Source organism: Zalophus californianus, chromosome 12, assembly GCF_009762305.2.
Source record: "Zalophus californianus isolate mZalCal1 chromosome 12, mZalCal1.pri.v2, whole genome shotgun sequence".
NCBI classification, from domain to species: Eukaryota; Metazoa; Chordata; class Mammalia; order Carnivora; family Otariidae; genus Zalophus; species Zalophus californianus.
Window position 1 is genome coordinate 91443631 of NC_045606.1, and position 112246 is coordinate 91555876.

The 112246-nt window shown below is 44.3% G+C and overlaps 2 protein-coding genes across 2 annotated transcripts; both read right to left on the bottom strand.

Annotated features, from left to right (window-relative positions):
- Nucleotides 1–25557: 25557 nt before the first annotated feature.
- On the bottom strand, nt 25558–37609 carry ZC3HAV1L (zinc finger CCCH-type containing, antiviral 1 like). The gene is made up of 4 exons (XM_027574754.2): nt 37169–37609; nt 36036–36171; nt 31645–31903; nt 25558–29667 (listed from the first exon to the last, which is right to left on the bottom strand). Exons 1-4 carry the CDS (start codon nt 37531–37533, stop codon nt 29531–29533), a joined length of 897 nt encoding a protein of 298 aa, XP_027430555.1. The 5' UTR covers nt 37534–37609; the 3' UTR covers nt 25558–29530.
- A 5109-nt stretch (nt 37610–42718) lies between these two features.
- Nucleotides 42719–99354, bottom strand: LOC113911218 (zinc finger CCCH-type antiviral protein 1). Its single transcript, XM_027573516.2, has 14 exons — nt 99215–99354; nt 98708–99049; nt 80304–80439; nt 77931–78183; nt 73086–74207; nt 72546–72644; nt 69955–70078; nt 67320–67494; nt 61862–61982; nt 58159–58261; nt 56269–56350; nt 55514–55644; nt 54999–55132; nt 42719–46881 (listed from the first exon to the last, which is right to left on the bottom strand). Exons 2-14 carry the CDS (start codon nt 99013–99015, stop codon nt 46616–46618), a joined length of 3054 nt encoding a protein of 1017 aa, XP_027429317.1. The 5' UTR covers nt 99016–99049; nt 99215–99354; the 3' UTR covers nt 42719–46615.
- Between the last annotated feature and the right edge of the window lie 12892 nt (nt 99355–112246).

Below are 112246 nucleotides of genomic sequence, written 5' to 3' on the forward strand. Positions count from 1 at the left end.
CTACATTTGTATCTTTGGGGTAAATACCCAGTAGTGCAACTGCTGGGTCATATGGTAGCTCTATTTTCAACTTTTTGAGGAACCTCCATACTGTTTTCCAGAGTGGTTGCACCAGCTTGCATTCCCACCAATAGGAGGTTACTGCATTTTTAAAACTTAGTTAGAGAAAGCCTCCTGACTGCATGAGATCTGAGCACACCTGAAGAAATGGAGTAGTAAACCATATAGATAATATCGGAGATAAGACTGTTCCAGGCAGAGGGAACAGTACCTACACATCATTGCAATGAACACATATTATTTTTATAATCAGGAAAAGAATCAATAAAGCTATTGTCATTGTGAAAATGCACAAAAAATATTTAAGAGCCCCACTCCAAGGGCTCGGAAGAAGAATCTGATTTTATAAATTCCTAAGACTCTATTCAGCCTCTATTTAGGCCTGGGTTGAAAACTCCACCCCTTCCCCAGCCCAGTCCCCAGCCCAGCCCCCATCCTCCATCAAACAGCTGTCCAAGAGAAAAACATTCAATTACATGAAGATGGTGAGGTGAGGTGAAAGATAAAAGGTGAGGGCGCCTGGGTGGCTCAGTCGTTAAGCGTCTGCCTTCGGCTCAGGTCATGATCCCCACGTCCTGGCATCGAGCCCCGCATCGGGCTCCCTGCTCAGCGGGAGGCCTGCTTCTCCCTCTCCCACTCCCCACTGCTTGTGTTCCTGCTCTTGCTATAACTCTCTGTCAAATAAATAAAATATATCTTTAAAAAAAAAGGTAAAAGGTGAGATGAAAGGTGAGGTGAGAGGTGATGGGTGAGGCGAAGAGTGAGGTGATGGGTGAGGTGAGAGGTGAAGAGTGAGGTGAGAGGTGATGGGTGAGGTGAGAGGTGATGGGTGAGGTGAGAGGTGAAGAGTGAGGTGAGAGGTGATGGGTGAGGTGAGAGGTGATGGGTGAGGCGAAGAGTGAGGTGATGGGTGAGGCGAAGAGTGAGGTGATGGGTGAGGTGAGAGGTGATGGGTGAGGTGAGAGGTGATGGGTGAGGTGAGAGGTGATGGGTGAGGTGAGAGGTGATGGGTGAGGTGAGAGGTGATGGGTGAGGTGAGAGGTGATGGGTGAGGTGAGGCATGAGAGGAGAAGTGAGGTGAGGTAAGAGGGGAGGGGGTGAGGTGAGGAGTGTGAGATGAGAGTTAAGGGTGAGGTGAGGGGGGAGGTGGGTGAGGGAAGGGGTTGGGGTGAGATCAAGCAGTCCTGAGGCAGGGAGGCCTGGAGATCCTAGTTGGTGCCACAAGCCAGGTGCAGGGGCTGTGACTCCTCTCCTGGCCACCAGGCACTGACCTGCCCCCTCCCCGTCCCCATTCAGATCTGGCCTCTGAGGGTCTGCAGAAGCCCTTGCATCCTGCCTGTCACCTGGGCCCACCTGTCCCCGCTGAACACCTAGTGTGTTCTCCTGCCCTGTCGCCAGACCACTGTGGCTCCCAGGTCTCACAAGCGTTCGCTTCTGCTACCCAACCAGCTAGTCCCCACCCAGCTTCACTTTGGTTTTTGGGTTGGTTTGTTTTTTTTTTTTTATAATAGTGGTTAAAAAAAAAAAGAAACATAACTTAAAATTCACCCTATTGACCTCCCACTTCTACGTGTACAGTTCAATAACGTTAAGTATATTCACATCGGTTGTGCAACCAACCAATCTCCAGAACACTTTTCGTCTTGTGGAACTGAAACTCTGTCCCCATTAAGCACTAACCCCGCATTCCCTCCTCCCCTCAGCCCCTGGAAAGCACCATTCTACTCTCTGTCTCCGTGATTCTGACAACTCTAGGTACCTCATATAAGAGGAATCAGACAGTTTTTGTCTTTTTGTGACTGGCTTAGTTCACTTAGCAGAATGTCAAGGTCCAACCATGCTGCAGCTTGTGTCTGAATTTCCATCTTTTTTAAGAAGGAATAATTCCATTGTATGTATAAGCCACATTTTGTTAATCCATTCATCGCCTGACAGACACCTGGGTCCCTTCCACCGCTACCTCAGCTTTGACACCTGTTTGCTTCAACAATCTCCACGTGCTTCTGTAATCCTCCTCAGCCAGCCGCCCTGACTCCTGCTATCAGGGCAGAGAAATTAAGGACCAGAAAAAAGGCTTCCAAACCCGCTCAGGCCCTGTGGGGGGGGGGGGGGGGTTCATGGGTAGAGACAGAGCGAAACCCGTGCTCTGACTTGCACTCCCAGCCCGACACCAGCTCAGCTCTGAACCTTCTACTGCTCCCTCAGTTTGCCCAATCAACTTAAAATCTGGGCTGGATTTTTACCAGGTAGAGACTCCTCAATAATTAGGTAACAACCAAAAATCTTTGAAACGCACCCAACCTCAAGGAGACACAGCCTAGGCCAGAGCTTCTCGAACCTTGGAGTGCATACAAAGCCCGGGCGAGGTGCTGGTAAGAGGTAGATTCAGTAGAGGTGGGGTGGGACCAGACACTCTGCCTTTCTAACAAGCTCCCAGGGGCTGCTGATGCTGCTCATCTGTGGACCACACCTGGAGCAGCAGAGGCCTAGCGACTTGGCCACCAGTCCACACCTGTCTCCCGGGCTTTGCCCAAGCTTCCCCCAAAGCTGGCTTCAGAAGATGGTTTGTTTTGTATGTTTGAGGCTTTCCCCTTTGAAAGCTCCCCAGCAGTATTTACCCAGCGTCTTAAAGCAGCCCTTCAGGCTGTCTGGCTCCAAAGTTAATCCTAGCACCCAAAACGAGAGTGATGAAGGGTCGCTTCCACAGGCCCCAACAAGAGACGGGAGAACAAAGAAAGAAGCAAGGAGGGTTTTCTGAATGACTCCACAGGGCTGGGCACTACCCACCCATCACCAGGCGCGGGAGCCTCCCAAGCCCGACCTCGCACCAAGACTTACCAGGCCATCACCCAGGAGCACTGTTGCCCGCTCACTTCCCACCAAGGCTCCGGGCCACCCAGGGCTGCTAGAGGGGCAAGCAGACAGCACCCGCCTGGCAACTGGTGCATTCACCTCTTCTCAGTTGCCCCTGGAAACCAGCTGTCTTTTCTCATGCCCCCAGTTCCGCCCCTGCTTGCCATCCTCCCAAAAGATCATCTTGTCTACCTCTCTCCACAAAGCTACCCTCTCCTCAATGCCTCGGTCTCCAGATTAGCCCCCCATTTCTCCCTCCTGCCCCCTTTCCACCACCTCCTTGAGCCCCACCTGGTGTTGCCGCGCTCCCATTTCCTCAACTGCACAGGTGGCCCCTACCTTTCCACCCCCTCTTTTAGCATTCCCTAACGTTCTGCGCTCTTTCACTCCTTGAACAAAAACAGCACCCCCGCCCCGGACAAAGCGGAAGGTGGCCCTCTGTCAGCTGCTGGTCTGTCACCAGGAAGCACACCCTGGGGTTGAAAAACTTGCGTGGGCTGACCCTCCATCTGAGGTGGGTACAACTCAGTCTTCAAATCTTGAGTGCCTGAGGGAGGGCAGGGAGGCCCCAGGCACTTGGGGGCTTGGGGATGCTCAGCACTGCAGCGATTTACCAACTGGTATGGCAGGGTTTCAGTATTTCACAACCAGCCAAGTGTCCATAATGAACGAATGGGTTATAAATCAGGGCAGCTCTAGAGAATTATTTTGTTCTGAAGTTGCCTGGTCAAATGCAATAGGGCTCTTGCACACTGTTCACACAGACTCAGTCCCTAAGGCGGGTGCATCTCAAGGTCCCTGAAGATCTGGAATGGCTCCAGAGTAGTGCGGCTGACTCAGGCCCTGGTGATCCAACACCACTTATTCCCAGATGTTTGGAACAGGAGGTACCATTTCTTAGCCCAGTGCTTCCCAAACTGAAGTGCATGTTCGAAATCACCTGAGGAGCTTGTGAAAATGCAGATCGGACTCAGAAGATTTGGGGTAGGACCTGAGATTCTGCATTTCTAACAAGCTGTGGCCACACTTTCACAGTAAGTAACAAGGTTAACTTTCATTAATGAGGAGAAGCAATGCCTGAAGCCATGAGCCACAGCATTATCAACAAAGAGGGGTAAAAGAAAGAGACAGAAAGAATATGAGAAAGCAAAGTATGTGTCCCAGGAGTGGGGAAGCACCAGGGAAGAGTAGAGGAAGATTTGTTTTTTAAACAAGAAGAACTGAGGGGCGCCTGGGTGGGTCAGTCAGTAAGCGTCTGCCTTTGGCTGCTTGATCCCAGGGTCCTGGGATCGAGCCCCGCATCGGGCTCCCTGCTCAGCGGGAAGCCTGCTTCTCCCTCTCCCGCTCCCCCTGCTTGTGTTCCCTCTCTCGCTGTCTCTCTCTCTCTCTCTGTCAAATAAATAAATAAAATCTTTTTAAAAATTAAAAAAAAAAAGAATTGAATGAACTGCCTTCAGCAAGTCACTGGGCTAGAACATCTACAGGACAGGCAGACAGTGCTACAAACATTCAACAGAAACAGGACTGTCGCTGTCTATAACAAGTGCATTCCAAGGTATCCAACATGTGGATATAACCTGAAATAGAAGAGCTAAAAGGGAATTCAGAGATAATCTCAGGGACCCCTTCTGACACCGATGAAGAAACTCAGAGCAAGGTAACTTGTCCACAGTCACAAAGCAAGTGATCAGCGGAGAAGAGCTCACTCGGGTCTGCTAGCTCACAGTTCGATGAGCCTTCCAACAAATCATGCTGCTTAAGCACAAGAAAGAGATCACGTCACTGTGAGCTGCAGATGAAAGGGGTGGGTGGTCACAACGTGGAAACAAATTAGATCAGTTACAGCAGCATCTTCCATCTGAATCAATAGCTGCCTCTAGCACCCAGGGCACACTGATAGAAAATCTGTGGCTCCCGGGTCCCTGGTGAATTTTAACAATTCCCTGGCTGGGTTCTGTTTTCAGGATTAAGTGAGGCATTTCGTGACAAAGATGGCAGCCGCTGTTCCCCAGTGGCCAGGACTGAGAATTTAAAATGACGTCCTCTATGCCCTTTAACTCCCAACCCAAAGAAAACCAAGCCAGCAAGATAGGGAAAAAAAAGAAAAAGAAAAAACAATTGCAACATCATAATTTTAAATCAATTGTTCTCATCATGAAAAGACAATTGCAAGATATTAAGCGGTGTGTCCCCAAAATGCTATTAATTTTCAATTACTGGGTGTATAGTCTCTGGATCAGTGGATCCAAAGTTTAAAGTGCCTAACAATCAACTGTGAGCTTGTTAGAAATGAAGATTCCCAGGCACCACCACCGAAGATTCTAATATAGGTCAAGGGTGAGTCCCAGAAATCTAAATTCTTAACAAGCACCTGCCCCATCCCTTAGTGATACTGATGCAGAAGGGCTGGGGATCACACTTTTGAAACATTGAAAGTCTTTGTTTATAGGATACTAAACCACTCAAAAAGTACAACAAATGTTCACCTCAAAATGGCTAATAATAAAATAAGGACATTAAGATAAAAATTTAACATGCCGTGAGAATAAATGCAATGAAAAAAGTTACAAAAAGAAAAGAACAGCAGATTTTGCTAATCAAAATAATCAAAACTTCTGAATTTCTAAATTATATAAAATTGAAAAGAAAATCCATTGGAAGGGGGAAAAGGCAACCAATAGGAGAGAAACGGTTGCTATCCTTAACATATAAAGATTTAAATACATACCCACAACATATACGTGAGCAAAAACACAGAGAGAATTCACAGAATACAAATACAAGATAAACCAAAAATAGCCAACCCAAAATAAAAAAACTTAAGCAGTGGATTACAAATTTATTCTACAAGAGTTTTAAAAATAATATCCAATGCTGCTGCTGATGAAGTGAAACAGGCCACTGCATAAATTGCTAAGGTTTATTTCAGCACTACAGCTTTACAGAAAAAGTCAATTCATTCAACAACCACTTACAGAGCACCTCGTAGGCACCCAGCGCACTGAATATGCAAAGATTCAGCCTGGTGGGTCTTAGATTTAAACTGCATTCTAATTCCCCTTTTAGAAATGTATGCTAAACACACACACACACACACACACACACACATAAATACAAAGCCTTATCTACATAGTTATTCATCATAGCATTATTTTAACAGCCAAAAAAGCTGGAAATAATAAAAGAATAATTAAGGAAATTATTAGGATGGAACACTGTGTTTTCAAACAATATTTAATGAATAGGAAAATGCTTAAGTTAAATATCAAGTGAAAAAAGTAACAAATGCAATTGTGCATATAATTCAATGTTCACTTTTTTAATGTTAACAAAGAAAAAGCTATTTACAGTGCTATCTATGGGTTGTGGGATTATGGGTATCTGTTGTCTGTACCTTCTAGTAATTTCCAAAATCTCTGCAAAGTTATCAATTTCATAATAGCTATTATTTTTAAGAAAGACTTATCCATGAAGAAATGGAGCACAATTCTTTCTTTTTATATTGTGGATGTAGGATCGTCTAAAAAATACAATCAAAAGCAAGTCCAAAGTACTACAAGTTGTTTCCACAACAGTGAACAGTCAAGACCAAACTTATAAATGTTTAAACAAACAAAAAAAGGCACATTCAAGATTCTGAATGAAACAGAAAGAGACAAGAAATCAATAAAACACAGAAATTTAAATGAAGACTGAAATAAGGGGACCCACTGAAAGGTGGACACATTTAACAAAAGTTAACAAGGAAAGAGAAGGCTGCTGAAGGAGATCACTTTCAGCCAGCCTCGAAAGGGACTGCTGCCTAACCCAGGAAATCCCACACAGGATTAAGACATGCCATTTTTTGAATCAGGCTCTTCAGAAACAGAACCACCAAGGCAGGGTTCAGCAAAGCCTCCCCCATCCCCACTCCCATGGCGAAAAAATAAAACACTCAGGACTGGGAGCCAGAGGGTCCTAGTGGCACAGAGAGAACACGTGGGCCAAATGAAATGCAACCTCTTCCCAGGATCAACCAGCACTCACCAGCCCAGGTCTCCTACATCAGGAAGCTACCCTCCACCACTATGACTCCTCACAACCTTCAAGAAATGGGTCAGGGGCCACCTTTAAGATGTTTTTCTCTAAGGAACAGTCCATGCAAGGATCTGCACCGGCTTTGGGTTTCCAACTGGATCCTTGAGGACAGACCCAGTGCCCTCCACTTCTTCAGTTGCTATTCTATTACTTGGCCTAGAAGTAATTGTACAAACCAGAGGAGCCCAATACACAAATCAACTAAAGGATGAAGTCTCCACTTCTGTGATGTCAGCTCTAGTGCAGAAATATACTGAATTTCATGTGTCCAGAGTGAATATTTGTACTGGGGGCTGATGGGAAACAGGAACAACTTCTAAAGACAAGAAACTTACAGAGGGACAGTGCAAACAGCTCCACTGTATACTTTAAATTTATCAAAAGAATTACTTATTCTCTCCACAACATCGGCAGTATATCCAGTTGGCCACATTCACATGGAGAAGCCGTGCAGACGTTAAATGCATAGAGTTTGGAATCAAATTAACCGAAACTCCTGAAGTCTTAGTTTCCTCATCTGTAAAATGGGGCTAATCGTGCCCAACTCATAACAGGACTGGATCGCGTCTATAAAATGCAGCCTCTGGCACAGAGGAAGCACTCAGTAAATGGAAACGATTAGTGTGCCGGGTCCCCTCGCAGATGAGTCCATTACTATCAGACGGGCTTTCTTTGCAGATGAAAGCCAAGGGCACTCTTCAGGATTATCTCTTCTCACACAAAGCCCTGAGTCTCGTCTCCTCTCCTCTGGACACGCAGGGCTGGAACACGCAGAGGGCAGGACTGGGACCTGAGGCGCTAGGTTAGGCAAAGTTGTTGGCACTCTCCATACACTGCCCGCAAGAGATCTGTTTTGTCACCCCCAGCTCTGGGGGGGCTCCCTGAGCCAGGGTTCCACCCAGCTAAGGGAAATCTTTGTGGAGGCCTCAGGTGTGTATAAGCCCTAGGTCATGGGGCAGTAGGGGCTAATGGAAAAGTGATGAGTCTGCACCAACTAGCCAGTGACCTTGACCAAGCCAATTCCCTATCAGTCTCCTCTGGAGTAAGAGGAGTGGTTCCACTCTAAGATCCCCGACATCCTTTCCTGTGTTTCTATTGTACCACCCCCTATGTGGCACCGGTTAGAATTCCCACAGTCATGTCCAAGGGACACCTTCAGATGTGTTCCATTTCCTTCCAAACCCACTTGGCAGTCCTTTGGCCCTGCTCCCAGGAAGGGAGGGTTTGGAGGAGCTTCCATGGCTCTGTTTGTGTTCACCGTGCGGCAGCTATCCACCTAGCGCGGCTCATCCCACCTCTCCTTCTCTGCCCCCAAAGCGGTCGAGGGTGTGTGCTGGGGCAATCACTGGTTTCCAGCGTGTCAGCTCAGAGATGGTTTCCAGACCATCCTGTGGGTATGCTCAGGGTGGACAAATAAACATTTCTGAGAAGCAGTATGAATTAAATCATTTCAGCAACAAAACCCGCCCACATGCGCCTTCATAAATGATGCCTCTTAATTCCATGCAGACGAAGAGTCAGTAAACTGCATCTATTATAAAACAACCCTTACTCCTTTCATGCCCTGACACTGAAGAATCCTAATATTTTCCCACTCTATTGTACTGATGCCTTTGCAGAAGTAACAGCAGTAGCTATTTCCCTGGAAAGATCCATGGCCAGGACGCTTTCCAAGAGATTTTCTTTGAAGGTTCTTTGTGTCCTGGTGCACTGGGGGACACCGCCAGCTGCCTGCATCGGGGGGACGCCGAGCTACTCAGAGTAATGCAACACTGTTTTTAAAGCCCACACACCGAATGTACCCCTTCGCCCCTACAATGAAGTATTCCGAAACATTTGATATACCACACTGATAACAGCCATGCACAAATACAATTCCAGTGCCTGAATTTTGCAGAGAAAATAAAGGCACATTTGGAGAAGCCACAGACCCGCCTCGGGCTCCGTGAATAACAGGAGAGCTTCGCAGACCCTGAGCAAGACTGGCCAGAATCCGTTCGCTTTTTCGTTTTATTTTCGCCGTGCCTTTTATTTGCTGGGCCCAAGAAGAATGGAAAATCATCTCAAGAAAGGAGGGCTAGGGAGCGGTGGAGAATAAAAGAGGGTGGGCGGGGAAAGCAGGATTTTTGAAAATAACAGCAATAAAAAAAGGCAGGGTCGCGGCCCGAGGGTCTCGGCAGTGCTTACCTGGGGCGCACGAGGCCGGCCGGGCCAGCAGCAGCAGCCAGAGGCCGGGGAGCAGCGGCCCCGGGCGGCGGCGGAGGCGGCGGGCGCGGCGGGCGGAAGGCCCGCGGCCGCTCGGCCCCGGGACCAGCGCGACCCCGGCGTGGGTCTTCCCTTCCATGGCCGCGCCTCGGCGTCGGCGCCGCGCCCCCGGCAGTCCCGGCCGGCGCCCCGGCCCGGCCTCGCGGCTCGGCTGCTCTCGGGCCCGGGAGGGGCGGCCGCTGCGGCTGCGGCTGGGACGGGGCGCCGCGCACGGGCGCGGAGGGAGGCCGGCGAGGCGGGGGCGGGCCGGGGGCCGGAACCGCGGACAGGGGCCGCCAGCCGCACGCCCGCCTCGCCGCTCCGCCCCCTTCGGAGCCTCCGAGCCGCTGCTCGGCAACGCGCGGGCCCCGGGCGCGGGGAGGCGAGCACCACCTCCCGGCCGGCCGGGCGCCTGCCTGCGGGGCGGCCAGGCGGCGAGCGCGGGGCTCGGGCGCGCCGAGGCTGCGCCGCGCGGGGCCGGTGCCCGGTCAGCCCCAGGACCCGCCTCCCGGGAGGGGGCGCCGGAGGCCTGGGGCGCCCCGCCCCGCACGGAACACCGGGGCCCGCCGCCCGGGTGGCCCCGCGCGTTCCGCTCCCGGGGGCGCCCGGAGGGAGGGAGGCCGGCGAGGAGGGGTCAGAGCCGGAAAACCTGGCAAGCCCGGAGAGCCGCGGGCCTCTCGCTCCTCCTCTGGCGCCTGGCTTCGCTCTGCTCCATTCTGCGCGGGGCAGCAGGTGTGAGTGGGGCGCCTGCGTTCGGAGGACAGCCTTCGGGGCTGCGGAGGGGACAAAGCAAAGGAAAGGTCGGGCTCCCTTCGACGTGCAGTCGAGGAGGTGGGAAAAGCGCGCACACAGCTCTGCCCATCCTTTCTCCCTCTAGAGGTTCTGCCTCCTGTCTGGGTCGTTAAGGAAGGATAGGACCCTGGACCTGGGAGGCCCGCAAACCCCACACGTAGTAGGCCTTTAGTAGGTGCCTGCTGATTGAATTGAATTCGGTTGAATTGCAGCAGAGCTGGAAAGAACCGCGCACTTCCAGGTCCTTTTAGGGAAAGCAGCTCTCTTGGGCAATAGAGAGAAGGTCAGAGGATAAGCGTTTGGGGAGTCAGAGTTTGGGAATGGAGGGGAAATGAGGAAAGCCAAGAAGAGAGTTAACATTTGTCAAGTAACTGCTACGTGCCAGGCATCTAACTCTGAAGACACCTGGTGTAAGGGTCTTGGAACGTGGAATTGGCAATTTTGGGTTTTTGCGTCCTCTTAGAAGGCTTGCACCACGCAGGGGACTAAAGATACGAGTTGGGGACACTATCTTATTGCCTGGGAAGCTATAGTGGTTAGTGGGAAATGTGAATCATCTTCGTTGGTAAAAGGGTCCCTGGTTGCTCTCCAGTCCCGTTCCCCTGCTAGGCCCAGGCAACTTACCCTCTGGTGAAATTATTGGAGAATCAGTAATAGCCCTTCCTCTGAAGAAGGCTGAGGCACCCTCCTAGAAGTACCTACCTGTTAGTTTCAAGGAAGATAATTGAGAATAAAGGTTAAAGATAGCCTTGTTGATGTTCCTAATTTGCTTTGTACTTTATTATGCCTCCCCATCATAAACAGTCCCATGTTCTTAACAGTTGATTCCCCACCAGCTTCCAGAGGATTTTGCAAACCTTGCCTTCAGCCCATAATCTCCAGGTGCGTTCCCCTGTGAAAACACTGCCTATTCAGGTATGTCTGGCCTGGGATACCTTGGCCCGAGATCTGGGACCGCTTGTTCACGCCTTTCTTCATCCTCTGAACTCATTGTGTAAACATGTCATTTGACTACAAACCACTGCCTTGGGGTGATTCTTAAATTGTCCTGTCTTGTTGTATTATTTTATCTTTTATGAATTTATGTTTTGCCTCTCTGACCAAATTAATATGAAGTTCGAAGATGGTGTCATCCTGCTTAGGGATTCCCATAGCACCAGTAAACCCTCATTGTATATTTGTTGACTTGAACCAGAGTATCCACCTGCCCAGTGAAGTGGTTCAACCTTTCAGATTTGGCCCAGCCTCCAGGAATCTCCCACCTACACTAGTATCCGGGGTATCAGAGGAAGAAGGCTCCCTTTCCATTCTCAGCCAACTCAAAGAAGACAAAATGTTGGCCAATCCATTAAGAAGGGATTGACATCAATGGGAAATAACAATTACAACTTTGAGATATTAGAAATGGCTCAAGGTCACCAACTCTCTATAGAAAGACCCCTAGGGTCTCCTAGTTTCCAAGCTCTGAAGACATAAAACTGAATGTTACTTCTGTCAGGATTTAATGCATTCTGCCTGAGTGTCTAAGAAAATGTCTTCTGGGCCTCGAACCATCCAGCTAGGGGGTTGTGTGACTTAGAAGTCCAAGACAGACTGAGTGGTACAAGGTAGGGGCACATACATATGTAAACACGTGCATCCATACAAAATTGTGTCTGAGAAGAGATTAAGACAAGGTCTTAGGGTACTCATACCAAATGATGCAAAAAATAAATCCAGCAAACACTTCTGAGCACATACTATGACCTGTTAGTGCTGGGGGCGGGGGGGGGGATATAAAAGAAGATTAAAATAGTGATTTTGGAGATTATCTCATATAATTTTCATTGTATAGAGAACGAAACAAACCAGGGAAGTGAGTTTATTTACCTATGGCTGAGCCTCAGCTAGAATTCCCATCTCCTGTTTTCCAGTAAAATACAATCTCTGGGGGAGGGGGGAGAATTAGCCTGCGTCCTCCAAAGGTTTGCTGTCTGATTTGGGGAGGGAGTTAGGATCAGTGCCACCCTTAGACCTAAGCACAATGGGGCCCAGTTTACCGGAGGTCCCCCCCAGAGTGGGCCTCCTCCAACTGCACCTCTCCCCACAGGACAAGGAGTCTGAGAAGCCAAAGGAACACCCCACCAGGAGCCCACTCAGTACCCGGGAGCCCAGAATTCCCTACCAGTTGGCCCCACGCTCACTTTCAGGGCCTCTGTGGCCTCTTCCTCCCAAAGGGTGGGTGGGCCGAGGTGTGTCTGATCCCAAGGAGCAGCCGTGGGTAGTTGTCTGCAGGGGAGTAAGGGAACTCAGACATGCAGGTAGGGTGAGATGAGCCCATGAAGCCCAAGGGAATGAAGCCAAGAACCAGGAGTGGGGAGAGAGGGTGAAACAAGCTCCATATTCATATTCATATGACTTGGCTGCCATACTACTGCTCAGACTTTCAAGGAGTCTGGGAATTCTGTTTTTGGTTTGTTGTTTTTCTTTTTAAAGATTTTATTTATTTACTTGAGAGAGAGAGAGAGAGAGCACAGAGGCAGAGGGAGAAGCAGACTCCCGGCTGAGCAGGGAGCCCAACGCAGGACCCAGTCCCAGGACCCTGAGATCACGACCTGAGCCAAAGGCAGCCGCTTAACCGACTGAGGCCTCCAGGTGCCCCTCTGCTTTTGAACCTAGCCTACCAGGTCATTTTGAAGGTGTGTCAGTCAGGGAAGGAGGAGAGTAATATTTAATAGGTTGCTTGTGTGGCATGTAACTTTCTGATATTTCAGCAAATGCTATGGAAGCCTCCAGTTGTATTTTTGACCTGGGCCCCTTCACTCTGAGGAGTAGAACAGAAACGGGAAGGACAGACTGACCACCTGAAAGTTGGAGATGACTGGAAGGCAGAAGGGGGTAAAACGGAGAGCCCCAGACTGGAAATCAGAATAGCTAAGTTCTGAGCTCTGCTCTCTCACATAGAAGTTTGTCATCTTGGGGAAAAGGTTACTCTCAAACCTCAGTCTTTCTCCTCTGATGACAGCCTTGATTATGCCTACCTTATCTAAAATATACGTGTATCAAATCATCACATTGTATACCTTAAACTTGCACAATGTGATGTATCAACTGTACCCCCAAAAAGCTGGAAAGAACCATTGAACTAGAGTTCTGGAGTAAGAACCATTGAACTAGAGGCTTGAGTCAACATTTTCTGCTAAAAATGAGAAGAGTGTCATAGAGAAGAGAGAAAGCAGGGGCTGGGGTAGAACAAGGACTCAAATATCTGGCTAAGGGGTCTGGACAGAATTTTGTAGGCAGTAGGGTATCGTTAATAATTTTCATGAGATATTATTAGAACCAGGCACAAGAAGGATTACTCTATTAACAATATATAAGATGATTTGGAGAGAAAAAAGACTGCAAGTAGAGAGAGACCAATTAGGATAAGAGCTTAACTGTGCATGCCTGAAGTGTCAGGGTCATAACATTTTTCACCATCAAATAGACAGAACTTTTAAAAAATTGATTATATCCATTTGTGCCATAGCGTGGGGAAACAGGCACTCTCAGATTCTACTGGTGAAGGTATAAATTGGTATAGCCATTTTGGAGGACAATTTGGCCTTATCTATCAAAATTTAAAATCAGCAGCTCACCATCTGGTATAGAAAATTCTATATATAGATATGCTTTTGCTAATCTTTCTTTCTTTCTTTCTTTCTTTCTTTTTCTTTCTTTCTTTCTTTCTTTCTTTCTTTCTTTCTTTCTTTCTTTTTCTTTCTTTCTTTCTTTCTTTCTTTCTTTCTTTCTTTCTTTCTTTCTTTCTTTCTTTTTCTTTCTTTCTTTCTTTCTTTCTTTCTTTCTTTCTTTCTTTCTTTCTTTCTTTCTTTCTTTCTTCCTTTCCTTTCTCTCTTTGCTGGATTTATTATTTTCCTTGGTGTTTTGTTTTGGGTTTTGTTGTTGTTGTTTTTTAGTTAGGCTTACTTCAAACAGGTAAATTCGGTCCAGTAATTCAATCAGATCAAATTCACCTTTTTTAAAGTTTACACTTTCTTGAGTTTTGGAAAGTGTATGAACTCCTATAGCCACCACCATATTCAAGATATATAACCTTTGCATTGTTCTCAAAAGTTCCTTTATGCCAGCTAGCACTTTATCCCCTGCCTCTACCCCAATTCCTAATAACCATTGATTTAATTTGTTTCTATAGCTTTGCCTTTCCCAGAATGTCACATAAATGGAATGATACAGTATGTAGCCTTTTGTGTCCAGTTTTTCTACTTATCCTGTCTCTGAGATTCATCCACCTTGTTACATGTATCAGTAATGTGTTCCTTTCTACTGCTAACTAGTATTCCATTTAATGGATGTACCACAATTTGTTTATCCATTTTGGACATTTTGGCTGTTTTCAGTTTATTGTTTTGGGGGGTTGTTTTGCATGTTTTTTGGCCATTATGAACTCAGCTTCTATAAACATTTGCTTCTAGAGCTTGATGTGAACAATATGTTTTCATTTTTCTAAATGAAATTTAATTCCTAAATATCTAGGAATTAAACTCCTAAGTTATGTAATAATTGTATATTTGACTTTATAAGAAACTGCCCAATTGTCTTCCAAAGTGGTTGTAATATTTTACCTTCTCACCAGCAATGTATAAGAGTTCCAGTTGCTCCACATCCTTGTGAGCACTTGCTTTTGTCAGTTTATTTGAACAATCTAGTAGGTGTGTAGTGCTATATCCTTGTGGTCTTAATTTGCATTTTCCTAATGACTAATAACATTGAGCATCTTTTCATGTGCTTACTTGCCATTGCTATGTCTTTTTTGGTGAAGTGTCTCTTCAAATCTTTTATTCATTTTATAATTGGATCATTTGTCTTCTTATTATCAAGTTGTAAATATCATTATAAATCCCGCATACAAATCCTTTTGCAGATAAGTATTTCGAAAATATTTTCTCCTATTCCATAACTTGTCTTTTCATTCTCTTAACAGTATCTTCCAAAAAACAGAAGTTTTTAAATTGATGAAGCCCAATTTTTATTTTTTCCTTCTTTATTTTTTTGGCTCATGCTTTTTGTGTCCTACATAAGAAATTTTTACCCAACCCAAGGTCACAAATATTTTCTTCTATGTTTCCCTCTAGAAATTTTTAGCTCTTATGTTTAGCACTATGATCCATCTGAGTCAACTTTTATATTTTTGTGAGATAAGGGTTGCAGTTAATTTTTTTTGCATATGTCAATTGTTACATCACCATTGATTGAAAAGACTCTCCTTTCTCCATTGAATTGACTTTATACTTTCTCAAAATTAATTGTTACATTTGTATGGGTCTATTTCTGGACTTCCTATTCTGTTCCATGGAAAATCTATACATTACATGTGGGCGGGGAGAAAGCAAGACATTGTATTGTGTAATGCCATTAATGAGAAAAAAATGTGATCATAAATCCACTGTTTTAAAAAAGTGAAGTGTATCACAGAATTTGGAGAGGGGTTGGGGAGTAAATATATGAAAGGGGATGTTCACTTTTATGAAGAGAAACATTTGCTTTTTACTCTCTATATTAATGCATCTGATTATAATATTACATCGTTTGCATTTTTAACACCAGCATGTGCTACTTCTGTATTTAAATTTTTTGAGAGAGAGAAAGCACAGGCAAGTGGGGCAAAGGGAGATGGACAAAGGGAGAGGGAGAGAGAGAATCTTAAGCAGGCTCCATGCTCAGTGCAGAGCCCCACGCTGGGCTTGATCTCATGACCCTGAGGTCATGACCTGAGCCAAAACCAAGAGTCAGTCGCTGAACCGACTGAGCCACCCGGGCACCCCACCTATTTAAATTTTTTCTAAATAAAGACTTCGTGGGTTTGAATGGAAACTAGAAAATAGATGAGACATTTTCTGGATCTTAAATTAACTGATAAATATGAGGAGAAAAAAGAATAAACAGTGGATGATTTAGAGGCTCTGAAGCCATCGCTTCTCGGCCTTTTGGCTAAGATCAAGGGCAGAGGGTCTGAAGCCATACATGTTAGGATAGATAAACAGAAATCAGTTGGAGAGTCTGGGTTAGGCAGAAGGATCCCCAAGGGCAGAGTGGCTGGCTGTGGGAGTTCAGCCAGCACCCAGGGAGCAACATTAACATAAGCAGTAGGTGGTGAGGGTGAGCATTAGGTTTGGAAGATAAGGCAGGTAGGGCTCAAAATACAGATACGGAAATCATTTGCACAGAGTTGTTAGCTGCAGATGTGAGGGTGAATGACTGTGCCTGGGAAGACAGGAGAAAAGAAAAGAAGAGGGCTGAGGACAGGCCCTTGTGAAAATAATTTCATCATGGAAAAGCTGAAAGGGAGTGGAAAAAGGCAGAAGGACTCTGAGGGAAAGCTGAGGAGAACAAGGGAAGTGTGGTGTCACCAAAGGCCCGAAGGGAAGCTTCAGAAGGGAATGATCAGTGTCAGGGATGACAAGGACTAAGAAAATCTCTTTGGACTTGATGACATGGTCATTAAAAAGAGACTTTCCAGGGGCGCCTGGGTGGCTCAGTCTTAGGCGTCTGCCTTCGGCTCGGGTCATGATCCCAGGGTCCTGGGATCGAGCCCCGTATCGGGCTCCCTGCTCCACGGGAGGCCTGCTTCTCCCTCTCCCACTCCCCCTGCTTGTGTTCCCCCTCTCGCTGTCTCTCTCTCTGTCAAATAAATAAATAAAATCTTAAAAAAAGAGAGAGAGAGACTTTCCATTGAAGTGGCGAGGATAAAGGGGAAACAAGGGGAAAAGAAAGAGCTGCTTGGGAAATGGCGGCCAAAGAGAATGGTTCACAGCAGGGTTGAGACGTATTTTAGGACAGAAAAGACTGAGCTCCCTGGTGACAGAGGAAAAGGTGCCTGAAGACAGAGAATAGTGAGCAAGGGAGGAATCATTGAGCCCATTCTCAGAGATTAGAGGAGATGGACTCAAGAGCGACATGTATGTCATTTGAAAAGGCAGAGCCAGTGACCCCATGTCCATTATCAGGAAAGTGGCTTTGATAGAATCATATTACAGTAGGAGGGAAGGCATGCTTCTGTTACAATAACTGTAAAGACATGTAGGGCATGTTTGGGTTATAACGTTAAATGGGACAAAAACTAAATATAAAATGGTTTGTGAGTTATAAAACAATATGTGTGACTAGAAAGGAATTGTGCAACACTTAAGATTGTTGTAGTAAGGTAAGGGGTTATGAGCATTTTATCCTTTGACGTTGTTGAGATTTGTCTTTTTGATAAAAAAATGTTTGGAATGTCTTCCTCCAAGAGAAGATGATAATGGGTCAAGGTGAAGGTTTTACGTGGTCTCCAGAGTGATTTCTCACTCTTCAACACCATAAGTTTCAGTGTTAGATGACAGGATTTGGACTTGAAGTGTGAAAACCCAAAAAAGGAAAAGATCAGCATGCACTACAGTAGGTAGGGAAGGTTTCACAGACTGCATGAGGCTTAAGTTGGGTCTTGAACAATGGGAACAATGGGTAACATTTGTTAAAAAGAAGAGAGAGAAGGAGAAGAGGGTATTGCAGAGGAAAGAAAAGTAGAAAGGCAAGACAAGAGGGTAGAAATGAACAGAATGTGGGCAGAAGAAAAGCTACTTAGAAGGAATTTGAGGACAAAAGAGGAAACACATAGGATATGGTGAGATTGTAGCTAGCGAAGAGTTCAGGTCTGCCATGATATAAACGAAATAAGGTTTCCCCCACTATTCAAAAGTAGGCAAGCTATGAAACCTTTCCTCAATGGAAATGGCATGAAATGGAGAGTATATCCCACTTTCACAAAGTTGGAAAGACGTACATTAGTACAGTAACAACTATTTTCATAAAAGTGAAAATCCTCTTTGGATTTCTTTCCATTAGCAAAAACAGGTACTAATGTAACTTTTTGGTAAAAACCAAGTGGCCTAACATGAACCTTCAGAAAGTGTAGGATACCTGTCATTACCTTAATTTACCTACAGAGGAACTCCTGCCTATCAAAGGGGAAGCCACTGGGGGGTGGGGGGTGCGAGTGACATTGTTAAGCACTGACCACCACAAGTACAATGTGTTTTTATTATTTTTTTGAGAGAGGGAGGGGGCTGGGGGAGGGGCAGAGGGAGAGGAAGAGAGAATCTCAAGCAGACTCCCTGCTGAGCGCAGAGCCTAATATGGGGCTTGACGCAGGGCTCAATCTCATGACCTGAGATTGTGACATGAGCCGAAATCAAGAGCTGGGCACTTAACCAACTGAGCCACCCAGGCACCCCCACCAATACAATGTCTAAAACCAGGATCTTGTCCTGGACGAAATGGGCTGGAAATGTCTGTCCTTCTTGCACAATTTAATGTGTGAGAATTAGTGAGAATGCTCCTAAGGCACAATCCCAGACTTGCCTCTCTGTCTGTTGTAGTTTGCCCCACCTCCTTTCCCCCAACTCCTTCCCCCCAACACACAAGCTGCCACAGATCAACTGGCTCAGTCCTCTGCCCACACTCTCCATGGTCATTTCCCACTATAGCCCCAAACCCGGCAGCTCTCCTGAGGCATGCCAAAAATCCACATTAGAATCACGGCAACAGTTGGTGAAAGCTCTTTTTAGAATCACCCTCATTCTCTGGCATTCTACTAACTCCAACTCACATATGACTGTGTTCTAAAACTCATCGACTCTGGCTCAAATTCAGAATGAGAATAATGATCATAGTCTAGCTCAGATTCTTCCATCTTGCCATGAGTTCAGATCAGTTACATGAATAAATAAAGGCAAACCTACACTAACTAGGTATCTGTTCTGATCACCCTGATTCTCTAGAAAACTCCTTCTCCACTCAAAACCCTCATTGGACACCCTTCCTGGGAGAGATCTCTGCTTTTGAGCCTCTTACAATCGTGGGCAGAGCATCACTCCTTCAGGAAGCCTTCCATGATCTGCTAGAGGTGATCTGCCCTTCCTTTGTGCCCTAAGTCCCTGTGATGCCTCTGTCACACCACTGACCACGCAGAATAAAACTTCACATGTCTCTAAGTTCTTCAAGAGCAGAGACCTTCTTGTTTTCGTCTCTATTCCCCAGTGTCTAGTGCAGTGCTTGGCAGATTATAGGGCTCAAGTAAATGCTTGTTGAGGGCACCTGAGTGGCTCAGATGGTTGGGCGTCTGCCTTCGGCTCAGGTCATGATCCCAGGGTCCTGGGATCGAGTCCCGTGTCGGGCTCCCTGCTCGGCGGGAAGCCTGCTTCTCCCTCTGCTTCTCTCTCTCTCTCTCCGTCTCTCATGAATAAATAAATAAAATCTTTAAAAAAAAAAAAAGTAAATGCTTGTTGAATGAGTAGAAATACAAAAAATAAGCTCCCAGCCAGCCTCCTCCCTCACCCCATCCCTCCCTTCTCCCCGAGGAACAATTAACCTAATTAACTAATTAGGTTAACTTAGCAACTTAACCTTGGGGGAGCATAAGTTTGTCCACAGTTCTTTGGTGCCAGGCCCAGAAGGAATGTGCTGTGTGGCATCTACTTCTCCACCCTCACGCTGACAGAGAACTTCTCAAACTTCAAAGTCTGTCCAGAAATGCCAGATTCCTCCACTATCCACTAGGAAACACCAATGGAGAGTGCATGGAAAATAGAAAAGGTCACTTCCGATATGACATTACCTTGGTCTTACACAGAGTTCGTGAGCTACAGTAATTGGCACCAGCAAACATTTATTAAATTTAGTGAACTAAGACTCTTCCCAGAAGTAGAGGAAAAACACAATCTCTGCCCTTTAGGAAATGACAATCTCCAAACAATAAAATATGCTCACAAAATTTGAATTTCATAGGCTCTGGATGAAAATTGTGAGAAGCTGGATAAAATTATCTGCCCACAGACAACTCTGTGTGGAACTCCTCTGCCATTTAAAAGGGCAAGTTAAGAAGTTTCTGGACCAGCGCTGTCCAGAAGATGGAACTTTCTGAGACAGTGGAACTGTTCCATACATCTGTGCTATCCACTGCAGTAGCCACTAGCCACAAAAGGCTATTGGGCACTTCAAGTGTGGCTAGTGCAACGGAGAAACTGAGTTTTTAATGTTTTTTTTTTATTTTAATCCACTTAAATGTCCACCTGTGGCTAGGGGCCACCATCCTGGGCAGCACAGCTCTAGGCCATGGGGAAGAAAGTGTGATGGCTGCCAGGTGGTAAACTAAATGTAGAAACTGCCAATTTGTAGCACGGTATGCAGATCTGATCACAAATCCTGGATGTGGCACAGATAACTGTGACAAACACCATTTTCTATACCAGAGTTTCCTCATCTGTAAAATGGGCATCATCCTAAGTACCTCATATCACCACCCACACTCTGTCCCTCTAACCTTCTGAGCATCAACTTGAACTTCAAGGTTTGGGTGTGACGGGCTGTCTATCTGACACTCAAACCAGAATCGAATGCAGCCACCATCACCCTTGACCACAGGTGTCTGAGGGACTCCCATGTGCCGTGCAGAGTAGCCACCAGGTAAGTAAGACATGAGACGTCTGCAGATAAAGCATCTCTAGGGAAGACAAACACTCCATAAATATAAAAGCAAAACTTTGAAAGCTCCCCCATCATGCTTCAAATAAAACCCATTGCTCAGCACGCCGTGCAAAGGTTCTCAGACTCCTGCAGGTAAGTCGAGCCACTGGGACCATCCTTCCCAGTGGCTGCCCCCAGAGCCTCTGCACCTGCTTCTCTCCAGCAGCCCCTCGTCCTTCACCCGTCTGTGGTCTGCAGGGCTCCTCCCCATGCCAGCCCTCCCTGACTGCTCCACTCCCATCTAGGAAGTCACTTCCGTTAGTCTCTAATTCCTTGGCACTTACTACTTGAAACTGCGTATTTCATTCTGCATTTGGTTTCATGTCTATTTTGCCACTAAACCAGAATCTCCACGAGGACAGACACTATTCTGGTTTAGAGAGGAGTTTTTACACAATGGTTGATCGCTCAGACTCTTGGGCCAGGACTACCTGGATTTGTGTTACAGCTCCACACTTATCAGCTATGACATACTAGCCCCTTTGTGCCTCAGTGTCCTCATCTATAAAATGGAACGATCATAGTAACTACCTCATGAAGTTGTATGAAGATTAAATGATTTGGTATACATAAAACACTTAGAAAAAGAGCCTAGCACATAGCAAGCTCTCCATCAGTGTTAGCTATCAGGATCCTTTGCCACTATTTGGTCAATACCTGGTTACAGTGCCTGGTTACAGTAAATATTTACTGAATGAATGATTGAATTTCCATCAGGCGACTATAGTAAGGTTTTGTTTTGTTTTTTAAAGATTTTATTTATTTATTTGACAGAGAGAGACACAGCGAGAGAGGGAACACAAGCAGCAGTAGAGGGAGAGGGAGAAGCAGGCTTCCCGCGGAGCAGGGAGCCCGATGCAGGGCTTGATCCCAGGACCCTGGGATCATGACCTGAGCCGAAGGCAGACGCTTAACGACTGATCCACCCAGGCGCCCCGACTACAGTAAGGTTTTGATCTTTTTCTTCCCAACCACTTTTTGCCATCTTGAAGCAATGACAATAATCTCTAAAAGCATGCTAAATAATGAAAATAGTGAGAATTTATAGTTAATGTGGTTTTTCTTGTTTTTAAAGACATAGAACACCAAGTTAATGAAGTATCTACCTGCTTCTAGCTTCTGAGAGTCTTTTAAATATTATACAATGACTTTACAATATCTAGAAAGTAATTTTCTGATGTTCGTTATTCATTCTGTTGACATGATGAATATATTCGGAGTCCTGTGATCTGCCAGTCTTGTATTTTTGGAGATAAGTTCTATTTAGCCATGGTGTAGTTTGGAACACTGGGTTTAGATGAAAACAGACCTGACTTTTTTTTTTTTCAGACCTGACTGTAAATACTGGTTTACCCTTTAATAACCTTGTAACTTTGGCCGTGACTTCTCTGAGCTTTGGTTTCCTCACCTAAAAATGGAAATGTTAGTAGAATACCTACTTCATAGTGTTGTATGAAAATAAGTTAAGGAATTAGATAAGTCACTCAGTTGTGTAATTGGCACTAAGAATATACCATGATAATTATTATTGTTCAATTCTTTGCTGGAATGTTATTTAAGAATTTTGTAACTCTATTCAAAACTGAAATTGGCTTCTAATGGAATTTTTAAGGAATTTTCCTTGTCAGTGTTAAGAATAGCACCTACTTAACTCACAGAATTAATGTGGGATCGTGTCATCATTCTCATTTTTCTAAAAAGAACTTTAATTTTTTATTATGCATTGTAGAAAAGGTAGGATATACAGAGAATCAAAGTTATAAATATTAAAATTATCTATAATCTCACTTCTCCAAAAGAGGCATTAACATTAGACTATATGCTCTTCCAGGCATTTTTTTAAAAGATTTTATTTATTTATTTGTCAGAAAGAGAGAGTACAAATGGGGGGGAACGGCAGGCAGAGGGAGAAACAGGCTCTCCGCTGAGCAAGGAGCCCGATGAGGAGCCCGATCCCAGGACCCTGGGACCATGACCCGACTTGAAGGCAGGCACTTAACTGACTGAGCCACCCAGGTGCCCCTCTTCTAGACATTTTTAAATGCATAAATGCGTGCACACATATACCCACATATAATGCTGATAAAAAGTTGGGATCAGACTGCACATAAAATGTTGTTGCATTCAACAATATATTATGAACACCTTTTCACCTTAATAAATAATACTCCCAAAACATCATTTTTAATGGTAGCATTGTATTCCAAGATCTAAACCTATTCATAAGTTGTTCAGCTAATTGCCTGTTGGACAATTAGGTGATTTCCTTTATAAGTAATGCTGCATCAGACATTGTGCTAGGTATATTTTTTAGCCTGCTGTTCATCCTCTACCCTTCTCCACCATGCCCTTTGCTTCGAGAAGCTGACCTTTGCAAGGTTGCCTCATCGGGCTCCTTCCCTCTCTGGTTTCCAGTGCATTTGGCCAATATGGGAGGGGGGTCGTGGGGAACACCAGCAAGAAATCTGATAATGGAAAAAAGGAAGGCAAGGGTATGTATTCCCCCCCAGCTCCCACCCTGAAAAGACTACAAGTTGCCTGTGTCCTCGAACATAAGACCTTGAATGCATCTGGTGGGAGGTTCTCTCGTATGGTTACTTTCCCTGGGTCCCTGTAATCCCTCTACCTTATACCTTCATGCTTAGGGTGGTATGGTGTCCCCATCACTGCTAGCCTGGGTTACGCCCCCAACCTTTGTTGGTTTCCCTTAACCCTGCCCACCTCTTCAGAGATAGTCCTTCATTAAATTCCCTCCGTTTATCCCGTTTAAGTGTACATCTGTTTCCTGCCAGGACCTAGCAAATATACACAGTTTTGTAAGTAAATTTCTCTCTACCCCTTTTATTATTATATGATAAATTTCTCAAACTGGAAGTATTTGATCAAGGAGCATGCGTATTTTTCAGACCTTCTACAATATTGCCAACCTGTCTTCCAATATAGCATTCCTCCAGCAGGGCATGAGAGCATCCGCCCTCAGGCCCCTGGTCCAACTGGATATTGTAACTTCATGTCATCTTGTGCCGTGTTCATAAACAGTGCTATACTATAGAAATCATCTCATCTCAGAAATTCTGTGTTGGGAGATTACCTACTAATCGTTGCAGTCTATTTGTTTTAGTTGTTCTCGCATAACTTTTCTTCTGCTATTAACTTTTACAAATTGACATGTTAACCCATATTTGGCCTTTAAGAAGTCTTAAAATTATACCTGACTTCATCCCACCCATTTGTAAGGGGGCCATGTCTCCCCCACGCTCTGTCAAAGCATGCCTGTGTCACATCTCTCTGTACAGAACCTTGTCACTCTTTGGATTTCAGCGAACTGGACTTAGGACCAGTCTCTTATAGGCTCAAGAAAAGTTACAATTTTATAGGTTAGCTGGCTATTCTTGTGATTTTCTACATCCTGAGCTGAATCTAACTCATTTAATTTTTTGAAAATGTAATTAAATCAAGAATATTTTTGTACAAGGCATAAAACCATATGTCCAATACCACATTCGATGTGCACATACTTGCTAATGGAAGGAATTGAATTCTGCCTCTCATATGGTACATGGAAAACTGCTTATATATAAATACTGAAGAGTAGTATGAATTGTTTAATAGTGCAAAAATGTCCCCCCACTGCCATGTGTACTTGCAGCAAATACTATACAATTTGCAGGTACCCCCAGAGCTACTGCTTAGAAGACAAAGAGGAGGGAAAACGGACACTGGAAACCACTGGGGAAGATGTTTCATTTTGTAAGAATCTATTGTGTCCACACTCTCTGAAAGACAGGCCTTGACAAGTTAATTTGTTTTTGCTCACCCACATGTTTCCACCACAGAAGCCCTCCACAAAGTCCAAAACTGTATGTTTCCGATGATGACAGTGGTTCAACCCACAGACCTGCACAAGGTTCAGAAGCAATCACGTTTTGCATTGAGGGTGTAGGATAAGAGATGCGGAGAAGCATCTCCCTGGGGTCTGACTGGTGTAAAGCATGAGCAGAGAAAACCTTTTAAAGCAGAGGCCCCCGGCAGGGTCCCCTCTTGCGTAGGTCAGGGCAGTACTGATTTAACTCACCTCTGTTTTGATGACTGAACAAGGTAGTACGTCTAAAGAACTCAGAACAGTACTACACAATGGTATTATGGGGAATTACTACTACTTCTGAATACATTCCTGTATTCTCCCAAATTTCCACAATGATATGTTATTGTATTTTCCAAAAACATATTTTCGAAAAATATTCCTAAATAAGAATAGAGAAATTCAAGGATATAGTAATATGTTATTTTTTTTAAGATTTTATCTATTTATTTGAGAGAGAGAGAGCACAAGCGGGGGTAGGAGCAGAGGGAGAGGGAGAAGCAGGTTCTCCGCTGAGCAGGGAGCCCGACGTGGGGCTCGATCCCAGGTCCCTGAGATCATGACCTGAGCCGAAAGCAGACGCTTAACCAACGGAGCCACCCAGGCACTCTGCGTAATACATTACTTTAAAAATAAAAATGAGGGACGCCTGGGTGGCTCCGTTGGTTAAGAAGCTGCCTTCGGCTCAGGTCATGATCCCAGGACCCTGGCGTCAAGCCCCACGCTGGGTTCCCTGCTCAGCAGGGAGCCTGCTTCTCCCTCTCCCTCTGCCCTGCCCCCTGCTTGTGCTCTCTATCTCACTGTCAAATAAAGAAATAAAATCTTGAGAAAATAAAAAAATAAAAATGAATGTGAGGTGATGGATGTGCTAACTAAACTTATTGTGATAATCATTTCACACGATATACATGTATCAAATCATCACCTTATAGGCCTTACACTTATACAATGTTATATGTCAAATAATACCTCAATAAAGCTAGAAAACAATTTAAAATAATAATGACATTATAAATCAATTTGCAAAACTCAGAACAGGACTTAGAATAAAATGTATACTTTGAGCATATAGCAATACAAATAAAAGCAATACAAATAAAAAGGAAATTATATACACATATAAAATATAAATGAATTTTATTTATGAATGTATAGATGTATATAATTATAAAAATGACCAAAAAAGGGAAAAGCAATACATTGAAAGAGCATATGGCATAATCAAGTAGAGTTACTCAGAATTTAAGAATGTTTTAATATAGTAATATAATCATATTAAGTGATTTAAGTGATAAAAATTACATGATTATACAAAAGAAACCAATTCTTACTAAAAGCTTCTAACAAACAATAAATGTAATTTCCCTTATTAAATAGAGAACATTTGTTTAAAACCAACAATTAACTTCCTATTTAATGGAGAAATATAAAAAATATCTTTTCACCACAATTTTATTTAACACAAAACAAAATAGAAATACATAAGAAAAGGCAAATCTTTTTGCAGCTATTATTTTATATTTAGAAGAAACAAACAGACCTTCTAACACTGTTAGGACAAAGGTAATTCAACAAAAGACAAATATTTTAAAAATCAATAGCATTCTAAAGATGGAGATTCCCATACGGATAGCAATACAGATGTGTGTAGCCAAGAAAAAAAAAAAATCAATGTAATAAGGGATATATAAGGCTAGACAAAAATAAGAACAGATTATAAGGAAAGAAATCAAGGAACCCATCAGCAATGAAAAGACTTAATTCCTTGATGGAAAGATCAGTATCATGAGCATAAGTCTTAAACAGTTAATTTCAGACCTAGATGATTCAAACTGAAGCACCAAAAAGATGTTTACCTTAAATAACACACTCTTTAAGGGAAAAAGACTTTTTGAAAATGAAAAATATATATGGAGAGAAAAAAGAACAGTAAAGACCAATATGATACTGATTCCATGGATTCAAACACAGAGTTTGATTCGTTATATGACAAAAAATTCTTCTTTTTTGGAGACTTGTCCAAAAAGAAGAAATAATGGTTTTGTTTTTGCTCAAAGTTAGGGAATAAAAGCAGAAAGCATGGCAAATTAAGTGCTATGCAAGAACTTTGAGAACACTAAGAGAACTGCCCTTCTTGGGGTCAGAAAAGATTAGCCTAGCATTTTAAAGAATCTGATTTTGCCAGGTTTTGAGGCAGGAAGAGGGAAGGCGTAGCATTTAATGGGAACATCATGTAGCACAGAGAATCATAAAATAAAATGGCACATTCCAAAGATTGCAAATAGGTCAGTACACACAATATTGGTCTGCATTTTTAAAACTCAGTCAAAAAGCCAGTATTTAAAAATCTGAAATTTTATCATAAAATCTGGATCTGGCTTCTTTCGACTAACTGGAGAACACGACAAAATGGGCCCACATCCCTACGTGGGCACAAAAGGCAGGTGCCCCACTCAGATGGGACAACTTTCTATGACACTTCCTTTTTCCTCCCGTTTCTCCTACATCCAGCTCACATCATCCACTCAGCTCCCCTATCTCATCCAAGAAGGCACCTGAGTTTATGAGTCCTACCTTGCATTATGGGTACCAATGAAGGTTACAGCAGACCAAAGCAATGTGATTAGGTCTGCATTTCAAAAGATCAGCCAGACACAGGACGGAAGGCAGGGGGGTACAGGGTGGTTAAGGAGATCAGTGAAATCCATCAAAAGCGCACTTTACAAAAAATTTAAAACGGGCCTGCCATCACTGAAGGAGGGCAGGGGGCCACCCAGACCCTCCTATAAAAAATACTCTCACGAGACAGGACTGGAAAACCAGTGAATCCCCCATCTGTGCAATTCACGCAAGAGGTGAGGAGGATTAGAAAGAAGGCAGTGTGTCCGGGATGGAAAGAAAGGGGCAGGGAAGGATACAAATTTGAGATTTCCGAAGGGAAACTAATGGCCAACACTAGATAATGAGTTTGGCACCAGGAACCAGGAAAAAGAGGATGGGGCAATTTGCAGGGTTTCGTTTTAAGTCAGTAGGAGGTGACACTCCAAAATAAAGAAACCAAAGGAGGAACAAGTCTATAGGAAAGTTCATCATTTCACTGAGGGTATGTTGGGTTTGTGGAGCCTACAGATGTGCAGCGTCCCCTGAAAGCCTTGATAAATGACCAAAGAAAACTCACCTCCAGTTCTAATCATGAGATGAAAATGAGGGTCAAGTAGGAGTATATAAAATATCTTTACAGAATGGATACTAACAGAGCTAAGCTTTAAATGGAATATTATAGAATGGAATAAAATATTGCAACAAAGATTACAGAGGGTCATTTTGATGCATATAAAAGCATACTTAGAAGATATATGAAAATAACACAATTCTGTAAAAGTCTACCAAGTCTCTTAATGTCCAGGATATACGTGTGCACCCTACACTGTTCCCATTAAGAATGTAAGATGGCCTACAGTAAAAATACACATAGGAAAGGGATAAAATGTAAATAATAATACAATGTAAAAATAATTTTTTTTTTTTTTAATTAGCACCAGGAGAAATCAGAACTAGGAAAAAGGAAACAAGGTATGCCGAACAGAAGGGCCTTCAGAAATACTGTTGTGGACAACCAAAGTGAAAAGATTCACAGAAGTAGCATGACTCTTCCTGTCCATTAGGAGAAAACACAGCAATTTCTCCCTTTGAAAAGGATATTTTGGCACACCTCCCCCCCATAGAGAAGACAGCATTTCAGGATAAAACATGGTTCTACACGAAATTAATTCAGCTTTATGAAAAACTCATTCCCTTGTCCCTATTTCTCAAATACTATGTTATTGCAGGGAAGTTAAAATTTAAAAAAAACACAACAACGCTTTAGACATCAACATTTGGGGATATCAGAAAAGCAAACACGGAAAAAGATGTCATAACGCAGCTTCTCTGTGGTACCCTCTGATGAAAACAAAAAACCAAACATCTAAGTGTAACTGGATGGTGGTACGGACAGGAGAAGGGAGGAAAGTCAACACAAAACAGACGAGGTATATAGGTTTCTGATGGTCCCTCCAGATCCACAGAAAGAATGGATACAACTTTGAGGAACGGATGAACGACCCTATAGCAATGGGGGCTTTGGCGAAAAATTTAATAAGAAATGCAGAGTAGACACAGTGAGGTAGAAATCTTTGGTGAGCACTCAACAGTTATAAACTCTGTGGTACCGGCTGAGGATGGATCCATGAGAGTTGGATATCATATGAGCGTGGTACGATTGATACCCTTTTAGGAAAATTAAGTAACCTAATTAAAGGCCATCCCACATCAGCACGGAGGAGGGCCCCAGGAGGGCAGGCACAAAATGCACACACACACACACAAACATACAGAAAGCACACACACAGAAAAATATTCACTTGCATATATTTAAAGAAATGCAAATCAAAAAAACAGTATCATTTAGCACCAAGCTGAGCAAAAGAAGAAATTTAAAAATTCAATATTGTGAGGATTTTAAGAAAAGGGTTCTATTCAAAATTTGTTAGAAAGAACTGAAATATCCAGAATAAGGGAAGTCGTTAAGTAAATGATTATATGTTAGCGTATCTGTGCATAAAAATGATTATACCTGATAAAATGTGAACAGGGAAGGATGCTTATGAAACATGAAGAAAAAACAAGAGTACAAAGTGTCCATAGTCTCTAACGACCACGACGTAAACCGTGTAGAAAAACACTGGCTGGGTCACAGAGCAAGTCAGCCCAAACCTGCCCCTCTCGGAGCTCCCATCAGCCTGGGGGAGAGGTCAGGACTACAGGCAGAACCTGCCGTCTTCAGAGTTTGCCCCGGACTGACCCAAACCACACTCACGCTCTCCCCTCTCTGCCTGCTCAATGTCCCACCACATCCCCAACCACCCATCCTCAATGTTATCCTCCCAACCCGATGTTCTCCCCTTCTCCGTCTTCTTTAATTTTTACAACATGTGAGGTAGGTATTACCATGACCGTTACTGATAAGTGATTACATGAAGGAACTTACAAATAAAGCTCAACAGAAGCTTTGTTTTCGGACCTTCCAACTGGACAAGCATCTTATTTCACGGACGTCCTTTACGGTTTAGCTGCATGTGGCTTCTTGACTGACTGAGCAGGCACGGAAGCCACAGGACTGACCTCTGCAGCACCAGCCACGTGTACTCCTGCTTTCTCGGGGCCCTGGGAACACTCAGCAGAAGAAGCTGCATTATCTAAAAAGAAAGAGGAGAGAGATGAGCTTTCCTGAGACACCCCTTTTGTTGCTCTCAATTTCATTTTATGTCAGGAGCATCAGCCCCGCAAATCAGATCTCAGACAAACGTCCCAGCACTATGGATTTGGAGAGTGTGTGTCTTCTGGATTTATTTTACACACACACACACACACACACACACAGCAGAATTTCCCTATTTCAGTGACTTCAGTTAAGAGAGACTTCAGTTAGGAGAGACCGACTAAACAAGACCAGATGAAGGTAATGACAGGCTCTGTACTAGTATAGAAGATCCCTGCCACCATCCAGGGTCCTGCAGACAGCCTCTGGTACTACCTCCAAACCACCCGTGCAGGAAGTCAGCCTCTACCATCCCAACATAAGAAAACTCTGTATCAAGGGGCGCCTAAGTGGCTTAGTTGCTTAAGCGTCTGCCTTCAGCTCAGGTCATAATCCCAGGGTCCTGGGATTGAGCCCCGCGACATGCTCCCCGCTCAGCAGGAAGCCTGCTTCTCCCTCTCCCTCTGTCTGCCGCTCCCCCTGCTTGTGCGCACGCTCTCTCTCTCTCTCTCTGTCAAATAAATAAATAACATCTTTAAAAAAAAAAAAAGCAAAAGAAAACTCTGTATTGAAAGCTTGGAGACTCTGGTTTTGCTGATCTGGTTTTCCCATCAACAATTTTCCTGAGCCTAACTCCCACCGATTTTCAGCTATAAGCAAATCTAATAGGGTAAGTAACCTGAATGCACTATAATTAAAAGTACACCAGACCACACTTTGCAGACCTTAAAAAATGAGAGACTATGCAGCAATATGGGAAGATGTTTATGATGTTGTATAAAGTGAAAATTTAAGATACTAATGCATGCTATGACCACAACTGGTATTTGTAGAGTAATAGCAGGGAAGGGCCTGCAGTTAAATGGTACTAATGATTGTGGATAGAATGAGTGGAATCATATGCAATTTATATCTCTCCTATTTTACACGGTTAAAATTTCTTAACAACTGAAAAAGAAAATACTTTCTTTTTTTAAAAGATTTATTTATTTATTTCAGAGAGAGAGTGAGCATGAGCAGGAGGGGAGAGGGAGAGAGAATCCCAAGCAGACCCTCTGCTGAGTGCGGAGCCTCATGCAGGCTGGATCCCATGACCCTGAGATCATGACCTGAGCCAAAACCAGACGATTAACCAACTGCACCGCCCCGGTGCCCCAAAAGAAAATACTTTTTTAAAAGCTATTACAAGGGGCACCTGGGTGGCTCAGTTGTTAAGCGTCTGCCTTTGGCTCAGGACATGATCCCAGGGTCCTGGGATTGAGCCCCACATCGGGCTCCTTGCTCAGCGGGAAGCGTGCTTCTCCCTCTCCCACTCCCCCTGCTTGTGTTCCCGCTCTCGCTGTGTCTCTCTCTGTCAAATAAATAAATAAAATCTTTAAAAAAAATAAGTTATTACAAGAAAAACTTTGTAACTATGTATGATGACAGATGTTAGCTTGACTTATTATGATCATTTTGCAGTATACACAAATACTAAATCATGCTGTCCATCTGAAACTTACATAATGCTGGATGTTAATTACCTCAAGAAAAATAAAGAAGAAAACACTTTAATTCAAATTTAATAAAAGAAAGCCATTCCTATGTTTTCCTTCCCTTTCTTGCTCACTGGCCCACCTCCCTCCTCTTTCTTCCTAACAAAGCTGTGAGGACGGTTGTACCTAGTTCCTGGCCCCCAGCTTAGCAAGGAGGGACACTGTTCAAACCCCTGGGCAGATGCTGTTGGCTGACAGCGCTGAAAATAAACTCTATCCCTTCCCTCCTTTGGTTAGAACCACAGTTTTACATCATAAAATGTTGGCGGTTCTAAGTTTCCCCCAAAACAGAGCAAAACTTACCATATGAGGTGCTCTCCCCCAGACTTCCTGGCCAAAAGTACACATAATAGTGCCCCGTCTCCCGCTGATGTTCTCACCTTGATTTTCGAGCATCTTGTGCAGCTTCATGTGCTTGTAGGTAGAGATGATCTGAAAATTAACGACACTTGGAATATTCAGTCCCTGGTCCTGCAGCAGCTTCAGGGCTGTAGCATGAATGAGCTGATGGGACCGTTTGCATTTCTGAAGCCTGCATTCCCCTCTGACAAAGGATTTGCACACATGAAACTTGTTGCATTTATCCTTGAGGTTGCAGTAGCCGTACGGTGCTTCACCTTTGTTGTACAGCAAACAGACCTGGTCCGGAAATGAAGCAGTGCTTAACACATTTGTTTTCACTATATTTTTTAAAGCAATTGATTGAAGAAAAAAAAATAAGCTTTTAAGTAATCTTTACACCCAACGTGGGGCTCAAACTCACAACCCCAAGGCTAAGAGTCGCGTGCTCCACCCACTGAGCCAACCAGGCACCCCAAAAAATAATTTTTGAAAAAGAAGTGTAATGGGCACAGAGACTTATACCATCGTATGTTAAAATATGAACTACTTTAATTAAACAGTATGATACAGGTTTAAGAATGCATAGGAGATCAAGAAAAAGAGATCCTAGACCTAGTCCCCAAATCGAAATTATCTGTTCCTTAAAGATTTGATCAAGCTCAACAATAAAACTATATGAGCCTAATGTTTTCTAGTAGAAGACTTTTTAACTAATACTCTAGTTTTATGGTGTTTTAAAATTTTCATCTTAATGCTTTTGTCATTCAAAATCTTTAAAGACTATTCTGGCTTTCTACTTTTTCTTGAATCAGTTTGGTTTTGTTTTTGTTTTTTTAAGATTTTATTTATTTATTTGTCTGTGTGTGAGAGAGAGAGAGAGAGGGCACACAAGCAGGGGGAGCAGCAGAGGGAGAGGGAGAAACAGGCTCCCCACTGAGCAAGGAGCCCAATGTGGGACTCGATCCTGGGATCATGACCTGAGCCGAAGGCAGACGCTTTACCCCCCGAGCCACTCAGGCGTCCCTTGAATCAGTTTTGATGAGCTATATTTTTTCTAGAAATGTGTCCATTTCTTTGAAGTTTTCATTTTTCTTTCTTTTTTTTTTTTAAGATTTTATTTATTTATTCATGAGAGAGAGGGGCAGAGGCAGAGGCAGAAGCAGGCTCCCTGCAGAACAGGGAGCCTGACACGGGAGTCGGTCCCAGGACCCGAGGATTGTGACTTGAGCCGAAGGCAGACGCTTAACCGACTGAGCCACGCAGGTGCCCTTCATTGAAGTTTTCAAATGTATCAGCATCACATTGTACATATTTCCAAGGTGTGTTTCTTTCAACACCTCCAAGTAATTCTCAGCGGACAACGACCAGGTGTCCCACACATTTTAACTCAATCCTAATACTGTCTACCGGGAGGTAACATCAGATCCCACAGGTTAAGGGCTCAGGCTCACCAGGCGGCCCCCACTTCGGATGCCCATAACGGGTCCATGCTGGCTGAACTGCTATGAAGGTTCTTACCACCTCCTCCTCGGGCTAGATTAATGTGCTAGAACAGCTCACAGAACTCAGAGAAACAGTTGACTTACTAGATGACCAGTTTATTATAAAAGGATAGAACTCAGGAACATGCAGATGGAGGAGATACACAGAGGAAGGTATGGGGCGGGGGGCACGTGTGGGGCTTCCATGCCCTCTCCTGAGGTCCCACTCTCCCAGCACCTCCACATGCTCCCCAACCTAGAAGCTCTCTGAAAGTCTGTCCTTTTGGGTTTTTATGGAGGCTTCTTAACGTAGGCATGATTGGTTAAACCACACTGGCCACTGGTGAATGAACTCAATCCCCAGCCCCTCTGCACTCCCAGGAGGTGGGAGAGTGGGGGGCAGAGGGCTAAAAGTTACAACTGTCTAATCACAAGACTGGTTCTCCTGACAACTAGCTCTCATCCTTGGGTTACCTAGGGGCTTTCCAAAAATCACCATTAACAACAGAAACCTTTATAGCTCTCATCATTTAGGAAATTACAAGGGTTTGAGGAGCTCTTTCAGGAATGGGGATGAAGACCAAATCTATTTCTCATTATAAATCACAAGATCACAATGTTTGTCCCTATTGTCTTTTTCTTAAGTGGTATATCTGTATTATGTACTGTGTCTTTTGGAGAGTGATGGAAAAGGGTCATGAGGCATTTTCCTACAAGAGATGTGAGGCACCATTCCTGCCTCATTCACTGTGTTTTGTCTATGGTCCCTGCTACCTAAGTGGCCACACTGTGTGCCACATGATACACACCTCCAGTCCTGAGTGACAGGACCAGGGGTGGGACCCTGTCGTAAGTGCAGCCAACCCACTGGCTGCTCACAAAACTGCAGTAGTCTGACATGACAAGATGAGGCTGGACCCAGGACAGTAGGGAGAAGCCATAAAGAAAAGGGTTCAATAAGTTAAACAATGTAATGATGTCAAACTTCCATAAGTCAAACGATACCATAAAAACTAAAAGGTAAGTACTAGAAGTGTCACTGCCCCTTCTCTCTGAGAGAGGAAGCACTGGACCCAGCTGCTGCCTTTCTCCTCTCCCTTCCTGCCAAGAACCTGCTCCAGGTGCTGCTTGGAGTCCTTTCGGCAACATGGTTGGAATGTATCTGGCTTATTATAACCATGACAGACCAAGTCTGGCTTCAAAGCCTGAAGAAATGAGAAAAGAGATGGATGTCAAGAATAAACCTCTTGGCTCTTCAGCCTGACTCCAGTGCCGCCTTCTGCATACAGATTCTGCTGCCTTGAGGGCAGCCTCTGCCCTCTGAACCAAAGGCTCTAGCTCATTCCTCCAGCCTTGTGACTCCCTTCCCTTCCAGGGCCTGAAATGCCCTAGCATTAACAGGGGACCACAGTCACAAACTACCCTCGATTTTCCCAACCTCCTCCCTTCTTCCCACGCCTCTTCTGGCAACTCGATGTCTATGACAGCATCATTGTGCTAGAGTAGAAAATTCTACTTTCAACCTGTGGGCTCTCGTACTATTTTCTTTTGGGATTCCAACTATTATTTTTTAGGATTTTTTTTTATTAACATACAATGTATTATTTGTTTCAGGGGTACAGGTCTGTAATTCATCAGTCTTACACAACTATTTTGTTTTTAAAAATTCTTCATCTAGGGGCGCCTGGGTGGCTCAGTCGGTTGAGCATCTGACTCTTGGTTTTGGCTCAAGTCCTGATCTCAGGGTCGTGAGATCGAGCCCCGTGTTGGGCTTTGGGCTCAGTGCAGAGTCTGCTTGAGATTCTCTCTCCCTCCCCATCTGCCCATCCCCTTGCTCTCTCTCTCTAAAATAAATAAACAGGGCGCCTGGGTGGCTCAGATGGTTAAGCGCCTGCCTTCGGCTCAGGTCATGATCCCAGGGTCCCGGGATCGAGTCCTGCATTGGGCTCCCTGCTCAGCGGGAGGCCTGCTTCTCCCTCTCCCACTCCCCCTGCTTGTGTTCCTTCTCTCACTGTGTCTCTCTCTGTCAAATAAATAAATAAAATCTTAAAAAAAAAAACAACAAATTAGCTTTAAAAAAATAAATAAAATAAACAAATCTTAAAAAAAAAATTCTTCTTGTATAGCTAAACAGATACAAACATGCTAATTTCACCAGGATAACAATTCTAATAGGCACCTGTTAAGCATCTGGAACTAGGGAGCCTGGGTGGCTCAGTTGGTTAAGCGACTGCCTTCGGCTCAGGTCATGATCCTGGAGTCCCAGGATCGAGTCCCACATCGGGCTCCCTGCTCAGGAGGGAGTCTGCTTCTCCCTCTGACCCTCTTCCCTCTCATTCTCTCTCTCTCTCAAATAAATAAATAAAATCTTTAAAAAAAAAAAAAAGCATCTGGAGCTAAATCATTTCAAAACCAATTAAAGTTAATGTCTAAAGCCCAAAAAAAGTAAATGGGGGGAAATACTTACAACAAATGTGACCACAAAAGGGACTGGTATCATTAAAGATATCTTATAAATTAATAGAAAAAGACAAATGCCTCAACATAGGCAAAAGCATAAACAGGCAATTCACAAAACACAGTCCTCACAGACAGAACCTAAATTCAAATCTGCCATGGACTATGTGACCTTGGGCAAGTTAATGTATCTGAGCCTCAGTTTCCTCACCTGTAAAATGGGGTTATTAATGAGCTAAGGTGTATGAATGGCTCAGCATTCAGTAAACAATCAAAAAACTAAAAGCTATTACCATCATTTCCTCACCACACATGTCCATCACTCCCTGTGTATCAAAGCCTGGTAAAATCACAGAGATCCCATAGAGGTCAGCCCTGCACCATTACCTCCACCTAAATACCTGCTGCCCTCTGTAAGCAGACTTCTTGATATCCTCCCGTGAGTACTTTCACCGTGCAGACAATATGATGGTGAACTCTTGGTAACTCACCTCTGGTAAAAGGCACGGGTCATTCTGTAAAAGCAGGATCCGAAGCTGGGCCTCATTGAGGCCAAAAAGCCCATGGTTTTTCAGTACTTGGATGTTGACAGGCGTGTGGATGTCATGGGAAAGGGTGCAGGTAGACCTAGGAGAACACAGAGCTCTGGATCAGAGGTCCAGATGAGGAAGGGGCCCGACCGCCAAATTCCTTGCTTCCGGTGGCTTTCAACTCACATGTGAAGTTAAACAAGTTTCCATGAACCCATAGATACGACAGCCTAAGAAGTAAGCACTGATGATAAGACAGCTGAGTTGAATCTACTCTTCTCCCAAGGTCATTTTCATTTTAAAATCGGGATGTTTTAAAGCCAAAGGTACCCCCTCCCCCCCCCCCCCCCCCCCCCCCCCCGTCACCCGCCTTGCCGAGGATGCCATCTGTTGTTCCGAAGGTGAGTTGGTTTGCCTTCTCCACCCCAAACAGCTGCCCACTCCCACAGTCCACCAAGGTTAGGAGGAAAGTGTGCCCCCACTCCCGCTTTGGGGAGCTTGAGTAAACCAAGGAAGACAGAGACAGGAAGCGGCCTTAAAACACCTCGCCCAAATCATCCCACCCTCAGTTTCCTGGGGGATCCTTCTAGATCAGGCTTTCTAACCCTGGAGCGCACCGACTCACTTCGGTAAAACTTTGAGGTTACGTGGAAAGAGAGGGCACTCTCAATAAAGGGTCCACGGACCTCGAGGGTCCGTAATAAGCCCCCCGTAGGACCGCTGGAGTAAATGAACTCCCAAGTTCCAGTCCTGATTTCCCCCGGCTGTGTTGTGGAGGACCCTGCGGGCAGGGGCTGAAATTCGAGGGCGAGCAGTAGTTAAGAAATCCAGATTGCGACAGACGACTTTGGGCCTCATTCCGCACCGGAGCCGGGAGCTCGGGGGAGGCCTCGCCGGGAGGACCCCCGGGGCCCCTTCGCGAGGCTTCCCTGCCGCCCTCGGTGGGGGGGAGGGGGGGAAGAGGGGGAGGGTGCAGTCCCGGACAAACGATCCCTTTTCTCATTTCTCCGGGGTCCCGCTCCCCGCCGGACGCGTCAGGCCCGCGGCCCCTCGCGCGGTGAGCGCCCCGCCGCCGCCCCCGCCGCCCGCCTCACCAGCAGTCGCGGTTCGGACACTTGCCCAGCATGTGGCGGCGGCAGAGGTGCAGCTGGTCGCAGGCCTGGCACTCGCCGCGCTGGTAGCGGGCGCAGAGGCGCGCGGAGGACACGGCCACCACCCGCCAGGCGCAGGGGCCGCCGCCGCCGCCCGCGCCGGCCGCCACCTCGGCCTCGGCGTCCCAGAGGCCCTCCCTCGTCTCCACCTCCTGCAGCAGGAAGCGGTCGGGCCCGGCCTGGCGCAGCACGTCCCGGAGCCGGGCCTCCGACAGCTCCACGTTGCCGCGCAGGTCCTGCAGGAACATGCGGCCGCCGTTGGCGCACAGCACCTTGGTGAGGAAGGAGCACACCGTGGGCTCCGCCATGGCCGCGGCCGAGCACGGAAACCTGAGGCGGGCCGACTCCTCCCAGTCACGTCCACGACTCCGGCCCCGAGCTCCCGGGCCGGGCTGGGCCGGGGGCGGGGGGTGGGGGGGGTGGGGCAGGGCGCGCGGCGGCGGCGGCGGCGCCGGAGGGGGGCCCGGGGGCCTGCGGGGCAGCCCCGGGCGCGGCCCGGGCGAGGATCGTATTCACCGAGCGCCTGCTCTGTGCGGTCCGCGGGTCAAGGGGGGGGGGGGGTGGGGGAGGGCGTTGCCGGCCGAGCCTTGGATAGTGGGGGAGTCGTGACCCGCCAGCAAATGAGAGAATCCGGGGTGCCCGGAAGGACTGCAAAGATGAAACAGGTTAACGAGGTAGAAGGGGCGCGGCTGGGCGGCCCTAGCATAGGTCCACGAGCCGCATGTGGCTGTCGAGGCCTTGGAATGTTGACCAGTTCGACCTGAGATGCGATGTAAGTGTGAGATACACACCCTGGATTTCGAAGATTTAGAATGCCAACGATCTCATGAATAACTTCGTTAATCATGCTCGATTGATATTTAAATAAAATGTCCTTACAATTTCATCAGTTTCTTTTACTTTCCTAACGTAGCTATGAGAAAATGTTAAATGACCTATGGGGCTCACTTCATTTCTGTTGGACCACACCAGTCTAGACCTGTTTACTAAGCAGCCATCCTTTCTGCCCAACACCTTGCTCATTTCGTGGACAGCTTTTGAGCCCCTGCCAATGCAGCGACAGAGTACAAAGAGGCACGTAAGACCCAATGGAGGAACTCAAGCAGCTGTCTTACAGGGTGGTTGAGGATGAAGTGAGTTGATGTCATGTAACATAAAGAAGCTAAAGAGGAAGGCGACTGACTGGCCAGGTGCCAAATCTTCTCCCCCACGCTTAGAAATTTGAGCTTACTGTGCTGAAGACGTTGGGAAGCCATTGAAGGAGTTTCAGCTGGGGGTCAGGATCCCTCTGCCCAGAATGTTTCCCCCTGCTCTAGATATCTCCCTTCTTTCATCTCTGAGCTTAAATGTCTTCTCTTCAGCAAGACCTCTCTGGACCTCCCAATGAAAGTAGTTTGCCAGTCTCTACATGGAACTTGCCACTGATAGTTTTCCTTCTTCCTTATTTATGTATTTGTAGAATTCAAGCAGTAAAAGCAGGACCCTGGTTTGTCTTGTTCATTGCTCTGTCCCCAGATTTAAAAAACAGTGCCTGGCCATACTTAGCAGAGGTGTTTTAGAAAGATCCCTGGCAGCTATGAGATGAATGGATCTCTAGAAAAGCAAGACAAGATAAGGAAAAATAGAAGAGGATTTGAGGGACTATAACCTGTTTTTATTGTGTCGAGTCTGCAGTGGACAATTCAAGGTAAGATGCTCGGTAGGACAATTCAAGGTAAGATGTATATATAGGTGTAGGGCCAACAAAAGATGAGGGGAATAGGGATGAGTGACATCAGATTATTAGGTAACTGAAGCTGTGAGAGTTGATAAGAGCACCCAGCAAAGTGGAGAGTGCGTCAAGCAAATGTGAGAGAACGGAACCTTGAGGAATAGCAATGTTGAAGAGGCAAGGGGAGGAAGAGAAAAATCAGAAGGAAACCGGAAGTAGCTCGTAATGCCTTGCCTATGTCTTGTGACGCTCAGCATTTGCACCTGGATTCTCTGCATTAAGGTCTTTCTCCCCACCGAAGGAGCAAGCTTGCCAGCATTTAAGGGAGGCTGGAATTTCCAAGGCATTAACACTCCAGGAAGAGTCCTTGACTAGTGATGTGGCAGCCCACTCAGACCCCCAGAGTTGGTATGAAGATTATTTTAAACTAAAGACATTTGAGATTCAACAGATGTAGAAAGAAGCCCTCTTGGAGCTTCCCTTATCTCATGAAAAGCAGAAAGTTCTGGAGGTGAGGCTGCCATAGATCCTCTCTCTGGGGAAGTTTTATGGTCATGAAGAAAAAAATGAAATGGAGGTCACTGGAACCTGCATAAATGAACATTATCACAAACTTCCGTATCTCGTTTGTTCCTCCAGAAACCCGTTTGTTCTTCCCACAGGAAGCCTTTTCTCCCCCATTAATTTAAGTATGTAAACCCCCATCTTTAACCAATTAGGGAGTCACTTCGTTTCCAGATGCATGTGACGAATTTAGAGGTTTCTTTCTCCTGTTAATCTGTCTGTTGTCAGTTAAATTTGCACTGGGAAGAGTTTTTCCTCCCAGATAGTGGATAAATAGCCCAGGGCATTATTTCTCAGGTGGAACAACTTCAAGGTTGTTCCATAGTCTCCCAGAGGCCCGTCAGTGGCATCGAGCCCCAGTTGCCCAGTTAAAACCCGCCCATTAACATGCCCTCTATTGCCTTCCTTTCCCTTTCTTACCTCCCCACTTCTCCACCAGTGTTCCTTGGGATCACCTCCCAAATAAGCTGCTTGCATTCAATCCTTTTCCGTTTGCTTCTGAGGGAAGCCAGTCTAAGACATAAACCGATAAAGAGCGGGTAGAGAAAAATGAGTCATTTGTGGACACACAGAGGAGAAAGTTTCAAGAAGATGGTCAGTGTTATAAAATGCTGCAGGAAATGGCCCTACAAGGGTGTTGATGAACTAGGCAAGTTTATTTCGGAGGTGTAATGAGAAAAGGCAGGTTTCTGTAGGCTAAGAGAAAAACAAGAATGGGGAAGTCCAGCTTTTCAAAATAAGTTATTTGAAAAGGTAAGGTAGTGATAAAATGATTAGAGGAAGACATAAGATTGAGAGTGGTGTTTTATTGTAGGAGAGACAAGCACAGTTATATGCCAAGTGAACAGAGCCAGTAAGAGGGCAAAGTTGAAAATTTGGCTGAGAAGAATGATAATTCAGTGGGTGATTTTCTTAAGGCAGTGGGAGAGACGGGACACTGGAAGAATAAACCTCAGACGGGAGAAATACCTCTTCCATTTAGACAAGAGAAAAAGAAGCAAGGATGAGTACATAAAAAGACAAGTTTGTAGGCTTAAGATGAGGTAGAAAAGATGCAATAGCCATTTGTGTTGTTAACGGAGAATAGGTGGGGAATCACGGGAGGAGGCTGGTGGAGGTTTAACACGGCTGTCCTGTGCAGACGGGGGAATGTGGACAGAGGACAGGTGAGCGGGCAGAGGGCTTTGCCAAATCTGAATACCAGGCATGCCTAGTGGTATTAATCCAAACTGCTCTGCTAATTCTAAAAGTACTCAATGTTAAAAAAATAAATTAACAAAAATGAAAGTACTCGTTTATAGAGACTGATTTTGATGAATCCTCTGCTAGGTTTGCCAAACAGATGGGATGTCAGGTCATAGGCTGTGGATGATGGAAAGTATTAACTGAAAGAGCAGTCAGGTGCTGAACGGGCTCGGGGGTCGGTAAGGAAGGAAGTGAAGGTCAGAAGGGGCTGCATGTGTGTAGAGAAAGCAGATGTAGGAAATGTGAGTGCAAGAGAGCTAAAGCGCTCAGCAGAGGAAGGATATATATTAGTTTACAATTTCAGAAAGAGCAGTTCTACAGCAATTCTCACAGCAGTAGGGCAATGGATGTGGGTGCCTGGAAGTGAAGATGTTGAAGACAAAGAGGTTACGGAGACCTCAGGCCAGGAGTGTTGGGTGGGCTGTCCACAGTAAATGTTTGAAGGAAGATGGCGGACTTGAGTGGGGAGGTAGAACTGCAGGCTACAAGTCTCCGAGAGGTGTGGAGGTGGGATCAGGAGTATGTGCAGGAGCTAATGGGGGAAGGGGGGGGGGAAGTCAGAGGGAAGGAGTGGGGACCGCTCCCTTAGAGAGGAAGCCTATCAGTGTGGTTAATACGTGGGTTCTGGAGCTAGACTCCAGGGGTTCGGAATGCTGGTTCTGTTACTCATTAGCCACGAAACTTTGGGTAAGTTATTTGACCCCTCAGCAGAGGTACAGATTCTGGAAGCAGAAGTGTGATAACTAAAGTATGGGAATAAATGAGCTTCATGGAGAAGCATGTTAAGGGAGGAAAATAAAGTCCCCAGAGCAGACTAGAGGGGAATGTAGTTTCAGGTGGCACAGGGAGACATCAGGGAATGGGTGAAGAGGGCGAGAAGATCCACAAGAGAATGGAAAAGAGAAACACAGAAGGCTGAGATTGGAGTGGTATTTTAGGAGCTGAGCTTTTAGGATTCAGGCAGTTCCTTGTGAGTTCTGATGTCCTCCAACTCAGATTCTGAAGCTAGCTCTCCAACAAACTGCTGACTGCTCCAGGCATGCTTATCTCTTTTGAACAAGTCACTCCGAAGACCTGCAGTTAGTATCCCACTTATAACCTAAATGGAACCTGTTCTCCCCTGCTCTTTCCCAGCTGCGTCCTTCAACATGGCCCCGGTGGCTCTAACTACGCGTTTAGCCCCAAGCATACATTGCCCATTACGGGCAGTAAAGTAGCTATCTCTACGGTGGCAAAGGTAGGACTCTGAAACCATTGCTCCCTAGCTCTCCTTCCACCACAGAAACCAGCGAATGGCCACTCTTCCCAAGCGTAGAACAAAAAATTAAGACTAAATAGAATCTTCTCAAACAAACATTTCTGGAAAGTGGGGAGCCTTTGATGACAAAGCAATAAACAAACAAAAAATAACTAGTTGGGGAAAAATCAAATCTGCCCACGCTTGGGTTTGCTAGCATTTTTGTGTATTTGAACGTGGGTGCTTCGAGAGCAACGCATTGGCTGTACGTTATTTACATTGAGATTCAAATCCAATGGGTTTTACCTTCGCTTGAATCAAATTTATGCTGCCCTCTAGGGATTTTCTTCCTCTTTCTTTCCATCCAAAGCTTTGTGATTCAAAAAGAATGAGTGGAGAAGGGCTTTTGAAGGAGAGACTGATAGGATATTTTTAACCTTTTGTGCTTCAGCCAGGCCCTGTACCCACCCCTGGGACCAAAGGAGAAAAGGTATATTCACAGCTTTCAGCCTCTCCTTCTTTAAGCCCTGAGACAAAAGATGTGCCGACCAACCGTGGGCTATGCCATCACCACCACCCTGCCTCTTACTGAAGCTCTTTGGTCATCAAGTCCTGGAATGAAAAAGCCAGAAGGGGCAAACACATCCTCTAGCCCCCACTGAATAAGTTAGTGTCTGCCGCTGATTACCTTTTTGGAGATACCTAGAAATAAATACAGTCGATTCAGACAGCAGGGCAAAATTAATATTTCTCTTTATTGGATAGTCTCAAATTATGCTTGAAGAAGAAGAAATACAACTCAACGGCTGGACTGTAAACAGCCGAGCTTACTTTATTCAACACAATGTGTCCAAGGTATCCACGTATCAAACACTCAGCGAAGTAACAGGTATGGTACAGTGAACAAGACGGGTTGACTCAGCCCTCGAGGAGCTTACATTCTAATGCAGAAAGCAGACAACCACAAGTTGGAGAGATGCTAAACATGAACAAAGGAGGACACACGGTTTTTTAACAACCTGGGGTTTGGGGAAGCAAGCATCTCATCTACTCCATAGAAGGACTCCTTATGGAGGTAAAAGTAAGTGAATCTGAGGATGCTAGACATTAACTAAGTCAGTGGTTCTCACTGTGGTACTTTGGAAGTGGATGGGTTGTTGGCTTCATAATCGGTGAGAACTATTACTGGCACTGAGTGGAGGCAGCCAGGGAGAACGGATGTCCTGCAGTGGATGGGTTAGGCCCACACAACGAAGAATTATTCTGTACCCTATTCGCCTCTTTAATGTCCTGCTGGACATTTATGTAGGACCTACAGCTCGCTGGAGAGAATATCATTCATTTTTCCCTCTTAGACAATCTTTTTTTTTTTTTAAGATTTTATTTATTTGTTTGACAGAGAGAAACACAGCAAGAGAGGGAACACAAGCAGGGGGAGTGTGAGAGGGAGAAGCAGGCTTCCCGCGGAGCAGGGAGCCCGACGTGGGACTCGATACCGGGACCCTGGGATCATGACCTGAGCCAAAGGCAGACGCCCAACGACTGAGCCACCCAGGTGCCCCTCCCTCTTAGACAATCTGTTATCCTTATACCAGTTGCACTCTTTCCCTTACCACATACAGAGAAGGTATGTGGTCTGTTATGACTCACTCTAACATTGATTTTCATCCTCGAGTCACCCATACCTCTCATCTTTCATTTTCCTGTACTTCTTTATCAGAAGTAGCCTCGGAACGACTCTGAAATTCAAACCTATTCACTCTAAGTAGGAGTAAATATCTACTTCATGATGTCGGACAGATAGCACAGTCATGCCTGAGCATTTACATACTGAAAATCCTTTTAGTTTCATTACCGATTTCTTTCTTTCTGTTTTTCCATTTTAACAGAGTTGGGGTGTTAAATGGGTTTTTAAAGAAATTCTTGTATGTAAGTAGATTGTATCACCTCGGAGTGCTCTCAGGCCAACAAATGGGATGTGACAAAATGTGACTGCTTTGGAAAGGGTGAGTAGATCTGATAGGGTTTATGGTCGCCCTATAGCTGGGGGGAGGAGAGGGTGCTATTGGCACTTAGTATTATGAGAGCCAAGTATGCCGAACATCTTGCAACATACTGGACAGTTCCTCACAATAAGAAACTATTCTGCACCCTACACGAATTTTGAATGTCTCACTAGACATTCCTGTATGACCTACAGCTCGTCTGCAAAAAATAGAATATTTCCTCATTTTCTCCATGTCGACAGTCTGTAGATTTTCTTGCATAGTATCTTTATTTCAATTAAGGCTATTTCGATATTTCTCTTGTAAGTACTATCATATTCAAAAAAGTTATGCATCACCAGTTTTTATTCTAAGGTCCACTCCTATCCCTGCTTTTTCATTTTCCCATACTTTGTATAAAGGCAATTTTGATCATCTACCTTCTTGTAAATTTGCCCATTATAAGTAGGTGTAAACATCTGATTACTTAAGTCTTCTAATATAGTCATGCCCAAGTAATGTAACTTTTATTTTCCTTTTATGCTAATGTTAATTTTAATTAATTTTAAATTTATTTCTGAAATCATGTGTAGGTAGAGTATATTACTATTGGATTGCACTTTAAGGATAATAAAGCAGATGTTACAATGTATTTGTCCAAAAAAAAAAAAAAAAAAAAGGCAGGCATACTCATTGAGAACCACTGAGCTAGGGGAAAAGGTGTACCAAAGAACTAAAAGTAAGCCAGAGTGGCTTGGGTAGAAGAAAATAAATGATAGAGGGCAGGGAAGGGAGAAATCATGTAGGGCCATAATAATGATTTTGACCTTTATTCTAAAGGCATGATCAGATTTGTGTTTTTAAAGATTATTACGTAAAAAAAAATGTTAAAATATGACCATTCTTACTGCTAAGTAAAGAACAACTCAGAAGGGGCCAAAGAAATATTTAAGAAGGAAAACTAGACTTGGGAACAGCTTGGAAGAAGGACAGCAAGAAGTCAAGGATGACTTCTGGACACAGAATACTCGGGGAGAAGGTGATTCGTTTGAAGGAGGCAGATTGAGAATTCCACTGGGGACATGTTGCTTTAGAGGTGTCTGTGAAATGTCCAAGTAGAGATGCCTAATGGGCAATCAGATTTGGACAAACTGCATCTCTGAAAATGTGAGAACCAAGATCAGGAAACGAAAGCTCCAAAACATACCACCATAAAAAAAAAAAAAGCGAGTAACTATTTGTGACAAGCCTACCAGAAAATAACCCTGCCCTAAAAAATCTCTATACATTTGTTACTGGTGGAGTCCTTTAAGCCAAGGGGTTGTGGAGATGTTTGTACTGATCTACAATCTGACTAACATAAAATCAACTCTAGTGCTAATTAACTTTTATAATATGTCTGCTGGCAGGAGTTATAACAGGAAACTGGTGAATGGTACAGAATGCTGAAAATTAAAACTGGAAGGAAAAATCTGATTCGTGATAAGGAAAGAAATCTTGGTCCAGGAACCTCATCTGCTTTAAAAGCTGATTGTACTTCAATTCCATACAGTCCGTTATATTTAGGAAAAAAAAAAAAAAAAGAAGCCCCTTGCAGGTGTAAGACCTGTTTGAGGCATTGTTCTCTTTGTTCTGGTTCCGTGTTCACCAAGAAACAAATCTCGCCTCCTTAAGGGGCCTATCCTTCAGTAGGGATGGCCTTGCTCCTAATTCCTCGGTGATCCTCATCTGTTACAGCGAACAACTACACTAGCACAGGTTTATCAGTCATGCTTCTGTGAGTCTGGTTACTACAACTCAGACCCCCCACAATACAGACACTTCCTGAAAGTCCAACCTGAAAACCTTCTCTATAATCATATATTGGAATATAAATGTCTACTCTGCCATAATTATATAAAGAACCCAAATGGGCAGTTAACTCCAGTTGGCTGCTTCTCTCTGAGCCCCAGTTTGTGGCTCTTTTCATTGCATTCCAGAGAACGAGCCTGGATGGGGTCCCCTAAATAAACGTTAGATATAAAGAAATGTGTGCCCCAACTCAGTTTTACCACGAAGGTACGGTACAGTTACATCTGTAATGGCATTTAAATTACCTTTTCTCTCCTCCCCACCGCCACCGCATTTTCCTAACCGCCCCCCACAACCTTCCATAATCTTCTATCCAAGGCGGTACGGTCTTATGTCCTTACTTCCATAGGCATTTTTAGATTTCTCTCAAATTGCCCAAATTAATTTTCTTTCAATTTAACCAAGATTTAACCATGTCATACAGTAAACGAAGAGTAGCTGGGCGAGAAACTTGTTGGCAGTTACAGATGTTTTAGAAATCCGTCTTTCTCAGTTATATCTAAGACAGTGGTTCCCAAACTCCATGACACATTTGAATCCTTGGGATTTAAAAAAAGTACCACTGCCCAGCTCTCACACCAGAAACAGTGATTTAGTTGGCACGGGGTGCGATCTGAACATTGGACTTGTTAAAAAGCTTCCCAGACGATTCAGATGTGTAGCAAAGTTTGGGAACCACTGATCTAAGGCATTTGATAACTAGATGAGAAATGTAAAAATGTATTATCTGGGGCAATCTGGCTCAGTAAGTGAAGAGAAGGGTGATGGCCTCCTTTATGACTCTGTATTCATCACTCCTAACTGATCACGCAGGGTTTGTCTAGTTCAGTATATTCAATCACATATTCTGGGTAAATCTGATTTTTCTCGAAGATGACAAAAACGGAGGGATTCAACCTTATATCCACATAGCTGTCATATGGTGGTGGGGGAGGGCTGGTGCTTCCCATCTCTCCTTGCGTAAAATTTCCAACCAGGACTCGAGCTACAAACATAACGATGTTTTTGGTATCACCTTGGCAATTTTTATGGGAATGGATGGCATCTTTTGTGAAGTAAATTCCTAGAAATCATCAGAAAAAGAGAAAGGGTAAAGAATTATTATGAAAGAAGGCACGTAGTTTGTAAGATTATTTACATACCATCAGATGATAAGCATCCCCTAAGCATGTGTCATCAACACCTTACTGATACTGATAAACTTTCCTTTGCACTGAAAAAAATGTTTCTTGGAATCCAGTATATAACCCTACTGAACTAACAGAAACACTTGCTACTGTGCAGTGGCCCCCAGGGATGGTGTGAGCCACCCAGGACAGTAACCAAGTGGTGATATCACAGCAGCCCAACTCATGCAAATCCTGCAGGGTGAGCTGAATTGTAACTTGATGAACCAACGATACTCCAGCAGAGGCCTTTTTCTAATGTGTACATTTTAAGGAACAAAGGTCATTTACTACAGATGGAAAGGTCCTAGAAAATGTGAAAGAGAGGGGCATAGCACAGGCAAGCAACTGACCCTGGTAGACCTTTCCAAAACAGTTCATCTATCGTCCTCCTCAACCGTAAAGCAACTTCTGCATCACTCAGGTCTCTTTTTTTTTACACTTTATTTGAGAGAGAGAGAGAGAGAGAGAGCGCGCCCATGCGTGTGTGCGGCAGGGGAGGGGCAGAGGGAGGGAAAGAATCCCAAGCAGGACTCCACTCTCAGTGCGGAGCCTGAGGCAGGGCTTCATCTCACAATCCCAAGATCATGACCTGAGCTTAAATCAAGAGACCGAGGCTTCACCAACTGAGCCATCCAGGCACCCCTGCATCACTGAGGTTTCTATACACAGCAGATCAACAGTGATCTCCTGACAAATTAAAATTTCCTATTTTAATTTTTGTCATTGCCAGATAACTTTTCTCTTTTCTCTCTTTTTTTAAGATTTTATTTATTTGAGAGAGACAGCATGGGGTCGGGGCGTGTATGCAGAGGGAAAGGGAGAAGCAGACTCCCGCTGAATGGGGAGCCTGACACGAGGCTCTATCCCCAGACCCTGAGATCATGACCCGAGTGGAAGTTAGCTGCTTAACTGACTGAGCAGCCCAGTGCCCCAGTTTTCTCTGTCTTTTTAAAAGAAATGTGGGGGTGCCTGGGTGGCTCAGTCAGTTAAGCATCTGACTCTTGATCAGGCTCATGATCTCAAGATCATGGGACTGAGCCCCATGTCGGGCTCAGTGCTCAGTGGGGAGTCCGGTTGAGATTCTTTCTCCCTCTCCCTTTGCCCCTCCCCCACTGCTCACACTAAATAAAATTTTTTTAAAAATTAAAAAATAAATGCGTATATATATTTGAAAATTCTGATTTTGTATGCAGAAGTTAATTAGTAAAATGAATTCATTTTATTTATGGTAACAAGTGCTTAATATTTTTTCATTTATCGTATTTATTTTTTATTACTTATTTTTTTTATAATTTAGGTGTTTGAATTCCAGAAATACTACTCATCCTGAATAGGTCAGATAATGGATATTCTGAGTAAATGATGTTCAACTATATTTAGAATAAGAAATGAAAGTCCACCTATACTGACCTACCATTTCCCAACCCACCGTCCCTCCCAAACACAGTCACTGACTTGATGGGGACTTTCTCACCTATTTCTAGGCATTTACATACATATATAACACATTTACTCTGGTACAGTTTGATGTTCTTCTATTTGTTCATTAAGAAGATTACACTGAATGAACTGTTCTGCATTTTTTTACACTCCAGTCCTAGGAATTTTGCTGTCACCCCATTTAACCCCACCTCATTCTTTGTAGTGGCTGCACAGGATTCCATTGTATGGATGTATCATAATTTAACTACTCTCGTATTGATTAAGATGTAGGTGGCTTTTATTTTTTTTCTATTACCAAGAACACGTCTAAATAAATACTTTTAAAACATCCGAGTAAATATACCTTTGAGAGCCTGTGTAAGTATTTCTATAGAACAGATTGCAAAACTATAATGGCTGAGTCAAAGGACATGAGCATATTACATTTTGACAGATAATACAAACTGCCCTCCAGAAGCAGTCTAAAGATTTTACCAGCAATGGAGAAAGTCCCATTTCTCCAAACCTTGCCAACATTGGATATCAACTATCCTTTTAATTTTTGTCAATATAAAGTGCAAAAAAAATCTGATTTTATTTTATTTTATTTTTTTTAACGATTTTATTTATTTGACAGAGAGAGACACAGCGAGAGAGGGAACACAAGCAGGGGGAGTGGGAGAGGGAGAAGCAGGCTTCCCGCGGAGCAGGGAGCCCGATGCGGGGCTCGATCCCAGGACCCTGGGATCACGACCTGAGCCGAAGGCAGACGCTTAACGACTGAGCCACCCAGGCGCCCCAAAAAGTCTGATTTTAATATCCATTTCTTTTAATACTAGCGGCATTAAGCATCTTCCCATATGCTTATTGGCATATTTTGTATGCTCTTTCTTGGAACTGCTTTTCCATATCTTTTTTTCCTGTTGTATTTGTGTCTTTCTTTTTTTACTGATGTGTGACCAAAACAAGCTTATATTTAAAAGACAGTATCCAGGCCGCCTGGGTGGCTCAGTTGGTTAAGCAACTGCCTTCGGCTCAGGTCATGATCCTGGAGTCCCAGAATTGAATCCTGCATCGGGCTCCCTGCTCAGCAGGGAGTCTGCTTCTCCCTCTGACCCTCCCCCCCTCTTATGTGCTCTCTCTCTCATTCTCTCTCAAATAAATAAAATCTTTAAAAAAAAATAAAAAATAAGAAACAGTATCCAGGGGCGCCTGGGTGGCTCAGTCGGTTAGGCGTCTGCCTTCGGCTCAGGTCATGATCCCAGGGTCCTGGGATGGAGCCCCGTACCGGGCTCCCCACTTAGCTGGGAGTCTGCTTCTCGCTCTCCCTCTGTGTGCTCGCCCTCGCTCTCTCTCTCTCTCTCTCTCTCAAATAAACAAATAAATCTTAAAAAAAATTTTTTAAGTGTCCATACGGATCTTTTTATAATCTAATAAAGTAGGCCAGTAGATAATTGGAAAATGGCCAAGGACACAAATGACAATCATCATCCCACCACAATCCTATTGGGCCACCCACTCCACCTCCATCATTGCCAACGACCCTCCTCCCTAGCCTGTTCTAGCTCCTCAGTTTTACCAGATGACCAACTACAGATGCATTCTATACTACTCTGCTATCCCAAGTATAGAGGCTGTGCCTTCTTTATTTTACTTTTATTTAAAGATTTTATTTATTTATTTATTTATTTATTTATTTATTTATTTATTAAAGAGCGAGAGCATGCACAAGTTGGGAGGGGCAGACGGAGACGGAGAGGGAGAGGGAGAAGCCGACTTCCCACCGTGCAGGGAGCCTGACTCAGGGCTCGATCCCAGAACCTCGAGATCATGACCCAAGCTGAAGTCAGACGCTTCACCGATGGAATCACCCAGGCACCTCTGTGCCTTCTTTATTTTTATTATCTCTCTTTTGATGGTCACCCTCTACAAACTATCACACAAACTCTGTATCACACTACCCATCTCTGCGCATCCTAGGACAGTCATAAGTCATTTTTAAGTGTCTGCAAAGAGCCGTTTCTCATAGGTCAATTTCTGGAACTTCTAAACAATTTAAGCTATTTTGTAAGGAAATCTTTCTAAGACATATACATTTCTCTGATTTAAAAAATAGAACAAGTCATTCTGCCCTTTCTTTTCCGATGCATCAGATGTAGTTATTAATTCTGGTATATGGTGTTACAACACAGGGACGCCCTCTTGAGTTACTAAGGGGGACAGAGCCATTTACTCCTATACTAATGGTCTATACACAGCATGAAAGAAAAATGTTAAGTTGTGTTTGTGTCTTACAGATCATTTCCTCTCTCATTCTCCACCTAAAACTGCTAATTTTCTTCTTGCTGCCCACCCCTAGCGTCTCTTTACTCCCACTCCACACTTGCTGGGCTGAGGAAAAAAAAAAAACAACCACTGTTTTGAAATAAGACTAAATGATTCTGAGAAGCTCCCAAGAAAAAACATACACAATCTTCAGTACAAGAATTTTATGACAACAACTTAGGCTACTCATAACACAGTTGTTCACTCTTTCCAATTCCAAGTTATCTTTCAGAAAGCAAATCTTTCCAGATATGTGAACTGCAGTTATGCATGTAAAAGGTGTCAAATAAATAGTATGGAGTTACTGGTAAAAATATATTTGACTTAAAGCAAATGGAATAAAATCAATAGACAAAAATTTCATCCGTATTTTTCTTGAGTGTGCATTTTTATTGCTTGATAAAGCCATAAAACCTATTTGCAACATTCATAGATAGTTGTGCATATTTTAATGGCACTGAGTTACTTTTATATTTGTTATTTTTTTCTATTTTGTAATAAAGTCTCAGTACTGATTTGATTATTCAGCTACTTTTTAAAAGATTTATTTATGGGGGCGCCTGGGTGGCTCAGTCAGTTAAGCGGCTGCCTTTGGCTCAGGTCATGATCCCAGGGTCCTGGGATCGAGCCCCACATCGGGCTCCATGCTCGGCAGAAGCCTGCTTCTCCCTCTCCCACTCCCCCTACTCACTCTCTCTCGCTGTCTCTCTCTCTCTGTCAAATAAATAAATAAAATCTTTAAAAAAAAGATTTATTTATGGGGCGCCTGGGTTGCTCAGTTGGTTAAGCGTCTGCCTTTGACTCAGGTCATGATCTCAGGGTCTTGGGATTGAGCCCCACATCGGGCTCCTGCTCAGCGGGGAGCCTGCTTCTCCCTTTGCCTGCCACTCCCCCTGCTTGTGTTCTCTCTCTAATAAATAAATAAAAATTTATTTATTTATTAGAGAGAGAGGAAAGAGAGCGAGCACAAGCAGGGGGTGGGGGGGGAGAGGGAGAGAGGGAGAGAGAGAGAGGCTTGCAGATGTTTCAGGATCGGACACCGACCTCCAGCTCCAGCTTTATCCTTTGTCATTCCCACCAGACCTTAAATGTCCTGTGCTGTCTACAGCCTCCCTGGCCTTTGTCAGTCTCTGGTCTTCATAAACACTCCTCTCCCAACTGTTTTGTTTTGTCTTGTTTTTTTGCCTAGCTAGCTTATGTTTGCCCTAGAGGTCATATTTAGACTTCACAATATGTCGTCTTGTAATCTACTTATTCATTTTTTTCATTTATCTAGTATAATTGACATAATGGGATAATATTGTGCTTTTCTTTTCTTTTTGTAATTCTTGAAATGTAACATCTTTTATTTTAGCCAGACATATTCTTTGCCTCAGAAAGAGTAAGAATCACTGGAAGGAATCTTTAAGGAGAAAGAATCATGGTCAGCTTTTGTTACCAAAATAGGATCTAGATATGCATTGCAAAAAAATAGGCTTTGTTATCTAGAAAGAACTCTGAATAAGACCAGGGAAAGGGACCTTCCTCTAGGTTGGGAGTCCACGAGGGTCAAGCTGGCTCTGACTGGGTTCTTCAGGCATCCTGGGCCCCACCATGCTGGGCCGTCAGGGATGACGGACGGGAGTCTGTGGCACAAGAACACGTTTCCCACTTCCTGGGCAGAATACCACCATTCCCATTCTCCATAGATTCTTTTGGGTTTTCTACATAGACACTCATATAATCAAAAATAACACTTTTGTTTCTTTCTTTCCAACCACTGGGCGGTCCCTGGGTTGCAGAATCTTGGGAGAGTTTATAGATGTCGATGCCTGCAGCACCCTGGATCCCAAATATGTTCCCTGGCCTTCCGTGCCTCCCATCAGGCCTCTTGAATCCAGTTGGTAACCAGGACCGGTCCTTCTTTGTGAAGCTCCGCCCCCAAACATGTGCTTCTTTTTCTAATTTCACCTTGCTTCCACTTTTTATCCAAATCAGAGTTTTCATCATCTCCTCTGACTGTGAAGTTGAGTGGCTTTTACCTAACTGTTGTTCTCATCCTTAGTGCAGACTGCTCAGTGGCAGAGGAGGGCGCCTGGGGGCTCAGTCGGTTAAACGGCTGCCTTTGGCTCCTGCTTCCAGGCCCTTATCAACTCTCCAACTACCCTGTCTTCCCCTCTGATCTTCAATCTCCCATCAGATGCTCTCTTCCCACTTCCAATTTATCAAAAGGTAGCCCAGAGCCCTCCTATCTTTCCAGGCACATCTTACTCCCCTGATAGTCTGCTTAACACAGTCACATGCAAAAGCATGCAGATAACAGCCTGATGGGAGAGGTTCCACGTGTGTGAAAGGGGGGGCTTTGTTTTCCCTCAGAGAGGAGCAGTATCTCTGAGGTCCACCACTTGGCCTCTTTTAGAACTGCCTGAACTTTTTAAGATTATGGGCGCAACGGTTCATACCCTGGTCAATCTAGCCAGGACTGATACCATCACAGGTGATGCAAGGGGAAAGTTGGGATGAAAAATAAATACAAACAACACAAAAATACCTCCTAACTCCCGGTAATAGGAGGCAGGCTGGGTAGAAGGATCACCACCCTCTCAAGGGAAGGTGACATGGGAAAAAGGGGCACAGTTTCTGAACAGACACCTTGCCCATCTGTGAGAACTGCAGACTCCATCTTTGTCTCTTTGTTCCACACCACTCACAGAGGGTTTTCTTGGCTATTAGGAACTCTCTTCTTTTATCAAGTTAAAGGAAAAGTGATAGTGAGTAACACTATCAAACTATCGGGATATATTTCAGAGGGTTTCAGTGCCCTTTCATGTATAGGAAAAACAGACTACATGCCCATGCCTGTCACTATCAGAGCCAATCAGGGCCAAAACCTAAGAACACGTATGTACCGTATTTCCATTTTCTACAATAAATATTCCTTTGAGCTCTAACATAAGAGAGACAAGGTGGTCACCCGGCTTTCTCCAAACATTTCTAGGTAAGTTTTAGTGAGGCTTTTTTTTTTTTACGTTATTTATTTACTTAAGTAATCTCTACACCAACATGGGACTTGAACTCACGACCCTGAGATCAAGAGTCGCATGCTCTTCCAACTGAGCCAGCCGGGCGCCCCTTTACTGATGCATTTAAACTTAATACACATGAAATTCTCATCAAGTCATTCCCCAGCTTAAACTCCTTCATTAGCTTCCCATACCCCCAGGGTCAAGTCTCAGCTCCTTCCTGTGGTACCGTATCTTACTCCACTTGTCACTCACTCTCCACAGGGACTCTGTGATGTAGATGGTCCCTCCTGTGCCTTCGCCTGGGAACAACTCTCCAGCCAGGTTAGATGTCCATAGGACCTGTTCACTCCCTCCACAGTAGTTACACAGTTGCAATCATTTCATTAATTACATGAAGTAATTTTGGTGGGGGCCATGTCTACTCTGCTCACAGCTATGTCTCCCAGTACGGGAGTGTGTGTAGAAGGCACTCAAAAATATTTTTTGGCTGACTGACGGGTTTCTTGCTTTCTGCAGCGTGTGTGAATTTAATCTTCGTTGTAGGAGTTGAGCCCACTTTGAAACTTGATATACTATTAGTTGTTCTCTTAAAACGAGTGATTTGTTGTGTTTGCTTGTTTTAAGAATTACATGGAAGGTACAACCCAACACCAAAAAATAATCTTATTAAAAAATGAACAGAGGAAGGCACCTGGGTGGCTCAGTCATTAAGCATCTGCCTTCGGCTCAGGTCATGATCCCAGGGCCCTGGGATCGAGCCCCGCATTGGGCTCCTTGCTCAGCGGGGAGCCTGCTTCTCCCTCTGCCTTCCCCCCTCCGCCCACTCCTGCTCTCTCTCTTGCTCTCTCAAATAAATAGAATCTTTAAAAAAAAAGAGAAAAAAGAACCCATCAGTGGTAATGGCAGGCCACTTGCAGTAGCTTCGCAGGGCTGGACTTAAGTCGGGAAGAGCCATAGGTAGAAGTGAATAGTAATGCTAGACAATGTAACCAACAGGTAAAAGAGGTTGCAAACATGTATGAGACCCCTCCATCCTTCCACCTCCCAAAAAACCCAAGATGGGAGCAGGGCTATGATACAGCAATCAAGTCCCAAATCAATGTACCACTCTAATTTGGGCAGTTAAGGTTAACATGAGCTTAATTCTCCATGCATGCAAAAGCCCACACATGCTGGTTAGTACCAAATCATGGCTTCTACCTCGTAACAGAGCCTGACTTATGACTCTACTATTCACGCTTCTCTATTCCAGCACAAACCTTTTCCGTGTTTGGTTTCACCAGTTCCATGTAAGATCCAGTCAAAATTATTCTTACAGATAGATTCCACATGGATGCGGCTTGTTGCATAAAACAGAATTTTTTCCACTCTGTTGTTCATCTTCATTTTTTTCCTAATAGAGAAAATGTGAGACTTAACACCCAAAGCATTCCTCTCCCACTATGGTTAATGACATTAATCCCAATAAAGTCTAATCATCTTAAAATTGGATTCCACCCATTTTCAGAATGGAGCTTCTAACATGAATGCACCAGACACAGAAAAGTGAATTTGTGAGAACTTTTAAATGATAGACACATTAAATCAGAGTCGTAAAACTGAAGCTGAAAGAAGTTCCAGTTTACAAAATGAAAAAAACAACCAGACACTGAAGAAACTCTTGACTATAAAATAAACCAGTGAATAGGTTGTAAAGTATAGCCCTTAACTAACCCTTTCAAACTTTACATTAAAAACAAAACAAAACAAAAAACCTGAGAACATGGCCACCAACCTTTCAAAAGTATTCAAGAGCTTTGTGTTCTTGATCTTCTTTATCTTTTCAATCTTGAAATTTTTCATGGAAGTTTTAAAATAGTCACTTATCATGGCATATTCCGGACACCGATTATCGATCTCTAACAACTAAAAAATTTGAAAAATACGTATAATGTGAAGCAGGAGACATTTAAAGCATGATATGTCCACACGCACGGCCCCCTATGCCACGGAGTATCCTTGACAGGCCTCTGGTAGCAGGTTGCATAAGCTGGCTTAGGGTTTCCACATCTGGAGGTTCATTTTAGTAAAGAACTAGTTGGCACTGGGTCCATCTGTGCAGGCTGACTTAGGGCTAGCATTATGCTTAAAGGCAAAGGGACGCCCCCAGAGGTGTCGGATTTACTCTAATGACCTGGTGAGTTCCTTTGCCTAAAGCTAGAGCAAGGCACCCAAGCAGAGAGGGCTGCCCCCAAAGCTGGAGCATGATGTGGAAGCTAAGTGATCTAGAAAGAGTCTTGCCCCATCTAAGTTAAGTGAGGAGGTGAGGCAGTGTGCGTGTGCGTGGCTGGATGATGAGGTGCCCTGTGGAGAGCAGCTGCTCTCTGGGAAGCTAAGCTAACACAGTTACCATTTGGATGCCACTGAATCTTGACCCAAGAGTTTTACGGAAACCATTCATCCTTTCATCCAAACAAATACACACATTTACAGCTAAGTACTTCCCCCCCCTTTAAACAATTTACACACCAAAAAGTGAAAACCAAGTACCTCATATTCACTCGAGCCAAAGTCCCACTGAGGAAGCAATGTCGAGGATAGAGGGTCTGATGGGGTCTGCGCCGGCTGATAACTACAGAGAAGAGAAAGACTTCACTTCGTTCCCTGTTCCATATGCCCGAGTTCTGACCTGAAATTCCAGCCACCAAGCCAAGGTTTCCCAGAGAATTTTTTCTTTGTATTTTATTTTGGATTATATTCCTGCATAGTCCTGGTATAGATGTACTAGGAATCATGCTTTAAAAAAAATGCAGTCATTATTCATAATTTGGTAAATTAACGTGATTTTCCCATTGATTTAAAATGCAAAAGCAGGGGCACCTGGGTGGCTCAGTTGTTAAGCATTTGCCTTCGGCTCAGGTCATGATCCCAGGGTCCTGGGATCGAGCCCCGCATCGGGCTCCCTGCTCAGCAGGGAGCCTGCTTCTCCCTCTCCCACCACCCCCCTGCTTGTGTTCTCTCTCTCACTGTCTCTCTGTCAAATAAATAAATAAAATCTTTAAAAATAAATAAATAAAATGCAAAAGCATTCATTCTTTTTTAGATTCCTGCTCAACCTTCAGAGGATCTAATACGTGAGCATTAAGATATCTTACGGCATCTTTGTGAAACAATGAACACTGAGGCACGGGGGAAGAATTCTGCTGTCTTTCCTGTAGGAACTGTATTTCAGGGTATAGTTCCCCCAGGAAGAAAAAGTCTTCTTTATAGACAATTCACAGCTATTAATTGCAGAATTGACAGAATTAGAAAACCACCATTTTCTAACCCCTAATAAAATAATGGATTGAAACAATGACCCCCAATAGCTACAATAACTATCCAGTGAAAGATCAGATGTTGGAACAGAGGGGTCAGACTGGACCGAGCAGCACTCCCGGCTCATCTTCATCACTAAGAATAGGACAACTAGACGTTATGTACCTCTTACTATGATGTGGCAGGAAGCACAAAGTACCACTTCTATAGTTTTCTTGACCAAAAATGGAACCCGAATCTAATCAAGCCTCTAAATCGAACCATCAACTCGCAGAAATTACTTATCAGATGCCCCCATGGGCATACAATTTGATACATTTTGAATCTGGGAAATTCTATAAGGAGGAATCACCTAATTTCTTAAAAAAAAAAAAAGTAGAGAAGGGGAAATGTAATAGATTAAGAGGCTTAAGAGACAAATCTACCAAATACAATGTATATACCTTGTTTGGATAAAAATTTATATAAATCAACTAGAAAAATGCCATGCTTGGTTTTACACCCACCTTGAAATCTGTTTTATGTAACCTCATTACCATCTGGAGGGGGGAAAACCCATCTCCACAACCGTTCATGAACAAGGTAGATTTAGTGAGTTTTCATGAGCAGACAGAGGACAGTGACACTGAATCCCCCACAGCAAAATTTCCTTTAAACAATCCCCTTTTATCAACTGTATCATTGTCCAAATCTCCTCCCTCAGGCAGTTAACACATCCCTCTCTTCTTCCATTTCTTTCTCAGCAGCCTCCCTTCTTTAAATCCCCTCAGCAAAACTAAAGACACACAGAAGAACCCACAGCAAAACAAAACCCCTTTAACCGTGCACTTGATTATTTCCAAGGCTCGGCCCATCAGTCCGGCCATTTCACAGTGAAGCCGCTGAGGCCCAGGTATGGGAGGCTTGCCTGAAGTCCCCTGGGAGTCAGAGGGAAATGGATTTCCTGCTTCTCTACCCCTTCGGGCACACTGTACTGCTTCATGAGCACAGATGATGCGAAAGGAAACCACCGTGTAATGAAAGCAGGAAGATTTTAAGAACACAGATTCATGAGTAAATTGGTGAGATCAATGGGTGACCATCTTAAACAACTGCCGATAGGCAGTGTTTCCAAACACTTACTTGAGCCCATTTTTAATCTGCTGCACAGCCTTGTAAGACATAAATGTTGGCCTTCTGACAACATCCTTTTGGGTCTTGGAAGCTACATTTGTTTGAATCATGCCTTTAGAGAGAAAAAGGAAAACAAACAAGAACCAAGAATTAGTCCTAGAAAATGATGTCCTGTTATTTTTTGTAGGCTAGTCACACAGCAAATATTCACGACTGAACTGTTACATGTATGAATACAGAAAATCCTTTCGGATGGGAATTGCTCATGATTAAAAACCTGTATCCTTCACTGCCCTTATGATAAGACCCAGAAAACAAAGAGGCAACGAGATGAGCAGTCAGTGATTAATTGAATCTGTAAATCAAAGTCAGATAGTAAAGGGAAGGACTAGGGCAGCCAGATAACAAGACATCATCCAGGTAAGCTGCCCTAAACCAGGCAACGATGACTATGGGTTGGAATGTGGTAGCTATATCTTGAAGGATTTTTCTGTATCAAGTGTGAAATGTCATTTTCAATTCATGCATCTTGTAGAGTCAGGTCCAAGTTGCAGCCAGAGGGAGCTCTTTATTAAAAAGTAAATCATCTGGGGCGCCTGGGTAGCTCAGGCAGTTGAGCGTCCGACTCTTGGTTTTGGCTCAGATTGTGATCCCAGGGTGGTGGGATCAGGCTCTGCATCAGGCTCTACACTCAGCGGGGAGTCTGCTTGGGATTCTCTCTCCCTCCTCCTCTGCCTGTCCCCTCACGCATGCACTGGTGCCCTCTCTCAGTTTCTCAAATAAATAAATAAAATCTTAAAAAAAAAAAAAAGTAAATCATCTTACCTTGCTAGTGAAAGTATCAAATAGCACGGCCACTTTGGCAGTTTCTTATAAAGTTAAACATATAGTACCTACATGATCCAGCAATCCCACTCCTTTATACTTACCCAAGAGAAAAGAAAACTTACATCCAAACAAAGACTTTCACTTACATGATCCTAGTAGCATTATTCTAATAACCGAAAGTGAAAACAACCAAAATACTAAGTGTGAATGGATAAAAACAAACCATGGTATAGCCTTACAATGAAGTATTACTCAGCATTGAAAAGGGAAGAACTCCTGTACATGCAACAACATAGATGGGTCTAAAAAACACTCTGGGGGCGCCTGGGTGGCTCAGTTGGTTAAGCAACTGCCTTCAGCTCAGATCATGATCCCGGAGTCCCGGGATCGAGTCCCACATCGGGCTCCCTGCTCAGCGGGGAGTCCGCTTCTCCCTCTGACCCTCCCCCCTCTCATGCTCTCTCTCTCTCTCTCATTCTCTCTCTCAAACAAATAAATAAAATCTTTAAAAATAAATATATAAAAAATAAAAAATAAAAAACACTCTGAGTGAAAGAAGTCAGCCACATGCAGAGTATATACCACAAGATGCTCTTTATATGATGTTCTAGAACAGATACAACTAATCTATAGTGACAGAGCAAATGGGGGTGGGAAGAGACCAATTGCAAAGGGGCATGAGGAAACTTTTTGAACTGATGGGCATGTTCTAGATCTTGATCAGGATAGCAGTTGCATGCATATGTCAGCGCTCATCCAACTGCACACTTAAAATGGATGCATTTGGGGGCACCTGGGTGGCTCAGTTGGTTAAGCATCTGCCTTCAGCTCAGGTCATGATCCCAGGGTCCTGGGATGAGCCCCACGTTGGGCTTCTGCTCAGCGGAGTCGGCTTCATCAGTCTGCTCCCTCTGCCCCTCCCCCTGGCTGTGCTCTCTCTCTCTCTCTCTCTCTCTCAAATAAATAAAATCTTAAAAAAAAAAGGATGCATTTTATTGAAGCCATTATGCTTCAGTATAGTTGTTGCAAAGTGAAACAAACATAAACAGTAAAAAGATAACGTGAGATGGTGTGGGGATCCCGGGTGGTTCAGTCGGTTAAGTGTAGGACTCTTCATTTCGGCTCAGGTCATGATCTCAGGGTCATGAGATCAAGCCCCAGTCTGGCTCCAGGCTCAGCGGAGTCTGCTCTACTCCCTCTCCCTCTGCTTGAGACCCTCTCTGCCCTTCCCCCACTCATGCGTGTGCACACCCCCCAAAATAAATAAATATATCTCAAAAAAAAAAATGAGATGGTGCCACAACTCTGCTCCAAACCTTCTTGCAGCTCTCATCTCTTACAGACCTTCTCACCGTTCTTTGAAACCTCCAGCTTGTCTGCAGTTCACACTCTTGTCACCAGCCCCTCCCTCTCTTGGGGGCCCTCCTTCCCATGTGCATGGGCTGCTCCCTTCCTTCCAAAGGTTCCTTCCAGGACAAAACTAGATGCTCCCCTAGGGACTCCTCCAACTCTCTGGCTTCTTCATCACACTGCTTCATTGTCCCCAGAGCTGTTCGCACTTCTGCCTGATGCCCGCACCTAGAACAGTGCCTAGCAACACAGCCTGCACTCCAGCGCCAGTTTAACGGTGTCAGAATATAAGAAATAGGAAAAAATCGCCTAGAATACCACAAACTGCTCTGGACTAGTTTCTATGAACCAAGTGAACAAAATTGCTGGTCAAATTTCTCCAGATTCAGGAACAAGGTACCTTATCAGTTTTCCTCTCTCCACCACCTTTTTAAATTGCCGAAACAAGAGAATAATACCCAAAGGAAAAAAATCTTTAAGACATTCTTCATTTCACCATCCAACAAAAGAGATTTCTGTTTCTACCTATCCTCTTCTGGTCTTGGTCCACATCCATACATCGTTGCATTTACCAAGCATATTAAATTTTTTTAAAAAACTTTTCATTTGGGGGAAAAGAAACTTTTAATTTGAAATGCAACACCTAAAGAGAAAGGCACAAAAGCATCTATTTGAGGGTTTGTCTTTTTCATTTAACGATACTAAATTTTGCTTTTACTGTGCAGTTTTCATAATAATTTTTTAAAGATTTTATTTATTTATAAATAAATAAAGAGAGATAACAAGAGCAGGAACACAAGCAGGGGGAGTGGGAGAGGGAGAAGCAGGCTTCCCGCCGAGCAGGGAGCCCCATGCGGGGCTCGATCCCAGGACCCTGGGATCCTGACCTGAGCCGAAGGCAGACGCTTAACGACTGAGCCACCCAGGCGCCCCAAAGCTATATTATTTAATACACAGTAATTGGTACAGGGCCCAAATCTCAGGTACCTCCTGGAAGGTCAAGGACCTGAGAAAGTCTTTATCTCTTTCAAAGCACCCACAGGGCTGGTCCCAAAAGGGCAACCATCTGACCATACGCAAGGAAGTGTCCCAGGGGTGCAACTGATGTGACAGTACATTCAAAGGGAGGGCAGTTCCTGCCCTGATTTCTTACTAAGCACAACAGATTGCTAGAAGCTAAGCTGAAGGCCTTTCCACGGTGACTCAAATAAACATGGTGGAAGGCAAAGTCTTTAGAAAAGGTGGTGGATAAAACCAACCACCTAGATGATGAAGCCCAAAAGGAACAGCAAGGTTCTACAAGTCTGAAGGCACCAGTGGGCCCAAAGTCTCTACTGTTGTCAGAGCCAAGGCTCTGGGGCACACGCCTCCTGACAGCCGCAGGCTCCCACCCCAGTGTACCATGGGCCTTGCTGAAGAGCACCCTGATGCTCGGTACGGCATGCACATGCACCTCCACTCTGCTCCCACCCCCATGGAGACACTGCATGCCAGATCCAAACAACGGGCACCACTGCCAAACACAAAGTCTTACCCGCAAAACTCAGCTCGTAGCTCTGTGAACCCGCCTGAAATGGCACAACGCCCGCTGGATAGCATAGAAAGAAGGACTCCAGGTAGGAAGAGTCGATGGTTGAAGCTTGCTGATTGCCAGTCTGATTAAAAAAAAAAAAAAAAAAAAAGGTAAAGACACTTCAGGGTAGGCTTTTAAGAAACCTCTACCATTGTATCTTATACAACTGTATTTTAGCCATGGGATTTCAACAGGAACGCATCTTGCCTCCCAAACCAGACTGTAAAGGCTGCCGGGTTGGGGCCGTATCACACTGTCTTGTGGCGTCCCCATCACGGGGCTAGAGGAAAACAGTCTACCTTGCAGAAACGGACTATACGCTTGGTGGATGCCCGAAAAATGGAGCTCTTTGCGATGTCCTTTTTACACCTTCTGTAAAATAAGTCTCAAGCGTACAGAACCACTTAAACCCACGGTACAGAAATCACGTCTGCCCTCCCTAACAGAATCCAACACGCGGGCATGAAGTACAGCAGCGTAGCTGTTTTTAGCCCATCACGTGTGAGAAAGCAGTTTCGAGCTGTTGTTAAAAGGCAGGGAAGCTCCAATGGGCGTATTGTGGTCCAAATGTAAATGACCTCCCCCTTCTCCTCTGCCCTGAGCCACGTAAGCAAATAAAATGGACTCCCCCCCCCCCCCGCCGCCCCGCCCCAAGTCAGTCAACAACACTGAAAAAGCGCTTGGATTTGCCACTCACTGGGGCTGTAATGAAAGAGGCAAGGAACACCTCCCCAAAAATGTAAAGATAGAATCTCTGGTCTCAAGGCCTGTATGAAGGGTCTGAACCTCAGAACGGGTGGGTAAAGAGAAGTGTGTTGATTCTGGCAAGGAGACAAGCTAGGCCACCATTCCGCTGTCTATACCCTATGCAGGGGGGGCAGACCAGGGCGGACCGGATGTAAGCCCTAATAGCAGGGGTTCCCAGTACTTAATGGTGAAGAGACACTTGTTCCTTATGATCTAGAATGGAGGAGCTAATACAGCAAATTCCCAGCCGGTGGCAGGGAGGGGCTCCCTGTCCCTTTAAAGACACCGCAGGCTCTGCCGCTTTCAGCTACGCCCACCCCCTCGCCCCTCCCCGTGAATATGCCTGCTGGATGTAAGGGGAGGGGGCCACAGTGAAAGCCTCCAAGGAAGATGTCCTGGACGGAGAAGGGCCTGAACTAGGTCTCTTTAGCCTGGAGATGACTATGGTGAGGACAGATACCTGCACACGGTGCAAAGCGGGAATAAACCAGAATGAGGTTCAGAAGACAGCACCAGGACAAACGGTTGGAAGTGACAAGGAGGCTACCTCTAGCAGAGCTTCCGAAACTACAGCATCCAACAATTAAGTTACACCTCGAAGAGGTTTGTTTCAACAGCTGCTGGGGCATTATCCACCAGGATAATTGTAAATGAGATTGCCATGATTAGATGATGTGGGGGTGAGTCACATGCCTTCCTGGGACCCGGAAGAGCAGCTGATGTAGGCAAACGCCTACGAACACAGAACACAGGGGGCGGCAAGGCAGATCTGTCACCTGTGGGGACGCTCACCTGCCAGCTCGAATCTCTGTCCTAACCTCCCCTTCTGACAGCTCAAGTCCCACATCCTTCAACTGCCAGCTCAGCTCGGCAGGACCCTGTTCCCGGCTGGAAGCAATCTGCCAAGTAAGTGCTAGGCCAGGGTCTTTCACACTTTAATTTGTGTGTTAAAATGTAGATTGCGATTCCGGGAAAGGGTTTTTAATTCTGCGTGTCAAAGAGCTCCCATGATGCCAGTGTCGCTGGTCTGCAGACCAGAATTTGACTAGCAAGGCTTTCAGGTCTAGATCAGTGTTGTCCGCTGGAACTTTCTGGAACATTTCACTGGAAATGTTCTCTGTTTTCCTGTATGATGGCCACTACCTACATGTAGCTGTCGAGCACTTAAATGTGACTAGTGTGACTGTGGAACTGAACTGTTCATTTTATTCAAAAGTAATGAATTAAAATGAAATAGCCACCACAAGTGGCTGGTGGTTGTCATACTGGACAGAGCGAGGCAATTTCAGTGTCTGAGCGTTTGGACAGCCCAGCGTGCCTCCCATTTGGTCCCTCCTCAGGCCCTTCCCTCACACTGTACTTCAGTTCTGAATAAGTGAAGGAGTGAATGAGTGATAGCGCCTTCGATGATTTATTCTCCCAAAAGACTTGAACGTGTATCTCCATTTCAGTAACCAGGTCTTGGCTTTTGTGCTGTGCCCACATGCCGCCTTGATCTTGGTTTCTAGAGCAATGGCGAGCCTTTGCCTTGGGCGATTCTCTCAGGCCAGGGACTCCCGCCCCTCGACACCACAGCTACTAAGCTCAGCTCCCAGCTAGTTAACTTCTCTGCGGGGCTGGATCTGCAAGTACTGCCCGATGCAAACCCCATGGCAACCAGGCCCTGCCCTCCAGTCACTCCTGCTGTCACTCCATCCTGCACCACTGCTGCCCACCTGACTGGCTATTCAACCATCACTCCTCCCAGTGCCACATCCACTCCCTGTCTACCATCTCTATCGGAACAAGTCCCGGCTCAGCACCTGAAATTCCATAAAAGGATATCAAGTCTACATTCCAAAGAGTTCACAGTCAAAGCATATGCACTTACCCATGGTTGGCAAAAGCTCTTCTCCCAGTTTCTACTAGGGAGGCTACTAACCCAGAAATCTCAGTTGCCCCAACTCTTATTAAAAATTCAATTGCAAGAAATAAAACCTGCAGGACTCTCCCTATCTGAAGGCTATACAGTCCACTCTTTTCTCCAAATATTCTAACCTCTACGCTGAATCAAACCAGGCCATCAAAGAGCTGCAGACTTGACCCATACACACTGAACTCTGAAAGAAACCAGGCTGCTCATCATGTTGTGGTTCAAATCTCCTGGGAACACCAATTTTTATTTCACTTGGACAGACAGCAAGGAAAACAGCAAATCTAGGGCCTTTTTTTTTTCTTTAGTAACAGAAGAGCCAATTCAATGTATATAACAATGGGTCTAATTAATATGAGAGAGTAATAATTTATTCACCTCACCAAGAACATGTGCCACAGATTAAAGGAATCCGGGCGCCTGGGTGGCTCAGTCGGTTAAGCGACTGCCTTCGGCTCAGGTCATGATCCTGGAGTCTCGGGATCGAGTCCCACATCGGGCTCCCTGCTCAGCAGGGAGTCTCCTTCTCCCTCTGACCCTTCCCCCTCTCATGTGCACGCTCTCTCTCTCTCTCATTCTCGCTCTCTCAAATAAATAAATAAAATCTTAAAAAAAAAAGATTAAAGGAATCCGACAACATCCTACGTTTGCATAAAGTTCCAGGTTACATTCTAGAACTTTGCATTTAACACAGATTGAATGTCCCAGGGAGAACTTGATATATCAAGAAGTTCTATCAGACAGGACTCCAGGGTGGCTCAGTCGGTTAAGCGTCTGCCTTTGGCTCAGGTCATGATTCCAGGGTCCTGGGATCAAGTCCCGCATCAGGCTCCCTGCTCAGCGAGGAGACTGCTTCTCTCTCTGTCCCCTCCACCCGCCCCCCATGTTTGCTCTCTTGATCTCTGTCTCGCAAAAATAAACAAAAATACTTAAAAAAAAAAAACCTGAGGCCTATACTTTGTTTTTATTTTAACCAAGGCTAATTAATTTGAGTTTGTGATATCTATTTCCACAGTCAACTCACAGAATCACCTTTACAGAACTGCACTTTGACATCATCTTTGGCTTGACCGTGGAGAGAACCCGGAGAGATCTCGACATCACGAGGGTTTTCATGCCATACTGTTCCACAAGCCACCACAGGAGAGAGAAGAGCAAAGGGGATGGTGACCAAGACACTGGGCTCTGAGCCCCTCTCCTGTTTCCACAGGGCAGCTCTGCTCTACTCTTGCTTGTTCATTTGGGTTCTGTGAGTGACGGTTTGCTGACACAGGTCTGCTGCTAAGACAGCAGGAAACCACCGTACTAGGCAGAGTCGGAAGGGCTCCTGGGGAGGACCTCGCTGGCAGCAGTACACATGCTCCCCTCTCTGTGGCCCCAAAGGAGAGGTTTTCCTCAGGTTCCACTGACAAAAAAAAGCAGCGCTTCTCCTGAGTAACTGGTGTGTGCTCCCCTAGAGGCACAGGTGGTCTTGTGATGAGGGTGTTTCTCCATGTGCTTTGGATGCGAGGCAGCTCACAGCCAAACTCATGGCCCGTCGACTTCTACGTGGAATAAAACCTTTGGCTGGCAATTCATTGTCCCTTACTTTGGCTCTGGCTTCATTTTTTCATATTTGTGTTTCTTTCTTTCTCTTTTTTAAGATTTCATTTATTTAGGGCACCTGGGTAGCTCAGATGGTTAAGCGTCTGCTTTCGGCTCAGGTCATGATCCCGGGGTCCTGGGATCGAGTCCCGCATCGGGCTCCCTGCTCCTTGGGAGCCTGCTTCTCCCTCTGCCTCTCTCTCTCTCTCTCTCTGTCTCTCATGAATAAATAAATTTAAAAAATCTTTAAAAAAAGATTTTATTTATTTATTTGACAGAGAGAGACAGAGAGGGAACACAAGCAGGGGGAGTGGGAGAGGTTGAAGCAGACTCCCCGCTGAGCAGGGAGCCCGATGCGGGGCTCAATCCCTGGACCCTGAGACCATGACCTCAGCCAGAGGCAGATGGTTAACCGATTGAGCCACCCAAGTGCCCTATTTATTTATTTTTAAGGAAGTACCACACCCATCGAGCCCAACACGAGGCTTGAACTCATGACCCTGAGATCAAGACCTGAACTGAGATCAAGAGCTGGAAGCTTCACCAACGGAGCCACCCAGGTGCCACCTGGCTTTGGCTTCATTTTAATCTCTCGCTTTCCTTTTTTCTTTCTTGTCACTCTGATTTCATTGCCTTCTCTCTCTCTCAATTTAATCCTGTGAATCAAAGACAGGAAGGACCACTAGAAAGAAGCCCCGCTGATCTTAACTTCTGTCTGTTTCCATGTGCCTGTGTGGGTAAGCTGCCATCTTCCACTTCCGGCCCTTCAAATCCATCTGAATCCAGACCCTGCCTGAATCCTGGTGACCATCTACCAGTCTTCTGATTTCTCACCCGCCTTGTCCCCTGGCTGGAAGCAGCTACAAACTCACACATAGGAAGCTTGCTCAAGGTTCCACCCCCGTTCCTGATCGTGAGGAAAGAAGGGTATGTGGCTAACTCAGGTCTCAAGGGTTTCCTTGTAAATAATTCATAGATTCTGCTGCTTATGACAGCAGAGTATATGCTTGCTAAGAAAAATGCAAATACAGCTGCGTAGAGCGTGAAAAAGCACTATTCCCACTACCCCAACCGCTCTCCATGGGTAACCATGTAGGCATCAAATGTTTTACTAGCAGTTTTTTCTGAAGGTGTCAAGTTTAAACAAGAGCCTCCAAGAGGAGGGAAGGTACTCACCTCCTCTCCGTATTCAACCCATTTGTCCGATTCATTCTTCCAGTACCAAATCCATTTCGTGGCAAAGACAAAATTGGTCAGCGCTGTGACAGATGAAGGTGTGGAGATGCGTCGGATAGGATTAAAATTACAAGTCATTTTCTGGAAATCGATGTCTTTATTTCCAATAGAAAAGCTGAGAGGGAGAGGTTTAAAGTTAACAGAATACTTCAGTAACCTCGATGGTCTACAGTCTGGTCTTCCCTAACAAAAACACAGAATTAAGATCTTAGAGCTGACGGGGATCTTCAAATTTTCTTTATAAAGCTCCAGGTCTTACACACAGAAGAAGAAAAAACTGAAATGCAGAGAGGGTAGGTAAGTTACCTTCTGCATATAGTTAATGATGTCACAAAATATATTCTCTCCTCAACAAATATGCTAGAATAAAATGGGCCCACAAAACAAATGATTGGCTCAATGTTAGAAACTCACGGTAGGCCAGGTTTTTCAAGTATTATTTAAATAGCTACACAGTGTGGTCTGAGATCTTTGCAGAAAGCCGGGAAGGTCAAAGTTATTTTCATAATAATATTAAGACATTATTTGCCTTTTTTTACTTTCATACTCTCATAGGTGCACAGTGGAGTTTTCCAGAGGCTACATGATGTGTGATTCTACAACAGATTGAAGAGATTTGTCAAAATATAAAACCATGTCATTCTTCTGAATGAATTTTTTGTCTCATTTTGGAAAACAGGTATTATTTATACATACATATATAGTTATTACATATAACTATTTATAATTATATAAGCATAGTTATATAAAAATATGGTATTTGTTACCATAAATGAGTTTATTATCGTTATTTTTCAATGAATCCATAAATATTGAATTCTTCTCAGTCTCGATATTTATTTTTTATTTATTATTATTATTTTTTAGAGATTTTTATTTATTTATTTGAGAGAGACAGCCCAAGAGGGGGTAGGGTTAACCAACTGAGCCACCCAGGCGCCCCGAGAGGGTAGGGTTAGAGGGAGAAGCAGACTCCCTGTTGAGCAGGAAGCCCGATGTGGGACTTGATCCCAGGACTCCAGGATCATGACCTGAGCCAAAGGCAGTCGCTTAACCAACTGAGCCACCCAGGTGGCCCTCAGTTTTGATTTTTAATATGGTAAATATTGACAGCTATAATTCACATAAACAGAAGTTTTTTGGGATCCTCAATATATCTGAAGGCTGTAGAGGGTTCCTGAGACCAACAAGTTTGAAAATTATTGCTCTAAGAAACACCTCCTAAATCCGTGGTTCTCAATGAGGAAGTTTTGTCCCCCAGGGAATGGTTAGCAATGTTGAAAGATATTTTTGGTTATCACAACAGGAATCTAGTGGATAAAGACCAAGAATGCTCCTAAACAGCCCCCCCAAGACAAATAATTATCTAGCCCCAAAAGTCAAGAGCGCTAAGGTTGAGAAACCAGCTTCAGATACGGAGGGGGTGGAGGGGAAGAAACACACCTCCGAACAAGAAAGTAGCTGATGCTACCCTCTAGTGGCAAAACGCAGTAACACAGAATCTCCACCAAAAATTCACTATAAAAGGATGGCATGTAAGCAATTGCCCCGCCCCACCCCACCCCCGCGAAGAATTTCCTTGTAACAGAAAGAGGAGGAGGAAGAAACAGAATCATAAATACAGAAAGCAAACTGGTGTTGCCAGAGGGGAGGGGGTCGGGGGATGGGCAAAATATGTGAAGGGGAGTAAGAGGCACAAACTTCCAGTTATAAAATAAGTCACAGGAATGAAAAGTACAGCACAGGAAATAAGAAAAAAAAAGAATTTCCTTTATAAAACTAGGATGCACTTTCTTTTTTTTTTTTAAAGATTTATTTATTTATTTGACAGAGAGATGCACAGCGAGAGAGGGAACACAAGCAGGGGGAGAGGGAGAGGGAGAAGTAGGCTCCCCACCAAGCAGGGAGCCCAATGCAGGGCTCCATCCCAGGACCCTGGGATCAGGACCCGAGCCGAAGGCAGACACTTAACGACTGAGCCACCCAGGCGCCCCTAGGATGCACTTTCTAAATATGAATATGGTCGTGAGTGGTATCACCCAGTTCACCCCTGGCAGAAACAGAAACGTAAGGCGTCCTCTTAGATACCCCCAGAAGAGAGAAATTAGCAAACATAAAGGAAGATATAAAAATGCTCAAGCAGACAACAGAATTCTGCACTAGAACTATTTGAAATTAGTCAAGCCGTGTTCTACAGCTATCAGATTAAGCCACAGGCACAAGCCACTGCACTACACTCATCATACTTGTGTTAATGCTACTGAGTTCCCAGTACTACAAACCGACCCCTGCAGGACACAGTGATGATAACTGGATCACTGTTTATATCACATGAGTTAGGAAACAGTCCCAGAACCCCTAGTATTAGCCAGGCTCTTCGTGACTTCAATTCTAGCTCATGTTTTTCTTCATGAACTCAGCAGGCATCTGCCATTTTTTTTATCTCAAGAGGTACGTGAAACTTGAATGGGATTCTGAAGGAAAATGGTTTTTTCTTCTCGCCGTAAGCCTAGCACTATGCTTTCTTTTGATGATGCTGTGGACCTCACAAGCCAGAGTCTGGTCACCAACTTACGTGCGGATTTGGGGGTCACAATAGGCCTTCTCAATATTCTCCATGGGCTGGAGGTCCATCCAGGTATTTGCAAGCCGCATCTGCCACCGGTAAGGGAGGTGGAAGTGAACTTTGTTGCAGTTTTCTACAAAGACAGAGAGGAGGTCTGAGGGTCTGTTCAATGGGGGTTCTTACCAATTCAACCAAGTTCACTGCTGACTTTCCCCAGTAAGGCCTGCTTTTCCTGTCCTGCCAGACCTGCATGGAAGCCCATTTCCAGTCTACGCCTTTGCCCATGCTGGTTCCTGCCCACACTGCCCCACATCCGTATCTTCAGCTCCCCTTGTCACCAATAGAGACTCGTCAGAAAACAAAAATTCCCCACTTCCCAAAGAGTCACTTTATCTGCATGGAAATCTAACATCATTCTAGCATCCACAACTGTATGCATTTCCTTGACGCCTTGGCCTAAGATTCGGCTCTTCCAGAAAGATTCACCCTCACTCATTTCACTCTGTTCTGACCTGACTTGTATTTTGTATGCTCTCTCTCAAATAAATAAATAAAGCTTTAAAAATAAAATAAAATAAAACCACAAGAGGCAGGTTCAGACATCCCGGGGAAAATCATAGAGCCGCACTGCCCGCAGTCTGGTGGATTGAAAATTATACAACCATTCGTGACAGTCCATATCTCACGCCCATTAGAATGGCCGCTCTAAAACCAAACCAACACAAAACAGAAGCAAGTGTTGGCAAGGAGATGGAGAAACTTGAACCCTTGTGCATTGCTACAGAAAACGTAAAATGGTGCAGCTGCTATAGAAAATGGTGTGGCAGCTTCTTGAAACATTAAACGTAGAATTATCAAAACACATTTTTTTATTTTTTATTTTATTTATTTGTTGGAGAGAGAGCGTGCGTGTGCAATCAGGGTGAGAGGCAGGCAGAGGGAGAAGCAGACGCCCCGCTGACTGGGGAACCAGATGTGGGGCTCGATCCTGGGACTCCGGGATCACGACCTGAGCTGAAGGCAGATGCTTAACCGACCGAGCCACCCAGGCGCCTTCCAAAACAAATTTTTTAGATAAACACCGAATTACCATAATATCCGGCAATTCCACTTCTGGGTGTATATCCCAAAAGAAGTGAAAGCAAGGTCCTGAGCAGATCTCACACAATCCAGGCTGATGGCAGCATTATTCACAACAGCCAAAAGGTAGAAGCAACTCAAATATCCATTCACAGACGATCGGATAAACAAAATGTGGCATGTATGCACAATAAAATATGATTTGGCCTTAAAAAGGAAAAGGAAATTCTCATACAGGAAATCCTCTTTCACAAGGATGAAACCTGAGGACGTGACACAAAGTGAAATCGGCCACTATCACAAAGAGACAAATACCGTGGGATTCTACTCCTGAGGGACCTCCAGTCGTCCTCCTCAGAGAAACAAAAACTAGAACCGTGGCTGCCAGGGACTGGAGACGGGGTGGTGGGTAAAGAGCTGCTGTTCCAAGGGCAGCAGGGTTTTAGTTTTGTCAGACAACAAAGAGTTCTGGAGATTGGTTGAACAATAATGTGACTCTAACCTTACTGACCTATACACTTAAAAATGATTAGGAGAGGGGCGCCTGGGTGGCTCGGTCAGTTAGGCGTCTGCCTTCGGCTCAGGTCATGACCCCGGGGTCCTGGGATCGAGCCCCCCCTTCTGGCTCCCCGCTCAGTGGGAAGCCTGCTTCTCCCTCTCCCGCTCCCCCTGCTCGTGTGCACGTCACTCTCTCTCTCTCAAATAAATAAATAAAATCTTTTAAAAAAATGATTAGGATAGTAAAATCTATGCTAGGTGTATTTTACCACAATTAAAAAGAAAAAAAAAAAACATTTAAGTTAAAGACTTAGGATTTCAAGAACACAGGGCAGAATGTTCCTTTTGAGTCTAAGACCACTAAGGGGTCAAACAGAGGAATCCAGTGTGATGCCTGGGCCCGGGGCAGCCACGTGAAAGTGAGCAGGTGGTGTCACGCTGGGAGGACAGCCGTCTGTCCCGGACACAGTTCCACGGGACACAGCTCTGTAGGAAGCTGGAGGGAGGGGACAGTGAATGGTGTGGCTCCTCGCCTGGAAGGACACACAGTCTGTGGAGTGAAGGACTCTCAGTACACGCGTGAGGAACAACTGCAAAAAGCCCATGGCCCAGAAGAGACACGATGCCCAAAGGACAGGACATGAACTGCGCGAGTGTGTCGGCGGGGATACTTTTAGCTTTTGGATTTGTTTTTTGCTTGTTTGCTTTTAGTATATGAAAAGAGGGCCCCTGACAAAGTATAATATTTCACTTAAAAGTGAACACGAAAGGAGAAAGTATAATATCATGCAGTGGTCAAGAACCTAGGCTGGCTGGGCAATTTAGAGTCAAAACCCAAGTTGGCTACTCTGACCTCTTAGTACCTCTGGTTTCCACATCTATAAAATGGGTTAACAACAGAACCTGCTTCTAGGGTTGACGTGAAGTTTAAAGACGATGCACATAAGTTTCTTGGCAATGCATCTAATATACAGCAAACGCTCAGTAAATGTTGGCTTCTAGAAAGTCCCTAAGTTACCCACCAACTTGACAATCCCCACACAGATGGTCAAGACAAATTTCCTTCGAGCCACTATCATCCATCCTGGAAGAGCCGGTACTCTCAACGTCCGATGCAGAATCTATAAAACAAAAGAAGATGCGCGTATGCTGATCTTAGTGTTTAGACCAAAAATCAAGATACCTGATCTCACAACGGGAAAAAGTGTCTGTAACTAGCACCATGTTCGAGAAAATTCCGGATTCGTGTGTTGCTCATGAAAGCCCAGCCCCTCCATCAAAGCAAACATGGATGTTCGGGTCATGTGAGAGGTATGTTTATTGCTTAAACCATGACCAAACTACTCCTGTTCTCAGTAAATGTGGCAGCTTACTCCACATGGCTCAAGTGTCAGTACTTGAATCTTCCCATCAGCCTCCTCACCGGTACCACCCCTTAACCAAACCCTCCAACTCTATGCCCTTTAGTAACTACTGGGGAACATCCACAAAGAGGCCACCAGCCACAACAGTTCTGCTGTCGACACAAGACATGGGGCCCCCTTTGTCCTTCGGTGACTTACACAGAGCACATCTTGGGGTCCTTGCAAGCTCACTGGCAGAGTTCTGACCATGGCTTGCATAGGCTGCAGCTCTGTTGCTTGAGGAGGATGTGGAAGGTGGCATCTTGGACTGAGTACGGACTTGTGAGGTGGGGACAGTGGTCTCCCGAGGTGTCGGCAGGACCTGGGTTTTCAGACTCTGACTTCCAAAGCACATCGCATTTTTATCCCCTCTGAATGTCCGTGTGAAGTCAAAACCGGTGGCACCAGCTGTATTGACTTTGATGGTTTCATCCGCCACTTGACTAGAGCCATTTAGTGCACCGTGGACAGATTTATTAGCCCAAATTGTCTTCTCTCCGTATTGACTGTTAACAGATGCCACTGTCGGATCATCGCCATCTGTGATTTTGCCAGTGGTTTGGAGATTACTGTGCGTGGTTCCGGTGTCCCGATTCCTAGGCAACGGTTTTTCCCTCTGTCTACTGGTTGCGGTTTTGTGATTGAAAGGTCTTGTGGAACTTATATCTGTGGCCATTCCATCAACATTATTATTAAAAAGTGGGACATACTGGACATTTTGTTTCCCACCTCTGCCCTCGGTGTTCACGCCGTCCGAGGAGAGCATGCCCACGCTCTTTCTGTCGGTTATGGCATCAGGTGTTTGTGGAGAACCTAGAGGACAGCCAGGGGCAGCTTGACTCTGAGGAAACAAATTCTCTCTACCAGTGCCTTTGCCATTCAGCCAGGTTGCAGGGCCCTTCTGGTTGGAAGCAGGCACTGAATCAGAAGGGAAGTAAATGCTACCTTGATTCCCATAACAGAGATCTTCTGGGCTGCCATTCTCTGAAAAATGCAGGCTTCCTCCCACTTGATCTCTTCCTCTGAGATTATCAGCCTGAGGCGGGACCGGGGAGGGCTGAGGGCCATCCTGACTTCCCAAACGCACGAACCTGTGGGCCAGGTCCTCTACGGGCACGTCATCCAGGGGAGGCTTGTGGCCGATTTGATTTGGAGCAGGTGTGCAGGACTTTGGAGTAGGAGCTGAAGCCGATGGAAGAAATTCTGTACTTCCCTGAAATGATCGGTCTCTGCTCTTGCTTCTACCTCTGTAGGCCGGGTCTCTACGATAGGCCGGAGGAGCTGGGAAAAGAAAAACGAAACCAGGAAAATGAGCGCTAACAGGTTTGGGTTCTCACCGCAGTTCTTCCTCAGCTTTTCCAAGTTCACCATCTGAGTTCTGTCAAATTACGCGTCCCAATCTGGTGTGTAAAAATCTTGAGAAGGGTGTTAAAGATGATGAAGGAATCTGCTTTTCTGCTGGAGGAGCAGGAAACACCACCCCCACGGCCTAAGGATGAGAGTCAGAGTGACCCTGGCTCTTCTCGACTTCTCTCCCAGGTCTCCGATGAAACCCCCAAGCCCCAAACTCTCAGGTGGGGCTTGTCCACTATGCTCTGGTTCAAAGTCAACATTCATCGCTATGGCGAACAGAGATGCACAGGAGTGCGAGTCAGGGAGGATTTTCAAGTCATTTAGATTTTGCCCATATTGTGATGAAGGTCCCCAAGCAAATTCAGGATCCATAAATAAATAAATAAATAAATAAATAAATAAATAAATAAATAAATAAAAACCATAGTGTAAAGGTCTGATTCCATTTAAACTAGAAGTTCTTCCACAGTCCTTCATTTAGTCCCCAAATGCCCAAGCTTAAGTGAGAAATGTCAAAAAGAATTAGCCTCTCTCAAGAAATCTGATGAGTCACACTCCCTGGGAAGAGGGAATGAGTGAGCATGCGTGTTTGTGAGTGCGTGTGGGGTAGGCGTGTGTGTGGTGTGTATTGTGCTGGGTGTGGGTGCATACATGAGGGGTATATGTGTATAAGACGTGTCTGTGTGGTGTACGTGCATGAGGGGTGTGCGTATGTGAAAGAGAGAGATGTAGTTGGCGTGTGCGATGTGTCTGTCAGTAAGATGTGCATGTGTTATGTGTGGTGTGAGGTATGTGTGTATGGTGTGAATGCATGTGTGTGTGTGTGCCGTGTACAAGTGTGTGGTCCAAGCGTATATGTGTGGTACGTGTGTTGTGTGTACGTGTGTGTGGCATATGAGCCGTGCTACTGTGTGTGGAGAAGGGGAGAGAGAGAGCCTTCCTCTTCCAAACTCAGAGAGCAGCAGTAATAGAGTAAAAGCAAACATCCTTCTCCTGCCAACAAAATAATTAAGTAAATTAACCAGAAGGGATAATAAATAAAGATCTCTCTCACGTACAATGAATTTATATTGGGAAACTATGCCAGAAAACAACCCTCGAGAGGTTCCCCTCCTCTGTTCAGACAGCACTGTGATGTGGGAGAAAAAACACCAGAGGAGGGAGCAGAACACATTAGTTCTGCTGCTACCTAGTGCTGTGAGGCCTTGGAAACATCCTTTTTATTTATTTATAATAAAAATGATTTAAGACTGCTTGCAATAAAAGTCATTTAAAATTTCTGAGCCTCGGGGCGCCTGGATGGCATATAGTCAGTTAAGCATCCAATTCTTGATTTTGGCTCAGGTCATGATCTCAGGGTCCCGGGTTCAAGCCCTGCATTGGGCTCCACGCTCAGCATAGAGTCTGCTTGAGATTCTCTCTCTCTCTCTCTCTCTCTCTCTCTCTCTCTCGCTGTCCCTCCCACTCATGCTGTCTCTCTTTAAAATAAATAAATAAAATCCTAAAAAATAAATATAAATAAATAAAATTTCTGAGCCTCCGTCTCCTTATCAATTAAATAAGGCTAATAATACACCTTTCTTTCTTCATAGCTTTGCTGTCAGGAACAATGATGAGATATTTTTGGTGAAAAATCCCTGCTTAATTATAAAGCATTTCTCAAATATAAGGAGGTGTAATTATTTATTATGTAATACAGAATCTTCGAATTATGTATTCTATTTGCTTTATAAAATTCACCCCTCTCACATCCATTTCACAAAGGCTCAAAAAATTGCAAGGGTTAATATCATTAAACAATGTGAAAATGATTCAGGAATAGACCCGATCACTTCACACCCATCAGGGTGGCTGTTCACCTAAAAACCGAAAATAACACGTATTGATGAGGAAGTGGAGAAACTAGAAGGAACCCTTGTGTACTGATGGTGGGAATACAAAATGGCGGAGCTGCTGTGAAAATGGGATGACAGTTTCTCAAAAAATTAAACCTAGAATGACCATGTGATCCAGCAACTCCACTTCCAGGTGCATAACCAAAAAAACTGAAAGCAAGGCCTCAAGCAGATATTTGTATACCCATGTTCATAGCAGTATTACTCACAATAGCTAAAGGTAGAAGCAACTCAAGTACCCAACCAGGAATGAACGGATAAGCAAAACGTGGCATACACATATAGTGGAATGTTATGCAAAGCGAAATAAGCCAGTGTTACCAAAAGGCAAATAACCTACAATTCTATCTATATTTGGCACCTAGAGTAGTCATATTTGTGGAAACAGAAAGTCAAACGGTGGTTGCCAGGGATTGGGCGGAGGAGGGAAGGAGGTATTTCATAGGTATAGAGTTTCAGTTCTGCAGGATGAAGTGAATTTTAGAGATTGGCTGCAAAACAGTGTGAGTGCACTTAATGCCAATGAACACTCAAAAATGGCTCAGATGTGGGGCACCTGGGTGGCTCAGTCGTTGGGCGTCTGCCTTTGGCTCAGGTCATGATCCCAGGGTCCTGGGATCAAGTCCCGCATCGGGCTCCCTGCTCAGCGGGAAGCCTGCTTCTCCCTCTCCCACTCCCCCTGCTTGTGTTCCCTCTCTCGCTGTGTCACTGTTTGTCAAATAAATAAATAAAATCTTAAAAAAAAAAAAGGCTAGATGGCAAATTTTGTTAGGTATATTTTTACCGCAATTTTTAAATTATATATAATATTGTTTAGAGAGTCTTTTTTTTTTTCCAAAGGAAGGACATGCTATAACATGGGTTGGATGAACCTTGAAGACACTATGGAAGTGAAACAAGCTCATCACAAAAGTATAAATCCTATATAACTCCCCTTCTGTGAGGATGCTGCAGAGGTCAAATTCACAGAGACAGAAAACAGAATGGCAAGTTGCCAGGGGTGGGCACAGGAAGGAATGGGGTTATTGTTTACTGGGTATGGAGTTTTAGTTTGGGAAGATGGGAAAAGTTCTGGGGATGGATGGTGGTGATGGCCGACAACAGTGTGAACTGTTGTAACTACACTTAAAAAATGGTTAAAAGGATCAATTTTATGTTATCTCTTACCAGAACACAAAAGGTAAAAATAAAATACATTTTTAAAGAAACAGTACTGAGGACTGTGAATTAAATTGTGTAGAGTTTTGCATTAATGCTGGGTTTCCTGTATTAATTGTATTGTGGTTATGGAAGAGAGTGGCCCTGTTTTAAGGAAGTGCATGCTTATATACACAGGTGTGGGGGCTCCTGATGACCGCATACCTCAAACGGTCTCCCCCAGAAATGGTATATGTGTGCGTGTCAGTGTTGATATGTGCACAAAGATCGAGGGAAAGTGACAAAACAATGGCAACAAAATGTTACTGGGATAAAATGTTAACAGCTAGTGGAAAAAAAAAAGATTAGCTTTTAGAAAAATGATAAACATTTTAACAAATTGGGGGGTTGGATAGTACTTAGCATGAAAATCAAATTGCAAAATTGCATATATACTATGATTATAATGAAGTAAAAATTATGCATACATATAGACAATGTCTGAAAGCAACAATAGTCTCACGTGGTGAGATAGAATGATTATAGGTGAAGTTACACTTCCCTTGTGATTTTGTTTATTTCTGTTTCTTCTGTTAAAGAAAACATTGAAAGCAGTTACCTCTGTGCCCAGAGTGTTTCTTTGGGCTGTGCTTGCTGTTGCAGATGTCCTGGATGTTTTGAACCACGCTGGAGCTGAGCCCATGCTCCCTCATGATGGCCAGCACCCTTCTGTCCATCAGATTATGGGACCTGAGGCAGTTGGTATAACCACAGTTCCCTCGGGTGAAGTGCTCACAGATGTGGAGCCTTTCACACTGTGGATACTTATCACAAACCACTCTTCGACCCTCTCCCTTATAATTTTTGCATATCTGCAGAAGAGAGAAACAAACAATAGCCAGACACAATACACCTTCCCACATCAGCCACACAGTCATTAAGGAAAGTCTAAGTCAACAAAAATGTTGACAGTAAGGAGAGATATACCAAAGGAAAAAAAAATACATGTGTCTTCCACAGTCTACAATGAGTTGTATTCAGCTGATGATTTATTTGGGGTAGAAGAGGCCTGCAAACTAACTAAATGAGGCATGAATTTAATAACCTTTTGGAAGAATCAAAATAAGATGGCCATGGCCAGCTACAGGTAGGACCAAACAGGACCCAAAGGGAGCCCTACATTACAAAGGAACTCAAAGAGGAAGGCTATCAAGTCATTCTGTAATTAAAAGGAAGTGTGGGGGGCACCTGGCCGGCTCAGATGGTGGAGCATGTGACTCTTGATCTCAGGATTATGTTCAAGGCCCACACTGGGTGTAGAGATTACTTAAAAAGAAAATCTTCAAAAAAAAAAGGACATGCGGGTCTTACTTGGCAGCTGTTGTCTCTGCTAGGCAGAACGTGACAAGGCTTCTCAAAAGGTCAACTAAAGAAGGTAATTTTTCTATTTCTTTGTAAATAGCTCTGCAGACGCATAGTTCTTACTGAAAAGAGGGCATACGTATTTTTTACTCAAGTACTGTCACGGGGGCCAGACAGTCTGATGCAGGACTGGAAGAAACAGATTTCAAAGTCCCCAGCCACAGCCCTAGAACCGTCTACGTGACCTCCCCTGAATTACCTACTCCCCTGTCTCTGTTTCCTTTGCTGTGAAGGAGGAAAATATTTGCTCTGTCCCCCTAATCCAAGTTATTGAGCAGATTAAATAATAAAATATGTAAACGTGTTGTGCAAAATATAAAATGAGCTGCGAAATGTTTGATTCATTACATAAAAGAATCCCAAAGATCAAAACATTTATAAGTTGTTTCAATAGACTGAGCAAACCAGATCAGCATGGTTTACTGCAATCTAGGGCTCGAAGTGTGGTCCCCAGAACAGCAACATCAGCGCCACCTGGAGACTTATCAGAAATGCAAAACCTCAGACCCCGCCCCGTATCTACAGTCAGAGTCACCAGAGGTGGGGCTCAGCACTCTGGTTTAGCAAACCCTCCAGGCGATTCCGAGGCTCACTAAAGTTTGAGAGCCAGTGTCCTCCAGAAAAAGAACAACTAGCAACTTCACAAATGACACTTCGGTTAACAATCCTAGGACTGTTCTAATGCGTAGATAAGAATGCTCCTGGCCTTGACTGGGGCGGGACAAATAACAGCATTTCTACCTTTAATAAGCACCTTTAAATTTTACAGACTTATAAACCAGGAAGTCAGGTGTGCCTGATGCTTGTATGTTCTCACAGGGCAAGGCAAAGTGAGACAGTGTGAGCACTCTGAGGTTTTTAGGGCAGGAGTGTGTCTTGTCCACTGCTGCCTCCAAGATTTAACTCAGTGCCTACCACTTGCAGGCACTCCTAAATGTTAGTCGAATGAATGCACAACAGCAAATGAAGTGAGACCCAGAAGGATTACCTGCTTTGTGCAAGATCACACAAGTAGTCGGTGGCAGAGTCAGGACTGTGAAACTACTCAGCTTACTCTTATGTTAAGAAAGCAGGAATGGACAATATGCAAATGAATGAGTGTGGCTGGGTTCCAACAAAACCTTATTTGTAAAACCAGGTGGCAGGCCGGATTTGGCCCCTAGGCCATAGTTTGATGACCTTGGATCTAGACTGTCAAGTGACAAGAAATAAAATTATATTTTCTTTGAATCACTATATTCTGGGGTGTCTTTGGTGCAACAGCTTTGCCTATCCCCTCAACCAATATACCCTATCATCTTCCAAAACTTCAATCCAAAGACCATCTCCTTCCAAGAAGCTGCCTAGATGGACAGCATCCACTAGTCCTACCACTGTATCTTCAGATCACCTCAAATAGGAAGGAAATTGCTGGAATCTTTAGGTCACTTGGCAACAGCCAGCTGTTGATGGCTATCTGCAGAGTCTGGTGGTAACTTTGAGTCTTTTGTGCTCCTCTCCCAACACATCCATGACACAACGCTGCCAATCATACTCTCTTTGCTGCTCAAACTAAGGAATCATAACTTACCTCAGGCATAAAAAAAGGGTCACTTTGGACGAGGAGCACTGCTAATTCCTCTTTGTTCAGTCCAGAGAGCTCATGGTTTTTCAAGATCTTGAAGTTCTCTTCTGAGAGAACGTTGTGAGAATATTTGCACAAATTCCTGGAATAAAACAACAATTGTCAGTGTTTCCACTTCACAGAAGTGAAGAGAAACAAATCATCCAGGGAACTTTTCAGTTATCAATTCCCACATCCTCTGGTAACTAATCCTGCTTAGAGAACACACTTTAAAAATATAAATTGATGAAACACCTAAATGGGGGTACAGGGGATGTATTTTTTCAAAGATTTGTTTATTTATTTATTTATTTATTTATTTATTTATTTATTTATTTGAGAGAGAGAGAGAGAGAGAGAGAGCACATGTGCACTCTGGGGTAGAAGCAGAGGGAGAGGGACAAGCAGACTTCCCATGGAGCGCAGAGCCAGAAGTGGGGGCTCGATCCCACAACCCCGAGATCACGACCTGAACAGAAACCAAGTCGGACGCTCAACTGAATGAGCCACCCAGGAGATGTATTTTTTTCACAAATCATACACATCTATATTTTAAATTGTCACAATACTTCTTTAAACAGTATCTCCTCTAGTATACATTACTAGGGGAAAAAGTTGACAAAGAACCTAAGATCAATTTATTGGAAATGATTGCCCACTGAGGGACAAATAATAATTAGGATAATACATCTATGGACTTGGGGCACCTGGCTGGTTCAGTCCATAGAGCATGTGACACCTGATCTCAGGGCTGCGAGTTTGAGCCCCACGTCGGCTGCAGAGATTACTTAAAAATAAAATCTTTAAAAGAAATATGTGTATGGACTGACAGTAAAAGTCAATGAGAAAAGAGATTCCATTTATCAAAATGTTTTAAAGATTTTATTTATTTATTAGAGAGAGAGAGAGAGCATGAGTCGGGAGGGTGGACAGAGGGAGAGGGAGAGGCAGACTCCCCTACTGAGCAGGGAGCCCAATGCAGGGCACGATCGCAGGACCCTGGGATCATGACCTGAGCTGAAGGCAGACCCTTAACCAACTGAGCCACCCAGGTGTCCCTATTTATCAAATGTGGAACAAGCTCTTAGTTGTATGTTTCAAACAACTCTACAGAAAAAGAGATAGAAATCCCTGCACTTTAAGACATTGATGACCTAGGTCCACATTGTCTTAAGAGAACACGCTCTATGATGATGGAATTGTTCTATAATCTGAGCTTTCCAAATAAGGCTACCAAGTACTTGAAACGTAGCTAGTAAGACTTTGGATCTAAATTCTCGATTTTACTTTATTTTAATTTATTTAAATTTGAATAGCCACCTGGGCCTAGTGGCTACCATCCAGATGGCAGAGATCTAGGTCTTCGGTGTTCAAAATGTAGTGGGAGAACCAGTAGTTCACCATCGCCTGGGAGCTTGTCAGAAATTCGGAGTTTCAGGCCCTGAATCAAAATCTGCCTTTCAACAACATCCCTAAATGACTTAATGACATTAAGGTCCAAGAAGCACTGATTTAGATCTTCGAGAAACCCTGATAGCAATGTTGTTTTCATTAGACAAAAGGAATTTGTCAGTTATCAGCGTCCACATAACAAACTCATTCCTCTTTTTAACTTACATATGCTACCTACAATTATAGCCAAAGTCCTCAGATTTATGGTTTTAATAGTTATTAATATGATGGGATATTAATATTTTCTAGTTTGTACGACAATCATCAAATTGTCAGGTGGTTAGGTAATGGCCGATTTTCACTATATAAATAGCATGGCTACAATTACCATTGTACAAATAACCTTCCATCTTCTATAATATTTTCCTGGGATTTATTCCCTTGGGACTATTGCCTCAAAGGACACAGTAATTTTCTTGGCAACTTGTTTCATTTTGATCTACTGCTCTCCAGGAAATACACCAGCAATCTGTGAGTGTGTCTATTTCCCTACAAGCACGCTAACAAGAAGTTTTCTCACTTCTGCTACTTCAGTAGGTATGAAATAGACTTATGCTTTTAATTTGCACTTTCTTTATTAACAAGACTGAAGTATTCCCAAATGTTGGCTTGATGCTTTTATTTCCTTACTTAGTCCTTACTTTCCTTACTTCCTATTTGTTTGTATTTGTTAACTGTTTATCTATAGTAGAGAATGGTTACTGACCTACAGATTTATAACTGTTCTTTATACTTTTAAAAATCAATCATTACCAGCCTTGTTTATTTCAAATAGTTTTGCATTTCCCCCCTTTTTACCAAGAACTTTAATTAAGGTTGCCACTGCTAAATTTTTATATGATCAGACCCTTCCAATTTGCCTTTCATAATTTTAGTACTTGAGAAATTAACTCCTCCACCATAGTGAGATAACTATAATATACCATTTTGTTTCACTTGTAAAAGAGGTATCTTCAACTATAATTCTTTAAAACATCTGGAGCTTATTATGACAAATAAGGTCAGAAAGGGACAGAAATGCTTTACATCAACTCTTCTAAATAATAATCCTATTCTTTTTTTAAGACAGTGAGGGAGGAGGAAAGGGACAGAGGGAGGGGGAGAGGGAGAGGGAGAATCTTAAGCAGGTTCCGTACCCAGTGCAGAGCCCCATTAGGGGCTCGATCTCACAACACTAAGATCATGACCTGAACCGAAATCAAGAATCAGACACTTAGGTGTCTGGGTGGCTCAGTCGTTAAGCGTCTGCCTTCGGCTCAGGTCATGATCCAAGGGTCCTGGGATCGAGCCCCACATCGGGCTCCCCGCTCAGCGGGAAACCTGCTTCTCCCTCTGCCACTCTCCCAACCTGGGTCCCCTCTCTCGCTGTGCCTCCCTCTGTCAAATAAAAAAATAAAATCTTCAAAAAAAAAAAAAGGAATCAGACACTTAACCAACTGAGCCATCCAGGCACCCTCAATAATAATCCTATTAATTAGGATTCCTTTCTTATTATTCTGTAATTCTGGACTATTGTGTGTTAATCTTGTAACTAACTTAGAACTGTTGTAATCTCTATTGGGATTTTATCAATCTACTGTTCTGCTTTAAATCTAATACAACTTAAATCTCCTTTGCGCCAGATTTTAAATATTAATGGAATAATTTATCACATCATTGGCTTACTCCTTTTCCAAAAACTCTTTAGTGTGCTTACCTATTATTTTCTCTATAGAAATTTTATTATGGTTTTGTCAATTTCCATAAAAACATCATATTGAGAATCTAATTTGTGTTAACTCCATAAATTAGACCAGATATTATGTCATCTTAACTACATTAATCTTCTGATTCTGAAACAGAAACTGTCTCTCCATTTATTCAAGTTCTATTTTTCTTAGGGAGAATTAAAATCTTTCTTTTAATAGTTTTCTTCCATTTCCCAAATATTAAACATTTATCTGTTGCCACTATGTTTTAGTTGTCACTAATGAGCAGAAATGCAAACAACTTTGCAAAATTATCTTACCGAAGCTGATAATTTTTTAATGTAAATATCTAGATAAAAGTTATTCTCTAAGAATTAATCTTTACAAGTCACTTATTCGGGGCGCCTGGGTGGCTCAGTCATTAAGCATCTGCCTTCGGCTCAGGTCAGGATCCCAGGATCCTGGGATCGAGCCCCACATCGGGCTCCCTGTTTGGCGGGAAGCCTGCTTCTCCCTCTGCCACTCCCCATGCTTGTGTTCCCTCTCTCACTGTCTGTCTCTCCGTCAAATAAATAAATAAAAATCTTTAAATAAACAAACAAACAAATAAATAAATAGAAGTCACTTATTCTGGGGCGCCTGGCTGGCTCAGTCAGTAGAGCACGTGAATCTTGATCTCAGGGTCATAAGTTTGAGCCCCATGTTGAGTGTAGAGATTACTAAAAAAAAAAAAAAAAAAGTCACTATTCAAATGCTGCTGTCTATGTGTAAGGCATTTCTGAAACCTTCTGGAATTGCCTTCAGATCTAGCTGTGAAACCTCCGTAAAAACAAACAAACAAACAAACACACACAGAATCAATGACTGTGTGTGCTACCATCTGAGCCCTTAAAACCCAACCAGCCCTCCCATGCACTTTGCTTCATAGAGAAGTCGAGGGCAGCTGATCAGGCTCTGGGAACAGCCTCTACCCTAGCCATTTCCCCAGGCGGGCGTCTGTGTCTCTGGCACTCTTTGATAAAGCTGATTTCAGCTCTCTCAGCTTGCTTCGGGGTTCTGTGGTTTCAGATATGGCTGCTCCCAGCAATCCCCACTACCCAAGGCCCTCAGCAGCTGGGATAAGACTCCACCTGATCACTCCTCCCACCCCCCAAGGGAAGGGGGAATCTGGAGAAAATCTACAGTCGTTGGGTGGGGGGGGGCTGTCCTCAGCCTCCAGCCCAGGCAGAAAACCCCTCCATCCCCAGATGAATGGGAAACTCTATAAGGCCCCTCACTCCACCGGCCAGTGCCATTAATGATCCCCCCACTGAACTCTACCTCTGAAACTAATAATATACTATATGTTAATTAATTGAATTTAAATTAAAACAAATGATCCCCTTGCTATGAAGCTGAAAATGACCTTCTGTCTCAGAGATACCTGACAACTGTTACTGGAAAGGAATTTAGTAATCTTTGCTTTCTCTTCAGCCTTCAATGCAGACATCCCGCCCCCGGTGCCATGACTATGGCCCCTCTCTTATGGCGAAATTAGGATCATAGAAGAGGACCCAGCCACTCTCCAGGTCACAGCTAGATGCAGCAATGGTCCTACCTGTCCTGGCTGAGGAGGAGTAGGGCACTTCCAAGGTCTCTGAAGTCAACATTTCCTTTAAATAACTAGAGGCCACCAGGCAGCCTAATGGTTCTGTCTGGAACCCTGAGTCTCTAGGCTTTTCCATGCTCACCCAAGACACTCATGCCTGGCACTGCACTGGCTGGGTCCTTGCGGCAGCCTGTCTGAAGGCTCAGTTTCACTTGTCATTTCTCACATTCACCCTCAGGCAAACTGCTCATTCCTCTAGATCCGGGACACTCACCCTGCACCCAGCTTCAGTCTGCAACATCTACGTCTAGCCTTGGTCTCTGACTGGCAGCCTCCTCCCTGGGAGGCCCTATTCCATTTTCCCACATTCCCTAGACTGCTCCCCACTTCTCAGAGGATTTTGCTTTACCCTAATTTCAGCATACTGGTCAGCCACAAGGGTGGGGCAGTTTGTGCTCACCTCTTTGGGAGTAAGCCCCGGAGGACAAAAACCCAGGTTTATTACATGTTTACTAAGTGACAGGAACTCTGCATCTGTTATTTAATAAGTAACATGGTATGCCTATGAGGAAGCAGTTTATTTTTTACTTTGGTAAACTGAGGCTGATAAAATGAGATATCAAAAAAATAAAATGGAGAAATCCAAGGTAACTCAAATAAGAGGAAGATCTGATAAATGAACCCCAATCTCAAAGAAAACAAAACCAAAAGAAAACAAAAAACGAAACCTAATCTGGAAAAACAAAAGCAGATCAAAATTTTTCCAAACCAAAAGGCTGGGGCGGGGAGAAGAAAAAAAAAGCCCTTCTGGATTAAAGAACTGTTCCCCAGCACTCAACGGAAAATGGAGAGCAGAGTACAAGGAGAGCGAATCTACGTGACTCTGGTCAAGGTGGGGGCAGGCACACAGCAAATGACAGAAACTACTTCTTAGGACTGGCATTGGGCAGACAAGTTCAGCAGAACCAGTCACTGTTAGCACTTGACGGAAGTCATATTTTAGGTTTAAGGTGGCAGAAGCTTCCTTCCCACATTCTGCTGATCACTCTGCCCCAGCTCCAGGTCCCTAATATCCACCAGGAGGCTTCAGCCTGGAAACAGCGGGAAAAGTCTGCCATGGCTTCTTCGGGTTTCCTAAATCAGTTTCTCAAAGTGAGGTTCCCCAGACTAGCATCCCTGGGAGGATGTCAGAAATGCAAATTCTCAGTCCCCTCCCAGACCTACTGGTTGGGTCTCAAGGTCTAGGCATGCGTCAGAATCGTCTAGAAGGTTTGCTAGAACACAGACTGCTGGGCTCCACCCCCAGAGTTTCTGATCAGTAGGTCTGAGGTGGGGACTGAGGATTTGCATTTCTAACAAGGGCCCAGGTGATGCTGTTGTTGGCCGGGACCAGGACTCCACTTGGGAGGATGGAGACTCAAGCTGTCTTCTCCAACGAAGGACAATGGGACCTGCGAAGGCGGGCGCACAGCCACAGGGACTCCCCACCTACCAGCACAGAGAAGAGCTCTCCTACAAACCATTATGTACCGCCCAGGGGAAAGCAAGTGTTTGCAGAATTCTGCCTGCACTTGGAGCAGATAAACTTCAAACAGTGTGAGCTAGGAAAGGAGACGATAACTTTTTTTTTAAAAAAAAGAGCAAAGATGGCCTTGAAAGAACATAATTGTCTCAGTTTTGGGAATCTCTGGCCAAAGCCTAAAAACAAATGACCTTTTCACTTTTCTCTTCCAGCCACAGAACAAAATGTTATTTTAACCCTGGCAATAAATCCTCCCCCGCACCTCAGATGAGGTCTGGGCAATAGAGTGGCTCTCATCCCTGGCTACACACAATAATCAACTGCGGAGTGTTTAGAAATACCTAAGCCTAACCCTCGGAGACTGATTTAATTTGACAGGGGGTGGCAGGTGATTCTACCGTGCAGCTGGAGCTGAGAATTGCTAGTTGGGCTCGTCAGATCAGAGTCTAAGCTAGGTTCCTGAACTAGATGGGTCACCTCGGAGCTCTTGTGCTTCCCAAGCTGGTAAACGCAGAGCCAGCTCTGGGCTCCACAACCAGACCCACGGGGAAAAGATAACAACCTGAGTGAGAGTTTTGTTTTTTCGACAGTAATTTGTCTCAAAATACCCCTCCCCTTCTCTACTCACCCCTTCTGCTCCCCAACACCTTGTGGGCAGGGATTGATAAAAAACAGAGTTGATTTGTACAGAAAACAGGAAATAGCTCACTACACTATAAACCAGGTGAAAAAGGAACCAGGACATGTGAAAGATAAAATCTAGAGAACGCTGGTCTAAAGAGGAAAATGTCACTGATCAAAAAACAACCGTAATGAAGTATTATTTCAAAGCCATGAGACTCCCATTCCCTATGTTTGTATTGCTGATGTTCAAGGTTAAACTGCCAGGCTACTAGAGGTAGGGGTGGCTCGGCGAATCTGGGAGCTGTGATAGGATGGGAAAAATCAGAGTGGGCCAATAGAGAGCACGAGAGCAGGACAAGGAACCGTCTGCGGGAAGAGGAGCTGAAAAAAGGAGCTGGTTCGAACCACAACTGTACTACCTGGAACCTACAAGGTGCAAAGAAGAGCAGGCCAGCCAACTGAGGCCACAGGGCAAGCTCCAGGCGCACCTGCTACAGGCCGTGGCCCTGGGGACGGAATGCGCCCGGTTGACTGCAAGACTCTGGGCAGCAGAGGGCAATAGGAGAGGAACAGGCCTGTGGAGGATGGGAGGGGTGGGGGCTCCAAGGACCTGTGTGTAGTCTATTGTACCAAGAGTGGGGCACCCAGAAATCGTCTCTTTGTTACTGCAGACAATGCCTCCCGTCTCCAGCGCTCCCAGTTAGTGTTGCCCGTTAGAATCACCTAGGGACTTCTAAAAAAATCTCGGTGCCCAAGCCATACGCCAGATCCATTAAAACAGAATCTGTAGAGGGAGGAGCCGGGCTTCAGGATTCTTTTAAAGACTCCTCAAGTGATTCCAATGGGGAGCAAAGTTTGGGAACGGTCATCCCAAGTCCACATCAGGACTGAGAAAAAGCATAAGAAGTGAAGAGTAAAGCATTCAGGGGTGGTGGTGGTTTTGCCAGAATCTTGACAATTAGAAAAAGGGAGCCCCCAAGATCCTCCTTCCCTTCTGCCCCTGCCATACTCCCCAACATCAATCCCTCTGGAAGTGAAGAGGAAGATTCATATAAACTAGAGAGAAAGATTAATAAACTGTTTAATGGTGGTTTGAAGATTACTTTAGTGGGAAAGAAAGGGGCAGAAGCCTCTAGAACAGCCTGTTTGCCATCGAAAGCATATGCTCGATAAATATTTGTTGATGGAGTGGCAAGAATGCCCCATGTTTCCTGTATGTCTTGTGGTTCTATCATAGAAAAGTAACAGGTCACCCTAACCTTGGAGAAAGCAATACTTTTTTTCAACTTCTGTTCACTCTGCACTAAAGAATCCATCCCATTTCTCTTTTATGCACTCAAAGTTTGAAGCCACATAAAACCCTGCTTTTGCAATCTGCCAGGAAGCACACCCTTGCAAAAGAATGTGTAGGGCGAGGGTGAAAATGCAGATCCCCAGGCCCAATCCACTCCCCCTAAACCGGAATCTCTGATATGGGACATAGAAATCTGCGTCGTAGTAAGCTCTCCCCAAGTGATTCAGATATATATCAAAGTTTGAGAAGTAGTGCTCCAAAGCTGGCTACCTACTATACCCCAGGGGCTACCCAAAACTGATACCTCAGAGCACAGGAAAAAAATTGTTACAGCTCTTTATATACATATTTTTACTTAAAAAAGTAAAAAATTATTGCCTGGGCTATAAGAGTCGGAGAAGTAGAGAGGATCAACTAGTTAAATCAGAAGGTGCACAAGATAACCTTTAGAACTAATAGAAATTTTCTTTTTTCTTTTTCTAATAGAAATTTTCTATATCTTGGTCATGGTGATGGTTACATGGGTGTATATCCATTTATCAAGACTTTTCAACCTGAATAGCTTAAATGGGTACATTTTACTGTATGTAAATCAGAGAAAGTTGATTTTAGAGTTTTTTAAAAGATAAAAAAAATGAGTCAACATTTAACATCCAAATTAAGAGTTATATGTTAGTTACGTGATTTTTAAATAAATATACACATAATAGGAATATATGCTTAAAATGTTCTCTGAGAGGGGTGAAGAATGAAAATGTTTGGAAACTACCCCCTTAGGTGACCTGATGCTCTGAGTTGGTCTGAAACGGATGAAAGTCTTTCTCAGTGTGGAGGAACGAAAAGGATGTCGAAACATGGCTCCACTCTCTCCTCAAAACCTTTGTCCAGCTCCTCTGTTCCGACTTGTTTAAACTGACTCCTCACTGGGCCTGAAATCCTAGGTACTCCTGGATTCTTTTACTCCTTTTCCACCCCCATCCTGGGGCCTTGCCAATTCCAGAGTAGCCTGTAGGTAAAGATCAAAGATACCTGTTTGGAAGTAAATATGGTCAGGAGCAGTAAGCAAATTAGAACCCTTTTACAGAAAGAAAACAACCCTGTATTTGTTTTCTCTGTTCACTTCTGCCATCTCTCTATTATGTGAAAAGTAGAAAATATTTTGTTGATTCAGATGCTTCTTTGTCCCTTACTCAACATTTTATCAAGATTCACAAGATCACTTACGACGTTATTACATCTCTTAGCTTAATTTCTGCAGAAAGCGGCACGAATTGAAAGTCAGATTCGGCCACATGAAAATAAACATGAAGCAAATCTAAAAAGAGAATAAAAATTCCCAAATGATTCTTTCGGGGCACACGCCCCTCTGGGCCCTGATGTCGCAGAAAACCCAACAGCTAGATTCCACGGACAGAGCACTCAGTAACTGAAAGAACTTCCAGGAAGACTCCTCTTTGGCAAATACACCACACGGATGACATGTAACATGCGAAAGTAAAAAGCAAACCTTTAAAACATTAAGCTAAGTAAAGGAAGCCACACAACGGGACAAATACTGCATGATTCCACGTGTAAGAAACCTCCAGAATAAGGCAAATCTATGGAGACGACAAGTAAATTAGAGGTTGCAGTGGGGGGAAGGCAGAGGGGAGAACAGGATGACTGCTGATTGGTGTAGGGTTTCTGTTTGGGCTGAGGAGAATGTTCTGGAACCAGAGAGTGGTAATGATTGCACAACATCATGAATGTACTTATTGCCATTGAACTGTACACTTTTTTTTTTTCCAGTTTGGAGGTCATTCCTCTTTTTTGTTTGTTTTTAATTCTAATTCCAGCATAGTTAATACACAGGGTTATATTAGTTTCAGGTGTCTGTTCTAGTGATGCAACAATTCTATCCATTACTCAGTGCTCATCAAGATAAGTGTGAACTTTGCACTTGCAAATGGTAAAAAAATAAAATAAAATAAAGATCATCCCAAGCAAAAATAAATAGAGCAGTGACGACAAAAAAAGGCAAAAATGGAAATAAGAGGCAACTGCTAAGAGTTAGATGCCAAGTAAGACAAACTTAAAAATATGAGCATTAGGTCTTAAAATGGCTAGAGATCCAGAAATATATAAAGAATTAAAACCACAGTGAGGTATGATTTTGCATTGCTTGTGTTGGCACAAATTTTAAAGGGCTGATGATGTCCCCTCCGGGTGGGCTTGCAGCTGTTTGCTGCAGCCTCCTTTGCCCAGCAAAGCAATAAAGCTATTGTACCTCTTCCCACCCATCCTCACCTGCACCCCTGCCCCCCAAAAAAGGCCGATGTTGTCAAATGGCGAGGATATGAAGCAAGTGAATGCTCGTATTCTTCCGATGGGAGTAAAACCTGGTATACACGCTTGGAAAACAATTTGGTATTAAAAACCTAAAGATAAATCTACTAGTAGATACCTAGTCTTGCACGTGTACACAAGGAGAGATATACCATAATATTCAATACATTATGGTTTCTAATACCAAAAAATTAAAAACACTCTAAATTTTTATAAGAAAAATTAATATATAAATTGCACACATTCATACAAAAGAAAGCTATACATCTGAAAGAACTAAAGCAGTTCCTCTCCTAAAAAGTGTGGGACTCAGGGCAAGATAAAATGGAAGTCCATGCACCAAGCACCTAAACATTTAAAAGTACAAAATCAAGCTATGAAATGGTTCAATAAAATATGTTATGTCTTCCCATCTTGGGACGCCTGGGTGGCTCAGTCAGTTAAGTGTCTGCCTTTGGCTCAGGTCATGATCCTGGGGTCCTGGGATCGAGCCCTGCATCGGGCTTCTTGCTCAGTGGGGAGCCTGCTTCTCCTTCCGCCTGCTGCTCCCCCTGCTTGTGCTCTCTCCATCAAATAAATAAAATAAAATCTTAAGAAAAAAACATGTGTTCTGTCTTCCTATCTTGACAAACATACTTGCAAAATGACCAGGAAATCCACGTGTGAATTCTTCTCAGACTCCTCCGAGTTCTCTGATAAAACACGTGAGAATGAAGCAAGTCGGCCCTGGCTTCCAACTCTGACCCACCCCTTCTCCCTTCCCACCCCAGGCTGTGTCCCACACTGCTACAGCCATCATCACAGGCAATGATCTTGCCAGCCACATGCAGGAAGACCTGGGGAAGAAGCCCATCCAGGCCTGCAAGTGGGCCTGAGAATTCCAGGGTCCCTGGAACCCAGAACACGGTCTAGAATGAAAGTGGGCATTGCAGGTGCTAGATGGGCATGATTCTTTGGCCCCATGGACTCCTCAAAGAATGAGTAGGGATATTAACCAAAAGACGGCCAGAGGGGCTCCTGGGTGGCTCAGTCGGTGAAGCGTCTGCCTTCAGCTCAAGTCATGATCCCAGGGTCCTGGGACTGAGTCCCGCATCATCATCGTCATCATCATCATCATCATCATCATCAGGATCCCTGCTCAGTGGGGAGCCTGCTTCTCCCATTCCCTCTGCCTGCCACTCACCCTGCTTGTGCTCTCTGGCTCTCCATCAAATAAATAAAATCTTAATAATAAATAAATAAATAAATAAATAAATAAATAAATAAATAAATAAAAAATGCGGCCAGAACTAGGACTGTAAAGCAGAGGGCCCAGGGCAGAAGTCCAACTTGTCCAGGTCTCAAGATGGTACAGAAACACAAACAAGTGAGTGTCAGAATCATCATGCTGTGCACACAAAAGCAAATAAATCAAGTATTTGCACACCTAGTATCGATATCATTTATAGGTGTGAGAACAGGCAAAACGATACTAAATATTGCTTAGAAATACATGCATATAGTAAAAAAAATAATAAACGTATGGGAAAAACAAAAACCAAATGCAGAGTAGCATCAGTAGGATTGTAAATTGGTACACCACTATGGAAAACGGTAGAGATTCCTCAAAAAATTAAAAATAGAACTACCGTATAATCAGCAATCCCACTTCTAGATATATATCCAAAAGAAATGACATCATTATCTCAAAGAGGTATCTGCACTCCCATGTTCAATGCAGCATTATTCACAACAGCCAAGACATGGAAACAACCTAAACGTCCATCAATAAATGAATGGATAAAGAAAATGTGGGATACAGACACAGACGTAGATAATAAAGATAATAAAGTGTTCATCCTTAGTTCTTTTTTTTTTAAGATTTTATTTATTTAGGGGCTCCTGGGTGGCTCAGTCGGTTAAGTGTCTGCCTTCAGCTCAGGTCGTGATCCCAGGATCCTGGGATCGAGTCCCCCATCAGGCTCCTTGCTCAGCAGGGAGCCTGCTTCTCCCTCTGCCCACTCCCCCTGCTTGTGTTCCCTCTCTCTGACAAATAAATAAATAAAATATTAAAGAAAAAAGGAATATGTATAATTCAGCCATAAAAAGAAAGAAATCCTGCCATTTGCAACAACATGGATAAAGCTAAAAGACATACTAAGTGACATAAGCCAGATAGACAAATATTGTATGATCTCTCTTGTATGTGGAATCTAAAAAGTCAAGTTCACAGAAAGTAGAATGGTGGCTGCCAGGGACTAGAGTGGGAGGTGGGAGTAATACAGGATATTGGTCAAAGGATGCAAATTTTCAGTTATAAGATGAATAAATTCTGGAGATCTAAGGGACATCATGGTGGCTATAGATGATAATAATGTATACTTGAAATTTGCTAAGAAAGTTGATCATAAGTGTTTCCACCATCAAAAAAAAAAAGGAGCAAATAGATGAGGAGATAGGTTAATTAGCTTGACTGAGGAAATTATTTCACAGTGTATACATATATCAAAATATCACAGGGGTGCCAGGCTGGCTCAGTCCTGGAGCATGAGGCTCTTGATCTCAAGATCTGGAGTTTGAGCCCCACTTTGGGGGTACAGATTACTTAAAAAAAAGAAAAACAAAATATCACATTGTATACCTTAAGTATATACAATGTTTCTTAGTCAATGACATCTTATTAAAGCTTAAGAGAAAAAAAGAACAGTATTTATCTCTATCACCTTTAAGATGGGGGAGATGATCAAGAAAGGGAATTCAGGGGCGCCTGGGTGGCTTAGTCGGTTAGGCGTTCGACCCTTGATATCAGCGTGGTGAGTTCAAGCCCCACGGTGGGCTCCACGCTGGGCATGGAGCCTACTTTAAAAAAAGAGAGAGAATTTGGGGGGAGGGTTAAATGAGTAATATTGTATTTCTGAAGCTGATTCATGAGTACACAGATAACTCATTGGATGCTTTATATATTTTTATAAGACTTAAATATCACATAATAAAAACTTTAAAGAGAAAATTCTTTTAAAATGAAAACAATAAGATATCATTTTATGCCCTTGGAATTGGCATAAATTAAAAAAAGTCTGGTAATACCAAGTGCCAGCCAGCCATAAGACGGGGAAACTGGGACTCTCAAACATGAAAATACTTCTCAGAATCTGGAAAAGTTGAAGCTGTGCAACCATTCAGCCCAGCAATTCCATTTCCTAATGATCTATCTACTCTGGAGAAGCATCAACAGACATGCATATTCTTGGCAGCATGGTTTACTATAGCAAAAACCTGGAAATATCCCAAATGACCATTCCTGGAGCAACGGGTACTGAACTGTGCCATAAAACACAGGATGAAATACTATATAGCTGTTAAGATGAATAAATTAGATCCTTATGTATCAACAGGAATAGATCCCCAAAACATAACATTGAATAAAAATTCTCAAATATATAAAACAAAACTACATTTTGTACATGGATCCAAACATGTATGTGAGGAAATTACAGAATCATGGAAGGGCAGAACACACACCACAATCCCGAAAGAGGTTGCTCCTGGGGAGAGAAGGGAACGAGACTAGGAAATAGAAAATAATTTTCAGCCTGTTAGGGTTTTTATTTTATTTTAAAAGATAAGCAAAAATGAAAGGCATAAATATTTCTTTATTCTGGGAGGTGAGTTGTAAGCTTATTTATCTTGTATTTTCTTTTATATAACTTTTGTTATATTACATATTCAGAATACATATAAATACTCTGATGCTTGTTAAATTATTCCCTGTGGGGCACCTGGGTGGCTCAGTCAGTTAAGTGTCTGCCTTTGGCTCAGGTCATGGTCTCAGGGTCCTGGGATCGAGCCCCACATCCGGCTCCCACCTCAGCAGGGAGACTTCTTCTCCATCTCCCTCTGCCATTCCCCCCACTTGTGCTCGCTGGCTCTATCTCTTTGTCAAATAAATAAAGTATTTTTTTGAAGATTTTATTTATTTATTTGAGAGAGAGAGAGAATCAGAGAGAAAGCACATGAGATGCGGGGAGGGTCAGAGGGAGAAGCAGACTCCCCACCGAGCAGGGAGCCCGATGCGGGACTCGATCCAGGGACTCCAGGATCATGACCTGAGCCGAAGGCAGTCACTCAACCAACTGAGCCACCCAGGCACCCTAAATAAAATATTTTTTTAAAAAAAAGAATATTATTCTTTGCAATTTGGACTTTCCCCCCCAGTTTATTAAATAGTCAATTAAACCTCTCCCCCATCTACCCACCCCACCTAAAGTTACAATTAACCAAACAGGAAAGGCATACAAACAGGAAAGAGCCCCTAGGAAACACCCACATTGGCAAAAACCGCAACTAGTTGAAAACACTAGACAGCCAGCTTCACACAGTTAAACAGTCATGCTTGCAAACACACACACACAGCAAAAGACAAAAAAAACCCACTCAACTTGAATTAATGAAAGGTCCTACCTTCACACAGCTACTTCACCACACAAGCAGCTAGTTAAGAAATCGTGCAGATGGATCTGGGTTCAACAACTCTGCCAGCTATCTGCTCTGTGGTGGGTACAGTTCTAAACAGCTCTGGGTCTGAGCTGCTTTATATTAAGATGGGATTTATAATATCTACCTCAGGAGCCACGGTAAAGATTATCTTGGATACCATCTCTAAAGTTCTTACCATAGTGCTTGATACATAGTTATTTGTTCACTAAATGGTAGTCATTGTTTGCATCAGAACTGGGATTAGAACTCCATGTGTGGGCATATGTTTCGGCAAAGCAAACTGAAACATCCAAACTGATGTACCAAAACAAGCCAATACCCAACACTGAAGCAAGCACTGTTGACTAACGTATAGCTAAAAGCAATATAAGAGGGGCACCTGGGTGGCTCAGGTCATGATCCCAGGATCCTGGAATCAAGCTCCACCCCCCCACCCCCCCACCCCCCCACCCCCCACCCCCCACCCCCGCCACTGCATTGGGCTCCCTGCTGAGCAGGGAGCCTGCTTCTCCCTGCCACTCCCCTTGCTTGTGCTCTCTCTCTCTGTCAAATGAGTAAATAAAATCTTTAAAAAAAATTTTTTTAATGAAAGCAACGTAAGAAAGACCAGAACTGCAGGATAGAGAGAAGTCCTATTTATGAATATAAAGGAATTTTTATATAAAGCAATATAAAGGAAATTTTGTAAGTCCAGCAAAATGCAAACTGTCCTCAGGCAATTGATATGAGTATCAATCAATTGGTCAACAGATTCCATTAACCTGTAATCCACAAAGAAAGTCCTTAGACTCCTGCATGTCAAGTTTTAGAAGATTTTATACATTTCTAAGAAGGGGGGAATATTTTTAAAACATACTTGAGGAAAAAACATATTTTCTAGGTTTTGAGTCAAAAAAAAATTCTCCCAAGGGCCCTATTTGAGGACACAATACACTTTAATGGATTAAAAATTTGTAATTCTCCAATTCAAAAGTGATGAAAAAGGAAAGAAAAAATACAAGACCAATAAATGTAAGAAGTAAGAATTTATCATTTCACTAAAAGAAAAAAAAAAGACTTTAATGAATTCCCCAGAGGATCCATCCAAATTTGAATAGACCAAATTATCCCTGTATTATTTCTCCCCTTTTTAAAATACATAAAAGTGCTGGTTAATAACCCAATTTAGGAGTTTAAAATGGTTCTCATGTTTCAAACCACACACACAAAAATACCATAATAATATTCATAAAACAAAAAAAATCGTTTCTAAAAAAACAAAAACTAAAACTAAAGTGTCTAAACATATTGTGTATAAGAAATTGAAAGTTTCTAAATATATTGGATATGTAACATATTTAAACAATTATGGATTATGTCTCTGCAGGTTTCTTCCTGAAAATGCAAGTCCTATTATGAGACAATCAAGGAAATTTGAATGCCAACCGTATATTAGGATTATATTAAAATTCTAATTGTAAAAAATTGTGATTGTTGTACTGCATCCTTACCCTTTAGAGATACTAAAGAATTTATGGAACACATAATCTCTGGGATTTGGTTTAAGATAACACGTTAGGAGTTGGGGACAGGGGATGGGGAGAGGGAAATAAATGAAACAAGACTGGCCATATTTTGAAAACTGTTAAATTGAAATGATGGGTACATAGCAGTTCATCATTCTCTTTTCTCTACTTTAGTATATTTTGAAAATATCTAGAGTAAAAAATTAAAATATAACAGATACATGTATTTAAAACTAAAAGCCAACACCAGTTGAAGAATTTTTAATAACAACAGAAAAGCACCAAAAAAAAAAAAAAGATAAATCCTTCCAACTCTCTTGTTAGTCAATATAGTACTAAAATGTTCCTTCCCTTTTTCTCCTCCACCCCCTGCCCTCCTTTCCTCCTCCCAGATTTCCTGGGTTGCTGCGACTTAGAGGATTCCCTCTATACTCATTCGTAATTTACCAAAACTTAGACTTTCAAATTGGTGCCTCACAACATATTCAATAAATATTTTTTTAAATAATGGAGCACATTCAGCACTTTTTAAAAATTCTACCATTTTGTCCTTTAAAAAATGTCTTAAATATTATCTCCTCTACTTCATCCATTTAAAACACCGGTCTTTTGTACGCTTTACTACACATATACTGGGGGTGAGTAATCCAAAGCTTTTTGCTAACAAGCACAAGATCAAAAGATTGATGGCCACCATTTTGGACACCAACTTAAAGTTTTTAAGGAGGGGCCAAGTGTGAAAAGTAGTATATCAAGAAAAATAATTGAGCAAAAGTGCACAGGGACAGAAAAGACGGGGAGAAAGACTATGGTCAGAGAGAATCATTCCCTAATTGAACAAGCACTCAATCAGAAGTGCGATGGGATGGGGGAACCCAGCAGGAAGTGGGTAGGAGCCCTCAAGAAAAAGGCTTGGTGATGAAAGTATTGTGAAGGGTGAAGAAGGGCTTGGGCCAGTGCCAGAGACCCTGACCTAGAGGAAAGAAGATGAGTGTGATTGACGGGCAGCATATTCAGGTATAGATGTTGCTCCGACAGTGGAAGAGGAAGAACCCAGATGTAGCAGGAAGGCGGAGGCAGCCGATAGACACATGGAAGCCATCTTTGTAGATGTGACAGCTGAACCCAAGGGAGTAAGCTCTCTTCGGGAGAGACTGGGAAGACAGGTCAAAAGGCTTAACCCAAACCTCGGGGCACACTATATTTAGGAGGCAGAAAATGAACAAGTGGAAACCCAGAAGCGGCTGCCTGAGACATACGGCGCACTCTTTCAAAGTGGTCCCAAGAGCGGGCAGTCACCCGCTCGGGCCACCGCGGAGACCTTGGGGCAGGAGCGCTGGGAGTGGACACTACTTCATCGGCAACCCTGAAGAGGATCATTCTGGTCAGGGGTGCGGACTAGCTTCAGAGATCAGAAAAGTGATAAGGAGGGGCACGGGGGCGGCTAGGAGTGGAGGGCCAAGCGCAGGGCCAGCTCGCTGCGGTACAGATAATCCAGGTGCGGAGGGCGCAACGCGCCTTGGGACGACGGTAGCAGAGCGAGAAGGACTCAAGATTCCACACAGTGGAGGCATTTTCCTTCGTTCCCAAAGCTGCCTCTAAGTGCTCTAGACCCAGGCTGACCCAAAAGTGCTGCATTCCTCTGGGGGTGGGGAGTTAAGCACGGTCTTCCCCGGGGCGATATGGAGTTAGCCAAATTCGAGGACGGGTCTGGAGGCGCTGGACGGAAATAACAGCCAAGAGCAGAAGCGCGGGCGGAGCAGGGAAAGCAGAGAGGCGCGAGACTGGAGGGACGAGGTCCCCACGAGGGCGCCCCCCTCGCGGGACAGCAGTCCTGACACCGGTCGTAGACTGGGGCCCTGGGAAGCCGCCACCCCTCCCCTCGCCGTGCACTCACCGCTCCGACTGCGAATAGTTGCACCGACCCAGCAGGTTGAGCTTGCAGAGGTGCAGGTCTTCGCAGGGTCTCTGGCAGAACTTGCGACGGCAGACCCGGGCTCGGGTGGTGGCCACCACGGACCGGGTGACCCCTTCCTTGTCGCCGGTCTCCAACACCACGAAGCGGTCGGGCCCAGCCTCCTCCAGCACCTCGCGGAGCTGCCCCTCGGAGAGCCTTATCTCTTTGAGCAGCGCGTCCAGGGCCATGCGGCCCCCGTGGGCGCACAGGATTTTGGTGATGAAGCAGCACACCTCCGGGTCCGCCATGGCGCGCTGCGCTCGCCGGCCGCGGCGCGGGACTCTGCTCCGGGGAGAATCGAAACTTATAGAGGAGTCCGGGGGCGGGCGCGGGCGGTGCTCCGCCAGGCGCGCCCCGGGCCAGCGAGCGCGCGCTCCTCGCCGCCGTTAGCTGAACCCAGCGGTTTCGCTTTCCCGCTCGGCCCTGGGTCGAGAGGCCAGAACTCACCAGCCCGATCCCGGTGTCAGACTGCAAGCCAACCGCGACGGCAGCCGAATGGAAAGAAAGCGAACGGCGCGCGCAGTTCTGCGGGCCACCGCCGCAACCACCCGACCCCTCGCTTGCTTCTGCGCTCCGCGAGGGTGACGTTCCCCAGCTGGGCACCGCGAGGCTTCTTCCGAAAGAAGAGAAACTAAAACTGATCTGGGGCTCTGGTGGAGCTTTTATAAGCCAGCCCAAGCAGCGAATGACGCGAGTCTTGGGAGCCCCCTTGAGGAGGTTTCTGTTCTCCACCCCACCCATTCCGGGAAAGCACCGACCCTAGCGAGCGCTCGCGCGGAGCTGGGCGCCCTACCTCTGCTGTAAGCGAATCTTCTCAACGACTCCAAGGCTTAGATACTATTATCCTCAGTCTGTACTTGAGGAAATAACTTGAGCAAACAGAGCCATCAAGGTGGAACCTGGATGCTACCCAAGATTCCCCATATCTGGCCCCCACGCCCCGGATCGTGGTCCGCCCGGCCAGGACCGATGTGCACTTTCTCCCCCAGCACCATGCCCTCTTAAAGAACAGCGATGATTGCGCTCGCTCTCTCTCTCTCTCTCTCTCTCTTTTTTTTCCTTTTTAAGAGCTTTTGGAAGAAACGCTTCTTGACACTTTCTTGCCTGCCTTCGATCGGTAACAGGGGTGCCGCAGGTACCACTTAATTCCCAATAGCAAATGGTCACAGGCATGCTTACACGTATGCCAAGATCTCAGGTAGGTTCCTCTCTTTAGATATTTGGACAAGGCCTTATCCCTTGTGGAGACCCTCTTGGACTCCCAGGGTCGGTATAAAGATTATTTTAAAGTGAAAACATTTGAGCTACACAAGTTGCATAAAGAAATTTTATCTGAAATTCTCTTAATCTCAAAGCAGAGCCTCCTGAAGATTCAGCTACTATTAACCCCCTTCAAAGGGAGCTTCCTGCTAATTCAGCTGCCCAGTAGAGACACACTGCCCACTCCATTAACATCAGAAAGCCCAGTAGAACCTTCTATACTGTCCCATTGAAGCCCTAAAATAAACTCTTCTGTTAAATTGAGATATATAAACTTTGGTTATTCCAGGCCTTTTCCATTACTGGGAGCTCCCCCCACCTCCCAAAGTGAAAATAAATCTTGTCTTTTCTCCTGTTAATCTGTCTTTTGTCAGTTAATTTGCAGATCCCCAACCGCTGTATCCAAGTTGGAAGGGGAAAAAGGTTTTCCTCCCAACACTCTCCCAAGTAAAAGAAGGGTCATTGATCAGACAGGGTTTTTTTTTGTAATGATACAATTCAATTGTCAACTTAGAAATTCTTCAAAATGGGAGTGCCTGGCTGGCTCAGTTGGAAGAGCATGCGGCTCTTTTTTTTTTTTTTTTTTTTTTTTTAAGATTTTACTTATTTATTTGAGAAAGAGAGAGCACGCAAGAGGGGAGGAAGGTCAGAGGGAAAGGGAGAAGCAGACTCCTCGCTGAACAGGGAGCCTGATGCGGGGCTCCATCCGGTCCTGGGATCACGACCTGAGCTGAAGGCAGACACAACCAACTGAGCCACCCGGGTGCCCCAAGCATGCAACTGTTGATCTCAGGTGGTGAGTTTGATCCCAACGATGGGTGTAAAGATTACATAAATAAATAAAATTTTTTAAGAAAGAAATTACTGAAAATGATCAACAGAAATGCTGTTTGGTATTTCATGGTAGATGAACTGTGTCTGTCAAGAATAGAAAACTTTGGCATGAAAGCCAGCCAAATGTGGGGCCCACACAGGATCATCTGACTTTTTGTTCCCTCTAGCCATAACTTCCATAATTGCCTTTAATCCACTTGGCCTTATTTGTGTTCTAATAGGTTCCCAGGACTGGGCTTTCATTATCAAATAAAGTCAACATAGCATTTTCCATGTAGCCCTTACATTAGTTAGTCGCTCTGAACATGCAGAAGTTTAAAAAAATAGTTCCTGCCCCCAAAAACATGTCAAAGACATGAAAAAAAAAGTTAAACATGAGGGAATCAGTGGTTAAATGCTGCAGTGGGTATATAGGAGAATGGAGAAGGAAGAGTTTGGAAGAGTGGAGAAGGAAGGATTGGCTAGAAAGGTTGGGAAGAGAGGTCTAAAATTCTCAATTTGAATCCATGAAAAACAATATGAGGGATTGTGGGAAGGGAAAAGGCAGACATTTGGAGAAATTTTAAAATGTGTGCTGTCACAATTTGGTTTCCAAGAAGCAAGATACTGATAAGGAATTAAGAGTACAGATGATCCCTGGGATGTAACACCAGAGAAAGTCAAGGAAAAAAGCAGAAATGGTTCCAGGGAGCTGTCAGACAAGGAAGGATACAGACCTGACAAAGTCGGCCAGCCCACCCGGGAGCAGGAGTCTAGCACTGGGCAGAGAAGCCTAAGCCCTTGTACCACTGTCCTGCTCAGTCAAAGCCTGGGGCCACTGGAGAAGAGTGTGACTTGAGCAGATCCTGAAGGAGTTAAAACTGGAGGCTCTCAGCTAAACACATCTTCTTGCAGTTGGGCAGCAAGCCCTGACTTGACGGAAGCATCTGAGGGACACACATGTCTACTCTAGTCCGCCCTGAGCACCGCATGGATCTATTTCTCCATCCATATTCAGGGAACAGCTCCTTCAGGGCTCTCAGGGCCCACTCTCCCTGAAAGGAAACTTTCATCCCTCAGCTCCCACCTTAGCTTCCCTGGGTGAGTACCCCGAGTCCCAGAGCCTAAGGGATCCGAGCACCTTCTCAGGCCAAGGTTATAGTTCTTGCCTTTTTTCACAGTCACATTTGGGCAAAAGAGTGCCAACTGACACCCAGAAAACTCACCAGAGTCCATACATAGTCCTCCCTGTTCCCACTGTCTAATAGCTGCCCTAGGTCTTCCCACTTATGGGGTCAATGACCTCTGATAAAGCAGGGATTCTTTGTCTTACCTGCTAGTCTCTGACCATTAGGAGGTCAAAGTGCTTGGTAGCAACCATAACTTGTAGTCCATTGGGAACTTTGCTGTGCCCCAGGTAAGAACATGCCCGTTTTGGGGACCAAGACCTCTAACTCTGCAGAGCCCAGAGTTGTAGGGACAAAGAAGCCCACTGGGTCATTGGAATGATGCTAACTAGGGCCACTCATGGATTCCACTTATTGTTTCCCAACCCATGGATTCTTTCTGTCAGGGACACAGCATAGTAAGTTGATTGAAGGCATACACCATGATGTCCTGGGAGAAACATCATCATTGCAGTGTATTGCCTCCAAGCTGGAGCTTCAACTACATCTTTAATTGGTCATTCCAATACTTTATCTATCCAGCAGCTTCTGGATTGGTGAGGTATGTAATATGACCAGTGGGCCCACTTCCCGACCTCCTGTGCCATGAAGAGTGTCTTCTGGTCAGATGCGACACATGTGAGATTCCATGTGTGTAGATCAGGTGGTATTTAAGCCCCCAGAGAATGGTGCTCCTGAGTCCCTGCAGCCAGGAAAGGCAACTGCATACCTGGAATGAATGTCTATCGCTGTGAGAGCTGGCCCTTCCAGGAGAAAGGGGACCCAATGTAGTCAGCCGGTCACCCAGCATCCTCTTGGTCTCCTTAAGGAATACAGCTTTGCATTGGTCTTTATGGTTGGCAGATTAGACATTCAGTGGTAGCAGCGGCTATATTTTGGTAAATGACCATCCATTCTGTTAGGTTTTTGTATCACCTCCATCTCTGCTACCATAGTTTCTTTGTTCAGGTACCCATATGCAGCAGTGAGGGTAGAGGGGGCCTCTAACAAAGGTTGCCTAGGTTAATTGGCCAAGTTATTTTGCCTAGTTGGCACATCTTTTATAATATATACTTACTTGTGGGCCTTAACATGTGATACAAAAAACTTCCCATTGGTGTCCACTCCTATATGTTCATCCACTCCTATATTTTCTTGTCTCTGATTTTCCAATGTCTTTCATTCTGATGCTTCACCCACCAGCCAGGTCACTGCTCATGAGCACACATATGTTCTAACTTTGGGCCATTCTTCCACCACACAAAGTGGATGCCTAGGTGCACATCTCAAAGCTCCTCTTACTGGGGAGATTTTCCTTCACCACTGTTTTTCAAGAACTCCTCCAAGTGAGACTATACCACAGCCACCATTTTCAGCTTATACTGCATCCTGAGATGATTCATTCATACCCCAGCTTGGGCTTTTTCCTTCCTCATTTAGCTCATAACGACCACAGGTGTAAGCTAGGGGTGGGGTGCCAGGACAAGCACAGTGAGTGACATGAACATGTGGGCTATGAGGGCTATGGACTCATGCAGCTTGCCTGTGCCTTCTGGTCCTGCTTGTGCTCAGTCCCAGAGATACTGGTTTTACCTTATGATGGCTTTAATGCTAGGCCTGCCTGACTTTGTGACTCTACGTGTCCAATAGGACCTAGCTAGTGATGATGGATTCTGAACCCATGGTCATTTGTTATCTCTTCCAGGGCCCAGTACCAAGCTAGGAGCTGCTTTTCTGAAGGAGTGTAATTCTTCATCACAGTTGGTATGAGCTTGTTCCATAACCCAAGCTGTCTACATTGTGATTCTTCTCCTGGGACCTGCCTTAAATGCCACACTTATTCCATACTGACCCCTCCAACACTATAGGCTCTGCTAGATGATTCAGTCCAAATAGAAAGGCTGTTTGTACCACAGCTTGGGCCTATTGTGGAGCTTCTTTCTGCTCTGGGTCCACTCCAAGCCAACAGCTTTCCATGGAACCCAGCGTTTGGGCAGCAGGAGTGTTCTTAGGTGTGGAATGTGTTTCCTCAAGAATCCAAAGATTCCTAACAGGCTTTGGGCTTCCTTCCTTCCAGTAAGGGATAGGAGATGCAGCAACTTGTCTTTTACTTAGAAGGAAATGTCCAAGCATGCTGCTGACCATCAGGCTTCTAGAATCTTTGGTGAAGTGGCAGGTCACCAAATCTTTGTAGGATCATCCTGCCCGAGCAGCATGGTATCATCCATGTACTGGGTCAACGTGATGTTACGTGGGGAGTCCAAATGCTCTAGTTCTCTTCCAACTATATCACAACAGCAGACTGAAGAGTGGACATAGCCCTGTGGCAAACTGTAAATGCTTGTTATCTATTCTGTGGTAATATGAACTATTTCTTTAAAAAAAGATTTTATTTATTTATTTGAGTGAGAGAGAGAGAGAGAGCACATGCAAGTGGGGGTGGGGGCAGAAGGAGAGAGAGAATCCTCAAGCAGACTCTATGCAGAGTGCAGAGCCCCACACAGGGCTCAATCTCAGAACCCTGAGATCACAACCTGGGCCGAAACCAGGAGTTGGAAGCTTAACTGACCGAGCCAGCCAGGTGTCCTGGGAATATGAGCTACTTCTGATCTTCTTTCCTCAATGGGATGGGAAGAATGCATTTGCCAAATCAATGGCCACAAACCATGTACCGGAGGCTGCAGAGCTCTGCTCCAGTTAAGACACCACATCTGGCACAGCTGGTATTGACCGGGATTACTTCCTCTCAGTAGGCTTCGGTCGTTCTCTAAGGTCCATCCAGTAGCTGCAGGGTCAACGATGGCCAGTTAAACAGAGATATGATAGCAACATTTCTTCATCTTTTCAATATTTAAGAGTGGCACTAATCTTTGCCACCCCCCACTCCTGGAATGCAATGCTCTTTTGTGGATCCTTTATTGGCCTGGGGTTGGGGGGTGGGCAAGCTGTGGTGTCAGCTCTTCCACTTGGCCTTCCCTACTGTGATAACTCTTACGCTACAGGACAAGGAAGTAATGTGAGGGTTAGTCCAACTTCCAGGAATGTCAATACCAACTACACATTTAGGGATGAGGGAAATGACAACAAGTGAGTCTGTGGACCCAGAGGACTCACCAGGAGTTGGTTCTTTTCAGGAATCCATTTGCTCCCATTCTTTTTATTTTTTTTTAAGATTTTATTTATTTATTTGAGATAGAGCGAGAGTGAGAGAGAGAGAGCACAAGCAGGGGGAGCGGCAGGCAGAGGGAGAAGCAGGCTCCCCATTGAGCTGGGAGCCCGACGTGAGGCTCGATCTCAGGACTCCAGGATCATGACCTGAGCTGAAGGCAGACACCCAACCAACTGAGCCACTCAGGCGCCCCTGCTCCCATTCTAACAGGGGGGCCTTCAGGTCTCAGGGTATCAGTTGACCTCTGACCTTCTGCACAAAGTCATCCAAATGTCTGGTATGGCCAGAGTGACTCTATCCTTGGCCTGCCATCTTAACTATGCCAGCTCAATGGCCACTCCAGCACCACTTGTTCCTGGCCCCCTAAAGAATGATGTACATTTCTGTGATCACATCCTGCAGGGAGAGCACTGAGAGATCTGTCATGGTCTCCAACTCACTAATAGAGATACAAACACTGATAACATAATTTCCCCCTCCTGAAGCACAGAAGATGCCAGGAGGATAATTACTACTCGTAATTAATCATGTTAATGTATACACTTTGATCTTACTGCTATGCTCTCCCTCACATCTCCTGCCTTTATAAAAGCTGTGAATTAAATCTCAACTTTGCAGAGAATAGCTGCTCAGCCTCAGATCATCAGCAGCCCGACCCCCCTGTCCATAAGTTAGCCTGAATAAAACTCTGTGTGAACCATATGGAGTTGCCTGCTTCGTGTTTTGGTCTCAAAGCGCCTTCCCAGTTTGGAGGATACTTTACTATGGTTCCTCCACTCTCTCACATTCCCTTTCCCCAGTGCTCTGTCATCCACATAAATGTTGAGATCTCTTTGGGGAAGGATTGGAGCAACAATTACAAACTTATTCTTGCCATAGTGTTTAGGTCCTTCTCCCTGGGGACCTGGCCACGTCTTTGGTCGCTGGCTTCTATGTCTGAATACTGGTTCAGGTACGGAAACTGGGCAAGGAATTGTGAACTTTTATTGGGGTGACTGTCTTCCTCACTGCCCTGCTTATTAATCCTTGTACTTTTTGGATTATACATGGGAAGCAGTATTTCACTGGCTACCCATCTACTTTCCTCCCAGGGAAATTCTATTCTGTTCAAACTCTGAAGCTCTCCACCGGTCGGGGTCGCTGGCGGCCACTCTGAATTTACAAACCCTTGGCTTCTGCCATTAAGGGCCCTCATGTGAGGTATACTACATCAGGGTCCTATCATCCCCGTTACTATCAGCGAGCCAAGTCCTAAGACAGCCCCTCCTTCCATCAGTTATGTCCCATGGGGAAAGCACCGCTGAGCTTCTTAGTGACGTTAGCGTCCCTCTCACCAGTGCATTCCTGAAAGCCCTGATAAATGGGATTCCTCTGCGCTGTTCTCTGGGCCCAATCCTCTAGTGGATCTTCTGCTGGACTAACATAACAGATCTATTCTGGCATGTCTAGTTTCCTGAAATTTTTTTAAAGATTTTATTTTTAAGTAATCGTTATACCCAACGTGGGACTCTAACTCACAGCCCTGAGATCGAGAGTTGTATGCTCCACCAACTGAGCCAGCCAGCTGTCCCACTTTCCTGACTCTTTTAATCCTTTCATCTGCTGTATGCCACAAAAATTTAGGCATCTCAACCTCACTCTTCACGGACTATCACTTTCCTACCCCCGAGCTCGCAAGCACACGCTCTGTCTCCAAAAAAAAAAAAAGAGAGAGAGAGAGCGAGAGCTCATTTTATTAGTTTTTTCGAGATCTATTTATTTGTCTACTACCCTGAAAGTGCCCGATCTCATCTGATCTCGGAAGCTAAGCAGGGTCGGGCCTGGTTAGTACTTGGATGGGAGATTGATTGATTGATTGATTGATTGATTTAGAGTGCGAGTGGGTGGAGGGGCAGGGGGAAAGGGAGAGAGAATCTCCAGCAGATCACGCTGAGCGCAGAGCCTGATCCCAGGAACCTGAGCAGAAACCAAGAGTTGAACACTCTACCAACTGAGCCACCCAGGCGCCCCTAGATAGCTCAGTTTAGAGGATTGACAGGAAAGAAGAAGAGAGAAGTGGGGAGGAGACAGGGGGTAAGGGTTGAGAAATCATTGAGGTAGCCAGAGAGAGAGAGATTTTTTGTTGTTGTTTACTTGTTTATTGCTGTTGTTTTACTGGAAGATCTGGGCAAATGTGAACATTTCAAAGAAAGAAATCTGGGGAGTGCAAAGCTGCAGTTGCTGGGGCATATTAGAGTCATATCAGGCTACATGAATCAGCTGAACCACCAATCAGAGAGCGAAGCAAAACATGCACCAGGCAGCGATGAGTCAGCTGTGCTAAGTCATAGAAATTAAAAGTACATAAACATCGGAGGGTTGAGTCAGATGGAATGTCCAAAGTCCATGGCAAACAGATGTTCTCTAGGAGACGCTGTTAGTCAAGGGAGGCATTAGTCAGCCAGACAGGGGAGGGCAAAGGTATGGAGCAAGCAGAGGGGATTTCCCTGAACTGGGAAGGGATGGGGCTGTAGGTACAGGTGGACAGGTCAACCTGAGCGTGAGAGGGACCATTTTCCTCCGTGAGGATGAATTTACAGAATTTACAGACTTTGTTTTGGTGGTATTCAAATGAGGAACTTCAGGCTGCAAACCTTCAGGCTGGCTGCAAACCAGCGTCAGACTGGTGATGCTAGTGTGAAAGCAGAGGCAATAGGCAGTAGTAATCCAGAGGTGGAGCTGATTTGGTGACAAGGGCCTGATGTGGTAGGCTGACTCCCAGTGAGTCTGGCCTCCTGCATTTGCACCTGTATGTAGCCCCCTCTGACTTCCAAGGGTACATCATAAAAAACATTGTGACTTCTTCCTTGTTCATGCTTCCATCACTCCCTCTGGGGAAGCCAGTCATGATGTTGTATGGACAATCAAGCACCCCTATGGAAAGGTCCATGTGGCAGCTAAAAAAGGCCTCCCACCAACAACCAGGCAGGTGGATGAGCCACTTGTAATGGGATCCCTCAGCTCCAGTCAAGATGTCAGGTGACTACAGTCCCAGCTGATAGTTTGACTTCAACCTCAGGAAAAACTCTGAGCCAGAACCACCCAGCTGAGCTGCTCAGCAGAAATCACTTGAGATAAGAATATTGATTATAGGAGCGCCTGGGTGGCTCAGTCCATTGAGCGTCTGACTCTTGGTTTCGGCTCAGGTCATGGTCTCAGGGTCGTGAGATGGAGCCCCACATCAGGCTCTGCACTCAGTGGGGAGTCTGCCTCTCTCCCTCTTTCTCTCCCTCTGCCCCTCCCCCTGCTCACTCTCTCTCTCTAAATAAGGAAACCTTAAAAATAAAGAATATTGGGGCGCCTGGGTGGCTCAGTCGTTAAGTGTTTGCCTTCGGCTCAGGTCATGATCCCGGGGTCCTGGGATCGAGCCCCGCATTGGGCTCCTGCTTGGCGGGAAGCCTACTGCTCCCTCTCCCACTTCCCCTGCTTGTGTTCCCTCTCTCGCTGTGTCTCTCTCTGTCAAATAAAGAAATAAAATCTTTAAAAAACAAAAAAAGAATATTGATTGTAAAGCTGTTCAGTTTGGGAGTAAGTTGTTATGCAGCAATGGATAATATAATATACCCAAACCCATGCAGTAACAAAGGTCCAAAACACAAAGTGATGTGGACTGGTTAAGGAAATCAGGTCCAGAGGAGGACTGAAACAATGGATTAAGTGAAGAGAGCAGATGAGAGGGACTGAGAACTAGAGCAGCTTACCAGGTTGTGTGTGGCTGGACAGACAGAACAGGGAACTTGAGGTTTCTGAGACCTGTGTACGGAAGGTCAAGGCGGGACTACGCATGGCAGGCAAAGAGAGGCCCAGCACCAGGCTGCATCCGGGTGGCCTTTCATGACCTGGGCTTCTTCCCTGAGTACTGTTCCATCTGGAATGGAACACGATTGAGGCTGTGCCCTGAGCCCCAAGGCTCTGGGTGACAAGACCACTGGGTTCTAAGCATTTACTATGTGTTATGTGCTTGAAATAATATGAGGGCTTAAACAAATGTGGCATGTCTATTCAAAGGAATATTATTCAGCCGTCAGAAGGAATGAAATACTAGTACATGTTATAACATGGATGAGCCTTGAAAACCTGCCACGTGAAAAGGGCGCCTGGCTGGTTCAGTAGGTATAGCATGCGGCTCTTGATCTGGGGATCGTGAGTTCAAGCCCCATGTTGGGTGCAGATTTTAATTTAAAAATAAAAGTAAAAATAAAAACAGATTAAAAAAAACGTGATAAGTGAAAGAAGCCAAACATAAAGGACTACATGCTTCATGATTCCATTTATATGAAATGTCTAGAAAAGGCAAATCCATACAGACAGAAGATAGATTAATGGTTGCCAGGGGCTAGGGGGGAAAAGGGGAATGGGGAGTGACTGCTAATGGGTACAAGTTTCTTTTTGGGGTGATGAAAATGTTCTAAAATTAGATAATGGTGATGCACAATTTTGTGAATATACTAAAAAACCACTAAATTGTATACTTTAAAATAGTGAATTTCATGGCATGCAAATTATATCTCAATAAAAAAAAAGCAATATGAAGACTGAAGCACATATAACAGCACTGACAGTGCACCAAGCACTACTCTTTTTGGCGGGGGGGAGAGAGAGAATCCCAAGCAGGTTCCACACTGGCACACCCAGAGCGGAGCCCGATGCAGGGCTCAATCCCACAACCCTGAGATCATAACCTGAGCTAAAATCAAGAGTCGGATACTTTAACGGAGCCACCCAGGTGCCCCCACCCAGCACTATTCTAAATGCTTTCTGTATATAATTCATTTAACTTTCACAACCAGTGCTCTCTTCGGCAGCACATATACTAACTTTCACAACCAATGAACCTAGGAGGTAGGTACTACTATTATCATTTTTCTTTTTACAGGTGAGAAGCTGAAGCCCAAAGAGGTTAAGGTACCTGCCGGGGTTGATAGAGCCAAGAACAGAACCCAGGCAGTCTGCTTCCTGAGGCTACACACTTATCCACTATGTTACACTGCCTTTTGCTTATAAATGACCTCAGGTGAGTCTTAAGCAAATCTCTAAGATGGATTTTATTTCCTTTATTTACAGAGGAATAAACCTAAAACACATAGAGGTTAAGTAACCTGCTCAAGGTCACACAGGTAGGAAGCAGGGGAGGCAGAGTTTAAATCCAGGTTCTGCTGGTTCAAAAGCGCACAATCCAAAAAAAAGGAAAAAAAGAAAGAAAGAAAGAAAAGAAAAGAAAGCACACAATCCTATGTTACCTTAAGCTCTTGGTTTTGGCTGCCTGCGGCACTAGGGGATGAACTGAAAGTGACCTTCCCAGGATCCTGCACCTAAGCAATGGGCTGACACAGGGAGTCCCTTCTCTCAGGGCTTACTGGGTTGTAACCCCTGGTATTTTTCCTGTTTACATTTTATTGTGTTTATATTGCTTTCTAATTTACCAATTATCTCTCCACCAAATAAATAATTACATTAGCAATCAGAGGTTGAAAATTATTTTTCTCAGTATTCTCACACAGACAACAGCACTTAGTTTTAGTGGGTATAAATGCACGTTACCTTGTATGTTGAAATAAATATTGACTCCCATGTCTTTAACTCATACCAGTTAAAATTTTGGCCACACAGAAGAATTTGGGAGTTTTCAAATAGATTTCTCTTTTAAAATTTAGATTATGGGGGCACCTGGGTGGCTCAGTCTTGATTTTAGCTCAGGTCATGATCTCAGGGTCATGGGATAGAGCCCCACACTGGGCTCTACACTCAGCACAGTCTGGTTTGTCCTTCTCCCTCTGCCTCTCCCCTCCCCACTCTCTCTTTCTCTCTCAAATAAATAAATAAAATCTTTAAAAAAATAAAAAAGTGAATAAAATTTAGATTATGGAAATTTTCTATATAAAAATAGAATGGTAAATAAACACACACACATCACCTAATTTCAACAATTATTACCCACAGATTTCCTATTATCTAGTTATCCAATTTATTAGTAGTTCAGCCATGACTATATTACCTGTTAGTACTGGTTAAATCACTTTTTCTTTCTTTTTTTCTTTTTTTTGGAAGTAGGCTCTATGCTCAACGTGGGTCTTAAACTCATGATCCCAAAATCAAGACTCTCACACTCCACCAACTGAGCTAACCAGGCATCCCTAAATCACTTTTTAAAAAGCAAAATGTTAAAAGGTGTCATTTCTTGGTTATAAATGTATAGATAATTTATTTTCATTTTAATTCTCAATATGTTCCAAAATTTCCATGGTGAGTAAGGAGTACGTTTGTAATAAGAAAAAATAAGTTATTTTAAAATACTTGAAAAAATATTTCTTTAAAGAGTATGTTTTCCAATGCATAATCCCAGAGTCATTTTGCTCTTGCTTAGAACAGTCAAAAAAGATCCTTTCCCCATGAGCCCATATAACCTAGTGGAGGGAGTGGAATAAAATTTGGGTTTCTTTTTTTTAAGATTTTATTTGCAAGTCATCTCTACACCCAACATGGGGCTCAAACTCATAACCCCGAGATCAAGAGTCAGCATGCTCCACTGACTGAGCCAGCCAGGTGACCCTAAAATTTGGTTTTTTAAATATTCTTTTTGATGGTAAGGTAGACTATTTGTGAAACTAGTGAACAAAAGAACAACAAAACTAATAGCACTCAGTAGAGCTAATGAATATTCATAGTCTCTGTGGTTCTGTAACAGAAATGCTGAGGGTTCTTTTTTACCATTTGATTTTTAATGATTTATCTCTCCAAGTTTTTATTTTTTATTTTTTATTTATTTTTTTAAAAGTAGGCTCCATGCCCAGTGTGGAGCCCAATGCAGGGCTGGAACTCAAGACCCTGAGATCAAGACCTGAGCCAAAACCAAGAGGTAGACACTTAACTGACTGAGTCACCCGGGCACCCCTCTCTCCAATTTTTATATGAAAAATTTCCATATTTACAAAAAGTTGTAATATTAGTACAATGAAATCCAACATATTATTCATCTAGATGCACTAATTGTTAAGATCTGAGGGTTTTTCTTTTCATGAGACTTTTTCCTTA

What these genes read in the sequence shown, in the direction of transcription:
- ZC3HAV1L (XM_027574754.2), bottom strand. Translation starts at nt 37,533, where the DNA reads ATGGCGGAGCCCACGGTGTGCTCCTTCCTCACCAAGGTGCTGTGCGCC. An exon ending in TGTCCGAACCGCGACTGCTG is followed by an intron (nt 36,172 to 37,168) that starts GTGAGGCGGGCG and finishes GTGTTCTCCTAG; the next exon opens with GTCTACCTGCACCCTTTCCC. An exon ending in ACCCGTGCCTTTTACCAGAG is followed by an intron (nt 31,904 to 36,035) that starts GTGAGTTACCAA and finishes TTTCCGGACCAG; the next exon opens with GTCTGTTTGCTGTACAACAA.
- LOC113911218 (XM_027573516.2), bottom strand. Translation starts at nt 99,015, where the DNA reads ATGGCGGACCCGGAGGTGTGCTGCTTCATCACCAAAATCCTGTGCGCC. An exon ending in TGTGACCCCCAAATCCGCAC is followed by an intron (nt 67,495 to 69,954) that starts GTAAGTTGGTGA and finishes TCTCCCTCTCAG; the next exon opens with CTTTTCTATTGGAAATAAAG. An exon ending in CTACGAGCTGAGTTTTGCGG is followed by an intron (nt 58,262 to 61,861) that starts GTAAGACTTTGT and finishes TTCTCTCTAAAG; the next exon opens with GCATGATTCAAACAAATGTA.